This window comes from Lampris incognitus, chromosome 6 (assembly GCF_029633865.1).
Source record: "Lampris incognitus isolate fLamInc1 chromosome 6, fLamInc1.hap2, whole genome shotgun sequence".
Taxonomy (NCBI): domain Eukaryota; kingdom Metazoa; phylum Chordata; class Actinopteri; order Lampriformes; family Lampridae; genus Lampris; species Lampris incognitus.
In genome coordinates this window covers 10,140,414-10,284,592 of record NC_079216.1, presented here as the reverse complement: position 1 = coordinate 10,284,592, position 144,179 = coordinate 10,140,414, and the positions used below count along the sequence as shown (strand labels likewise).

Here is a 144,179-nt window from a genome sequence, read left to right as displayed (position 1 = left end):
GCTACAGCAACAGCTTCAGCACACCCGACTGACAGGGAAGAGGTGTAACGATACACAGCAAAAAAAGAAAAAGAATATTGGACTTGCGGTTAGAGGACGCAGCAAGTACATGCGAGAGGAGAGGCGCACAGCTAATTTGGACATTTTACCTTTAAGGCCTTCATTGTGTTACACTTGTCAACTTACACCAAATTGTCAGACGTGCTACGAACACATTTGGGTGAAGAAATGGTATCAAAACATACAAGCAACAAGGAATGCAAACTCATACAACTCGGCTACTTTGCTCGTTGCGAAGCTAGCTAACATGGCTGCAGGCTCAACCTCAGGGGGAGACAACGTAGCTTGCTCGCCAAGGTATAAGCGAGCCCATCGCAACACGACAACTATCCTCCCTGTTGGAAAGCCACCGGACCAGTATAAAGGAAGATAAAACAACGCCGATACAGGCTTCATCTCAATCATTACTAGCCTCTATGGACGTACTACGAGGGAAGGTGAATTCGTTTAACTATCTCACCAAAACAGATACAATAGTGGGAGAACACTTTTGAGTGGCTTACTTCAGCTGAAGTGGCCTTCAAATCCATAGAGTCCCGGGACAAACTTCTCCAAGAGCACTCAGAACACCTGGAAAACTAGTCCTGACAATTCACCCCACACATTGTGAACGTACCGGATGGCAGTGAGGCTGGAAACCAAAGCAGTCCATAGCAGACTCACAGATGGAGACGGTGGGCTCGGAGGTGTTTGCCTCACCTCCTCTGATTGACCACGCACACTGCGCCGGACCAGAACTAGGATCCCCCAAGTCCAGGTCTTTTCATTGTATACTTCCATAACTACTATGATAAGGAAACAAATAATAATATGGGCCACGAAACACGAATTTAAGTACTGAAATGTGACTTGGACAGTGTACCAGGACAGTGCAACCCTTGCTAGAAAGAGAGCAGCTTTCAATGATGTTAAAAAAAAAGAAAAAGGGAGCTGTAAAGAAAATGGGTCTGCTTTGGACTGTTATACCCGGCGCACCTGCACGTCACCTTTGCAGGGGAATCTCGTTTAGTTCTGGAGAAGCAAAAGCCTTCTACGATCGCTGAATAGCCCAACAGACCAGTTCAAGAAGTCACGGCATCAAAATAAAACTGGGTCACATGAGCGGGTGTGCATTGACGTGTATATACATCATTGCTCATTTCCTGGTATGCCGACCTCTCTTTTTTTCTACATTGTCGATGATATGGTTACTGTTATCTCTGCTATTATTATTGCTGGGTGATAGCTACTCTTTTATTATACATATCACCATGGCCAGATTAGCCCACCAGGGGGCCCTGGGGCACACATGTCCATTGCCCCCCCAGCCCCGTCAGATAGGCTATGCAAACAATACTAAACATTATTAAAAAAAAACTAATGCAAATACCCAACACGGTAGTCGAATACCCCTGACCTTCTGGGGCCCCTCATGGTCCGGGGCCTCGGGGCACTCACCCGGCATGCCTGGCCCCTAATCCAGCCTTGCATATCACCATGTGTAGCACAAGGTCAAGGCCTGATAAGTTTCAAGATATACTTGCTGTGGGTAATTACACTCAACTTTACTATTTTTATTGTGGTGTCACAATATTATAATGTGTTGAGAGAACTTCCCAGTCAAGAGAAAATAGAGGAAGGCCGTACTGGAAGCACAAAGATTAGGGGGTTCTGCAGCTAGCCCGTTAGGGGGACCAGCAAAGGAATGGTGTTTTATGTTCAAGTGGTTCTAGGTTTTAGGGCTTTATACAGTTCAGAATTGTACGGGATACAGACTGCCTCCATGTAATCTGAACATCGTCTTTACTGATCATTTATTCACATTCATAATTCATACTTTTATGAATTTTATTTATTTTATTTGAAATTGTCATTATTCATAATTGGTCTCAGGATTACACATACTCCAGTAAAACTAGTCAGAATAGTCATTTTAAAAGTATAGTATGCTCCTTTTGCCACAGCTTGCTCCTAAAAACTACCGTTCCTGAATACAGTAAGTTCGAGGCCATGGGCTGAGGCAGAGGTTATCGGCGCCTCTATCTGCACGTTTGGTGAAAAGCCAGTGTTTTCATAGATTTGAGCGTGCGTAGTTGGTTCTCACAATGTGTTGAATGATCAACACTGATACAAAGACCGACCCTGCCTCAGGCAGCAGCAGTCGGCATGGATATCGCTGGTTCGAATCCCTGCGTTACCTCCGGCTTGGTCGGGCGTCCCTACAAACACCTGTGTCTGCGGGTGGGAAGCCGGATGTGGGTATGTGTCCTGGTCGCTGCACTAGCTAGCGCCTCATCTGGTCAGTCGGGGTGCCTGTTCGGGGTGGGAGGGGGAACTGGGGAGAATAGTGTGATCCTCCCATGCACTACGTCCCCCTGGCGAAACTCCTCACTGTCAGGTGAAACTCCTCACTGTCAGGTGAAAAGAAGCAGCTGGCGACTCCACATGTATGGGAGGAGGCATATGGTAGTCTGCAGCCCTCCCCAGATCGGCAGAGGGGGTGGAGCAGCGACCGGGATGGCTCGGAAGAGTGGAGTAATTGGCCGGATACAATTGGGGAGAAAAGGGGGGGGCGCCCACATTTTTCCCCCCCTTAACATTGTCTTGTGAAGAAAAAAGCTGTGATCGGCAATGTGAGAGAATAACCTTGGTGCAGTGACACCAATCTCTCTCACACACACACACACACACACACACACACACACACGTTTATTGTGTTGTATAAGTCTACAATTCACTTTGTAAGCTAGATGTGTCCATTGATTAGGTCTGACTGTGCATTAGCTCCACATCTTGACTCACTTTGCAGTAGGCACATTTGTTGACTTGTGGCCTAACTAGTAATGTAGACTACATTTTACTATCCATGCATAACATCAGCTTCGGCTGCTGTGTTGCCACATTGATAGGTCACTGCCTACCCAGGCAGAGATTTCACCACAGATTACAGCCTGCATTGCACTTGTTTATTTTGTGTATACCGAGTTATTATTACTGTACAGTGCTACTTGACAATTAGGCAGTGTATGGTTGTGTTCTCTGTGTTTCGGAGAATAAACATAAAAATGACAAAAAAAGTAAAATTTTCCCCTCATATTCTTGTGATAGCTTCCTCTCTCTCTCTCTCTCTCCCTCTCTCCCCCCATCATAGGCTTGCGATAGCTTCCTCTCTCTCCATCTCTGTCCCCATTCCTGCTTCTCTCCATGGCGACATGAGGCCAGTCGCTCCCAGCTGCTCCTCTCATTCTGCTGCAAGCCACAAACCAGCAAGCTCAACACCCACACTACGAAATGGTGTGTGAGAATGAGAGCAACACTGTATGTGTGTGTCTGTGTAACAAAAGAGAGACAGGGCGAGGAAAAGACAAGGAAAGAGAAAGGGAGAGCGAGAGCGAGAGCGAGTCAGAAAATGACTGGTCGCAGGATCGATAGCATCGCTTTGTGCTCTGTACCGGGCATGATTATGCTCTGGCAGCAGTCAAACGACATGAGCGGAGCGGTGTGTTGCATTAAGGGCTTGTGCTGAAAACCACTAGCTTATGTGCACAACAGATCTGCACAACTATTACTGTATAGAATACCAAATCACATGTTTAATCTTTGATAACTTTAGAACAGTGCTTCATTTATAGTTTGAATTTAGCCAAGGAGTTAAAAAATTTTTTAAAGTGCAGTAAAACAACTTACTAGATCAACCATTCCAGCCTATATTAAGCAGGACACGTAGTAGAAGCCTGTATGCCTGCACACACACTCGGGCAAGATGGAGGCAGGGGCACTTTTATCATTTGAACACCCCCAGGTGTGTGCACATAAACACATATCAAATGTGTAAACAATTTTATAAGCCACATGTGTATAAACGAGATACGGTAAGGCAAGAGCAGGGGGATGGGGAGGGGGGCTATTTCAGTACACATCCCAGTCTCCTGTTTCACGGAGGGCTCATTGCTGCAGCCCAGCTCTCAGCTAGCTGTCATGCGAAATGGCAGTGTGTGTGTGTGTGTGTGGGGGGGGGGGGCGTTGGTTCACTTTGCACTGTGTTCGCGAGCAACAGTACTGTCAACCTACATCAAACTACAGCTAAGTCATCCAACCATCTGAGCGAGAGGCCCGCAGTATATACTACCATATTTCCCGGACTATAAGTCGCTGCTGTTTTACTCGTCCGGCTGTTCCTGTGACTTATACTCCAAAGCGACTTTTGTCGGACGAATACGCTGCATTTCAACTAAGGCCACTAGATGGCAATCTTTAATCTTGTGACTCAAAATACTGAAAATACTGCACCACCATATAAATCCGACTAATCCACCGAAACAACTTATATATATATATTTTTTTTCCCCCTCGCAACAACACTTTTTTGCTGAGCGCAACTTATACTACGATGTAGTCTCTGTGTGTAAGAGAGCGAGAGAAAGGGAGACTGCCTGGCCCTCCATGGCTACAGCATGGCAGCGACACTATCAGGGTTAGAGGTTCAATTCCCACTCGGGCCATCAGGGTACCAAATGGCATTATGTTGTGTTATTATTTAGGGATTAAAGAGGCAGTGGAATTTGCAAAAAGAGACGGGAGAGAGAATGAGAGGATGAGGAGAGTGACTCCAAAGATGCAGATTATGAGCGAGCGAGAACGTCAGAGAGAGAGAGAGCTGTGACCTACTTCCTGAGCTCATCTCCGCGGTGCCTCCATCTCAGAGTGAGGATGCGCCACTCTAATATACAGCTTAATCAACTCCACACACACATACGCACACACGCAGTCAAAAGCATTTAGATATGCACTTCATGTACTTGCAAGGCAGATGCACACACACACACACTTGCAAAAGCCATTGCCAAGACACGGCATCAGTATGCACGCAAAGAAGCACACACACACACAAACGTGCACCCATAAGCATTCAGATATGCGCGCAAGTACTTAGAAGCGTGCAGACATGCACACACATGCACCCAGATGCATGCCGATACACACACCTTCATCTGTCTTCAGACATGCTTTTTTGACTCTTGACAATGTTTTCCCAGTGGGAATGGTCTATCTTCGCTTTTGACTGACAAAAAAAAAACTACCCTCCCCCCGGCTGTCACCAACACCCAAAAAACAGTCAGAATAAACAGAACCTCCAGAGACGCCAATTCCCTCTAAGATGGTGTGTGTGTGCGCGTGCACGTGTGTGATGAGGGTTAAGGTTGAATCTCCGGCTCTTTTTGCTATTCCAAAGCTGCATGTTGGTGGGTGGCAATGAAACCTGAGCCTGGAAGCTTGTGAAGGGCTTGGTTGCTATGCAGTGTGTGTGTGTGTGTGTGTGTGTGTGGGGGGGGGGTTCTGGGTTCTGGTTGCTATGCGGCCCACAGTTCATAGCAAGCTGCTAATTGGCTAATGCATGTGGTGTGGAGAGGGTTAAGGCAGGACAAGACTGATGGCTCAGGTCTGTCCAGAGAGAGAGCTAGAGACAGAGAGAGTGAGAGAGAGAGAGAGAGAGAGCGAGAGATCAAATAAATGCTATTTTGCCGTTAACTGAATATTATGATATAAATCGTGATATATATCGACACAGCTCTACCCTATTTCTGCCCGATTCCTCTTCTTGTACTAAAACGTCTCTTTCTCCATGTCCCATTTTCTGAGAGTATTTTTTTTCTTTCTTTCAGTTCTAAGAAATTCGATTCGCTCGCCAGCGATCCCGCACAACACAAAACTGACCTTGTTTAGAAACCTGCCGCATCTTTCCTTGCAAGGACGGCGGGGGGGGGGGGGGTCAATTTTTGTGCCTGGCAATTTAAGAACACAAAGCATTTCCCCAATATTGAAATATCAATTTTTGGATTGACTCTTTCACCCAGAAACAGACACGTTAAGGCAGATAAAGAGAGAATGCAGGAGGGGTGTGTGTGTGTGAGAGAGAGAGAAACAAAGGGAGTAAAGGAACTTGAGACAGAAAATTCGACCGAGAAACTCAAAAGATTTAGGGGGATACGGAAAAAGAAAGAAACAACAGTGCAACGTCTATATCTCATCATTAGGAAGGGAGACAGAGAGCGAAAGAGAGAGAAAGAAAGAAACACGCCGAAAGGGCAACATCGGCCGGCTGCAGACAAGTGGAAAAGCCCAGCAACAGGGCCTTAAATAGCTAGATGGCTGGAGATAACGTGACGCTGGAGAAAGCCTGATAGCTCGAGGCATGTGTTGTGCTCAGCATATAGGAGCGCTGTGCATACAGAAGCGCCCCGGTCTTACTCACGCATGTGATCACATGACCTGCTGACAAGGCCGGGCATGTAACCGTCTTCCCGTGATGCAGGGTGCCGGTGCTGGGCGGTGCACTGCCTTCCCATCTGGGATCCTATACACCTCCATCTGTATACCACGCCGCCTCGCCTCCGTGAGTCCAAACACTCATTTCATGTGACGTAGCACACATGCCGCCTAATTTGGGGGTTAGGTTAACCACGATTAGTCGGACAGAAACACACGCTGCTCAGACAGATGTGATGCAAGGCAACCTAACAACGCCACAAGTGTAAACGCTACACCCCCCCCCCCCCCCCCCCCGCCCTCTTGTCCTTTTTTCCAACCAGCCAAAATGGTTGGAAAATGGTGAAAGTGACAGGTGCATTTTTGACTACCGCGGCCTCGAGAGAAAAGAAGCGAGCGTGTAAGCTAATTAGCCTCCTCGCTTTGAGTCCGAGTAACAGTACCCTTTCCAAATCACCACTGAGGGGCCCTCGGTGGAGAGGAATCGGGGACTTGTGTAGTTGGGGTACCCCATAATCATGTGATCTCTGTTGTTTGGCTAATCTTCTTAAGGGCCCCCCGACTCTATTCTCCAGTATGAAACCTGATATGGCGGCTCAGCCAGCTTTAGCCACAAGCTAATTAATCCCCGTAACCAAAGCGCCTTATTAACGCCCACAAGACACAAACAATCGCTGCTAACGTACCAGAAGGTGTTATTTGGTACAATTGCTGGGTGTTTGTATGAGCCACTCGATGTGTAAAGCGTGGCACTATTTTTACGAGTCAGGAGTTCGGAGTTATACCGGCGAGAGGGACAGGGATGCAGAGAGACAGCGGTGGGCAAGCAGCTGGTGACCGGATAAAGAGAGGAGAGGAGAGGAAAGGAAAGGAGGCATTGTGGACGTCGTCTTAAACCTCCCTGCACACAGTCATGCTTTGCCGGAGACGATCATGTGCCTCCCATTTCTCGCTACTCTGTCTTCGGGCTATTAGCGTCCCCATGTCTTTTGTTTGCCCCTCTTTGGAGTATGTATACATTTCTCTCCCTTCGTTTCTCTCCGTCCGTCTCACTCCCTCCTCGTTTCTCGTTCTCTCGTCAACTCTCGGCCCCACCCCGCCCGCCCTCGCACCCCACCCCCCACCCCCTCCCGGCACTGTCTCTTCCCTCTCTTATCTGTGACAGAACAAACAGGCACATTGTGTTTTGGGAGCACCGTCAGGGCAGCACAGAAGAGCTCATTTCACTGAAACCCAGATCGGATATCCATCCACAGGGGAGGGGGCCTTCGGGGGCCTCCACAGCTGGGATAAATGACAGAAATAAAAAGAGAGGGGGGGGGGGGCTGAATAGAAAAAAAAAAACAAAAAAAACAAATGAGAGGATTCTCACACGACAGTGTGGGCGGAAGGGGGACAGGGGAGATTACTGCCATGCGGTATTAAGAAGCTGCAGTGATTGAGCGAGTTAGACAGTGACGTGCCTTTCATTCTCAGCAGAGGCAGCAAGGCCACATAGCAGTCTCTGACATCACCGAAAAATGTAAGGAGTACAACGAATGCAGGTGATATTTCACCTTGGCAGCGAGTAGATCGACCGTGGGAGGGTGTCCTGCCGGTTACGCAACGGTTTTTCTCTCGCTAAAATATCTCTCGTTTGGATACCAGCGACAGCCAGTGCGATCCCTGTCCTCGAGCAAGGCACCAACCCTGGTACCTTCTCCGCGACCCTCTGTGGACCAGGTAAACGTCGGACCGCTAACGTCTAATACCGTGCCTTTCCTCCATTTACCCTATGCACAGCAGCAGTCCCAGTACTTCTGATGAGTCCCACACGAGGCGCAGACTAAAAAAAAGTTTAGGGACAGTGTTTAACTGGAGCATGGGCGAAACGCGATGCCGATCCTGACCTAAATACAAAGAAAAAGAGAGAGACAGCGTGAGAGAGACAGAGAAACGGAGAGCGAGAGAGAGAGAGAGAGAGAGAGAGAGAGAGAGAGAGAGAGAGAGAGAGAGAGAGAGAGAGAGAGAGAGAGAGTGCTATGGGTTTGTTCAGAAATAACTCGCCATGCCTGCCCCTGCAGAGGACGGGCGACCTCTGATACAAGGGCAAGAAAGGGAGCCAGACTTTGTCCTTGGCTGCCCGGGTGCCAGACAGAGTCATTCATACCTCATTAGTATTCTCTGACCACCAACCGACTCGTCATGCATTTAAGCACATCACCTTGACATAACACTGCATGCAATACACACTGTAAAAATCACTTTAATCACAAGAGTATTAAAACTGTACAGCGATGAGAATTTTTGTCATTGGTGCAAAGACGAAGTGGGTCCTTCGTTTTAATCTAGCTGGAGTGATCTAGAATAAGATAAATACATTCACCACAGGGTCCCCCATGACTCTTTTGGGATAGTTTTTTCCACAATTACGGCACATTTTTTTTTAAAACTGCAACACCTTAAAACTGATTCTAGAATGGATCCAGATTAGGTTCCCAGCCCCTACATCTACACTTAACACTGGAGGCTTATAGTATTGACCACTTGTAGGAATGGTACGAGACCAGCGAGGACCTTGCATTCAACACCAAGGGATCTGGCACCACAGGCAACTAACCGCAGACCACAAAAAAAGCAATAGGCGTGGTGACATATTCTTGTGTTAACAAATGGCAGTTTACTCTGTCGACCATAGTCAATATTTGTGTACTCAGGAAGTGGCAGGTAGTATATCTGTGCGCGGATTAGCTCAGTGTTCATTGCAGGTTTAACGGTACAGCCGGAAACGCAGACAAAGCTGAGGTTTTACTGGTCCCCCTTTACAACCGCTTAGCCACCACTGTGTCATCCTCTTTTTACAGCTCCGACTTCTACTTTGCCCTGTCAGTGGTAAGTTAAATATACACATCCTATCAACCTTTGCAAGCTGAAAATGTATGTTTACACCACTGCGATCTCCCAAAAGCACCGAGGATTTGCTGGCAGTTAAAACATATACTGCAACGTTACGCAAAGCAGTGGTGCATTTGAACTTTCCAAAAACAGGAGCTAAAGTGAATGCTTCAAGGATCGGTTCAATACCACGACACGTGTAGTGTTTCAAAACTATTTTGGGACCACGTTGACCATTGTTACTTGTCAACACTTGCACACGCTAATGGCGACAAAACAAGTTGCACAGTTAACACATGTTGCATGCGACACGAAAGAGCGACACGCTCGCAGACTGCACAAGCGGATGTTTGACGAGAAGTCAGCTCCTTTTTGAGCGTGCACAGGGAAGGGAAGGCAGTGGATGGACACAGGGTGTTAGTCAGTCAGGCCTCTCTGACAGGGAGCTATTTAGTTTGAAGTCCTGACCGCTCGCTCAGACTGCTGTACTCCAAGGCAATTAGAAAGAGCGCTTATCTGGAGAGTGACTACAAAGACTGTGGGGAAGAAATTAGGGAAGGGGTAGAGAATTTTCTGTACAGTCAAAGAGGGTCTCCCTTATGTCTAGTAGTGGTGTGACGGGAACTTAGTTGATCTGTACGGATCGCCCCCCCCCCACACACACACACATTGGTTGTTTATGTATGCAATATAAGCTGGTGTGTTCACGTGAAGAGGGCATGCTGGATCCCAACGAATCAATCGGGGACGCTTCCGTCGCAAGAAGTGCAGCGACAGTCATGACTAGCGGAGGAGCAGAAGAACTTGAAAAGCCTCCCGCATCATTTAAAGTGGGGGGGCCAATTTCTTTGTGTGTTTTTGAGGTTTTTATATCATTCTGCAGCTTCACAGTAGTGTTCCCCGTGTTTTCAAATCTGAAAATTCACATTTTTGTCTTGAGTATGTATGTTTTAGCATCGAAATGCTATTTACCCCTTTTTCCCCCCCATGTGACCTGATGTAGGTTTCTGTATTCACTTTCGTCACTCTCCGTGTGGGTCCGCGCCATAACCATGCCGACATACGCCTGTGGTGTGCCGAGTAGGCGGAATTTGCACACCGTTTAAAAGGCGTCTCAGCTGGCACACACGCCGGATGCCCTGCTCAATTCAGCAGCGAAAGTGGCGTGTACGCCTACCTCGACCACATGGCTGATACAAACACAACTGGGTAAGCCTGGATGCCAAGCAACAATCAGCAATCTTAAATTGATGAAAAAAAATTTTTTGGTGTATCCGCTAAATGCGTTGCACCTCTGGGGCATCGTTATCTCGTCCACGATTAATGACACAATAAACCTTCATCGCTCTGACAGATGCATGCTTTGTTTAAGGTGATGCCTCCTCCTGCCGGCAAATGTTTTCCCCTCCATTTAAGAGATATGCTCCTCCCTCATCAACACTTCTCGCTGGATTGAGCCCTGGCTGTAGGAAAAGGAGCCCACCCACCATCAGCGAACTTCATGTGTGTGTGTGTGTGTGTGTGTGTGTGTGTGTGTGTGTGTGGTAGTGGTGGTGGTGGTGGGGGGGGGGGCATCAGCACTAACCCACGACTGATCTGTGACTCAAAACCATGATCACAGAAAGTTGAATCAGTTCATCTGGACACAACATTTATTGAGAGAAATGTTTCATCACTCATCCAAGTGACCTTTTCAGTCTCAACTGACTGCAGGTACCCCCACCCTTATAACCGATACAGTGGAATAACGACCGAAAACGATTGGTTTCATATGCAAATTTCCGTGAGCATTAACCAGTTTCCATGGCCACATTCACAGAGGATTGGGGAATAGCTGCAATCACAGCATTGTAAGATGGTGACAGATGTACTCTTAGCCTCCCCACTCGGTTCAGGGATGGTTGTTTCCTCTTCATAGATGGCCTCCTTCACTTCCCGTTCAAACCAGCCTTCCTCCCTATCAAGGATGTGCAGATCTTCATCCTTGAAAGAGTGTCACCATCTTACAATGATTGTGAGTTTTGTAATACAGCGCACCCCTAACGTTTAGTGTATAACGATTATCAAAAAAGGTTATGAACTAAGTCATGTGACACGCTGGAAGCCGATCTTCCCATCTAGATTCATCTTAACAAAATCTGTCGCTTCATATACAGGCAGTGCTCAACTCAACCGAAGCTCAGCGCCTCAGCTAGTGAGTATGCTACTAACGCTGTGTTTATGTGCATTTGTGTGTGTCTGTACATAAGGGCCAAATGAAATTAACTGTTTGTTTAAATTTCATGTAGAACTGAGTGTGTATGGGAAGTACAGCCCACATGAAACTGAGTGCATGTTTTGCATAGTTGTGTTGGGTTCAAGGAAAATTAATTGTATGCATGTGTAGTTTCCATGTGGATTTGAAAAAGTGCGTGTGAGTGTGTGTGCGTATGTCTTAGCAGGACATTGGACTCACCCTCAGCGCCTCTATGACTAGGTCACGGGCCTCAAGTTCTCCCTCCATGATACTCAGGAGAGTGAGTAGCTCTGGCTTGCTCAAATTATCCATGTTGAACTCACATTTCTGAAACAGATGCAAAAGAGAAATGTGTTAAAATTTGAAGTCTTGCCCATCCAGGTAGCGTAGCGGTCTATTCCGTTGCCTACCAACACGGGGATCGCCGGTTCGAATCCCCATGTTACCTCCAACTTGGTCAGGCATCACTACAGATACAATTGGCCGTGTCTGCGGGTCGGAAGTTGGATGTGGGTATGTGTCCTAGTCGCTGAACTAGCGCCTCCTCTGGTCGGTTGGGGCGCCTGTTTGGGGGGAAAGGGGGAACTGAGGGGAATAGCATGATCCTCCCACGTGCTACGTCCCCCTGGCAAAACTCCTTACCGTCAGGTGAAAAGAAGCAGCTGGCGACGCCACATGTATTGGAGGAGACATGTGTTAGTCAGTCTGCAGCCCTCCCCGATTCGGCAGAGGCGGGTGGAGCAGCAACCGGGACAGCTCGGAAAAGTGAGGTAATTGGCCAAGTACGATTGGGAGGAAAAGAGTGAAAAACTAAAACAAAAAAATTGAAATCCTAAAGAGAGAATGCTGTACTTTTCAAAATGGTGCTGGCACTCACTACCATTTTTTGACCATCTTGTTGAAATTTATCCCACTTTGCACTTAAAAGCTTTCCGGAACAGGACCCTTCATACTTTTCTTAAATCAGGTCCTGTAATGATGACACATGACAGCAATACGGCACCATCTCAGATTCAACCCAAATGGCGGGGGGGGGGGGGTACACCTAACAAATGTGCTTCTTATTCACAGTTGCCAATCGGTCTCATTTGGCCCAGCCTTTAAATTGGGTTAAATGTATAAACCTACCTTGAGGCCATTATGGTCTAATTACATTCAGCTAGGCCATTAAGTGCTGTTTTGGCTTGGAGGAACCACAGGGCAAACGGGTGAAGATGACGATAATTGGGAGTGACCAGGCCGCTTTGCACTGCGCCTTACTTCAATTAAAAGCTTTTTCCGGCCTGCTTGTAAAATAAAAATAAAAATTGTTACATGCTGCCTCTGTCAAATCAGCCTGTAGAGGAAACTCGTGAATTGTCAGATCAGGTCAGTTTTCTCCATTTCTTCCCCAAGCCTAAACTTTTCCACGACTCTATGCCATTTGATGAATAGAGCTCAAGTCAAAAGGATGAAAAATAAAAAACAGTAATATTTTTGTTTGATTTTTTTTTTTTCTTCAGTTTTTGTTATATACATAAATCCCACTCATTTCTGATGGAACATTGCTGTCTATCCTGATCAGATCCCTGGGTGTAGCAACAGCAGCTGGTTGTTCAATACTGCCAGACACACGAATCAAAATGCCACATTAAGGAACCATGAGCCCCCGCTCGTTCACAGCGTTGCCTAAGAGAACAAAGCAGGCCATTTACTGGCTAGTTAAAATAATTTATAAAAAAAGAAAAAAGAAAAAAAAGGGACACAAGCCCACAGAGAGGCCAACAGATAACACTGGAACACAGTGACAGCAGAATTTCCATTCAGTAAGATGGCCAATACTGCAAACCATCTGCTGAGAAAGCCTTTTGGAAGCAGAATCACATCCAGCTGCATACCCCTGTATCTGGAAGCCTTTTATCCGGCTATTTGTTGAGTAAAACCTTAATAAACCAAAGTGAAACAAGAAAACCAAGAAACGTAAAGAGTCAATCTGCCTCTGGTGCAAATCAGGCATATTGCTACCTGTTCAATTTGGCAATGCTCAATCAACCTGCTATGGGGGGGGGGGGCAGATTTATGAGGACGTGTTTGAACCTCGGCCAAGTTGATTCCATTTCATCGCTGGTTGCAGACATCTTCAAAGGCTTCCCTTAAATCTCAAGTAAAATTCGCCTTAAGATCTGTCTGCTCGCTTTCTACGTTTCCTCTGTACTGTCCTGTCTCACGTGACAATCCACCACGAGCGCAAAACAGCTCATACTCTCAAGTGACTGAAGCGGAGGGGGAATCAAAAGGGATAATGAGCCCATGGGAATTAACCGGCTGACTCTACAATCAGATCAACGGTCTATTAAAACATAATAATTTCTATTGAATAGGAATTGGATGTTTTGTGGCCCGCTCAGCTAAATTGTTGATGTGTACCAATATCTATTTCATATGATATGACGCACTAAGGTAGCGCTGAAAACTGGCCCCTCTGCTCCACTCGGTTTCAAAATACAGATTTAAGGCAGTCAAACCGTGGTCACTGTAAACTACAGCGACCACAATTCATTGCATTTATGGTGCAGCGAATAGTGCTGCTGAGACAGTCCACTTGGCGTTCCTTTAAGTCGTGCGGGTGCCAGTGCAGACGCTCCCTCTCTAATGTAGCCGACGCAATTTGTAAATAACGTGAACCATTAGCGAGTCAATTAATGTTAAGATTTCCTTCGCAAAACCAGCCGCGATCAAACGAAAGTGTAATAATCAGCTAACGCTTCATTTGCGAATAAGCTAACGTGTGCTTCATTACCTTATTATCAAGTGAGCGACTTCTCCACCGAGCCCAGTGCCCAAGCAAAGATGGAATTCTTCGCTAACTGAGAGGTCAACAAATACAATCTACACGAGATATCTTAATTAGACGTATACACTCAAACGAAACTTAACACAGCCCGAGCAAACAGTGGCTCTATGGTAAACACTGGTAACCTACAGACAAATGTTGAAACAGCAGCGATTCAACTCTATGGGCATACTCACACTAGGCACAACTGCCTCGTACCGTCCCCAAGCACGACTGCCTCCTCTCCCCCACTTCTCCGCTCACATTGTGCTTAACGTTACGGGCCTGCACAAGCTTACGTCGTCACGACGTGACTTTCTGTGTTGCAGAGAAGCACTCTCGCATAGCACAACGGAGTTCATTTTATTTACCTTGTGGCTTATTAGGAGTCGTTTTTGGGGGGCGATGACACTCGACCCTCTCACGTACCTTATAGATTCATCAATTATGCAACACAGTGATTTTCAGTAAATTGTGCTGCACGCATAAGAATGCTTTTCTTAAATGGGACAGTCGCATAATTGATGTCATAGCGCTCGAGATCCACGCTTGGGCACGGTTGGTGATCACACTAGATGCGTACCACTCCCGAGTCCAGCTGGACCATGCCCAAGCCCACCTCTAAGTGTTGAGCCTGTTCATTCCTATGGACTCCAGCATAAATCATGTGTCCTTAAGCTTCGTCATACCACTTTTCTTTCCCTTGAATCGATCAAGGCAAGATCGAAATTTAAAGCAAAAGGACGTTCCAAGAGACAGCTCATTCACTTTGAGTCCAGCGATCAATTCCTCGGCCCTCTTCCCAGCAGCGTTTTGCCTGCATAGAGGAAACACTCGGGAGAACTGGACGCCTCGAAACCCTCCCTCAACATCTACACTGTCATGTCACGTGGTTTCCCTTCTGTCTTGCTTCACGTGTTGTACGGTTAGTGATGGTTATGACAAACCGGCTGCCACCTTGGAGGAATGACAACAGAATGAGACCGGTAACACCCTCCCTTCCTCACCCCTCATTCTCCTCACTTATTTCAACACAGTTTGGCCACTGCGTGGAAACTCAGCGTTTTCTTTGCTAGGTAGGGGGGGAAAGTTTAAACCGCTCCTTTTGCAATCCCTCCAACAGTATGTTAAGTCTCTTGTTAGTACTAGCAAACATTCGCCAAACGCTCCAAAAGACAGGCCTCTATTGCACAAGGCCCTCTGGCAATTACGGTAATGTTTGGGTAGGTGGGGGGGTCACATTTCACCACAACCCAACAGGTCATAAACATGTTTTGCTCCACAATATCTGACGGGAGAGAGAGAGAATACAGGGGGAGGTGAGCAGCGGGCCTGCCTTTCATCGACCTTTGACCTAACGTCGAACCAAGCGGGGTCAGGATTTAAGAGAAAAACTTCCCCCAACGACAGTGAACAAAAGAAGATCTGGTGAGAGCGAAGCGCTTTATTTAACCGCGGCAGCCATAAGACGGGTTGTCATGGAAGCGGAAGCCTCCGTTGGCGAGATGGAAAGAGGATGACAGGGCTCTGCAAAAGCAGGTGGTTGGTGAGGAGGCTCGTTGGCTCACATGCCTCCGAGGCACCTGTTCACCTCCACACTAAATGCAAACTAGAGCATGGGCTGTTTGAAGGGGCCAGCGCACCAAGCACACTGAGAAGGGAGGCTGGCTGACATGATACTCCCAGCTATGCCAGCTGAGTCACTGAAATTAAGACCAATTTAGAAAGGTGTCCAGTGAACAGCCCACCCACACCCCCCACCCTGCCCCTGCACCATCTCTGCCCCCCCCCCCGAGCCAACCATCTCTCACCTCCTGCCCCCACCTCCTCCTTTTTTCTGTTTCATTTCAACAGCTCCCAGCATGTCTTACCGCCCCACATCAAACCCCCCCCCCCCTCTCTCCTCATGGGACGTCACTGCCTTTCTCCTCATTTCCATCTGCCCCGCTTTTCAGCTTCACATACGAAAGACAAACTCGTTCCGACCATTCCGCTGGACGGCAGGACTTGTCCGGCTCTGTTCGATGAGTCTGACCGAGAGGGCCAAAAAAAAAAAAACCCCGAGCCAGATCAAAGTTAAGTGGTAAATGGCAGACGGCCCATTCTGCATGAGTTGACCGGTCAATAATAGCAATGGACCAGCTGACAGAGAGACGGGGTGTGGGGAGCCAGCCAGGGAGAGGTCCCACTGACCTCCACTGACGGGGGGAGGGGGGGAGGGAGGGGGGGGGCAAACAGACAAGATTAATTTGCACAGAGGGGCAGCGAGCCGGTGTCTTGGCACATATGCCGCAACCCGCAAAGGGCAATCGTGAGAAATCACAGCTTGCTGCGTGTAAACAAGAGAAGCTCATCCCTGATTAGTAACGCCAAACAAATACTTCCAACAAATACGTTACTCGTCCCATTACGTTACTTTTTTTTTTTTTTGCTCCTGATCTCGGCGATCAACACAAACACGCCGGATCGAGGCAAAACGAGGGTGAACCAAGCGGCCCGTTGAGACGCAATAAATGGGGGGGGGGTGTGGGGGGGGCTTTCTGTTGCGAGAGGACCATTTTGATTCCGTACCGCGCAGACGCTCGAGACCTCTCGGTCCACACTCAAGCGACGCATCAAATCGTGAAGAATGGCGCCGACGTTATAAATACACATCTACATACAGACACAGGTTAGATTCCCATTTTCTTATTAAAACAGGGCCCAAAAAAACAACAACAACAACAACAACAACAACAAAACAAAACAAAACCACTTTGGCGTCGATGAGCGTCAGCCAGTTGCCCACTGCGATGCGAGCGGACCGGGGCTGCCAGCGACGACTTCGACCGCAACCAAAACCGAGCCCGGACCGGACACGATGCTGCCGTCACGGCTGCGAGGCTAAACAAAGCCGCACGTTGCGGCGGCACCGTGGGAACACCTAGCCGGTCCGGACCGGACCGCGGCCGCCTCCCGGTATATCTCACTGTCTGCCCCCCCCCCTCCACCACCAACCCCCGACACATCGCCGGGATTACGTCCGGACCGGACCGCTGTCGCTTCAGGAACCGATACGCGAAACAGATGCCCACCAACCCACCGCCCACCCCCACCAACCCCCGGGTGCCCCCCAAAAACGGGCACAACCGATAAAACGCTTCTCCGGCCGTTTTTGCCCCCCCCCTCCTTAATTCCCCAAACCCGAACGTCTTACCGCATCCACGCTCCCCAGCACGGCGGTGGCCAGCGTCTGTATCGGCGGAGGAGGAGGAGGAGGAGGAGGCTGCTGCTCCCCGCTCGTTCCCTCCGACGCCATCTTCGTCCGGTAAGCGGTCTGCTGTAGCGAGGGCACCGCACGCGCCGCACGGACGACCACGCATTCGGCGCTCGCTTTGACTACTGCGCTGCTGAACGCGGGCCACGCGCGGCCCGCCACATCGGGGGCACGAGAGAATCGGGGGGGGGAGGAGGGGGAGAGAGAGAGAGACCAGAGAGAGAGAGACCAGAGAGAGAGGGGGAGAGAGAGACGGTCTCCGCCGTAGACTAAGAAAACCGCACGCACGCACGGCTGTGTGTGTGCGGACCCCGGGTGGAGGAGGTGTGGGGGCTGTGGGCGTGGGGCGGCGCAGCCTGCCCTCCTACTCCGACTCCGCCAGATGCGAAACCCCGCCGCGCTGCCCACTTGAAAAAGGGAGGGGGCACGGCCAGTGAATGATTGACACCCGCGGTTGTCGGGCGCAGGACGCCCACTGGGCCAAGCTGCCCCTATGGTCCCTCCTCTGCACGGGCAATAAACACCTACTGGGCCACCGTACCTGGTCCGCTTATAACCCCTACAGTTGTGGACGTGGGTGTGTGTGTCAAAGGACGAGCTGGATACTCCCAAGTTGTAGCCTGCAGACAGGCAAAATGGAGAGACGCTAACATGTCCCTATCAGATGATCCAGTCATCTGCCACAACAAGTTATTTTCTAAAGGATTCTGCGGCGCTTTCATGTCCGCCCCAAGCCAAGACATCGCCATAGATGGGGAGCACAACTGCTGTGTGACCTGTTGTGAACAGAACTAAATGGGATTATTGTCTTAGTTTGTACTTGGACACCTGCCTATAGAATTGCTGCCACATTTTTAATTGAGTAGCTTACATTACATATTACCCCTGATTGGATGCTTAATTAAAGGATATTGTAGCGAATTCGGGAGGGGGGGAGGGGGCAGTCCGGGAACCGCCACAGCCGGGACGCGAACCCGCGTTTCCTGCACCACAGGCGACAACGTTAACCAGTCGACTAAACGATCCGAATCGTTAGCCGATGGCTAACGTGTCTACTTATCCGTGCACGCTACACTACCCCCCCCGCGCGCGCTTCAGCATATCAGCTCACTATGCCCTCACGCGCTTCCGATCGCCTCACGGTCTCGCCATCCCACTTCTGACACCTACTATTACTTTCGGCTGCTCCCGTTAGGGGTCGCCACAGCGGATCATCCGTTTCTTATCCCACTCCTGACACCAATGTAGCGAATTTGGGGGGCAGTCCGGGAACCGCCACAGCCGGGACGCGAACCCGCGTTTCCTGCACCACAGGCGACAACGTTAACCAGTCGACTAAAAGGTCCGACCCGTTAGCCAATGGCTAACGTGTCTACTTATGCGTGCACGCTACAACATGTTTTGTTTTGTTTTTTACAACCTGGTTCTTGTTTTTGCATTTTTTCCCATCATGCATTTAAGTTCTGATATCATGTAACACACCAGCTCCATTGTGGAGCTCTTGGGGACACGGCACCACCACTAGACAGTGCTTTACAACAGCGTCTGACCCCCATATTCAGATATGGGGGTCAGCCCTGGTCTATACTCTACAGTCACGGTTATCTGTGGAAATTGGCCACAATTTGAAATATTTTAGACAAATGAGAGCGATTTTAGAGAAATGTGTTGGAGAGAGGCTCATACTCTTCAATTGTCCAGTAATCTGCTATAACTACTTTTTTGCAGCATCTTTTCATCCAGCATAAAGCAAGACATTTAACCACAAAGCGCACCATTGATTCAACCAAATGCATAATTTAGAAATGAAACCCAACGCTAGCCCTATTTGTATCAGAAAAGCACAGAGAGCACCAGGCATTCACAGCTCCAGATGTGACATTTAGGATAAGTGGATTCTGATCCTCCCTTGATCACCCAGAATGGGGTTACTGAGTCTATATGTAGGTCAAACGCTGCTGGACAGACATCCACTTGATGACAGTACAGCAGCAAGTTGGAAATTTCAGCTGATATACAATCCTACACACATATATCTATCTATATCTAGCTAGATCTATCTATCTATATAGATAGATAGATAGACAGACAGATAGATAGTATTTGGCAAACACACACGCATGTTGAAAACAACATGCTCTTTTAGAAAGGGTGAATATCCTGTTAGTGACCTGGTGACTTCTGGCTTTCTTACGATAAATATATTCTACATTTTTCTATATTTCTTTTCTATAGCCATAAAGACACTACTTCGTCTGTCAAATCATGTCAAATCATGAAGGCAGAAGGCTACCAATCGGTCATTCACACAGGACCCTGCCTTAAGAAAATGTCCGCTCCTAATCCTCATACCCCCATCCCCCCCCCAAAAAAGAAAAGGATCTTTTGTTATTTTCTTATGTATAAAATCCTAAACTCGCATTGGAAATGGGGGCAGATCAGGGGAGATGGAGATGTCATGCGAACGTAATCCCCCCCTGCTCTCACATGGTGATGTTGAAAGGAGGCTCGTCATTATCTTGTGATTATGGGGACTCGTGGGCCGTGGTGCTGTTGGAAATATGACCGCTGCAGCCTTCGAGTTATAGAAGGGGGCTCAACATCAGATGGTCACCGCTTAGGGTTTCTTAATCAGCTGCAGAATTTTCAAAAAGGAAGAGCATATGACTAACACTAGCTTGAAAATTAATGTCCACATGCTGTTGAGCAAGGCATATATAGTATAACCCCCAATTGCTCCGGTGGTGCTCCTCAAACTTCCCCAAGCGGGAAGGTATGGCAGTGCACACTAAGCAGACCTCAGGAAAACATAGTAAATCCTAATTAACAACTATAAAAGACAAATTGTGATCTGCGGTTCAGATTGATGGGATATGAGATATTCCACAGTCACTTCAGTGATTCCAGTTTTGAATTAAGTAGTCACATCTTGACGCCAAGAGAGCTGAATATCAGACTGAATATCAGAGTGACCCTATCTTGGTCTGTTTCTTCTACAGTTAGCCACTGTAAACCCCAAGACCCCCGTGCTAATGTGACTATTTACCACCGACTGAAGGGAGCGACTGTTCTTACACACCCTGCTTAATTGAACGCTGTGTCTGTGCCAAATTTGCTGTGTGTGTGTGTGTGTGTTCGTTGCCGCCGCCTTAACTGGAAGTCTCATGAAAGACTGATCAGTAGGGTTTATGGGTAGACGTGCCTCTTGTTTAGCCTTTATATAGACAGTACGGCTACATCTATGACCCACAAGAGTCAAGTCAAGTCAATTTTATTTGTATAGCCTAATATCACAAGAGCATGTGAATGCTAATAGGATGAAGTGTCCACCTCATGATGAGCATCCCATGCAAGTCAAGGACAAATCGGAGTCAAGCTGTACCGGGACAGGGCTTGTCCTTTAACTGGATTTTCAGCCAAATGGGGAGCAGCCCTGTCAAAATATGGTTTGGTTATGATAAATTCTGCCTGTTAAACTGCTGGGCTTAAACAGTGCTATAAAAATAGAGACGCAATGTCATGCGAACGGCAACTATTGTGTGACTTTGTTGTGAACAGAAAAATACAGGATCATTGTCTGACGCTTGTAATTGGAAGAAAGCCTACTGGCAGCACATGTTTAATTCAGTAACTAGTGTTGAATATTATTTTTGTAATATCCTGATTAGACACTTTAACAACGAGATAGTAAAATAGATGCTTTTGCAGCAGTCCAACCGAGCTAAAGTGAGCTTGTCTAAATCATATTTTTAGCTAAACAACATCCCAGAGAAGCAAGCTGACACATAAGATGTTTATCAAAAGATTGGTTTGTTTGAGCACGTTAAAGATCCCCTCCACTCAAAAATGTTTTTTCTTACGTGTCCCCTAAAATGTCTGGCCTTGGCTATACTGACTTGTATGTGTGCTAAGTTTGTCAGTAGAGCAGTGTTTTCCCATTCCTCTACTGTAGGAGGAGCTGTCTGTGCACACCCCTAAAATCTGAGATTCAAACGTACCCCGGGTGCGAATGTTATTTTCCTAGGATGAATCTTGGAAGTTCCCACCCTCAAGCGCTAGGCTCAGAGTTCCTACACATTTTCCATTTCAAAATTCCATACTTTTCCACACTCGGATTTCCAGACTTCTCGGTAGATTTTTCAGACCATATTTGACATCCGAGTACAAATAGCTCGGTGTTTATCATGTAAATAAATGGTTTTAAAATCCAGCCGTTAACATGTGTGTTACATTCTGACTATGTATGCTATTATGTTGCCAAATGATTGCCAGAAGATTGTAGCTAGGTGCTGTAGCTCATACAACTCAATTAACACCGAACCCAGACAAGTTCAATGCACAGCATTTTATTCAAGCTGCAATGCTAAAACAGTGCAATGTTATTCAGTTTTTGTCATGTAAACTTAAATAACTGTATACCTTCAACCGCTACACTAACAGAAGGCATGCTCACGTACAGTTCACCAGGGAGGGAACTAGAAAAGAGAACGAAAGTCTACTGACTTTGCTTCATTGGCTGTTAGATGGAGTAAAACATACTCATAAACATTGTTTAACAAATAACTATAAACAAAGTCAAATAATAATTAGTAATCATACATTAAAAGAATGCCTTCTGAGACCTTAACATACACATAAGAACAAAATGTAAAATTATCAGTCACAAAAAGTTTAAGAACACTCTCCCATTGACTTGTTTTTACCCTTAAACCCTATTTGCTCTCTAAAAATACAAAGTGCTGCGTGAAGCACTGTGGGACTGTGAAGAGGAACGCACACACAAACACACACACACACACACACACACACACACACACACACACACACACACACACACGCACGGGTCTGACCTGTACTGCCATGGCTAGGCTATAGCCTCAAAGTTTCTCCATTTCATTGATTTTCTTTTCAATGTCTTTGTCATATTTCATTAGCTCTTGTTCTTTATCTTTTGCAGCTTTCCTGAGGGCATTTGATTTTGCAAGCACAGAGACCTTGGCTGGGACTTCTGCTTCGAACTGAAGTTCGTCTGCAGATGCCAGAAGTGCATTTATGTTAGTCTGAAGCGTTCTTCTCTTCATCTTGAGTTGGTCCACCCCCTTCCATTTATGTGTTTGTTGTGTGTGCTCCCCCTTCTTCTTTTCCTCATCAAGGTACACATGGTATCTCTGTCTTGCACAGCCAGCAGACTGTAGTAGATCTTTGATCATCACTGCATTAGCCACCCCGCCCACATGGTGCAGGTGGTCTATTACCCGCTGGGCAATCAAGGTTCTCTCCTTCATGTTTGCGACAGTGATGTTCTTATTAACAAACAACCCTCTTTCCACAGAAGCCTGGTCATGGGACTGCAGGAGAACCTTTTGGACAATTTCCCACAGATCTGTGAATCAATGCTCTTTGGTCAGCTGTGCATGCAAGAAGGTGTCCAGTCTGGAGTGGACACCAGTGGGCCACTGTGAGGCATCCTCACTTGTTTTGCAGGTCACAGCGAAGACCCTGAACTGGCTGAGGATCGTGTCACACTTGTTCTCTCTGATCTGTCCAGCACTGGAGATGATCTGCAGGCACAGTCTCGGTTGTTTTTCCCAAAGGGCTGGCTTCTATTTTATCTTCTGTGGATCCAGCCACGCCAAGTTTCTCACCAGTGTGTACCCCAGGAGGCATTTCTCCAGCAGCTTTGTCACAGCTGTGACAAGGAACTCCTTGGTCTCTTTTCTAACCGTGAGGACATCTCGCTCAGAAACCTTCTTCCTCACTCAGCTCTGAAAGTAGTTTGTCTGCAACAAATCCTATGTTGATAAGGGGGGCATCTTTGTGATTTGCTCAATCTTTGAAGTCTCCTGAGAAGAGATTCACTGGAGTCTTCACCCTTTTATGTGTATCATCTGTGACAAATCTCTGGAGAGGGCACTTCAGTGTGGTGAAAAGATCGTCAGCCACGAAAGGTAGCATGGGCTTATCAATTTGCTAATTTATTCGAAAAGGCTGGTACTCTTGAGCAATGGAGAGGAAGATGTTGGCTTTTACCAACACACATGGGGTCAGTGCATGCCTTTTCAACAGACTCAAAAGACTTGTTTTTTGGATGTGGTACTTTAGAGACATTAACATTAGCTACATATGTCTGGATCTGTGGCCATATGGTAATGGCTTTTTCTAGCACTGTGACATTTTCTAGCCATCTATGTTGACAGTACCTGAGAGGAAAAACAGTTGAATGTATTACTTTGGCGTAATCGTCATGCCTGGCTGGGGAGTCCTTAAAAACCCAATAAGATCATTTAGAGTGTGCTCAATGTCCCAAGTGATTGTACTGCTGCCAGCTTTAAATGCATTGTGCATTATATTTAGTCCACAATTTCCTATGTTGAGGAGTTTGGAGCCAATCTCCTCTTCCAAGTCCCTGAACAGTGTGTCGAACTGCTTCCAGTTTACAGTCGGTCCATCCATTGATAGCTGCAATATGCCATGAATCCCAACAGTGTTGCAGTGATGCATAGTGGTTTGTAGAGATCATCAGCACATGCATGTCCAAGAAAATGAGTCGAAAAACCTTGATCTTACACGTCTCCATCCCAAAAGCGTATGTGCACATCTAGTTGTTTTGATTGGAGGGGGCGGTTCAAACTCTGGTCAGAAAGTAGAACAGTCACTAGCAGATTTCACTTTTGACAAAAGCAATGATAAGAAATGTGGTGCAATACCAAATGTTGTCAAGTAAGCTGCTTAGTCATCCCCCCAGCTGAACTTGGGAGGCCTCCTACAATAAGAGGGACCCCCCCCAAAAAAAACAAAGAAGAAGAAGACTAACAATAAATCTGGAGTGGATGGACTTACTTCAGAATTCTATAAATCCTTCTCAGAAGAACTGGCTCCCTTTTTATTAGAAGTAATGTGTGAAAGTATTGCCAAAGGTGTTCTCCCTCCCACTTTAACACAGGGCCTAATAACCCTTATTGCCAAACCTAAGAAAGATTTGTTACTTACTGATAACTGGAGACGGATTAGCCTCCTAAATAATGATTACAAAATTTTAGCCATTATATTCGCTAAGCACATAAAAATTGTATTGGATGGTATCATAGATTAAACACAGTCTGGATTTATGAGGATTAGGCATATTTCCAACAATATTCAGCTTGTACTTGATATATTAGATTACCCAGAGTTAGTTAATAATGAAAGTTTCATCCTTTTCCTGGACTTTTACAAAGACTTTGATTTGAATAAACATGAATTTATCTTTAAAACACTTAACAAATTTGGTTTTGGCAACTTTTTTTGCAGAACAATTAAAAAATTACACACTAATGGAAATAGTTCAATTAAATTAAAAAATGGCACAGCTCCCAGATTTGAGTTAAAACGTGGCTTTCGTCAGGGCTGCCCTATCAGTCCTTGTTTATTTTTACTACCCACCCAACTATTAGCTAATCCTATCAAAGCTAGTGGCTTGAACAGTATGTCAGTTATAAATAGGGAAGTCATTATCAGCCAACTGGCTGACGACACTACCCTTTTCTTAAAGGACTCCTCTCAAATTCCTCTCACTCTTGACATAATCCAGGTGTTTTCTAATGCTTCGGGTCTTCATTTAAATGTGAATAAGTGTAAATTACTGGCAGTCAAGAACTGTGAGTTGCCCTCCATCTGCAATATTCCAATTAAGGAGAGAGTCACCTGCCTGGGAATAGTCATAACAAAAAACCAGAACAATAGATGTGACTTGAACTTGACATTGGCCTCACATGCCTACAAACAAAAATACATTACCATTCTGATCTGTCCACTTGTACACAACTGTGGCAAGTCTGTTGCCATGAGGGGGTTTGGACAGAGGGATGGAGGCAAATATCGTCAGTCACAGATATATTTATTGTTTCAATGTGATTTAATGGAGCAGACACGGGGACTCCGAACTGGGTTTCAGACATGTATCCTTGTTTATTTCCGGTCCCACCCCCTAACTTCCACAATACATGACGGTGCATCAGGCTGGCGATTGGCAGATAATTCTCATATCATGACAGCCCCCCCCCCCCGCCGCTTTTTTAAACACAGCTCATAATAAAGGAACTACAACTACACTATGTAGAGCCTACCACTTTAAACAGAAATGTCACTGACCAACATAACATGACAGCATATTTTCAATGGCTTTCAGCTTCAACGCCCCCCCCCAATGGCTCTTTAAAACAGTCTTTCATTCATTTTAACGATTTTTGTTTTTAAATCGTCAAACTGTCTCTGGCATTAAACAGTCCATTTAAACATGGAACATTCCATAGAGCTACTCTTCAATAAGCCTCAGTGGCTTTGAAACAATTTGACCACTTGCAGTTTTAACGGAGACTTGGGAGCTCTGTTGAACTGACATCTCTTTCTGGTGTTTTGTTTTGAGTGTTCAGTTCATGTTTTTCCCCTGTGTGGCCACTCACATTCTGCTGACTCACGTTTTGATTGCCCATGTCCTTTGGTTTACTGTTACTTTGTTCCTTTGATTGCATTAGACACTTGCTGTTCCATCTATACATCTGCTCATCAGGCGTCTGGACAACATGGGATCTTGGCTGCTCAGCAAGTGCAGTTACTTGAGCTGGATTCCATGTGCCATCCTGCCATATCCTGACATTTTCACCAACCTGGAGTCTCTGAGGTGCTTTGGAACCCTGGTCAAAGTATTCTTTCTGCTTCCTTTGCCTTGTTTCCAACAACTGCTGTACTGCATTGGTTACCATCTGAGGCTTCAACAACTGAGATGTCATCGGAAGGCTGGTCCTCACCCATCAACCCACCAACAGTTGGGCTGGTGAGACTCCAATATTCTCTATAGGGGTGCTTCTCAAGTTCAACAGAGAGAGGTAAGGATCTTTCCTATCAGCCTTAGCCTTCTTGAGCATGAGCTTGACAGTCTGTACTCCTCTTTCAGCCATTCCATTTGACTGCACGTGGTGAGGGCTTGAAGTTTTGTGACTGAACTCCCGCTCTTTTGTGAAAGCTTGAAATCCTGCAGCCCATTATCTGAAATTAATGTTTCAGGCACTCCATGCCTGGCGAATTGGGACTTCAAATGGGTAATGACTGTTGCACTTCTTGTATCTGACTTCAGCCACTTTTCTTCAATGAACTTGGAATAATAGTCCACTAAAAGTAGATACTCCTGCTGGTTAAAAGTGAATAAGTCAACACCTATCTTCTGCCAGGGCCTTTCAGGAATGCTGTGTGGGAGTAACAGCTCTTTGGTTTGCTGTTTTTGGTGTGCTGCACACTTCACAGTTGTTCACCATCTCTGTTATGCTCTGAGAAATCCCAAGCCAGAACAGCACATTTCTCGCTCTCTGCCTGCAGCTCTCTATGCCTAAGCGACTTTCATGAATTTGCTTTAGCATTTCAGCTCTCCTTGCTGCTGGAATGACAAGTTGTTCTCCTTTTAAAACAATTCCATCCACAACTGAAATCTCCTCCCTGAAGTTCCAATACCCTTGTATTTCTTTTGCAGCTTGGCTCCTCCTTGTAGGCCATCCATTCAGTACTGTCTCAGTAAGTTTTGTCAGTGTTACATCCTTTTCCAGTTTCCTTTTTGAATTCTTCTAATTTCTAATTTGACACAGGTAGGTTTGACATCAACATGTGCACCTGAGCTTCTGTTTCTTTATCAGGTAAGTCAGTCTCTAGTAAGCATGCTCTGGATAACACATCGGCGACATGCATTTCTTTACCTGGTTAGTATTGTACATTTACCTGATACTTCTGTAATCTCATTAACAGTCTCTGTATTCTAGCTGGAGCGATGATCAATGGCTTTTTAATAATGCTTCAAGTGGTTTGTGGTCAGACTGCACATTGACCTCTCTTCCATACACACACAGGTGAAAGTGTTCTGCCCCAAAAGCAATTGCTAAAATGTCTATCTCAATCTGCACGTAGCGCTGTTCAGTTTCAGTCAGTGTGAGTGATGCATATGCTACTGGCTTGTCCTCTTGAAGTAAGACAGCCCCCAGTCCGCTTTTAGATGCAGCAACAGAAATTATTACTGGTAGTCTCACATCATAGTACCTGAGTAAGGGGGCTTCAGCGAGCATTGTTTTCAGCTTGTTGAATGCGCGCTGATGTTCATCCTGCCGCTGCCAGGTGATGTCATCTCTTGTAAGTCTATGCAATGGCTCAGTGTGTTGTGACAAATTTGGAATAAACTTTGCTAGGAATGTGACCATGCCTAGGAATCGCTCCACATCCTTCTTGCATTCTGGAGGGGGCATTTTTCTGACAGCCTCTATTTTACTGTGATCCAGTTTCAAACCATCTTTTGAGAGAATGTGACCTAGGTATTTGATTTCCTCCAGGCCTACCTTACATGTTTCTTTATTCAGTCTGAAATTCTTTGCCCTTGCTCTCTGCGGTCATGCAGCTCCTTTGTCTCGCCCCAGATGAGTATGTCATCAATGTAGGTTTCAACACCTTCAATTCCCTCGAGCAGCTGCTTGACCGTCCTGTGGAGCACTTCCGGCGCTATGTTAACACCAACACCTCAACCCCTCCCTCTGTAACTAGATCCTGGACTTCCTGACCAACAGACCTCAGTCTGTTAGCTTAGGTGACCACTCCTCCTCAAGGGGCACAGGTGCCCCTCAAGGCTGTGTTCCGAGCCCCCTCCTTTTCTCCCTCTTTACCCACGACTGCCTGCCACCTCACCCTTCAATTGTTATAGTTAAGTTTGCAGATGACACCACAGTCATTGGCCGTATCACCAACAATGACGAGATGGCCTACAGAGACGAGATTGAGCACCTCACATCATGGTGTACTACCTACAATCTTGCCCTTAATGTGCAGAAGACAAAGGATCTGATTGTGGACTTTAGGAGGTCTAGAAGCTTCAGCCACTCCCCCATACACATCAATGGGGTGGAAGTGGAGCGTGTTTCCAGCTTTAAATTCCTTGGAGTCCACATCAGCGAGGACCTTTCGTGGACATTAAACACCCAGGCCCTTGTGAAAAAGGCCCAACAACGCCTGCATTTCCTGAGGAGGCTGAGGAGCACCCGTCTACCCCCCAAAATTCTCACCAACTTCTACCACTGCACCATAGAGAGCATCCTGACCATCTGCATCTTAGTGTGGTACGGCAACTGCACCTCAGTAGACCAGAAAGCTCTGCAGCGGGTCGTCAAGGAGGCCCAGCATATCACCGGTACCCAGCTCCCAGCCATAAAAGACATTTATCACAAACGCTGCCTTCGAAGGGGTCTGAGCATCAGCAGAGTTCCCACCCACCCCAACCATGGACTGTTCTCCCCCCTGCACTCTGGAAGGCGCTACAGGAGCCTCAGAGCCCACACTACCAGGCTCAAAAACAGCTTCTTTCCACAAGCTGTTGCCCACCTGAACCTGGCCACCCACTGAATGTCTGTAGATAGTTTCCAGCTCTCTTTTAACTTATTTTTAGCTTTTGGTCTTCATGTGTGTAGTATATCTTATACTGTGTTTGCTGTGTTTGTCTGTGTCTGTCTTGCACTGTTTGGTGAAGCCACAGCCCTCATTTCATTTTTAACATGTGCCTGCACATTGTTTTTAATGACAATAAATTGAATTGAAATACTAAGCTATGTTCTTCTTGGGGTTACAGTACTCCTCAAATGTCGTCATTATTTTGTTCAGACTGGTCATCGGCATTCTCGAACGTGAAGGTATTGTACACTTCTGCCGCTTCTTCGCCGGCTACGTAAGGGAATCGAGAGGACGCTACCTTAGCTGGCTTGCTAGCGCATCGCGCTGCAACCGGAATCTTCTCCGGTTTCCCGACAGATTACCGTGCGGCGTGTAGGTCAAGCGCAGCGGGGTGGCTTGAGTCCTTCCATGTTGCGACAGTTGTTACTGTCTTTTTTACTTTAGTTCTTTGCTTCCGACACCATGTTTCGACGTGGTTTAATGGGTAGAGGCTAGTCCCCATCGATGCAGAGAACGGAAATGGAGTAGAGAACGGGTCAACTGAGCATGCGCGAAATGCCTCTACCGCGCCTCCCCACGCCCCGCGTAGCATCCAGGCGCTAGAATTCTAGGAAGCCCCGCCCCTACCCTGCGTCTGATTAGCTAACTTTAACCCGAACCCCGCCCCTAACCCTAACCTACCCAAACAACGGAGGCGACGAGTACTTGCGCATGCGCAGTTGACTGTTATCTGCATCGATGGGAACTAGCCTCTACCGGGTTTAATGGAGCAGACACGGGGACTCCGAACTGAGTTTCACACACGTTTCTTTATTTCCGGTCCCGCCCCGTAACTTCCTCAATACGTAACAGTGCATCAGGCTGGCGATTGGCGGATAACTCTCGTATCATGACGTTCATGGCGACACATACATGTAGACACGAAGAGACAGAGCCAGCCACGGCGCCCGGGTAGCGAAGCGGTCTGTTCCGCTGCCTACCAGCACAGGGATCTTCGGTTCGAATTCGGTTCGGTTAGTGTTACCCCCGGCTTGGTCGGGCGTCTCTCCGGACACAATGAGCCGTGTCTGCGGGTGGGAAGCCGGATGTGGGTATGTGTCCTGGTCGCTGCACTAGTGCCTCCTCTGGTCGGTTGGGGCGCCTGTTCGGGAGGGGGGGGTAGCGTGATCCTCCCACGTGCGACGTCCCTTTGGTGAAACTCCTCACTGTCAGGTGAAAAGATGCGGCTGGTGACTCCACATGTCTCGGAGGAGGCATGTGGTGGTCTGCAGCCCTCCCCGGATCGACAGAGGGGGTGGAGCAGAGACCGGGACGGCTCGAAAGAGTGGGGTAATCGGCCGGGTACAATTGGGGGTGGGGGGGCGGTGAAGACAGAGCCAGCCACAGATCTGGCTGGCATGGAGAGTTTTCCCAGTCTGTCCCCGACGCACCTCACACCCCTTCCCCCTTTCTCTGGTCTGGCTCCACTTCCTCATGGTGACAGACAACCGGCGGCGGCCTTGCCTGGCGCGGTGTGCTGTTCGTAGCACACGTGGCATCTCCCTCCATCCCGTGCCCACGACCCAGCACTCCCCCGGTCCACTCCGGCCCTCTCCTTGTCTCTTTCCGTCCGCACCAGCCTGCCGTCTCTCTCGTCCGCCTCGTCTTTTTGGTACATTTGCCTCCCCCCTGGTGTGGCACTGGTGGTGAGGCTTGCCATGCTGGCCCAAGAGAGCAAACCAGTGGCTCAGTGGCCAAGATAAAGGCCCCACGTCACACAAACTCAACAAGCCACGGCGACCCTGTCCAATTTGCGCTTCTTCTTCTTTTTCTTCTTCGGTATCGGTTTCGGGTTCGAACATGTATGGCCGAACTACTCCAATATTACCATTTGCCACTGTGTAGCGTACAGTGGCAAGCGAAACCGGAAACAAGCGGAGGTCATGTGTGTTTGATGGGCAGAGTCGATGCTGAGCAGGTATAGGCACCGCAGGCGAGCGGTGGAGGGGTAGGGGAGATTTGAATCGAGGGCGAGGATAATTTACATATTCATAATTCTGGATTTTTTTAATGAGGGAGAAAGAGTAGATGTGATTTTGAGGACTTTAGCAAGCTAATTGGACTTCTTTTGCAGAAAAAGCTCACCAGACGATGTATTACATCGAGCAGAGCATCTTATGTCTTCAAACATGACTGGAGGGGGGCTTCAACAGGTTAAAGGTGGCGCAGCATGTTGTACTTGAACCTGCCAGTGGTGTTTCTGTGAAATCCTACCTCGAATGAAGCCACACTGACAATACCAAGTGAGAGACTGTAAGGGAGAGACAACAAGAGCCTGGGGGGGGGGTGTGCAGAAAAAAATATATTTTGTCAACTTTCTTACCAATGAAGATTATAATGTTAATTAAAAAAAGCAAACGCTTCAACATCTTTGCAAAAGCATATATATTTTTAGATGCACTCACTCACAGACATTTTTGGAGGGATCGTAATCCCCCGCCCAATCTGCACAGATGGTACAGCTAATAATCAGTTTGTGAGTGAGTGAGGTGCTTTGCATCATGTATGAGGGCATCCCGCCCCCCCCCCCGTACATCTCACAGCCCTTTAAATCCAAGACCTGCCTGCTCCTTGTATGCGCGCTTGATACACAAGTCAAACCTCGCGATATATCCGGGACGGAAAAATTCTGGTTGGTGTATTTTACCGTGTATCCTTCACGGCGTATGAGTTGATCTATTTCTTATCAGCCAGGTCCACAGGGCCCAGTGCATGGAGGGTGAGGGGGGGGGGGGGCGTGAGGACGGGACAGAAGAGGACATCGTGGCCTAAAGCAGTGTTTCTCAACCCAGTCCTCAAGGACCCCCTATTCTGCATATTTTTCTTTGCAACCCTGAATAGGTACCGGTTTGTAGTTATTCAACCAATCAGCAATGAATTTTGTCAGATGTTGCACACCTTGCATAATTAAGTGCTGCGAGATGATTGGTCGAGTAAGTACAAGCAGGGCTACCTATGCAGGGTTACAATGAAAATCTGCAGGATAGGGGGTCCTTGAGGACTGGGTTGAGAAACACTGGCCTAAAGCAACGTCTATCAGAGGAGGATGGAAGAGAAAGCTGTGGAACCCGAGACTCGGGGAGGGGCAGCGACAGAGCCCCCTCGTTCCAGGACACCCCCCCCCCCACCAACACCAGCACCACTATTAACCCTCTGGGAATACTTGGCTTACACTGACTCACTCATTGTTGGGACACGCAGCACGCACAATGGTTCCCTTTTTGTCGGTAAGGGCTGCATAGATGGAGTGGGCGGCCGGATGGCCATCAGTGGGCCCAGTGTGCTGCTTCGTGAAGCGGGATCATTTCACAGCCAGAAAGAGGGAGGAAGGGAGGGAAAAGAATTAAACCAAAAAAAAAAGCCCTGGATCTGGTAGTATTGCGGTTGGAGCTTCATATGGAGGGATGCTTAGTGTGCAGATAGCGAGTCCACTGACGGACAAAGAGGCAATGCAAGGGGAGGAAGAGAGGAAGGGAGCAGAGAACGGAAATGGGCCACATCCCCGTCTGAGTGTCCCTTAGGGGCTGCCAATAACTGGAACAGACCCCCGTTCAGTCGGTTCAGCCCCTGCTGAACTTAAAGTCAGCGCTCCCCCTGTCCTCCGGTCTGCGCTGTCCTCTCTAGTCCTCCCGCTCTGCAGGCTTTGGGTTGGTTACCCCTCCGTTTATATCCCACGTCCAATCCAAGATCAACGAAAGCGCCAAATATCAATGATATTTCCTCAATACACTTTGGTGCAAGATGAAGTATTCATGCAGTGCATGTAATTGGAAATATGCAAAGAAAAAAAAAGTATGTTAAAAATGTTGACAGGTGGATTTGCACATCCTGGTATCCTGCAGCTTGAAGGTTGTCTGCAGACCCGTCTGCTACGACCTTATCAAAGTGTAAGGAGCCCAACTTGGTTTTCAACCCTCATCGTTTGGTAGCATGAAATGCTGTTGCCCTTAGCTGAAACAAAGGAGGAATAACAACCCATTAGATACTAACCAGTTCTTTAAAGACACCTGCCAAAACATGTTACCCTGTATTTTCTGACATGGTCCTCTGTCCAGGAAGACCCGGCTGATGGAAACACACCTACTATATGTCTTTTTTCTTTGTTTGTTATTGAGAGATACCAAATTGTTACTCCACATTTGGAAACTATTAGTTTCTTTTCCTGCCCCCGGACTCCGCAGCCCCTCGCTCTCTAACCAACATCCTGTTTTTGGAGAAAAGGGAGCGAGTGCTTGTGCTAAATCCTGGTCAGTCTTTCTCCAGAAGTGTGGAGATAGGCCCGGCTATGCGAGACTAGCGTTCACGCCACACTTGAAGGTTTCGGTTAACGACACGAAGCTGCGATGAATGAATGCAGTTTAAGCACGGCCCGCGGTTGCCGCATCTGGATTTTGGTGCAGCCTTGGATCCTCCTGAAGGCTTCGCTGCAGCCAGTAAACAAACCTCCTCAACAAGTCCCCTGAAAAACCATCAGTCGTCCCCGTACAAGTGTGTTGGGTGCTCTGACGATGACGTATAATCACCCCTGTGCATGGAGCTGTTACAGACTCCTTCTTGTTTTTCTTTTGTTTCTGTTGCGCTGACCTATTGTGATATTTCTGGAGTTTTCCACCCATATTTAAGAGAATCCTGACCGCTAATGCCTCGATTAATGTAAGACTCGAAGGCCACATTAATCCGAATGATAGCACAGAAACCAAACGCTGCAATACTTGCCTCCTGCAGAAACTGACTTTGAGGTATCTTCTGCTCGACGATAACGAGGCGTAATTAAAAGCAACTTTACACACGGTGAAACTGAGATATTGTCCCCCCCACACATCCCTTTGAGAGACCAGGTGAAGTCAGGGGCACAAGCTGACATGAATATTTTAATTGGTTCGAGGAGGCGAAGGAGGAAAGGCACTTGTCAGAAGAGCAAAGAAAACAAGTGTGCAACATGGCAAGATCATCCGTCCACAGGAGAGGCCTCTGGCTAGTTAAAGGGATGCAATGGAAATGCCGCGTCTGCATTTCAGTACATGTAAGGGACGGGTGAGGGTAGTTGACACGGTCTACCCCGCCCCCCCACCCCCCTCCTCTTACTTCTTCACTCTCAGCAATCTCAACTCCGGCGCTCACCAGCGAGCATTTAGGATCATGACCCTGAGACTTGTCACCAAGTGTCAGGGGGAATAATGGTCATCTTGTCCAGAACCTACAACTCCGGCTTCAGATGCCAAGATGAGTCGACCAAAACCTTGCCGACCTCAGCGTGGCATGGAGCTGTCATACCCTCCAGCACATCCTGTCAAAGAACGCAACGCTCATCAGCCCAGCATTGACAATGTCTTTATGTATGTATGCATACATACATACATACATGCATACAGAGTGAGAAAAACAGGGAGATTAGACAGACAGACAGACAGACAGACAGACAGGTAGATAGATAGATAGCTAGATAGATAGATAGATGAAAATGAATGAATGGATGGATGGATGGTCGTTCCCCTGGAGAAAAATTCGCAACAAGTGTTTATTTGTAACTTCAATCTGCGTCCGGGTGGCATGGTGGTCTATTCCGTTGCCTACCAACACAAGGATCGCCTGTTCGAATCCCCGTTTTACCCCTGGCTTGGTCGGGCGTCCGTACAGACACAACTGGCCATTTCTGCAGGTGGATATGTGTCCTGGTCGCTGCACTAGCGCCTCCTTTGGTCAGCCGGGGTGCCTGTTCCAGGGGGAGGGGGAACTGGGGGGAACAGCGTGATCCTCTCACGCGCTACGTCCCCCTGGCAAAACTCCTCACTGTCAGGAGGAAGCATGTGGTAGTCTGCAGCCCTCTCCGGATCAGTGGGGTGGGGTGGGTGGGGGGCAGCGACCAGGACGGCTCACAGAGTGGGGTGATTGGCCAGGTACAATTGGGGAGAAAAAAAGGGGGGGGGACAATAATCTACTCCCACAACTCATGCTACCAGCACCACTAATATATTAGTATTAGCATTAGTATATCAGTGCCAGTAGTGCCCTTACTAATACTACTGATGCTGCTAGTTCAACTACTTCTACCACGGCGCCTACGACAGCTACAACTCATTCATTCATTCATGAAGCTACACCTTATACTCATATTAATGTATGGCATATACATGAAATATGTATACCCACAGTTTTCAAAGTTACAGAAAAGTCACTACTGGCTGGTCCATAAGGCGTTACTGAGCATCATTATCGAAATACAATAATGGCTGTATGCACAAAATGGTATTAATGGTATTATTTGGCCAAATGTTAGGGGCTGCTGTCAGCTCTGAAACAAGTCCTAGGTGTCCTGTCTTCTTCTTTATCTTAAAAAAAAGAATGACTCTAGGTTGTGACACAAGCCACAAGGCAATATCACCAGTGATGATAGAGCGGCCTTCATCCCACAGGGCCCGTCAATCATACCAGGGGGGAGAATGTCAGAGAACCGGTTCTGCCCGGACGACTTGAGATGCCTTGCAATGTACGTAATGTGTCCCCTACTGAGGTAGACTTCCTGTGGGAGGGGTGTTGAGGTTAGGGTTGGAAGAGAAGGGCCTGCAGGATAGCCGACTGATCCCAGACACCTTGACGTTATTAGATGCACATAAAGTTCAGTACAAATGCCGACAATCCCTGTTGAAGTGTTCCTGAGTGTGAGTCAAAGGTAAATCTGGGATGTTCTCCCGAGGTCAACCTTCATAGGTGGACCATTCTACTACTACTACTACTACTACTACTACTACTACTACTACTTTCGGCTGCTCCCGTTAGGGGGCGCCACAGCGGATCATCTGTTCCCATCTCTTCCTGTCCTCTGCATCATCCTCTGTCACACCAGCCACCTGCATGTCCTCCCTCACCACATCCATGATCCTCCTCTTTGGCCTTCCTCTTCTCCTCTTCCCTGGCAGCTCCATATTCAGCATCCTTCTCCCATCTTCAGCATCCCTCCCCCCTCCACACATGTCCAAACCATCTCCATCTTGCCTCTCTTGCTTTTGTTTGCGCACCGTCCAACCTGAGCGGTCCCTCTAATATACTCGTTCCTAATCCTGTCCTTCATCACTCCCAATGAAAAGCTTAGCATCTTCAACTCTGCCACTTCCAGCTCCTCCTCCTGTCTTTTTGTCAGTGCCACTGTCTCCAAACCATATAACATAGTTGAGCAATGAGGTGGACCATAACTTTATCATATCAGTTTGTCATGTCAGGTACCTTTTAAGCCCGTTAGCTGCATGCAGGATTGTGGACAGAAGGGTAGGGAATGAGGTCTCAGTATTTTGCAGATGAGAACATCCACCATAGGGGTGACATTTTCACTTGCCTCCGAGGCAATCTCACCGGTATAAAGACATTTGATGTAAAAAGGCAGATAACTCGACTTGCTTCAAGTACCGACTGGAGAAAGTTCTGGAAACCAGTGAAATTAAAACGAAAACAAATGAAACCCACCCAACGGGTAATTTGATTGGCTTGTTTTGTTGAAACGATATACGCTAAGACCAACACCCATCCATCGATTATCCAAGCCGCTGATCCAGATTCGGGTCGTGGGATGCTGGAGCCTATGGGCGGCAGGTGGGGAGACACCCTGGACAGGCCAATCACAGGGCCATCACACACACACACCTAGGGACAATTTAGTATGGCTCATTCACCTGACCCTACTTTGGGCCTGGGATGACTCCCAAGGTTGGAAAACCCCGGGGTTCGAACCCAGGGCCTTCTTGCTGCGAGGCGACCGTGCCAACCGCTGCGCCGCCATGCCGCCCTAAGACGAACATGAGAAACGAAACTGCTCAGCGACAAAGCCACCCATCACTGCATCGATGAAGCGGAAGAGGAAAACAAAAAAATCCACCGCAGACTGACACCTCCACTACTACACAACACTCAGGGTTATGGAATCCCCCCCCCCCCCAACTGTGAAGGATTCGGACCGAGAGCTGTTTGAAGTGTCTCTTTCCTGAGCAGGCCGGGTCTGAATGGACAGAGTATCCAGGCTGCACTGGGCTGCAGCCAGGACACTTCTTCTACACTCCTGATTTACATATTCAATGACAGCTGCTGTTTAGAGAAAGAGAGAGACTAGAGTATTGATACGACTGAAACTATCTAGCAACACGGCTATTAAGATTAAAAGTACAACTATACGGCCTTGACAAGCCTGACTGCAAGGTAACTTACTTGACAAGCCGATTTACTTTTTCGCTGCTGAAGTAAAAGAACAAAACAGCAGTTGCAGTCGTTAGTAAGCACAGAGGCTTGCCCTCATTAACAGAGTTGATATGTGATATAAGAGGCGACACATGGAAGTTTACCATATGCACAGTACATCTTTAACAGACTCGCTCTTATTTATGTATACCATAATGAATAACTGAGACGTCATGATCTACCATCAATTTAGGGCTGATTGATCCCTCGTTAAAACAGCCAAACATCCCACGTGACTCTAATGGTGGCCTCCTGCATCCACACATTCTCATCACCCTTGCTGTGTCTTAAGTATGTAAGGGCAGTTAGTGCATGGAGAGTTACCATTGCAAAAGATTTTTATTTTGGCCTAAAGTTGGTTCGAGGTGAGCAGAAGGGGGCAACTGCAGATAGAGGAGAGGAAAGGAAGAGAAGTAGAATGAAGCAGAATGAGTATTTGGAAAGTAAACAATATCACAGGGGGTGAAAAAGCGCCCACATTAAATATTAATACCACTCATTTAGATAGGGCGAAATCCACACTGATGTCCTTTATAATGTGCTGTGCCAGAATGAGAACAACCCAGCAGATGCTGACATCCATCCATCCATCCATCCATCCACCCATCGCCGGGATGCTGGAGCCTATCCCAGCAGCCACTGGGCGGCAGGCGAGGAGACACCCTGGACAGGCCGCCAGGCCATCGCAGGGCCTAAATAACGCCACAGTTACAGTTAACCTCACCCACCTAGCAACGTGATCCTATGTCGCCCTCTAGTGGTCAGACAGGGGACTACTTGTCAGGGCTGGTTAGCGTAACACTATGACGTTACGATTTACGTCAAACTTCGGTCATTTCAACTCCTTAGCCGGCAAGAGAACAACGTCCCTTAAAAGAGCAGTTTAACTGAATACATTATGGGGTAGTACCTCCAGGGATGGCTACGGAAGGAGGATGTTCTGTTTAGTGTCCAAATGAGGTCCGTTCAGTCCCGTGGGGGCGTCAGATGGACGTCCTCGTTTGGACCCGGTTCGGGAAAACCATTTAAGCGGTGGGTTGATGATGGAATATTGCTTCCGAGTCAGCCACTGAACAAGGATGGGCATTTATTCACATATACAGATGTTCCCTGAGTTCACGGCTTTCCTGCCACTCCCAGAGGGTAGGCAGTTGTTTTTGATGCAATCCTAGAGGATGCCAGATTACCACTAAATAATGCCCCAGTAAACAAATATTGGGGCAAATGGCCATATTTGCTGGGCAAATATGGCCATTTGCCCCAATATTTGTTTTGTCATATTTGTCAGAGTTAAATGGCCATATTTGCTTAATATGGCTGGACAGGCCATAATACGGCAAGTTAATATGGCTGTATAAATATTTGCCCAGTAAAGGGCAAATATGGCAAATTTGCCCCTTACTGACTGAAAAGGCTGCCAATCAATGTATTAGCAATATCACTCATAAACATATGATTTCTAAACATGCTGCAGTTTTCTATCGGAGGAACATCAACAGTGACCTCGACTGGGGAAACACCTGGATTTTACCTCGGGAATATCTCCTTACAAATAGGGTACAAGCTTTCCCATCATGAACACTTGCTGGGGTTAAGATAATACTCCCAATGTCTTTTCTTGGGTTTGCATCCTTGTCTTTGCAACCGTGAATAAATTAACTCAAAAACAAATTTTGAGGAACAGAGCTGTCACCGCTGGCCATGTCACCCGGAGAGACAGATGTTGAGTTGAAATGGCAATCTTTGACCACTTTTTATTCTTCTTAAATTAGTTATTTATTCACATTTATCCACTTGTATGGGAGGAGTCATGTGGTAGTCTGCAGCCCTCCCCGGATAGGCAGAGGGGGGGTGGAGCAGCACCCAGGACGGCTCGGAAGAGTGGGGTAATTGGCCGGATACAATTGTGGAGAAAATTTTTCCAAAAAAAAAAAAAGGTTTTCCCTACCCAAACCAAACACCTGCCAGTACCATGTTCTTTAATTGGACATTTGGTGGGAGTTCATTAATTAAACACCTGATTTGCCCCCAATGAGTCAGATAATGAGTTAAGCAAGGGGACGCCACCACAGCCTCATAGCAGTGACGTGTCACCGTTTCCTAAATTGTGTGACCAACTGGCTGTTTGATATAGTTCTTCCTTCCTTACAATACTTTCTCCATATTTCCATCCATCCATCCATCCACTGTCTTAGCCGCTTATCCTGCTCTCAGGGTTGGGGGGGGATGCAAGAACAGTGCTCACTTTGTAGGATTTCTAAGATGATCTTCTAGAGAAAGTATTATTAAAAAAAAAAAAGTGGCCAGCTTTGAATTTGTCATCATGTTCTGTTGCTAGGGGGATGCTGAAATCTGTAACGCAAGGGGCTTCGATGGGAAGGGGCAGGATCTGTCCAAACACATCCGGTCGGCACCAATCAGAGCACGAAACGAGTTCCTCTCATCCGTTAACCAGACTAACCACGTTCTAACGCTGTTTAATTTCTCACGCCTCATAACCTGACATAAGCACACACATTGTATTGTCGTTTCATTTTTTACAGCATTGCATCGGCATATACACAGAACGACTCACAGGGCCCAGCACAAAATAAAAACCACATCCACACATGGGAGAGTAAATCCGTTTCAAAATCATTCAATTTTTCGTCTCGCCAAGAAGAGCGCATATGACAGGATATATCAAGTACTTGACAGTTGAATACACAATCTTAAAAAGTAAGACGTATGCCGCAGTCAGACACCCAGCATTAGACCTGTGTGGCCATCGGCAAATGCCCTGCTGTGGACTATCTAACAACGTATACCCAATATCCAAGGTAACATTTTGTACATGTCTGTTGCTCAGTTTGCAGAGAACTTCACATTACAACATACTGTATTAATACCTGCAGAATGTGACAGGAAAGAATGGAGGTGGAAAAGAAACCGGTGGTTCTTCGATGATTGGGCGTTACACCTCCTCCTAACGTAGCTGGATGAGAAGCCAGTCTGCACCGATCAGCCAAAACATTAAAACTACCGACAGGTGAGTGAATAACACTGATTATTATAATTGTTATTACTGTTACGATGGCACCTGTCAAGGGGTGGGATATATTAGGCAGCAAGTGGACAGTCAGTTCTTGAAGTTGATGTGTTGGAAGCAGGAAAAATGGGCAAGCGTAAGGATCTGAGCGATATTGACAAGCACCGAATTGTGATGGCTAGACGACCGGGTCAGAGCCTCTCCAAAACGGCAGGTTGTGGGGTGTTCCAGGTATGCGGTGGTCAGTACCTACCAAAAATGGTTCAAGGAAGGACAACTGGTGAACCGGCGGCAAGGTCATGGGCACCCAAGGCTCATTGATACGCATGGGGAGTGAAGGCTAACCCGTCTGCTCTAAACCCATAGAAGAGCTACTGTAGCTCAAATTGCTGGAAAAGTGAATGCTGGCTATGATTGACAGGTGTCAGAACACACAGTGCATCACAGCTTGCTGTGTATGGGGCTGCGTAGCCGCAGACTGGTCAGAGTGCCCATGATGACCCGTCCACCACCGAAAGCACCTACAATGGGCACGTGAGCGTCAGAACTGGACCCTGGAGCAATGGAGGAAGGTGGCCTGGTCTGATGAATCACGTTTTCTTTTACTTTGTGTGGAAGTCGAGTGTGTGTGTGTCATTTACTTGCAAAAGAGATGCCACCGGGATGCACTATGGGAAGAAGGCAAGCCGGCAGAAGCAGTGTGATGCTCTGGGCAATGTTCTGCTGGGAAACCTTGGGTCCTGGCATTCATGTGGATGTTACTTTGACACGTACCACCTACCAAAACATTGTTGCAGACAGGTACACCCTTCATGGCAACGGTATTCCCTGATGGCAGTGGCCTCTTTCAGCAGGATGATGTGCACTGGAAAAATAGTTCAGGAATGGTTTAACGAACATGACAAACAGTTAAAGGTGTTTCCCTGGCCTCCAAATTCCCCAGATCTCAATCTGATCGAGCATCTGTGGGATGTGCTGGAAAAACAAGTCCGATTCATGGAGGCCCCACCTTGCAACCTACAGGACTTAATGGATCTGCTGCTAACGTCTTGGTGCCAGATACCAGCGGACACCTTCAGAGGTCTTGTGGAGTCCATACCTCAACAGATCAGAGGTGCTTTGGCGGCATGAAGTGGACCTACACAATATCAGGCAGGTGGTTTTAATGTTTTGGCTGATCGATGTAGTTGTCGCGGCTATTACTGGTTTCCCCCGTGTAAATGTTCAAACGTTTTTATTTCTATTTTAGGGCACCATAACTAACAGTTATGCCGGCTGTACATGGTGGCCTGTGGATTCAGAATTGATCAATTATTAAACTTTACAATTTAATCATTAGCAGCTTAAGAGTAGTTAGTTCAGTATGAGACTCTATTTGAACACAATTTGTACTGTCAAAGTAGCATGTAGACTTCACTTTATTGCCAGCTCAAACTAAATATTTACCAGTATTTGCCCGATGGTAAGTGCTGATTTTCCAGCCCAGATTTTCCAAATCTTCCAAATAAGAGTGCCAGAGATGGCCAAGGAGTCCTCAACCCGGTCGATGATCCTTACAGAAACTGGAAATCTGTCCCAATTCCCAGATTTTAGTCACTGTAGTCATGCACACTTGGCATGGGGCAGGCAGAAAGTCATAGTGGATGGAGGAACTAAAATGTCTGTAAAGATAGGTCTATATCCTGCAGGGAGGGGAGGGGCGCTTTGCTCCAGCAGATCCAATACTGCCCCCCTCATGTCCCGGGAGACATCACCCCGTATATCCAACAGCACTGACACGTGCTCCTCACTGAGGAGACAGGAGACGGGACATGTTAGACCCTGTCATGTATCTGACAAACAAATCGTGATTCATGCAAGTACTGAGTTGGATTATGATAAGTGTCGTACAGTAAGATGCATGACCATCTCACACCTGTACTCAGGTTAGCCTCTGAACTTTCAACCTGAAGATATGAAAAGTTTACTTTCTTTATTACAAAAAAAGATATGTTTAATGCAAAAACACTGATAATTTTAGAAGAGCACAATTTGTAGTTAAATATCTCTTAAAATGATACAGCCTGTTTTAGGAATTAAGATACCAACAATTCATTTAAATAGTTCTACACAATTATGTCTTGATGCATGCTCAATAATCCAGGTAAGAAAATCAACGAAGGTTGGATCAGTTCAACTGGATACAATGTTTATTGACGGATACGTTTCATCACTCAACTAAGTGACCTCTACAGTCTAAACTGACTGCAGGTCTCCCCACCCTTATAAACAGTACAGTACCATACAGTGCCTAACGACCGAAACCAACGGCCAGTTTCGTATGCAAATATGGGGGTGACCATTAACTAGAGTTTAATGGTCGTGTGTACTATTCAGAGGATTTGGGAATGTTGGCAATCACATCATTGTAAGATGGTGACAGATGTACTCTTAGCCCCCCTCCCCCCGGGTTCAGGGATGATTGTGCCCCCTTAAAGAGCAGGGTAACCAAATTGGCAGATTTGCTTCAAAATACTTTATAAATGTGGGAGTTGTATTGCTGTTGACATGTTAAAATGTGTTGAACCATGTATAGAACTGATTTGCGGAGTTAGACCGTTTTTGGGTATTTTTCCCGTTTTCCTTTCTTGATTTTTTGGCCGGCTTCCTGGTGACGTTGCCGTCTTCCTTTCGGTGCCACGCCCCCAGAGTCTGAAACCAGTGGACGCAGCAGATTTTTACACGTTTTTGAAGCTTTGTTTTATATACTTTGAAACATTTTTAATCATACAGAATTGGCTGGGTGGTTACTGATATGTTTGCCTGGGGTATGGGTATCCCAAAACACAGATTTGAGCTCAGTTACCTGCCACTTTAACATAGATGGCCTCTTTGACTCCCCATTCAAACCAGCATTCCTCCCTATCAAGGATGTGCACATCCTCATCCTTGTAAAAGGGGCCACTGCTCTGTAGATGGTGTAGATTGTGGAGTCCTGGCCTGGCGTGTTAGCTCTTCTGTGTTGTGCCATCCTCTTGGCCAGCGTCTGTTTAGTTTCCCCAATGTACAAGTCACGGCAATCCTCCTGGCACTTAACCGCACACACTATATTGCTCTGTTTGTGCCGGGGGACCCGACCCTTGGGGTGGGTCAATTTCTGGTGCAGCGTGTTTTGGGGTTTGAAAGCAACTAGGACATGGTATTTGGAAAATACACGTCTCAGCTTTTCCGACACTCCCGCCATATGCGGAATCAGCACTGGTTTACTCTGAGGCAGCTGTTGTCCTTCTCCTCCCTTCTGTCGGCTGGTGAACTGTTTGGACATCTTCTTGGCTTTGACAAATGCCCAGTTTGGATAACCACATTTAACCAGGCCCTGTTTAATGTGGGATTTCTCCCCTTCCCTGGCTGCTGTGTCGGTGGGGACGTTGTCAGCTCGGTGGTGCAGCGTCCTGATGACTCCTAGTTTGTGCTCCAGTGGATGATGAGAGTCAAACCTTAAGTACTGATCAGTATGTGTTGGTTTGCGGTAAACATCAACAATCAAATGCCCCCCCATCACCAATTTCAATTTCACAGTCTAAGAAGGGTAATGTGTCATTTTTCACATCCTCCCTGTTGTACTGTATTGTTTATAAGGGTGGGGAGACCTGCAGTGAGTATAGACTGAAGATGTCACTTAGCTGAGTGATGAAACGTATCTGTCAATAAACGTTGTGTCCAAATGAACTGATTCAACCTTCTGTGATACTATAGAATTAGTTTCAACTCTGAGGTATAAATCAAAACTTAGATTCTCTAGATTTTCTGGCCCTATACAAGTTAGGGTTGAGTTAGTTGTCTAGTGGACTTAATACATTTTTTTACTTTGTAGAATGGATTTGATTTGATTATGGAAAGATCACTAGTTTTTAAGTAATCGGTTAAGCAGGATTACCTGATGTCAGGGTACTTTGCAGCTAGTCCAGAAACCTCCAGAGTGAGCATGCTGGGGTCTTTAAGTCGGATGAAATCAGCCAGGACGGGTAGTAAGGCAACAGGGTTCACATCAGGCGCTGACCCCTCACCTTCCTACGTAATCAGACATTTACAGTGAGAAATGTACAGAGCAAACACACAAACCCCATTCTTACTTTGGTCATGAAGAAAAGCCTGATGCTTTAATGCACTATTGGGATGGATTTGGCTGTTGTTGTTTTTTTAAGGAGAAAGGTGCACCAGGGATTACTCTTGTCTGCGAGGAGTGACATGTAATAACAACCACGATCACTGGATATCCCACCCTCACCAAGCTATGAAAGAGCTCTCTGAACTGCTGGTCATCTTGAACCATGCGCTGTGCCAGTTGCTTCCTTTCCTCAGTGCTCCGGCACACCAGCCTCTTCTGCATTACAGCCCGGACATACTCCACTACAGTCAACCACTGGGATTCCTCTTGAAGGCGCTGTGGGGGCAGGAAGAGACTCATTAATAGTATTCAGCAGGCACACGGACCAAAATTACCCCCAAAAAATGTACCCCAAATTAAGTTTTATAACCCTCAGATCCCTCGTAGGAGAAATTCTGAACTACTAGCAGGCCCCCTTGACATTGAAGCTAGACTGAAGTACTCACGTCTTTTAAGTAGACAAAAAAGATAAAATGGGGATTGATCAGCAGGCAGGCATGAGTGCATTGTAACAATACAAATTTACACCATCTTTTTTTTTGGGGGGGATTCTTACCCCCTTTTCCCCCCAGTTGTATCCGGCGAATTACCCCACTCTTCCGAGCCATCCCAGTAGCTGCTCCACCCCCTCTGCTGATCCGGGGAGGGCTGCAGACTACCACATGCCTTCTTCTATACACGTGGATTTGCCAGCTGCTTCTTGTCACCTGACAGTGAGGAGTTTCGCCAGGGGGACGTAGCACGTGGGAGCATTACGCTATTCCCCCTAGTTCCCCCTCCCTCCTGAACAGGCGCCCCGACCGACCAGAAGAGGCGCTAGTGCAGCGACCAGGACACATACCCACATCCTGCTTCCCACCCGCCGACATGGCCAATTGTTTCTGTAGGGACGCCCGATCAAGCCGGAGGTAGCACGGGTATTCAAACCGGCGATCCTCATGTTGGTAGGCAATGGAATAGACCGCTACGCTACCTGGATGCCCAAATTTAGACCATCTTTATTTACAAAGACTCAACAGAAGAAGAGATTCTCTGTAAAGGTGTTTTAGACCAGACTGCAGTTTTAAGCTTTGCTTATGACGTGTGAAGACCATAAAACATTTCCACCAGAGCTGAATGACTCGTTACGACGACTGTAGTTGTCAGTAAGCGATTATTTTAAGAGCACTCGTATTGGCAGTCCTGTAGCTCAGCTGACTCTAAAGCATGGCATGTGACTCTGACTAATGCAGGTATTATTTTTTTAAACCCATAAGAATGGTAGCTAAAGTAGGCAATTAACTTTAAAAAAAAAAAATCAATATTGCCCCATCATTTAGAGTGCACATATATTGTGAACCCATGCAAATCTTGCATTGTTAGTTCTGGGTGTTGACTGAATGAAAGAGTTGTTTGCTTTCCGGAAGGCAATCCAGTATATTTCAAGCTGATCAGTGATGGCTGTATAGAAGCAGGCTAATGGAGTTTTTGAATTGAGAATTTCCCCACGGGGATCAATAAAGTATATCAAATATCAAATAATGGAGTTTTTGTTCTATTGCAAAGCAACTGGCTGTGTTAATATCTTTTTTTATTTTATTTCACATTATCAAATGAAATGTCATTACCTAGTAAGTTGATCAGTTAAAATTTGTTTTAGGATTCTTATTGTCATAGTCTCAACTAAGGGACCCCATGCTACGGTTCTGAAGGGGCTGCAGGGGAGATCAATGGGGCGCGTCACAAAGAATGGGGAAAGTTCCCTGACCTGCCGACAGGGTGGGCGTACACGGCTGTAAAGCTCCAGGTGTCGCTCCAGCACCTGGCAGAGCTTGGGGGTGGGGTCTCCGTGGGCCAGCCAGGAGCGGGTCATGAAGCCTTGCAGGAAGGGTTGAAGTTCTAGCAACAGCTGATCCATCACCAGGTGACACGCTCGTCTCACAGCGCGGTCAAGTGCTGCCAGTGGGTTGGGTGGAGTCCGAGAGAACTGGCTCGCTGACCGAGAGGACTGCTGATTCTGCAGGCTCTCGGTGGACGCTCTGAAATGAAGGGAGGGAGTTGCTATGATGAGATGTGATACTAATGCACAAAGAGAGGCTAAATAAGAGAGAGAAAAAACCCATTCCCACACATCCCGGCATATTGTTTTACCACCACACAATGCAAGTTTTGATTGTTGGTGAAACAAATTCAAAGATAATTTAGTTTCCTTATACACATATGAGCATATTTCCATTTCATTTCCATAGCACCTTGGTAAAGAAGGGACAAAGGGGAGACAAACTATGGAGAAACTCATAAAATATACACACATTAAGTGGCCTTTTTATTGGGTACATCTATGTGGTATTGAATTGCTGCCCTTTTTCTTCAGAACAACCTGAATTCTTTGTGGCATTGGATTCAATAAGGTGCTGGAAACATTCCTTTGTAATGTTGGTCCATGCTGACTAGATCACATCCTGCAGAGCATATATTACATACATCCATCATCCAAACCACTTATCCTGCTCTCAGGGTCACGGGGATGCTGGAGCCTATCCCAGCAGTCATTGGGTGGCACACACACATGTATATATGTATAGTGTTTTTCTTTCTTTCTGGAAACTGTCAATGGTGTTGATAAAAGTGCTCAATAAATGAGGAGCGGGAATATTAAGACTTAATATATATATATATATATATGTATGTGTGTGTGTTGTGTGTATGTATGCATGCATGTATGAAAAATTGCAGCAGGAAAACCCTGCAGGTGTCCATGTGTGTTAGTCTTTCTTTTCAAAATATTTTTATTGAATTTTTACCAAAATGAACAGGGTTGGGCACATATAGCCCACAATGCTACACATCAATGTACAGAACAAGCAAAAACAAACAAAAACCCTGTGGCAGTGACAGTGGCAACAGTGATATAGTGAAACAGCCCTTCCCTCCCACCCCCGTCCCCCCCACCCTCCTGATTATCTTGAATAATTCTAAGGCACAGTGTCTAGAAGAAAAGAGGTAAATAATATACCCATGTTGTTTGGGTGTTACGAAAATATGTTAAAAAGGGTTCCCAGGTTTTATAAAATGTTTCCTGTGAGCCTGTCTGAGAATCGCAGCATCTCTAAGTTGAGACAGGACATTTATGTCCCGAAGCCACTTACTAAGTGTGGGCGGGGCAGCATCCTTCCATCTGAGCAAAATTGCGCATCTGGCCAAGAGCAAAGCAGAGGCCGCCATGCGGCGCTCCGCAGATGTCAGATGACAGTCATCTCCATCAGTAATGTCAAACAGAGCAATAAGAGGGTCTGGGTCTAGGTTTTGTTTTAAAATGTTAGATAAGGTACAAAAGATATCTTTCCAGAATTTTTGCAAGTGAGGGCACAGCCAGTACATATGGATCAAGGTAGCATCACTGTTTTCGCATTTGTCGCAAGTGGGGGAGATATCAGGGTAGATGCTAGATCATTTAACCTTGGACATGTGGGCCCTATGAACCACCTTAAATTGCACTAGGCAGTGTCTTGCACAGAATGAAGATTTGTGTATTGATGTGAGGATGGAATCCCATTGGTCATCAGATATATGTCCCACATCGTGTTCCCAAGGCGTTTTAATCCTGTCCAGAGGTGGACATGTCAGCATGGAGATGTTTCTATATAATGCTGACAACGCACCCCTAGATAGGGGGTTAAAGGTAAGACCATGTGTGTTAGTCAAATCACCACATGCAAGTTGCTATCTCTCGCTCCCACTTTCAATTTGCCAGCATCTTTCTTAAAATGGCAATCTGTAAGATTTTGCATTATTTTATCCATTTGAAATGTGATGACGATGCGGCAATTCTGTTGGACAAACAATCAATATAACAGCAAAACAGCGTTGTGATATAGTTGGATGTAGGCGTCAGAGAGAAATGTACCTGTTGACACTGATTTTCTTGGACTTCAGACAAGATGCAACAGCCATTGTGGGTCATGTGCCGTGAGCTCACTAGTAAATAGTCCACACCCTTGATAATATGAGCTCCTCAGGTCAAAGTTGATGAAGGCGGTCTAAACGTCATCAAACTAAATTGCCACATTGTTTTGAAGTTATGTTGATCATCTGTCCGATAGAAGAATCACCACATTGGCATCACATTTCAATCTTTTTTTTGCCCTGCCGGTGTTGTTTCCAACACGTACGCATCTGTTGCTACAGCAGTATTTGTCCTACCTGGTCAAGGAAATGCAGTAACGGTATCTCAGCCATGCTAAACACGACAGCTAGTATTATGCAACCTGACTCCATGGCCCAGACGGATAAAATAACGACTTGTGCCTGGAGAAATGTTATGGATCACAGCTCTTACTTAAGGATGATGCAGTTGCTGATGGAAGCCAGGAGATAATGGAGGTAGAACTTGTTTTTGTTGTTGCTTGGCTCCTTGCGATGCTCTTTCCCAAAATGGACCAGAGCCTCTCGAAACCTGGAGCAATGAAAATTGTAGGGAGCGGAGACAGGGAGGGGCATATGAATTAATGGGAAAAGTTTGTGTTTCTTGGAAGGCAAAGAGAGGGAAAAAAAGGCTTAACGTGGTTTAGCTACACCAATTTATAACCGGCTGTCTTTCTTTGTGCGTTTTGCTAGAGGCTAGCAGAGGTAGCTAGCTTGGGGACGGGGTCATCCCTATGTTCCCTCAGCCCTGTGGGTTAGCTATCAAACACGTTAGCTTTTGGTTAAGGTTGGGTTAAGGTAGGGCGTCCAGGTGGCGTGGTGGTCTATTCTGTTACCTACCAACACGGAGATCATTGGATCGAATCCCCGTGTTACCTACAGACAACTGGCTGTGTCTGCGGGTGGAAAACAGGATGTGGGTATGTGCCTTGGTCGCTGCACTAGCGCCTCCTCTGGTCAGTTGGGGCACCTGTTCGGGGGAGAGGGGGAACTGGGAGGAATAGCGTGATCCTCTCGCGTGCTACGTCCCCCTGGTGAAACTCCTCACTGTCAGGTGAAAAGAAGCAGCTGGCGACTCCACATGTATCAGAGGAGACATGAGGTAGTCTGCAGCCCTCCCCGGATCAGCAGAGGGGGTGGAGCAGCAACCAGGATGGCTCAGAAGAGTGGGGTAATTGGCCGAATACAATTGAGACAAAAAAAAAGGGGGGGGGTGGGTTAAGGTTAGGTAGAGGTTAAGTCAGGTTAAGATAGGTTAGGTTAAGTTTAAGTAAATTCAATGAAATAGGGTTGAGGGAACATCGGGCTGAGGGAACATAGACACACTGCCCTTGGGGACTATGCATCATTCAGTCATTCATTCATTATCCAAACTGCTTATCCTTAATCAGGATTGCGGGGATGCTGGGGAGTCTATCCCAGCAGTCCTTGGGCAGCAGACGGGGAGACACCCTGGACAGGCCGCCAGGCCATCACAGGGCCACTATGCATCATGTAAGGTTATTTTCTGGTAACTGCAGAAGATTATCAGTTATTTATATATATATTAAAAAAAATCATCATGTTGGGCTATTTTATGTTGTCTTTAAGTCATGTGTGGTGCTGAAAGAAATTGCTCTGACAGGATAGGGTGATGCTGTCTTTGGGAGAGCGATTAATACAGTGTTTAAAGTCAGTTTAATACATGAGAGTATGTGGAATTATCACCATTACATCTTGTTTAAAGAAACTAAGAAGTAGGCTGAGGTAGGCTCACAATGAATATGTATAGACATGCACACACACACACACACACACACACACACCTGTTCAGGAGGTTCTCCATCTCATAAAGACCCATCTGTATGGTCTGGTCTCGCAGTGATTCCCCAATCATCAGAGCCACCCGGGCATTCTCCTCCAGCATCTAACACAGCTCAGACAAGGACACAATAGATAAGACAAGATAACTGATCTGATCAACTTTATGAAGAATCACTGCCTTCCTACAATAAGCTTCATTGTACACTGACTTTGAATTTGAGCTACTCTTAATTGATGGATGTATAATTTATAGGAAAACCAAAACTGTGTGTGCGTGTCCACACGCACGAGCTCGTGCATACATGGACATACATGCATGCATGTGTGCGTGATTGGCATGTCTACCTGTGTTATAATAGTGGGCAGGCTGGTCTGGTAGAAGCCCTCGTGATCGGTGTCTGGCTCCTGATCTCTCTGCCAGTCTGTCAACTCCACCTCCAGAGCCTTGTGCATCCACTCTGATACACTTTTCTGCAAAGGCAACAACAGAGACACACATGTAATGACATAATGCAGTAAAATACTTAACCGGACCTCCTTTCTACACAAACACAACTGTATCATGTGATCTTCAAAGCTCATGCATTCATGCACACGAGACAGATAAAGACAGACTGACATAATATCCCAAGAGGCAGAAAGAGAGACAGATATTGGTAACTGACAGGGGAAACAAACCAAGTACACACCCTTGGATGGACTCACAGACATCTATAAATCTGTTATAGTGCACAACTGCATCCAGATCCTCACCCTGACACTCTGCACATATTTGCTCTGTAACTGCTCCAGCCCCTCCAGAGATATCAGAGGACCCAGCTTCTCCTTCTCCATCTCAGCCATCAGCTCCGGATGGCCCATCATTTCTGGGCTGCCAAAAAAATGCTATTACATGTTATTTGTAGAAATTATTTCACAAACTCCTGCTACACCTTAGCCAGTTGAGTCGCCAAGAAATAAAAGTTGTTTTTTAAAAAAAATGTTTTTCCCCTTTTTCTCCTCAGTTGTATCCGGCCAATTACCCCACTCTTCCGAGCCACCCCGGTCACTGCTCCACCCCCTCTGCCGATGCTGATCCGGGGAGGGCTGCAGACTACCACATGCCTCCTCTGATACACGTGGAGTCGCCAGCCGCTTCTTTTCACCTGACAGTGAGGAGTTTCACCAGGGGGACGTAGTGTGTGGAAGGATCACGGTATTCTCCCTCAGCCCCCCCACCCCCGCGAACAGGTGCCCCGACCGACCAGGGGAGGCCCTAGTGCAGCGACCAGGACACATACCCACATCCGGCTTCCCACCCGCAGACACGGCCAATTGCGAGAAATACGAGTTCTTATTAGTTTTCAGATTCCTCTTCAGCCAAGCAAAGACAATATTCTCTTGTAAGGGGACTTGCATGAATACAAAACAATGGGAGGTGTTGTGTTTGTTGGAGCAAATCAAACAAAACCACAACGAACAGGTTTTAGTTTGCATGGCCTTGGTAACTAGTCCTAGACAGTTTCTCAAAATGTGCAAAGACAATTTGAAATTGCTGGGCAAAAAAAAGTTCAAATTTTCTAGGCTTTGGTTTACATTATAACTGTGGATCCTCACCTGTTGTAGATATGGAGAACCCAGTTGAGCACAGCAAAGATTTCGCCACTCTCCAGCTCCCAGCTGCTGACCTGGACCGGGAAAAAACACTTACATTTACACGCAGATATGATTGCTTGCACCAATATGCACCAAAAAGATTTGAATACATTTATTCAGTGTAATTTCAAGAGCTTATTTTTAATGTTACTTATGTGTGTAATGTTTCTCACTATAATGTATGTAAACAATAAATAAAGATTGAGTATTTGCTCAAAGTCGGCACAGTAAACTGAGTTTAGATGGGTTAATCCTCCCATACATAACCAGATAATCACACATCATTTAATATTACAACCTCAAACTCTCCCAAAAACATTGTCAGTACTTCTTCCACATATTTGTCTCTGTACATGATGTGGCAGTTTTCTCTCGAAAGTGAACTACAACATCAGCACAAATACTACTGTGAACTACAGTATTAAGGTGTGTATCCTGAACTCGCTGACCTGTGCCAGGTGAAGCTGAAGACAGCGGTGGCTGGCCCTCAGGTAGGCGCCGGTTAAACGGTAATGTGGCGGCACACAGTGTTCCAGCAAATGCTGAACGGTAGCCAGGTCGGCCACGATGCCGTGCTGAAGGGCAGACAGGTGGCCCGCCAGTCCAGGTCCACGTGTGTGTAGGTAGGACAAACTACGAAATCGTGTAGACACTGCCTCATCTAGCACCTGGTAAAGGTGGCAGAAGATGGTGTTCAGACTAAAGCAGCAGGGAAATGATCACATGGCATACAGCTTAGATGCATTCTGGTGCCTTAATTTGCTCCATTTGTACATTTTGAACTTGGCATCCTTGTCTCAGCTTTCTTTGTCTTAAACGCTCATCCACTAGCAGACCAAGAGAACTGGTGTATGAGGTAGCTTCTGAATGGAGGGAAAGGTTTAAAAGGTGGAAACCTGGAGGACGTGTATAGAATAAACAAAATGGCCACTTTTTGTTTTTTGTTGTTTTTCCTCCTTTTTCTCCCCAATTGCACCTGGCGAACACCCCACTCTTCCGAGACGTCCCGGTCACTGCTCCACCCCCTCTGCTGATCCGGGGAGGGCTGCAGACTACCACATGCCTCCTCCCATACATGTGGAGTCGCCAGCTGCTCCTTTTCACCTGACATTGAGGCATTTCGCCAGGGGGATATAGCACGTGGGAGGATCATGCTATCTCCCCTGGTTCCCCCTCCCCCTCTAACAGGTGCTCCGACTGACCAGAGGAGGCGCTAGTGCAGCGACCAGGACATATACCCGCATCCGGCTTCCCACCCGCAGACACAACCAGTTGTGTCTGTAGGGACGCCCGACCAAGCCGGAGGTAACATGGGGATTCGAACCGGTGATCCCCGCTTTGGTAGGCAACGGAATAGACCGCCAAGCCTCTCAGGTCCCCAAAATGGCCCCTTTCTTAGAGTAGCTTTTTACCTGGAAGAAGCGTTCTCTCCAGCAACGAGGTCTTCCAGGTGGCAGTGGTCGGGTGTGGATGCCCGCTCCGCTTCTCTCTTCCAGTAGGGCTCGGTCCAGGGCCTCCTCCCGCTCCACGATCCGCACCGCTGATACAAAAGGAGTGGGGTTCTGACGGGCCAGAGCCAGACCGCTGCTCACCACTGCCCATATCTCCTTCCCTACAATGACAGGATGGGTGTTGAGGCGGCAGGTTTACTATAACCATAGCGTAGATTCATTTCCAACATGGCAGATCAGCTAGTAGCGAGCTGGACTCTATATCTAGAGAAAAAGAAAGAGCATCATGGGACAGTCCTTCAATCACTTCATTCACAGCTCACAATCAGTTAAAGACAACTTTATTTTATTTTTTCCATGGTTAGCCTATTTTCCCAGTCACATTATGCAGTTATTCAACATGTTCCAAAAAAGAAATCACAAAAAAAATCAGTTTTTTACTTATTTTATATCAAAGTGTAATCACCTTTAGTGTTTGTGTCACCAAGTTTAAGCAGAGGGCAGCAACATTCCAGTCAATAATATCATAAAATGTTCTGCACCATCCAATCCCATCCTGAAGGATCAGATCACATCCCTCCCTACACTCTGCCCTGCCCTGATATCCTGTTTTACTTGGAAATACATCATGTTACGAAAGCAAGATACGCCCTGGATACTGTTAAACTTTTTCTTTAACTAATTTTTATCATAGTAGTATACCTCACTGGACCCCATTATTTTCTGGATAGTCATGTCAGGTTTACTTTGTACAACCCTAAATATAATTTCAGCGGCCTTTACATTCACACAGTCGAAAGCAGGTAGATACAGTTAATAACAAGACACCCACTATTCTAAGATCCTCAGCTCAGATAAATAAATATTCTGCAGAGAGAAAAAAAAAACATTTTCCAGGAAAAAAATTAGTGAAACCCCAGGAAGCGCATCTGAGGAGGGATCCCCATTCCAGTCAGATTGACATAGGATAGAAAAAAAATATATATATATGCGTGGGTTTCCTCCCCGGTTTCCTCTCACAGTCCAAAGACATGCAGGTCAGGTGAATTAGCCGTACTAAATTGTCCCTAGGTATGAATTTGTGTGTGTGTGTGTATATATATGTCGGCCCTGTGTGATAGTCTGGCGGCCTGTCCAGGGTGTCTCCCCACCTGCCGCCCAATGACTGCTGGGATAGGCTCCAGCATCCCCGCGACCCTGAGAGAAGGATAAGCGGTTTGGATAATGGATATGGATATATATATATATATATATATTCCTCCACCAAGTGTCTAAATCCCTGTTTGGTGGTCTTGTAATAAACACCTCTGTATCTGAGCAAACAAGGTGATTTCTGCTCATCAGTCCATCCAAGAAGGTGGCCTGCTTCTTCTAGATACTATCATGTCCCCCTGTGACAACAGTATAATTTAAAGTGTGCAGCTCCCCGGGGAAAACCATATTTGCTCAATTTGAGTGTGAAAGGGAAACAATCACGATTTTTAACATCATCATATTGAAATTAGCAGCTATAATACAGCTATAACACCATTAGCAGCTATAATACTGAGACGTCTTCTGTGTGTCTCTGTAATTGTGCAGAAACTTTTCCGCTGGTGACATCAGCGGCGAGAATCTCTGGATGGGGAAAACTTACTTCCTTGTTTGCCAATAGGCTGCATTGTATGAGAAAATGTGAATGACAACACCACAATACACAGTGGTACGTAGCGTTGCTACCCCCATTTCCTTTGACAGCATTGATATTTGCTTTTGCATTGCACATTGTGTTTTCTTAAAAAAATGCTGTCTTTCTGCAAACAAGGAAGTGGGTTTTCACATTCTAGGGTAGTCCAAACAATTTCAGCCCCATTTCAGAGACACACAGAAGACTGGTCAGTGCTAACGGAGGGTCATCCATACATATGTATGTCTCCCTTTAAACTGACCACTTTCAAAAAGAAGAAGAAAGCCACCTTTATTTTGTCATTGTATTGTTAGAATGAATTTGTTCTCTGCATTTAACCCATCTTATTGTATAGCAGCAGTGGGCAGCTGCAGCACCTGGGGACCAACTCCAGTTCTTCTTTCCATTGCCTTGCTCAGGGGCACAGGCAGGAGTAATAACCCTAACATGCATGTCTTTTTTTTGGGGGGGAGGGGGGTTCCCCCTTTTTCTCCCCATTGCACTCGGCCAATTACCCCACTCTTCCGAGCCTTCCTGGTCACTGCTCCACCCCCTCTGCCGATCCGGGGAAGGCTGCAGACTACCACATGCCTCCTCCGATACATGTGGAAGTTGCCAGCCGCTTCTTTTCACCTGACAGTGAGAAGTTTCACCAGGGGGACGTAGCGTGTGGGAGGATCACGCTATTCCCCCTCAGTTCTCTCTCCCCACTCAACAGGCTCCCCGACCGACCAGAGGAGGTGCTAGTGCAGCGACCAGGACACATACCCATATCTGGCTTCCCACCCACAGACATGGCAAATTGTGTCTGTAGGGACGCCCGAGGTAACATGGGGATTCTAACCGGTGATTCCCGTGTTGGTAGGCAATGGAATAGACCGCTACGCCACCCGGACACTGAACATACATGTCTTTTTGATGGTGGGAGGAAACCAGAGCATCTGGAGGAAACCCACGCAGACACAGGGAGAACATGCAAACTCCACACAGAAAGGACTCGGGATGGCCTGGGGTTCGAACTCAGCACCTTCTTGCTGTGAGGCCACAGTACTAACCACTGAGCCACCGTAGCACCCTGTCTATAATGTCTCCTTACCCAGAGCCTCCACCAGCCGCCCAACACCAGAGAAGTAGGCCGTAACCAGCTCCTCATCCTCAGCACTGAGGGCATTTCCTGACGTTCTGGCGGGCCCCGCTCCTCCATGAAGCTGCCAGAGGATGTCATCCTGCCAACGCTCTAACTCCATTAGGCGGGCGTGGGCCTCAAGGAGCCGACGAGACTCCACCAGGCGCTCCGTCTCAGACACCATGCTGCGCACTGACAGGAGACCGAATGGACAGCAAAGAGAGGAGGTAGTTGGAAAGGGAAGAAAGGAATGGGGGGGGGGGGCTGTTAAAAACTTTATATTACCAACTAACCCTAACCCTAGCACAACTTGTGTGACTTTGTTGTAAACAGAATGATGCAGGATCATTGTCTCAATGTGAAAAGGGGAAGTAGGCCTGGTATTATCTGCACATTGTTCAGTTGTGTAGCTAATGTTACATATTATTTACACCACATCCTGACCGGCCACTTAACACTCAAGTTGTAAAACAGATGCTTTTGCCCCGGTTCCAGAGAGCTAAGGTTAGCTCATCTGAATCATGTCTTTAGCTAACCAACATCCCAGAAAATTACTGAAAACACACTTTTTGTGCTTCTGATGTGGTTTGATTTGTTAAAGGTGATAGAGTACATCTTATGTGCATCTCTGTTGATAGCATTTCCGTGAAATCTCACTTTTAAATGAAACTGCACGGACAAGTGATAGAATACAAGGGAGAGACTAAGAGAGAACAGTGATGGGGGGGGTGCAGAAAAAATATATTTTTCCAATTTCCTAACAAATGAGGATTATAATCTTAATTCAAAAAAGCGTAGAATCTTTATAGAGCATATATTTTTGATGCATTCACTCACAAACATTTCTTGAGGGGTCACAACCTCCCTGAATCTGCACAGATGGCACAGCTACAGGTGAGAGACTAAATGTCAGTTTGTGGGTGGGTAAGTTAGACTAGAGGCCAGGGTCCTGAGGTGCTTCGCATCTAAAAGATGTTTATGCATGCTTAATAATCCGGGTAAGGAAATCACAGAAAGTTGAATCAGTTCATCTGGGCACAACGTTTATCGAGGGAAACTTTTCATCACCCATCTACGTGACCTCTTCAGTCTCACCTGACTGCAGATACCACCACCCTTATAAACAATACAGTGGTACAATGACTGAAACCAATGATCAGTTTCATATGCAAATTACCATGAACATTAACTAGAGTTACAGTGGCCATGTGTACTATCCACAGAGGATTGGCGAATAGTTGCAATCACAGCATTATAAGATGGTGACAGATGTACTTTTAGGCCTCCCCCCTTGGTTCAGGGATGGTCGTTCCCTCTTCACATATACCCCTTTCACACTGGCTAAAAAAACCCCTAACATCCGCCTGTGGTGGTCAATGTTACATTGACCAAAGGTAGATGTTAGCGGGTTTTTTGGCCAGTGTGAAAAGGGCGATAGATGGCCTCTTTGACTCCCTGTTCAAACCAGCGTTCCTCCCTATCAAGGATGTGCACATCCTCATCCTTGAAAGTGTGGCCCCTGGCCTGTAGATGGGTGTAGACTGTGGAGTCCTAGCCTGACGTGTTAGCTCTTCTGTGTTGCGCCGTCCTCTTGGCCAGCATCTGTTTAGTTTCCCCGATGTACAAGTCATGACAATCCTCCTGGCACTTTAACAGCCAGCGTACACTATATTGCTCTGTTTGTGCTGGGGGACCCGATCCTTGGGGTGCACTAATTTCTGGCACAGCGGGAACGACTTTCCCTGAATCAAGTGGAGGGCTAAGAGCACATCTGTCGCCATCTTACAATGCTCTGATCGCAACCATGAGACTGAAGAGGTCATTTAGATGAGTGATGAAACGTTTCTCTCAATAAACATTGTGTCCAGATGAACTGATTCAACTTTCTGTAATTCACATTTAAAGAGTTTGTTTTGAGACATTTCACTCCAACATTCTAGGAGGTTCTGTGTGTGTGTGTGCGTGTTCCAGCTTACCAGAATAGACCCGGGGTAGGTTGCTAACAGCAGCGAGGAGCTGACAGTGATTGAACGACATCTCTCTCAGCGTCTCAAGAGACTTGATCCCCTCAGCATTTCGGCTGGACTCTATACATGCCTTCTGCAGGGCGTGAGACACTTCCTTGAGCTCTGCTTTCGCTTCTCGAAGCTGCCCCAGCCCCCAGCCCACCCCCTCCAGGTACGACTGGACCACGGACTGGGAAGGGAAGCAGCAGTAACAACATCATAGGTGGTACTGGTTCAAAACCAGTGTTCATTAAAGTATATGGTTATACAGTGAGTGATCAAAACACTCAATTCTTCCAACTACTGCTCCAATTATTGTCAGTTGCTGTTCAAGTGCTGTTCTATGTTTCTGCCAGTTCTGCCTATCCCTTTTTCCGTTTGTTTTCTTTATTTATTTATCGGTACTCTGTTGACCTGTTTCGCTGTCACCTACTTTGGCAACACTGTAATTAATGCAGTCGTGCCAATAAAGCATTATTATTATAAGAGCAACCACAAAGCATTCAAGTGCACTTCTCTGTCAGGCAAACACTAACTACATCACTTCAGACCCTTTCCATGTGCACAGCAGCCCAACAACGATGCCACAGTATCACATCTTTTACTGTGGTTTCAATAAAACCCAACTATCACTGCTCTGAATCTGTCTTGCTGCTAAAAGCAATGGCAAAAAAGGATTTTTCTAAACAAAAAAGTGACAATGAACTAGTGCTGGTGCTGGGTGACATGGAAAATATGATCATCACAGGGGATGTTGTGCAATATTGATAAATATCTGCCTACATATGCAAAAATACCATATCTAAGAATCCAGCTGAGTTTCACACACATTCAACTGTTTGGTAATCACGTTTAACCATTTAATGATGTTAAGTATAATATCAAATCAATACTATTAAAAAAAAACACCTCCCTCACATATTTCAGACTTCATCAGACCACAAAATTGTGTATCACAATATAACAAAATCCAAATGAGTCCCGATACATTACCGCTGAAAGATGATAAACTATAACACTGAATTATTGCCCAGTCCTGCAATGAATTACCATATTTTATTATCATGTGTGTGTGTATTCATGTGTTTACTGTATGTTTTTGTACTAATGTTGTTTAGTTACATTTTACCTTGAGTCTGGAGTGTATGGATGTAGTCCTCTGGCTCTCTCTCTTCCTGTACTGGCTCAGTCTCTCCAGATGCTCCGGCCGACAGAACACACCTGACGCCCACTTCAAGGCCGCCCCTCGTGCCAGATGTTCTGCACGCTCCACCTCTGGCCACACCTCAGTTGGGGGCGCTGTGTCTGACAGTCAAATAAATGTGAACACGATGTTATAAAGGCAACGTTTCAAGGTAATGACCATGGGCCGTTTTGACGAAAATGATAAACAGTCTGATGATGACATTGCTCCCTACAGCCCACTGTTTTACCCATGTTGCGTCAGTTGTAGTTAACAAACTCCATACCTACATTAAAGCAGTATTGTCAGTTGTTATGTGTATCAGCTCATCTCCTTAAAAAAATATCACCAAGGGCGTCCAGGTGGCGTAGCGGTCTATTCCGTTGCCTCTACCAACACGGGGATCCCGGTTTGAATCCCCGTGTTACCTCCGGCTTGGTTGGGCGTCCCTACAGACACAGTTGGCCGTGTCTGTGGGTGGAAAGCCGGATGTGGGTACATGTCCCGGTCCAGCGGCATGCATAGAGAGAGTCTGGCCAACTGGCTACACGGGCGCCATATTGTCTACCAACTGGTAGGTAGCCCCATGCGCACGCTATTCAAAGTCGTGCTCACGTCATGATCTTCAGTCAGAGTACCAGAAATGATGTCTTTTCCATCATTCAATACCAGTACACACCAGAAATGACAGCGCCTCCCTCAAAAGTATTTATGTGGCGGTATGCAAGTCTTAAAAATGCTAATGACAGCCTCATAAAAGCTCAAAACCCTTCTGAATAGTGTCAAAATGTTGTCTGAATTCTTTAATCTGATAAATTCATGTTCCTGTAAGTCGGGGGGGTCACAGATCAAGTGCAGTATGGACATCAGGAGGACGACTGAAGCACTCCATATGATAGGCTATGAGCCTTGTTATGTCATGTCATGTGACCAGCTTAATGAGATAACTGACCAAAAGTCGCCTCAGTTGACTACTGTTAAATAAGAATTTCACATGACTGTTGCGTCTGTCACCTTATTAACTGGTCACATGGCAAAATGAGGCCCACAGCTCACCCTGTTTTGTGGGTGTAATGTACCATGAATGGGTCACTCTGTTAATTTCTATTACTAGACTTTGACCCCAACTTAGAGGAAACAAGAATGTATTAGATTAGACATTTAGACAACATATTGAAGCTATTGAAAAAGGGGTTTTGGCCTTTTAAGGCCACACCACTGCCTAAATAATTTTGAGAGGCACTTTATGTATTTTCCATCATTCAGTACCAGTTTCAGAGAACCAGGAATTTTTTTTACCGTTGCGTACCCGTAGTCAGAGTAGGTGGTTTAACACCAGATCAGGAGCAGAGGCTATGGTAATAACATGTTTCACTTTTTCAGTCCATGATGGAGGTGATGAGATCAGGAAGAACCCCACCAGCACACAGTCGCAGGCACTGAGCAGGGGCCTCTGCTGCAGACATGTAGATTTCAACCCAAAGAATTTACTCCAGAGACTTTAGCTTTTATCCACTACACTACTGGTGTGGTGGGTAAACTGGTGATCAGTACCAGTATTACATATTTTGCAATGTTCAGTAGGCTGCTAGTGAATGATAATGAGCAATAATATCAGGGACACTTGAGAAATATCAGGCCTACCTGTTTCAAGGTTTAGCCAGTGCAGCATCTGTTTTGTATCGGGGCTCTTGTCTGGTTTTATCTCAACGCTACCCACACACTGCCTCGGCTCAGGCCCAGACCTGTCACTCAATCCATCCCATATGACGATCTGACACTGTTTACATTTGCCTGACTTCTGTCAACGGTTATACATGGCTTGGATGTGCTATACAACTGATTTCCACACATCAATACCTTACAGACTCTCCGATTGCTCAAGGGAAGTTAGTTTATCGAAAAATCGTAAACACTGAAATGAACTCACCGAGCACAAGTCGGAATAAGCTGAGGGGGACCAGCTCAGCCTGTGAATCTTTACGGTCCAAACTGCCCTCCTTTGTGCATCCTGTGACAATCGATGCATCATACGGCCTTGTCCCAGCCGAACGGAACAGCCCCCAAGCTGCACAACACACCATTTCTCCTTCAACTGCTAGAAATGGGCCGAAAACGCAGGAAAAAATCAGCGAAACGTCATGATGACAGAGCCAGACGTTGGTAGGCAACATGGCACCCGTCAAGCACCTGACAGGCTCTCAGCCTATCACAGCGCGTGTTGCAAAGATCAGTGGATGGCCAGACTCTCTCTATACACGGCGCTGTCCTGGTCACTGCACTAGCACCTCCTCTGGTCAGTCGGGGTGCCTGTAGGGGGGGGACTGGGGGGAATAACGTGATCCTCCCACGCGCTACGTCCCCCTGGCAAAACTCCTCACTGTCAGGTGAAAAGAAGTGGCTGGCGACTCCACATGTATCGGAGGAGGCATGTGGTAGTCTGCAGTCCTCCCCTGATCGGCAGAGGGGGTGGAGCAGTGATCGAGATGGCTCGGAAGAGTGGAGTAATTGGCCGGATACAACTGGGGAGAAAAAGGGGGGGGGGGAATCACCAAAAATTGCTTTTTTATTGAGTAAGGGTGTCCTGGGTACGACGTTAAACTGCAACGGTCGGGTCGTCGGCGACTGAACCGGCACCCCCACTTCAACCCTTGGGTTGTTGTGAGGAGGGTGTGTGGACTCCCAGCAGGACTAAAAACAAAACCTGTCAAAGGGCGGATGAGTTCCTCTGTGAACCAACGGCCATCCATACCTGGAAAGGAGACGGGGACCACCAGGTACTCCCCCTACTGGCACACAATGATGACTCAACCAATGATGAGGCATCAGCTGTGCTCCTATGACCTCCTTAGGTTGGGGAACTGATGATGATGACGACTGAGTAAGGTAGCCTAGTCAACCATATAGTCACTCACTCAGCCAGCTGCAGTACAAGTCATGGAAGAATCAGGGCTTTATGACCTGACCTTTGTTTGAACTGAACATCTTAATTGGCCTTAATAGGATCATGGGCTGGCGAGTGACTCAGTGTAGAGAAATACTCAGGGCCTTTGACTCAGCATCAAGTTGTCACTCTGTCTGTTCCAGCACATGCTTGTGTGTGTTTATGTGTTATGTGTTTGTGTGCATGTATGAGAGAGAGAGAGAGAGAGAGAGAGAGAGAGAGAGAGAGAGAGAGAGAGAGAGAGAGAGAGAGAGAACTCACACTTGTATTATTTATCCTGTGAAGACCAGTTCGAGTTTTGAAACTCTTAAGTAGGAACTTTCAGTAAAAGTGATCACTTTCTAGTTAATTCTCATTTTGAATGTCAGCCATTTTTTGAGTTGTGGGTTTAGGATTAGGACAGAGAAACAGTTAAACCAGGCATGTACCACAAGCACAGTAATTGAAAATGTTGTGTACGCACACACACATTTACATGTCTCAGTCACAAACAGGAATATCTCCGTCCCCGAGGAAGTCATGGGACATCAGCCATCTCCTATTAACTAATCTGCGCCCTCAATAAGTCATCAGCAATTCTGAGATACAGCAGGCAATGGATTTCCTCTGATGGGTGATAAGCCCTAATGCACTCTAGAAACTGCCTCATCATAGTCAAAACGCAACCACAAACCTCAAATGGAACTAAGCAGCTAACTTCATAGCGGTAAAACCCAAGCAGATAACGCCACAAGTTGACCCATGATGACGAGGCTCGGCCACCTTATCTGGCTAATGCTGTTTGTTATCACCACTGTGGTCCCTTAAGTGTGGGCGCAGAGACTCTCTCAAGTCTTGTGTATCAGCAAGTCTAAAACACCGTTTCTTAGTCTGTCATCCAGTGAGGTCATTGCAACCGGAAAACCTGAGCTGTATTGATGTTTTCACTCAGAAACACACCGGTGCAGTCCCCGTTTTGTTCTCGGGTTTGAGGGACTTTGGGATAAGTGGGTGTTAGTCACTCAGCAATGTTATGAACTGACATGCTGTTCTTGAGTGGTGCATTAATGTGTATGTGTGTTTGTCTGTGTATACAAGATTGTGTGTGTGTGTGTGTGTGTGTGTGTGCGCGTGTTCAACTGCCCATTACCTTCTGGTTTGTCATCACCATTCTCAGTCCCGTCTGACATTTAAAGTTGAGTTTTCAGCCAACCTGCCTGTCCGTCTGTCCAGCCACCAAATCCCCAGCACCGAGAGTGCCGAGAGGGCACAACGCTGAGGGAAAGGTGAGCAAAGAAAGAGAGAGAGAAGGAGAAAGAACGGCTGAGAAAGGGCACATTATCTATTCCACTGCTCCACTGTCGGCTTTCCTCTTGCTCTAAAAGCCTCTCTCCCAGACACATCCTCTGCTCTGAGGCCGACAGGAAGGGAGGGAGCTGGGGGGTGGGGGCACGGAGAGAGAGAGAGGGAGAGAGAGGGCCGGAGGGACTGGGAGGGAGGGAGAGAGAGAGAGAGAAGGGAACGGGTACAGGCAGAGAGAGAAGGGAACAAACCACAGAAACGGTCCAGATGGTGGCAGGAGAAAGGAAGACGTTTGCTGCAGAGCAGTGAAGTGGACCTGGTGTTTCACAGAGCCACCTGAGAGTCTGAGGGCGGCCCCGCACTTATGGAGACAAACCAATAAAACATATAGTAAGAGGAACAAGCAGTGCATAATGCATAAGCACGACAAGCCATAAAGTGAGGGAACGTGCAAGGAAACGTGCAGCCTATCAATAGTTTGATTGTGGAAAAAAAAAATATCGGTGAATCCTGAAGATAAAAAAAAAAAAGACTGATGTTTAACTGCGGTAATTGTTCGTTCAAAGGGACCCCTCATTGCTGAGATTCCTTCAAGATCTTCTCAGAGCTATGCAAGTAAAGCGTATCTGGCTATTGTTGTCACCAAACAAAGCTTATTTCTTTTTAGGCCGTAAGAACAACTGATTGTGTCACGAAAACCCTCTGATCCTCCACAGCTGTTGGATTCTGGTGGAGTTTCACCAGTGCTAGCTACTACCTCTGAGGGGGGATTGTTTATTTGCGGATCAGTCAAGTTCTCTGACCCTTGTCTGCTCAACTGTTTACGCCTCACGGCTTCCCGGACCTCTTCAAAACAGGCCGTGGAGCATGCCAAGTGGCTCAGAGACTGAAGCCAGAGTAAACACACTGTGTGGGGGTATTAGAATGCCATTACTTCTTTGTTATGGACCCCTTTATTCCAGTGATGTACCTCTGGCTAGTTCAAATCTTTATGTGTATTCTGAGTTATACTAGAATGCAAAATATGTGGACGGTGCAAAAGAGAAAGGTAGACTATGGCACCGAAGAAAGGTTTTGGTGGAGCACTATGAAAGAATTATAGTTTTGGGAAACAAATGAAGGTTCTGTCAAGGCCTCAGCTGTTGTAGTGACACGCAGAGGAAAATTCTCTCCTCACTAAATACCTTCTGGGTCAATACCACGCAGCGACACGGCTTCCTCAAGAGCCACATAAAGAATCATGAAAGGTTAAGGCTGCAGGATATGATGTAGAACGTCTTCCCGTCAGGGTGGGACCAACATCAACAGTGACAAGGCCAAAGACATGCCACTTGTTGTTTGTCACAGCAAGGATCACTGGAGTCAGCCCCCCCCCCCCGTCCCAGTCTATGAAACTGTCTGTATTGTGACCCGCTCTGCCGCATTTCTCCTCCCACCATCGCACGTTTCCGTGATAAACACAGATTGCATTTGGGGGCATTCTGGTGTTGCGTATGAAAAACCTTGGAACAATGCCCATTCAGTAGCCTGGGACGACTGACCTTAGCAGCATCAAAGCCGCGACAAACTGAAAGGTGCACAAGAGCTTGAAAATCCGGTAAATCTAAAAACGGAGCCGGTTTCCAGAGTTTAAGATCTCTAAGCTCATCCTCTGTGGCGTTGGCCTACCCTTCACAGCTGTGTCCTGAAAGTGGGGTGAGTAGGGCCCCCCCCTTTTTTCTTTTTTTTTGTTGTCATCACCTTGAGCACCATATCTCGCAGCGCCACCTCCACCCAGAGGGGCTCTGGGAAGAACAGGAAGTCTAATTCTAGACCACTTCCTGTATGACATTCCTGACCTGGGCCGCCTTCCTGCCACACTCTTCCACGCTTGGTATACGATTCCATGTCCCATACAGTCACACTTAACTCATATATATATATATATATATATATAAGACATGATCGTTACTGCGCTTTTGAGGTGGGAAGAGGGTTCCATTTGGATGATGGAGACACTGGCCAGGAATGGAGGGATGAAAGGCATTTTAAGTCAATTTTATTTGTATAGCCCAATATCACAAATTACAAATTTGCCTCAGTGGGCTTTACAGCAACACAACATCCTGCCCTTATACCCTCGGATAAGGAACAACTCCCTAAAAAAAAAAAAACCTTTAACAGAGAGAAAAAAAATAGGAAGAAACCTCAGGGAGGGCAACGGAGGAGGGATCTCTCTCCCAAGACGGACAGACGTGCAATGGATGTAGTGTGTACACAATTTACAGAATACAACATTTAAAGAGGATAACAGAATTTTAACGGAGTTATGAGAAATATGAAGAATATGATGGGGAGGATACCAAGCTGTGTCCAGATGATACTGGAACAGCCCAGGACCTGAGCCACGCGACCACCATCACCACGTAGACCTGACAGGACAGACTACACATACACACAAGTTTTAATGAATATATATCTCACATGTTGTCAATATGTTAAATGTTGTTTATTGCAATTAGTTTTAGACTTTTTGCTTCAGCGCTTAGGAGTGAGTATAAACATTATACCATTTTTTTTCATTTTCATTTATTGGTATTTTCAAGTGCACTTAATATAGATTCACAGACATATCACTCACGACAGAACAAACGACAGATAGGCACATGGAAATACAAAAACACTAGCATGGTGGAAAATAAAAGTTGGAATAGACTATTTACAATTGAGCAGCCTTACTACTGTCCCTTCAGAGAGGGCCTGAATTCTACATGTATTATTTTCTCTGACCCAAATTACCCATTTTGAAAAATTTGATGCATGCATAAAAATGTGCATTGATACATCTGAGGAAATCAGAAAGGGTTGAATCCAGACACAGACGACAGGAGATGGAGTTTTCCCTAATTGCAGAGGAAAGAATGGGTGCAGACTTTGACAGTCTTGACACTGGAAAATGGTACATCCCTGCCAAATACGTATAGAAACAACAGCCCCAACTCTATGTGGGCTTAGTCTATGAAGCAGAAGCCTGCACCAACTCCCGCCTAAAGAACCTCTGGACAGGACTGTTCACCCTGAAGATACACAGAATCCGGTGAATTCTCTACCATTTGCAATACATCTTCCTTGACAAAAAAGGGTTTTTTCAAATTCTAGCAGGCCCTCAGCATGACTTCATTTGCAGTGTCACCTGACATTTCAAATACATTCTTATCCTTCTTGACTGATTAGGCGAGTAGTGTTAGCGATCTTAGTACTTTTCAGTATTCGTTAGTGTATCAATATAAATCCATTTAACCCTCCAGTTCAAATGATAGAAAACAGTATATATATATATATATATATATATATATATATATATATATATATATATATATAAATATGCCTGAACACACGTTATCCTTCAAAAATATATAAGCCACGAGATGACGTTTGTTTGAAAGTTAACAATCTTTATTGCCCAATAAAGGCTGAAGCAACCGATTCAAAAACCCTGAATAAAAACTTATTGCCAATTTCCTAATGAGAAAAAAAAACCAAAACTTAAAATATCCCAATGGAAATTACCAAAAATAAAAACAAACACTCCATAGAAATGGTGGAATCCCCTCAAATTTAAACCAGAAAAATAATAGCATTGTGATTATCTAATGAGATCTCCCAAAAATAAATCAAAAAGATATACATAAACCTCTCGCTAGCTATAGTCATAATTTGGTTGGACTGGCTAAGCCAAATGGCAGCTGGTTATATGGTATGCTCTCAAGATGCCAGCTGGGGAAACAAGTGACAAATCGATTTTGATTAGATGTATTGGCTTAGCCACAAGGTAGCACTATAGACCAGATTACAATACGCTCTCTCTTATGTTGTTGCCGCTTGAGCCCTTGGCCTCCTGTATTACCGCGCGGGCCGATGGTGATCGGCGCCACGTTTGAAAGTCCAAAAGAACCTGATTTAGTTTATCCATCCAGTCAGACCATTCCTGCTTTGTGTCGGCTGAGAACCAGCACCTGAAAAGCAAACAGGAACAATTAGTAAAGCAACAAGTTTAAAATTCCCAAGGCATAACTGGCTTTTATGCTTCTAATCCTAATTGGCATTCGATACACACTGAAAATGCAAATGAGCAAGGGTATGCTTTACACACTAACAGAAAACCTGATTCCTACAACCAAACTGAGCATGTAGAAATACATTGGTTAGAATAAGTCCACACACCCCTGTTACAATGGCAGTTTTTGTTTTTTAAGTTAAGGGGTGTGCACATATACAACCAGGTTATTATAAGATTTTTCATTTTTGCCCCCTAAAATGTTTTGATTGCTTTTTTCACTTTTTTTTTTAAAGAAAAAGTTCTGACATGATTTATCTTGGTTTCATTTTTTTACATCACAAAAACTTGCCATTTTAACAGCGGTGTGCAGACTTTTTATATCTACTGTATGTAAATATTATTCATCCAGTGAAGAGGAATTAAATATTTGATTTTTGTTATCAAGTGTAAATGCAATTAACTGATCGCTACCCGTTAATCAATTTAAGTAAATTGCATAAGTACAACCAAGTAAAATAAAGTAAGTAAAAATAAAAATACAACGCTATTGGTATTTGTAATTAAACGGCAATGACCAAAAGTGAAATACATCCCACATTTTCTTCATTAAAACACTTTACAAAGATTTGTGTTGTCAAAGAATATCTCAAATACAATTTTTTGGGGGGGGGGTTCCCCCCCTTTTTCTCCCCAATTGTACTTGGCCAATTACCCTATTTTCTGAGCTGATTGCTGCTCCGCCCCCTCTGCTGATGCGGGGTGGGCTACAGACTACCACATGCCTCCTCCGATACATGTGGAGTCACCACCCGCTTCTTTTCACCTGACAGTGAGGAGTTTTGCCAGGTCGACGTAGTGCGTGGGAGGATCATGCTATTCCTCCCCGGTTCCCTCTTCCCCCTGAACAGACTGACTAGAGGAGGCGCTTGTGCAGCGACCACGACACATACCCACATCCGGCTTCCCAACCGCAGACACGGTCAATTGTGTCTGTAGGGACGCCCGAACAAGCTGGAGGTAACACGGGGATTCGAAACAGCGATCCCCATGTTGGTAGGCAATGGAATAGACCGCTATGCCACCTGGATGCCCTCAAATAAAAATTTTGTTTAGCTGCCTATAATAATCAGACTATAGATGGACCATTAAGATAACATCATGATCTACTGACCTATTCAATTTTTAGCTTGATATTTTCCAAGCTGTACTCAATTACTCTGCTGCTGTCAATGCAATTTCAACTGGATATCACTACAGCCATCAAGTCTAATAGATGTAAATGGCCATGTGATTATATTTTGCAGATTTTCATAACTTACTTTGCTACAGCATCTTGTCTGTCCTCCTGCTGCCGTGTGTTGATGTTACTGACCAGCTCAAAGGTAAGAGGTCGAGCACAGGAGTCCCTCTTGACAGGTTTCACACTGCCACTGGGTGAGCTGGATAAAGAGATGCCGCCCTCTGCTGCCTGGGTGGGCAAAATTATATATATTGGAAGGGGGAGGAGAAGGAGAGAAAGAGAGGAAGAATGAAAGAGGAAGGAGAAGTGTCAGTGCATAATTTCCCATTCAAGTTTTGCGACTCTTCACTATCCTGGCCAACTCACCTCATCACATTAGGTGAGAACACTGTGATGATACACGAAATGAGCTGAAGTGTCACCGCCCCCTTTTTTAGCAGGCCGGGTTCCCAAAGTAAATGTGATAAACTGACAAATTCACTTCGGCTTTCATTGGGTGTGTTGGCTCTTCGACAAGACCAATGTCAGAAAAAGCACACAGAGGCCCACACTCTTGCAAAACCGGAGTCACAATTATTTCAATTCTTTGTTTATTAAGTAAAGACAAACATGTTTCGGCTTCTGCCATGCTCAACATTGTTTAACATCAATGGAAACATAAGAGGCTTAAAATACAGAATTCGTATGAAGTCAAAAAATTAGACAAGCAATAAACAAACACAAGAAAAAACTACACATGAAAGTCGACTCAACACCTTTTACCCAATTCATGTGTAGCCTATGTCAACAGTATCCATTACCATTTTGCTGATAATTTCAAAATAAGAATGGTAGAAGACTGAAATCATCATTCTTCCCAGCAGGTGACATGCTGCAGGAGGTACTTATCCAGAAGGTCTCCCTTTTCAAGATTTTATTACAGTAGCCCCATCCAGACAAGATTTTTACAGGGTAACTTGGGGTAATAATAATAATTTTTTTAAAAACTCAGGGTACTTTTTATCCTCAGTAATTTGAATCATCGATTCGGGTGGCTTTTAAATGTACAGTCAGGAGAGTATCGTCGGGTGTGCCAGGGTGAACACATTACCCATCAATCCAACTCTAAAAGCCAACATAGTGAAGCCACAAAAGCGAAAACAAGACATTGGACAAGGACAGAAACCTTTTCCCTTGTACCTGTTTGGAGTGAGCCATGGTTTCAAAGTTAATTGGGGATAATAACTACAAATTGTGGGAGTCAATTTGGGAAGAGGGTGCGAGAGTTGTGCCCCTCTGTGCAAGGTCTGACTGGATAAACTGCAAATATTGCATAGAATCTAAAAAAATCTTTAAGATGCATTCATATTATAAACATTATAAATGGAATGAAATTACAGGCCTTGTCTTGAAATATATATATATATACTATATATAACCATTTTTCAACATGTGAGTCAAAATTGTTCTAAAGTTATTTCAAATGTTATGGAGACTTTTGATATGACTCACATTGCCTCGGTGTTTATTGGGACGGAATTAAAATGATCAGAGCACCCACGAGTTCGCCGGGAAACAGCACATATTTGTGGCTCGAATTATTGAATATGTAGGAGGGGGAAACACTGACGTGACCCATCCAGACAGGGTTACATAACCTTTTAGAGAGACCAATCCTGTCTGAATGGGGCCTGACATCACTCCCTCTCCTACCTAGGGAAACCTCTTTTATACACAAATACCTCAAAGACAACGGGGTTTGGCTTCCACATATTTTGCAATAGGTGAATTAAGATCTTTCCCCCTGATACAACTTTTGTGTTCAGACAATCTTGTTTTCAATGATGATGTTTGGCCTTCATAGCCCATTGGAAATAAACAACGTGTTCTTTCTGTAAGGAGCAAATTACTTTTTTGGATGCTGTCCTATCTATGAAAACAGACTCAGATCAACTAGAAAACCAGCTGATAAGAACATTCTTTTTAGCCAACTGTTTTCATCCACACTCCCTCAAAAAGTTTACTGCTAAACCATCTACATCAGGTCAGTAGGGTTTGTGATAGGGATGAAGACTACAGAGAACATGCCATTGAAATTATGGATCTCTTTAGGACAAGAGGCTATTTACACGTTTAGCTGACTGATGCAAAACAAAAGTCGGACGCACGAGGTTTAAATACCAGGAGCTCCAAAAGGGGGACGATATTGTTGGCATAAACTACATATGGAACGGGGAAAAAAATGTTTCATTTTCGTAAGTCAGCTTTCCAGTGTTGTTTTTCTATGTAAGTTTTGTTTAATTGTCATGACATCCTATGAGCCTCTGTATTTTAGGCAGCTGTGTGTCCATTGATGTTTGAAGATATTGAGAACAGCAGAAGCTGAACCATTACCATATTGTGTGTGTGTGTGTGTGTGTGTATATACACACACACACACACACACATATATATATATATAAAATGTAAATGCTGCTTACCTATCCAATAGTAACACAGCCAGCTCGCCATCTGTGATTATGCCTTCATTGTCACAAGGTTTTCAGCCCCTCTCAAAAGCGATATTGTTTTTAGCATTATGACAACGACCAGTGTTGTTGCTGAATGAAAAGGCTTTTTTAAATTCTTTAGGATTGTGTCACAAAGCTGACTGCCATAATGGAAAGTGAGATGAATGTGAAGACCTGTAGTTTTGGGTAGGGACATTGAGATTTGAAGGGCGGGGAATCCTCTAAGTATTTTGTTTACCAACCCCCCCCCCCCACCCCCCATATACAATGGTAAATTTTTGCTACCTTTAATGTCTTTTAAATGGGAATAAACTACTCATCTCAAATAGCATTACAAATTATGCCATAGAATCCCTTTCCCCTCACTTTCAACTGGTTTAAGCCAACTTTGCGATCTCATATTTTCTCTTTAATGCTTCCCTGTACTCAAGTGTTTTGTAATTTGTTTTCCCATCCCCCAAAAAGCACATCATGTCTCATAGGAAAAACATGGTGGACCTGGTTGCTAGCTGACAGAAACAACATTACGCTACGGTTCTGTCTTGCAAACCTGCAGCTTCGGATTGGTTTACATCTCCATGGTAAGATTAACGTCTCTGATTGGAGGAACTCACGTTAGCATTGTGGGTAGTGTAGCGTTTCACCAGGAACTCAGAAATAAATTGTGATTATTTTTTAAAACAAATTTGAAATCAGACTGACTTATGGCTTCTACAGGAGGAATATACCATCATTCACAATTTTGTAGCGCAAGGCAAGCCTTCCTTGTACAGTTAACATGTTTTGGCTAATAATCGAATTCCCTGTGACGACTATGAATGGCGTTTTTACTCCCAGAACCTGACCTTTCAGCTCTATTGACATGATTTCAAATTCAGAAAGTAAGGTACATTTACCTCAACAAACAATCCAAGTTTCAAGGCATAGGTTGATTAAGACTTTAAATACATTATTGTATAGAAATTCTTTGATCAGGTAGGGAAGGTAAACTCCACTCTGGTTTGATGTATAAATGAAGAGATGACTTCAGGAGGTGCATGCAAGATAAAACAAGATTTGTGTAATGTGTAGATGTCAAGATTTTTTTTCTGAAACTGGGGGAGACTGGCTTGAGAAAACATTACTGATCTACTGTGATTTTGTTGTCCATACCTTGATTTCCTTGTCATTGGGGTGGTTCCAGAAGTACATGTGATATCCTTCCAGGACAAAGTATCGGCGGTGCCATATCCCAAATCCATTTACCACTTCAAACATGGTCTGAAGATGAAAAGATGAGGTAAATGCAGTCATCGCAAAAACTGCAGATACATTTGCATTTTAAAGAAAACACATCAACTTAATTTGTAATCTGGCATTACCATGGTCTACCTTATGAGCATAGTTATTTGTTGTGAATTTGGAGTTCAGCAAAGACAGAGTAAATCTCTGAAACATGTTTAAATGCATTTTTTGCCCTTTGCAAGATAGTCTGTTTTAAACAAACCTGTGTAGGAAAACATTCCCATAATCACTCAGGAACTTCGTGATTTGCTATCCAGATGGAAGTAAAAATGAAAAAAGGAGTGGAAACAGAGATGAAAATAGTTTAAGAAAGACAGAAAAAAAAAATCACTGACCAGGAATCCTTGGTGCTGTACACCTGAGTGGCTCTCACTTTCTAGACGCATGTAGATGTTACCCTCTAAGGGAGACAGGAAGGGCACCTACAGCCAGAGGAGAGAAAGAAGTGTGAAGAAACCCTGATCAATTACGACACAAAATGAAGCACATTCAGCAGAGTTGGCGGCAGAGAGCAGTGTTTAAAGTCCATTCCAAAAGGTTAGTCATCATTTTTTAGGTGAAAGGGCTAGCTTAAATTTATTCATCCAGAAAAAGAATAGAACAGCATCAGCCATGTCACTGATTTTGATTTAAAATAGCTTGTATCTTGGACAGCATTCCATAATATGTTTTTGATTAACCATGAAAAACTGAAGCGTGTGTGTTGCTTTCTTCAAACAGTGCAAAACACATTTTGGAATGAAGCTCTTCATTGATATTCAACAAGTGTTTGGACAGGGGCACAAAGCTGAATTCTACACTCATTACATTGGATTTGAAATTATATGATAACTATGTAGGGCTCATATTTTTCTAAGTTTAGCCAATGTGGGTGTCTACTACCCGATACTACAGTAATTTTAGCATACATGTATATTTACCCTTCATTATGACATACGAATTAATGTACAGGGGTTAAATCTACACATTTCTGGAAAAAAAAGATCATTCTGACTCCATTTTCAGTATATAATCTTAGATTATTAAAATGCCATGGCTTTAGAAAGTCTAGAATTCAAAGGCATCATTCCTGCCTTATGACTATTCATTTCAAATCCAATGCAGCAACATTCTAAATGCACTGGATGCAATAACTTTCACGGCTGACTAGGGTTGAGATTGACAGCGTTTTATCGAAATCTGAAGTATTGAATATGCTTATTGTATCCAAATTTATTCAAATCCCATACGGAACTTTTTTGGTAATTGTAAAAAAGAAAGCAAGTTTTAATTTTTGATTCTCAGATGTTTGAGACATTTTTTTTTGCAGATCAACCTTGATGTCAGCGGTAAATAAAATTAAGACTGCTGCCTGTGTGGCCGTAGACGTACCCGCGTGACACGACCACCAGTTGAATCCATGGTCAAGATGTAATGACCTTTTTACTATAATAGTGTATTATGCTACAGCAAACAGTGCAAGTTGTAGAACCAACGTCTAGATTTTGGGGAATAAAAGTTCAATTAGAGATTTGTTTAACTCGGTGCTTATCAAATCTGGCTACATGATCAACTCAGAACTGAACAGCTGGCTGTCAAACCCCAACCCAGCAGTGACATCTTCCAATATACACTTGGATGGGTAAGTAACTCCAAACGTTAAAAAAAAAGAAAAGAAAAGAAAAAAGGCAGTTCTGGGAACCGGATTAAAATCTACAATAGAAAGTTTGACAGTAACTAATCTACACAGGCTTGCTCCATCTTATCTATCAGACCTTATAAATCCTTATGTGCTAACCCTTAACAGGTGTCTGAGATTCAGATTTGACCAGAAATGTAAAGCGCTTTGAGTGGCTGTTGCAGCTAGAAAAGCGCTATATAAAATGCAGTTTGATTGATCCCACAAGGCATGGGCCTCCTCTCTTTTCTAAGAGCCAGAAAGAATTCCCACACCCCTTTTTGTTGGAATAGTCTTCCTGCTGATATATGAGGTTGACTCCATTTCTTTCAAACCAAAACCTACTTATCATTTGACTAACAGTTACTGCTGAGTTGGTCAGCTTTGTTGGTGCCTAAACATCAATGTGCTCTCCCTAAAGCATCCAGTGCATATCAGGCTTTATAGTAAGCAGCCAAATAGATTTTTTTTTTTTAAACACCGAGCTCACAAAAGAACTATATCTACAGCAGCATACAGGTGATTCTATTTGGACTCTATGAGAAAAAGAAAAAGAACCAACTAGTTATGGAAAATTCATGCACACACACACACATATACAAAACTAGGGTGGTCATTGATTAGTTTAACTGGAAGCAAGAGTCAGGTTAATCTCTATAAGAGCAGCAGAAAGAAGTGGTGTCAGTGACGGCAAAGAATGAAACCTTTTCCTGAAATTCATCTCCAAGCAGCCTCCTGATTTTGCCTTCAAATTTCATCTGAGTGGACAGAAAAAAAGGGAGGGAGATCAAGAGATTCAGGAAGGGAGTAGACATGTTACATCACCGGTGGCCCCACCCATGTGGAGAAATGGGAGAAAACAAAAAACAAAAACATAACACGGCCAGGAAGGCCAACCAAAGGAACATGTGACATGTATGCAACACTCTGCACCCTCTTTGGATGATTACCCTTTGGTAATCCACTTCTCACTATTGTGCAAACATGGTAGCTTTTGTGTGTCTAATATGCAAGTATGTTGCTGTGCAAAACAATGCTTGGGCATAATATATGTGGGCCCAATATGTTGGACAGGGGGGAAACTGTTGTTGACAGTTCTCTTTTACAATAACAGGAAAACCGGTGGTTCCCAGTCTTGGTCCTCAGAACCCCCACCATATATATATATATTTTTTTTAATTCTGCTAGGTTAAGTGCATCTGTTATGCCAGATACAAAAAACCCTTGATCAGGTGGCTGAATGGAAAACCATCAGTACTAGGGGACACCCAGAACCAGGATTTGGGACCACAGAATAGCCATTTGCTGAAAAGCTTGATGAACTTTTGCCAAGTAAGGGCCTAGCCTTTTAGTACCTTATCCAGCGGAAACTTGCTTTGTCCCAGTGAGGCCAGGGTGATTTTATGGGAGCCCACCAGAGAGAAGTTACTTGAGCGATGCATATTTAGTGCAGGCAAACCAGCAGCTACAGAAGGAGGGAAGAAAACGAATTAACACACCTTGCTGTCCTTATAGCTTTTTGGCCTGCAATGTAAGAACTGTTTTTAATGTTTCCCATATTTTTTCAGAATCCTCCACCCCCCCCCCCTTGCTGGAATACTGCCACTTCTTGAATAGCAATGTTAATTGATTTTCTGGTCTTTTCACATGACAAAACCAAGAAATAACAAAATTCTATCATGGCAGTAAGCAATCTCCCCACCCTAATGAATTATTTTGAATTTGAACATTAATAGCTCCTTCAGCCCATTTTGCTGACTGATAAAGGATAAAAAAAGTGTCCTAGAACCAAATTGTCCCCTAATTCACACTGCTATATAATATTGTTTTGTCCATTGTACTGTCAATGTTTGTGTGCATATTTTTATGAAGATTTTTGATTGACAACAATTGCCCATTCCATTTTATCATTACAATGATCTCAAAGAGTAAATTCTCTTTTCTCAATTAATGAATAAATAAAAACATAAAACTTACATGTCATGCTATTGTTGGATCGTTGCTGAAAAGGAAAGCAAAGTTTTAGAAAATATATCCTTTCGAGTAGAAGATAAGCACCTGCACACTACTGGGCCTATATTATTTCCGTTGGAGTGAAAGAAAACAGGGCACTCACTGTGATGGTATTCAGTAGCTTTCTCGGAGTGACCTAAAAGTGTAACGACAACCTTGGTGAGGAAGACTGTTCTAAAATACTCATACCTTCTATTTGTCAGAGAATCATTTATTTACCCGCGGCTTGGTGGAGAGGCGTTCCCCACCGCAAGTGTTCCCTGAGGCTTGGGACTGGATAAAGGAGAACATAGGGACACAAAAATTCACAACTTACCTCAAACTCCCAGAATGCAATACTAGTGATGAAAGATTAGATGTAAAAAAAAATTAATTAAATAAAATCTTGCAATTATTTGTTTACACAAAAAGAAATGACTAAAAAACATATTGTGAAATGGGCACTCACCAGGCTGTAAACTTCCACATCAATTTCAAAGTTGGAACGAATGTCCTGTCTGCAACATTAGGGATAAAGGACATATACTTTTATACATTTACATTTACATATTACATCACTCTTTCCACAGTCATACTGATAATGGAATGTGGAAATGTAAATGGCACCCATGAATAAAATAGTTCTGAATAGTTTTTAAAAGGGAGAAAAATTATGAGATTGCAAACAAAGCCAGGGTTGCAAGGATTTTGTAGGACATAAATGAAGGCAGTGCTTTGAAAAGGATTACTAAAAACTCTCATCTGAGTGGGGCCCAAGTTGGATGTGTGCATTATCAAACTTGGACCAAAAGTTATTACATTTTATATTTTCTCATTTCGCAGATGCCTTTATCCAAAGGGACCTACAATCTCCCCGCAATGCCCAGCTGAACCAGAAAAAACACTGACACTTGGACCAGACCTGCCAACCCTGGACAAACTTTTGAGTAGCACTTTGGGGGAGTAAAACTCCATCAGACACGACTGTTCCATGCAGAGCACAGAACATTCTGCAAACAGCCTTTCAAACAAAAAGCAATACAGTATATGGATATACCCTGTATAAATAACACTTTTGTTGCGGTTATCTCTCAAGTGACAGCAAAATGTTTAATGAATAAATAAAATAAGCACTGAGCAAAAAGCAGCAGAGCTACGCAATCAAAAATTATTGCATATCAGCTATCAAAGGCAAACCACCTTCCCTGGCATCAGCTCACAGAAATCAGGGCAGCCGTAGTTTTCTGCCCTTTGCCAGCCATTGTTGATTATCTCCGCCAGGCGGATAGCCTGGAGGAAATTATGCATTTGGTCAGGTGGGTTTGTGTGTGTATCTGTCCGCAGCTACCCTTGCAAACTACTGGACCTATCAGCCTACATTTTTTTGTGCACAGTTATGACTGTATGATGACGAACCTCTTGTGGTAGCGGTGATCAAAAACCTTTGAAAAACCTTAATTTGTTCTCGCTATTGCTGCTCCCTCTCTTCATTCACTCTCTAGCTCGCTCGACCAACGCTGCTTTCTGTCGCTGCCCAATCTGAGTCAACCGTGCGCATGCACAACTCACATCTACAGCTGAGTCAGATCAGGCAGCAACAGTGTCAAAACAAAAATATTATGTATTTGGGTATGAAGTCTTGAACGCAAACGAGAAGTCTACTGTATTTCACAAGCCAGCAAATGATTCATTGCTGATCTCAGCAAAGCAGAACTGGAAGAACACTGGCTGAACCAAAATTAGTTCGCCTTATTCATCTGGCCATCACACGGAAGTGTCAGTCTCCAATGTTAAAACTCTGCTATAAAGATACAATTTCAAGAGTATGATTAATCAGTCACAGCTGGAATCATCTCAGTAGCTACGATAAAAATAATTGTCATGGCTGAGTTATGTTTTTTTACTGTTGTTTTATGAATGAAAGTCAAATCAGCAGAGCAGCCATTTGCTTTAATTCATTTTATATCATGAAAACCGTGACGGTTAAACACATTTCATGTCTTTTCTTATCATGGTTTGATTGCTTTAGAATGAATGAAAGTCAATCAGCAGAGCAGCCATTTGCCTCCATTTTATATCATGAAAACCGCGATGGTTAAACACACTTGAAGCTTTTAATAAGGGCTTTGAACTTATGATAGCCTGATCTGTCATTTTAGGTCAGACTTGGTCGCATTTGTGCGAGGGTCTGCCTATGAGGCTGCGCATCCACAGACTGACAGGCAAAACGTTTTCATTATGTAAATTTTTTAGATTGAGTGCTGCATATTACTATAAATATGATGTTAAAGTCATATTCAGGTCAGAACAAACTAGACTTTTTCTTGCATCTCCTGGCTTTTCTAAGGTTGTGTTCTCCAGGCTGAGACTAGGAGATCTGTATAAAGTTAAAATTAGAAGTTAAAATTATACTGGACTTTGTTTTGGTTCCCAAAGTCTGAGGGTCATGCAAACAGCAACTAAAGTGGGTTGTCCACTGCTGTTTTTAAAATTGCCATTAGCACTGCAGAGTTGAAAGAAAAACAATAAAAAAAACCAACATAATTGATAAACTAATACTGTTTTTTTTAAACTCTTCTTTACTGAGGCAAAATTTTCTAAAAAAAAAAAAAAAAAAAGAAAAGAAAAAGAGAATCTCTCTTCTGGATTGACAATAGCAAAAATGGGTAACACTTTAGTATGGGGAACATAAAAAAACTTAATTACTAGTGAATTAGTAATGATCAAGATGTCACTTTAGTATGGGGAACATATTCTAAGTAACAAAAACTTAATTTACAGTAATTTAACACCATTAACACTTGTAGTTTTGTGTTTTGTTATGTAAGAACAGACAGACCATATTCATTAAGTGTTAGTAAGGGAGAATAACTCTTCTTGTGGTACTACCACCTTATAAAGTCCATACTAAGCAAAGCATATTGAGATGGTACTACTAATAAGCAATAATTCTGAGGTTATAGAGGGAAAACTCATAGTTAATGGCTTACTGGTTGTATAATAAGGCCATGCAGAATAAGGCATTAACGAGTACGTAATAATGACCAATTAAGAGCCAATATGTTGCTAATTTGCATGCTAATAAGCACCTAATTAATGGTGACTACGTTCCCCATACTAAAGTGTTACCCAAAAATGCACCATAGACAATTATTGCAAATTAGAAACGAGTTGGTGAGATAAAAGGTGCAAGATAACATTTATGTAGCCTAAATAAATAGGAAATTTATTTTCTTAATTTCTCCAATATCGATAGCAGAATGGTTAATGTCGGCGCTTATCAATACTACAGTCTTTAATAATTTATCACTGGTAGCTGTTAAATACCAAGTTTCGGAAACCATCCCTACTTATGATGCAGGAAAAACACTGCTTTTTCTGTCCATGTGTGTATTATGTCCCTTCTCCCGGTAGGGGAAAAAGGGGTGACTTGTCACCAAGTTTGAACACCAGAGACGCCTGGTGAAGATCTGCAATCTAATGAGTGCAGTCCTCTAGTTTACCCTTTAAAATAATCAGACTACTCTCCTTCCATGCCTAATTTTTCATCATGTAATACAGCTGAAACAATACAGGCATTGATGCTTTATTTGTTTGTTATCCATATCAACACCAAGCAAAAAACAAAAACTTGTTTACTAATTATATTAGCTGGACTGCAACAAATTTAAAACTTTAACAAATTTAACATTTACTAACTAGTTAAAGTTAAAAAGCACATAAAGGAAATTCAGAGTTTTGTTTCTAAACAATTATGAATGTTGTAAAATAATTTCTGAAAACATGTGACAAGACACGTAATATTGGATTGTGATGTTAGACCACTTTTTCCATTTTTCACTACTTGTGCTCAAAATCTTTAGAGCAGGGTTGAAATCATGACCCCCTCCCCTACAACTATATAAGAGCTGTATGGAGACCTGCGAGAGGGGCTCGGCTCACATTCAGAGTCGTCGCTGCACACCACTGTACCCCAGTCCCCTCCACCAGCCCGCCTTCTTGCACAGCGTCGGGCTCCTCCCTGTGACGCCGCTGCGATGCAGATAAAAAGGGGCCCTGCGAGACCGGCCACGCACCCTGCTTTGTGGAGGCGGGCGATGGTGCCCCCAGACAGAGATGGCTTGTGGGAGAAGTTTGGCTTCAGGGCTTTCTGCCAGAAAGCTTCAGGGTTCAACGGACATGCCGCCAGCGTTTCAGAACAGAAAATACTGCTTTTTTCCCGATTTTGAAACCTAATTTTATCTACTTGGAGATTTGTCTAATCATTAAAATTTGCCTGCGTGGTTAATAACACATTTATCTGTGGTGTGACAAACCCAGAATGCATTTTTAATATTGCTATACACGGTCTTTAACATTAACGTTAAATGGTACTTTTAATTACATTTGACAAATGTAGCTAATGTTACCTAAGAACTGGATCCATGTGGCTGTGTCAGCGTAACCTAATTAAAACAGCCAAGCTACAGTTGGGACACTGTCTTATTACTCTGCAGCACCAACCAAGCTGAAGCTCAACCTTATTACAACACAATAAACCTTGACAGCCGGGGAAAAGAACATGCCCACAAGTCATAGTTGAAGCTGGCTTACAGAGTGACGGTGGTGGGGAAGGAGATTGTGTCTCCATTCTGAGCATCTGTAGCTGTGGCCAGTGGGGTAGCAACAATATTGTAGGGTCCGTAGCGAATCAGGACAAAGAAGTAGTGACTTGGCCGACCTTTTAAGAAGTACATGAGAAACAGATAGGTGGGAGATGGAAACATTAAATCATCTCTAAGGGGCACAGTAAACACCAAATCAATGCTAAAAGAAATCAGCTCAATGAATGCAAATTTCGAAATTCAGTTTATGTTTTTATCCATTTTACAATGGTGGACCACACCATCTGTTGCATGTAAGCAACTGTGCAGCTCTTGTATGAGTATTGACAGTGATATAGACATGACAACTAGGCAACATTATAACTATTTTTTGACAGACTGGATACTGTTGTCAAATTGGTAGTGTTAAATTTCATACAGTAAAGCACTGAAATGTGGTGATGTTACAATGTTACATTACCTGTACGAGCACGAGAGGAGCAAACAAACTCGACCTTTAGAGGCAGCTGCACATTGCTGATGCTGACGGTCCCTCTGCAGGGATGCTGGGTAACGTAGTCCCCATCTCCTTTGGCTTTTTGAGAATTTGATCCCCCTTCCGCCTTCAACCTGGCCAGTTCTGCTAGCAGGGCGGAACGCTTCTCACCTGAACAACAGGTTAAATGGAAGAGTACAAAAAAAGTGAGAGGAAGCAGTTGCATGCTAGAACGTTGATGTTATAGTTAGCCTTTTAAACAGAAATATGACAAAGTCAGTATATATTCCTTTGTACAGTGCAGTACAGAAATATTTGCGTGATGATCTGCATATGTAACATGAGGACCCCTTTCAAGTGCTGTACATACAGGAGACAAGCAGCAGTTTCTCAGCTTCTGCCTCTTCATATGAGCCCCGGCCATGCTCCTCATCGGTACAGCAGCTCAGAGCTTGCAGGGTCTGATTGATGACTGTCTGTAGCTTCCCTGCCTCCTCATTCAGAGCCTGGACAACCACAGACACACACATTAGTGAAAGCAAACTGAATTAATTGAGCCAGTTAGTTACAAGGAGTTTCAACAAAATTATATATATATATATATATAAAAAAGTAATAAATTCATGTTTTTCATGCCTCTGATTGTGCATTAAGCAAAGGCACTGCAGCTTGGGTTTACATTTAAATTAACAGTAATGAGTCAATATTTAAATATTCATCTTTTGTTTCTTTAAGCCTAAATGCAATTTCAAAGTTTAACTTAGACAATTTTGCAACAAACAAAATGATCTACCATCTTTATTGGCCATGAAATCAGCCAACTGTTGCCTGCATACTGTCTCAAGATTCAAGACCCTTTATTTATTACGTCTCATTAATAAAGTATGAGAGTAAAATTCTTGAGTTTCGGCTCCTCAGCACTGCAGCAACAATAGTAACTGAACAACAACAAAGCAGAAAAAAACCCCAGCAACAATAATAGTGTGTTTTTTGCACTGTTCACAATACCAATCCACAACCTTTCTTTTGATTTTTGCACATTTATAGTGGAAATGGTTCTTGCACTTTGCACAGGTGGTCATCTTTCCGAACTCTGGCCTTTCACAGTGGGAGCAGACTGTAGGTGCTTGTATGTTTGGGTCCATGCTGTGGGTTAAGAGCTTAGGCAAAACACTTGGTTTGAAGAACTGTTCAGCAATATGCAGGACTGTTTGTAGCATTTCTTCATCTCTGGCAAAGCGAGTGATAATTACATCCTGCTCTGTCCAAACCACAAAGTCACAGTACTGGACGTCACATACAAACATGTGAAGCTGAACTTGGAGGTAGTATTCACGGTTCTTCTTGAGGTGTAGTGATTTGTCTAAGCAAAACTGTGTGTCTGCACTGCTTCCTGTCAGACCATCACAGTATTTGTATGGGCACTTAATCTCCACAGGTCCTCTCCCACAGCAGGTACAGTTTACCATTCCATCTGGTGATGCCGCAAGATGCAGTTTGTGTGGACGCACAAAAAGACTGCAGAGTTTCACGTCGATGTTTTGATGTGCTTTCATTACTGCGGTGTATTGTTTCCTGGCTGTGTCCTCATTCTTTCTTCCCCAATCTATTGCATTTACATGGGACAGTCTTTGTCGTTGTAGAGCATTACCTGTTTGACTAAGTTCGTTTTAGCTGTCTCGGCTCTTACAGTGCATACATGATGTACGGTGGTGCTGACCTACGCCTAAAGCATATGGATCTCCAAGACGTATCCCATTCACCAAGGTTAATTTCGTAGCATAACTGGTCTTATCACTGGGTGACAAGCTGTTGTAGCAGGCGGAAAACATTTTAAAACTAAAATCAAACCGCTGTAACGTATCGGAAGTTCGCTAGCCGTCTTCACACCAAGCCGAGATGGTAATCAACGGTTGGGTAACGTTCTTCCTGCAGCCAAGCTGCGCGCGCATCCACAGTGTTTGATAACAAATAATTACTCTATACAAATGCCCATTTCCTTGAGTGAGGCATGCTTCGGGAAATATGCCCAGTAACCCAGGTGTTGTATGTGCACTCCAAACAATAAAAAAAAAGGGGGCCTTACAAATATCCCCAACGGACACAGTTTTGCCCAGGTATTTGCCAGTAACATAAGTTAAATTTTAAGAATGCATCCATAAAAACAGGCCGCTGTTGCAGAAATCTTTCAACGGCAGCAGTAAGCAATGATTGTATATGGAAAAACGTTGCCATCATGATTTGGTACGATATGCCAACTTTGGAGAAAATTTCACTATGTCAAAAGAAAAACAGAAAACTCTTTGTTCTTGATTAAAATTATTTTCCCAGTGAGGTTCCTAATTATGAATCAACCCATGAGTCAGTATTTCAGTCTGTGATTATTAATATCAATCGAACGTAATAATAATAATAAAAAAGTCACCCACCTGGAACTTTTAAGTTCAGTGCTTATCAGTTTCCACCCATTGTTTAATTTTGTTAAATCACAAAAATCTTTTTTTTCCTTTTTTGTCTAAAGAACTGGGTGCAGTTCTACAAAGAGCACAAGTTGCTCCATATCCTTAAAAAAAAAAAAAAAAAAACCCATCCGATTTGTCCTATTACCATGGCATGACAGCTAACATTGAGAAAATTGTATACTTTTGATTGAAGGCTCCTTCGGGAGTTGTGGCATACACATACAGTATTCAACACTGGTAGAGGCAGAACTATACATTGCTGTCTCATAGGAACATTAACAATCTGGTTTTCTGTCTACTGTCTACATGTGAATACAGCATAGCACATAAATAATAAATTTGGTGCTAACTTGTGTAGAGCACAGTTCAACAATATCAATCTCTTCCTGAACCTGAATTTAAATACTCGGGCACAAACAGATTATCCAAACAGTCTAAGAACAGCACTGACGAGTACTCAGAAACAAATATAAACAGTTAAAATGTTATTACACACCGCAATCCTGTCCTTGGTGTTGATAGAGGGCTGAGGTTTGGACTTCTCTGGGGCCTGCCTTTGTATGACAGGAGTCACAGTTTGAATGGTGGGCAACTTAATTCGTCTCTGGGTTCGGTAAGCATCAATACTGTGAACGAAAAACAGACCAAAATCATATCCAGGACTATAAAATCAAACTCACAGTATAACTTGAAAAGTTGGACCTTCTTTTTTTTAATAATGTGTGTCTTATTGTCATAATTTTTGCAATAATTCATGGTGGTTATATTTTTTACTGACCAGCATCATTCTGGAGATCTTGGCCACGCGAACACCACTAGACAAAGCTTTACAACAGCTTTATGGTGCCACAGAATATAAGGATCAGACATGGTTCAAAAAGTTCAATTTAACCCAATTATCTAAATCACATATTTGGAAGTAAAAATGAAAGTTAATGTTCAAAGCTATTACTTAAAATGTTCCATATTATCAATGGCCCATCACATTGCAGAGCTACTTCCTGGTTCAACTTGAAGGAATGACAAGCCTATATTTAACTGTAGGTAGCAGTAACCTTTGACAAACTACTGAGCCAGTGCAACTGAAAAATCAGAGAATGGGAAATTATGTACACAGTCTAACTGAGGCACTAGTTTTTTTCTCTTTTCTTTTTTAAAGGATAGGTTTAAGGATTGTATTCTTTGGCCTAAGCTGTGTCCAGCGGTGGTCCCGTGTCCAATATCTCTGCAATGAAGCCTGTTGAGTAATATGATATCATAGCGGACATGCACGATAGCAAACTATGAAAATAAGACCCAGGTAGTAAAAAACAGTATTATCCTTTAAAGTATGCCCAATAGTATAAATACCTGCTGATTATACAAATACAATAATATTTCCAATACACAGGACAAATACTAGCCATTTCGATAACATGTATATATGGATAAATAAATAAGATGGTAAGATGGACAAATCAAGATAAATTTTGACTTATACTTGGTTATCAAGTATGTGCATAACATTTTGTTTACATTAATTGACCTTTTTTTTTTCCAAAATTGGTGACACCCCTTTTATTCAATCTATCAATGCTTGTAATCATGTAAAGATTTACTTTATTTAGGTAAGTAACATCATTCAGCGATTGAACCATTAGTGATTGGAAACCACCAGTCACTTTTTGGGCCACTAGTTCAGTACAATATGACCAGAATAAATAATCAACCAACTTAAAAAAAAAATAAATTTGAGCGACAAAAGCTTAATTGCCATTTATGATGAAAGCGGTTTTTGCAAAACATTCAAAAGGGGACAGCCAGTGTCAGTCAAGGTAGCATTTGGTGATTATGACGGCAAAACTATAAAGAATGCTCCGCTGCTCAGGTATTAAAGCCCTGGGTCCTGGAACTAGATAAGCCTGGTCCTACATCTGACCAATCATATACTGTATAGGACTCAGGATTAATAGTTAAATTGGGGAGTAAGAAATATACACAAGTGATCATGCTGGTACTGACATTACCTGTACAGAGGGGCAGAGTCAGCGGGTGGTATGGCGGTTAACTCTTCTGGAGTCAGGAGCAGAGATGTGGGGGTGGACAGCTGACTGGCTGCCAGTCTCTGTGGTTGGAACATAATCTCAGTTTCAACTTTTTGGGATACTCAAGAGAAACTCATTCCACCATTCACTGCACTAAAATAAGTGATGTTAATATGGCAACTTAAAGCTACAGTATGTAAGATTTTTTTTGTTTGAATTTTGCTCTGAAATATATCTTAAAATGGATACACTGACTCAGTCTATTGTAGCCAGATTTCAGTACCAGTACAGTTATTATCCCCACCAGGCAGATAGCCTGGAGGGGATTATGTGTTTGGTCACGTGTATGTATGTGTGGGTTTGTGTGTGTGTCTGTCGGCGGCTAATCTTGCTAACTACTGGACCTATCAGCCTAATTTTTTTTTGTGCAGTTATGACTGTATGATGAACTACCTCTCGTGATTGCAGTGATCAAAAACATTCGAAAAACGATTCTCGCTATTGCCAATCCGTCTCTTCACTCACCCTCTAGCTTGCTCTACCAATGCTGCTCTCTGTCGCTGCCCAGTCTAAGTCAATGGTGTGCATGTGCAACTCACTTCTATGGTTGACTCAGATTGGGCAAACAACATGAGCAAAAGTTATTAAAAGAATTTTGATAATTCAACAAAATGCAAAAGTTATAAAGGAACAACTTCCTCTAGGTTGCAGGTCAGAAAGTGTTGCATATTCTTGTCACTGCTCGATCCGAGTCAACCGTAGAGTGTGTGACCATAAACGTTTTACCCAGCTTTATTACATAATGAAAATAAAGACAGGGATAAGGTTAGACCAAAATGGTCGGATAGCAAACTTTTTCTGGGCCTGTCAGCCTAATAGTTTTTGTGCACAGTTATGAATGTATGATAAAGGACTTCTTGTGGTTGTGGTGATTCAAAACCTTTGAAAAACCTGTTTTATACAGCAATTGTGTGCTAAATCCTCAGCTGGTTTTTCGCATAAATCCAAGCACCAGAGAAGGGGAGATACACAGGTCATGCCTTCATATTTTTCCTTCTCCCGGTAGGTGAAAAAGAGGCAGTTTCTGTCCTCAAAGTCAAAACTAAACATGGAGGGGCAGCTTTCAGTTTTTTATGCACCCCATATCTGGAACAAACCCCCACAAAACTGCAGGTCTGCTGCAACTCTCATTTCTTTTAAATAAAGGCTAGACTTTCCTGTTTGCCACCGTCTACGATTAATTAATATTTGAAGCTTTTGATTATCATCTTACACTGCACTCTAACTTTTACTCTTTTTATTTGTGTTTAAATGTCATTTTATTGTCTTATGTTGCTTTTCTTAATGCCTTTTATGTTTTATGTAAAGCATTTTGAATTGCGTTGCTGCTGGAATGTGCAATACAAATAAATTTGTCTTCCCTTGCCAAGTCCGAGCACTGGTGAAGGGGAGATATGCCTGGTGGGGATCTGCACTCTACTGAGTGCACACTTCTAGTTCCATTCTGAAATTTCACAGCAAGCCTCGCCCTTCTAACCAATCAGAGAAGCTCAAAGGGAAGGGGTGGATCTCCTGGCTGTCAATCAGCTTTGTGCATACATTTTGACATGCAAACTCAGCAGTTTTCAGGTGAAGTCCCATTTACAGTAGGTTTCTTACCTTGGCTAAATGAAAATAGCGATGTACTGCACTTACAAATTAGAGGCTATAAGAAGGAAAACTACTTCACAGGAACAATCGAGTTCAATTATGAAATTATCTTACACACAAATTTGTTCTTATACACTTGGGAGTCTTTATTATGTTTTTTTGGAATTTCCCCCCCGGCCAATTACCCCACTCTTCCGAGCTGTCCTGGTCACTACTCCACTGCAGACTACCACATGCCTCCTCTGATACATGTGGAGTCGCCAGCCGCTTCTTTTCACCTGACATTGAGGAGTTTCGCCAGGGGGACGTAGCACATGGGAGGATCACGCTAGTCCACAGTTCCCCCTCCCCCCCGAACAGGCGCCCTGACTGACCAGAGGGGGCGCTAGTGCAGCGACCAGGACACACACCTACATCCAGCTTCCCACCTGCAGACACAGCCAATTGTGTCTGTAGGAACGCCTGACCAAGCCGGCGGTAACTTGGGGATCGAACCAATCCCCGTGCTGGTAGGCAACGAAACAGACCGCTATGCTACCTGGACGCCTCACACTTGGGAGTTTTTAGCTCTCAAGCTTGTCTCAGAAAAAACGTAGTGCCTGAATAAACCCAGAATCTCAACATCAATTCATTAATGAGGTCCAATATTGGTGCAGCTAAAAGAATAACTTTCCATGCAGATAATAAACTGTGAAACATTATACTGTCTTCCCAGAGTTCTTACAGATCATGGACAAAGTTGGTCGCACAAGGTCCCAGTGCTTTGAGAGTTTAATAAAAATCACATTAAAAAAAAGTTTGTTTTTTTTCCCCGGTGAACTTTGGGGGCGGAGGGGGGAAGAAAAGCAATGATCCCAAAGTACGGACTGAACCCTGAGTTAAGGGAAGTTTTGCATCCTTAGGATGTGGACAGACTAAGTGTTTGAGCTTTGGAAATAGAAATCTTTAACTTTATAAATGCTTCACGACAACAATGGTGGCGTAACTAAGAAATTCCCTCCAAATTTTTTTTTTTTTTGCATGTGTAGATCAGTGACAACACAAGTTTTGACAATTATGCTAAGCAAACATGCATGCACATTGGGAGGGAGGGGTTATGGGAGGGAAGGAGGAAGTAAAGAGAGGTTTGGACTTTTTTGGTTGTGTGCTTTCAAAATCTAGCTCATTCTTGGTAATTTCTCCAAAGTTACATGTTGTAGCTTTAAAACGTTTTTGTAGGTCCTGAATTTATCAGGTTTCTGAAAACAAAAATGCTGATCCAGGATTAATCTTTGATAGCATCTGAGGGAAAGGGATGTGTGTTTGGTCTTACCAGAGGAGTGACCACAGCCTCTACAGACTTGCTAAGAGGGGAGAGGATGCCACTGGGAGGGAAAGTCAGCAGTTCATCCCCAGTGGTGTCAGGCTGTGTATCCTCCCCATGCCCAACTTCCTCTTTAGCCTCTTCTTCTTCCCCACTTCTTTCCTTCTCGGACTCCGTGTCCATCTTGTCCTTATCTCCAGAGCAAGTGCCAATACTGCTATCCCGGTCTTCAGTGTCTTCACCATCCCTCTTCCCCTCTATCTTTCCAGCATATTCCAACACCTCCTCAAACATCCGGTCAATCATCTCGGCTGTGTTAGTCTCATCATGAGAGCTTAATTCAGTCTCTGTAGAAAGAAACATCCCAATTTGTATTTAGTTACTCCCTGAAAATAATAAGGACATCAATTTCACCTGGCTCAGTGGTTTCCAAACACCTTAGCATTCAAGACTAACCACCCTTTGTGAACAAATGAAAGATGACTAACAAAGTGTTTTAAGCTTATGCCATATTTGCATTCAGTCATTTGTCTGCTGAGTTATGTGCTTCTGAACCTATAAAGGCTTCATGTCTTAATAGCTTACATTCAGATGTGTATTTCTCACAATTCTTCACCACCACAGAGTTTCTACCATTTTCAAAACTATGCCAATTATGTTTCTCCTTTGAATTCACACCCGGTGAGTGAATTTACCACAAGGGCCTAATATGTACATCACACCAAATGAAGATACTTCACCAAGCTGTCCCACCCAAGTTGCCAAAGCCAGTGATGGTGCTCAAGCCTGTCTTCTTGATCAACAGAACTCATCTCACCTGATAAACTAGCCTCTCCCTTGGGCTCAAAAGACGTATTCACCTCAGACAAGGTTGAGTCATCGATTAGCTCAGGCTCCAGGATAAATGTAACTTTCTTTAGTCCTCCTCTGCCTCTCTTTGTATGGTGTACTTCTTCCACCTGACTTTCATATGTCAGCTTATCTCGGTCACCTTGACCTCTACCTACAGCATCCAGCTCCATTTTTTCTGCCATTTGATGTCCTTCTGATGTCTGAGCCTCTTTCAGAGTCTGAGCTAGTTTCCCTCTATCAGTTTCAGCTGGGTGGGCTAGCTGTGAGGCCTGAGCCTCCAACATTGGTTGCGCTAAATCAGCCACATTTTCCCCTGTCAATGTCTTCGTCAAAACATGGGCAACATCTGCTTCATGGGACTGTCCGGTCTGCTGCCATGTGCTTTGTGGAACTGTCACCTCTGCCTCCAGATCTATCTCTTCATGTTTTATATCGCCAGTCTGAGTCTCATTGTCAACTTTAACTTCTTCTGTAGTGCATAGTTCTGTGTCCTCATCCTGGTTCATCGCCTGGAGATCAGCACATTCTGTCTGTCCTTTATCCGTTTTATGTGGCTCTACTTCTCCTTGCTCTCTGCAAATGGTAGGTTCCACATATTGCACAAGGGCCCTTTGATGTTTCACTGAGTAAACTGAAGAGCTAATGTCTGACACAATGAGTTTCTTCTTGGGTGTGAGGTCCATGTCTTCCTTTTGTTCAAAGGTTCCAAGAAACATAGAAACCTCATCATTGATATTATCCCTTAGACATTCCCCAATCTGGATGTCAGACTGTTTACTATGGTCTGAAACATCGCTTACCGTCCCTTTCTCTTCAAATGTAGATGCTTCCAATTTATTTTTTCCAGTGTACAATGTTCCTCCCTGTTCCTCCCCAGCTAACGTAGACTCCACCTCCCTACTCTCCATATCCGGAGGGTATCGCCATACCCTCAGTTCCTCATCAGTCGAAGGCTCAATTCCCTCGTCACCATAAGAGTCACACTCATTTTCATCAGCTGGCAGACACGCCGACATTCCCTTTTCAATTAATACAGAAGCCCCTAGAGCTTTCCTTGTGGTGAAATTTTCACTAAAACGGACTTTAAACATGCTCTGCTCTTCATCTAGAGGCAGCTCTAATGCACTCTGATCCTCAGGCTGGTCAGCTCCTAGCTCCTGCTGAAACTTTTTAACAAATGCCTCCTGCTCTTTCTCTTCTCCCTCTCCTGTTCTCTTTGAAGCATCTGGCTCCTTCCATTCCATCTGCCATTCATCGCAGCTCTCTAGCTCTAAAGATGAAGCATGGGCTGGGTGGTCACAAGGCAACTTGTCACCTGTGGAACAGTCACAGTCTCACATCTCAACAGTAAGGTATTGGAATGGATACTGAAATTGATACAAAATAATTGTAACATGCCAACAGAAATCAAAAAGGTATGGGAATCTTGTAGGGTAGACAGAACAAGAGATTTTATGCTAGTTAGTGGGCGAGGTCAATAAAACAGTTTGGTATCATTTTGAAAAAAGAAATGGAACATACAAGTTAGCAAAAAAACAAAAAAAAAACCACTCATACAGACATGTATCCAAATTTTAGACGAGTTCCAGTAAGCCTTGCTCCCCATCACTTCCTCAAGTGATAGGGAACAAGGCTGCGAGAGGAAAAAGGTTGCTGTGGAAGGCATTATAAGTATTGATGGGCTATTGTCTGGAAAACTGAAATTGTGGTGCTTGCAATTTGGATTGTTGCCACATATAATATGACCACTGACAGCATATTTGATTTTTGTCACTGAGGTAGAGAAATTACAGAGGGTGATAAGCATGTCTGTTAGGAAATGGTAAGGAGTGCCAGTGTCCAAGTATCATAGCTTTATATGGTAATGGACTTTTAGAGTTGCCATTGACTAGTTTGACCCAGTTGGTCCTAATTGAATTAAACATCTGGGATCTACTTGAGAACCCCAATGAAATACTCTCATTGGCACACTTATTGGTTGTTGCAATTTGGTAGCCAGTGCAGCGGTTTGCTAAAAGGCGTTTGGTTTCTGACCTGCTAAGCGGGCTGTTTTTCAAGCTAGCAGTGTCGGCTGTCCCATTAACTTACGGTTATTATTATCACACACACTCACATTGGCATTCTCATTGGTTGTTGCAGTTTAGTAGCCAACTAAGCCATATGGAACCAAGTTTATGGAAATGTATGACAGCACTGCCTGATGGTCTGTCTTTGAATGCAGGGATAAGTAAGTGGTTGAATTGGGTTTTTGTGTTTTGGTTTGTTCAATTGGGTTTTTGCATGTGGCCTCCTAAATATCAGCACAAGGGATTTAAAGTAAGTGACTTTAGTGTTCTAGATTAACACTTGCTCATACTAGGGTTGGGCGATATGTCAAAATTTTCTTATTGACGGGACGTCTGGGTGGCGTGGCGGTCTGTTCCGTTGCCTAACAACACAGGGACCGCCAGTTTGAATCCCTGCGTTACCTCCGGCTTGGTCGGGCGTCCCTACAGACACAACTGGCCGTGTCTGCGGGTGGAAAGCCGGATGTGGGTATGTGTCCTGGTCACTGCACTATCGCCTCCTCTGGCCAGTCGGGGCACCTGTTTGGCGGGGAGGAGGAACTGGGGGGAATAGCGTGATCCTCCCACACGCTATGTCCCCCTGGTGAAACTCCTCACTGTCAGGTGGCCGGTGACTCCACATGTATCAGAGGCGGCATGTGGTAATCTGCAGCCCTCCCCAGATTGAGGGTGGAGCAACAACCGGGACGGCTCGGAAGAGTTGGGTAATTGGCCGGATACATTTGGGGAGAAAAAAAATTCTTACTGGTCACCCTCAGCCCAACAATCAGCGATTTTCAATATATTCGCACCCTGTCTTTGCAAACGACTAGTGCTGGCAAGAGATTCCAACACTACCAATTTGAACAAGCATTATTGTGGAAATCTAATTTTACTGAAACATTACAGCCTATAGGCTACTCTTTTTCAATCAAACAAAACAAATCACCTTGAGATCTTCTGCTAAGCAATAAGCTGTAAAGACAGACTCAACAGCTGTCCGGCATGAATGGGGGGGGGGGGGTCCAATGGGATCAGGTAAGAATGCCTCTCCTTGCAGCCTCCAAATGAACTAACAAGTGGGGATAACACAACTATGCTATTAAATGATCAGGGTGCACTTACTGATTGTGTTTTGAATATGAATAGGGGGGACACGGGTAAATATATATGGTCCCAACGATGACAACCCAGCCTTCTTTAATGATCTTCTTCTAAGACTAGTGGCGGTTGAGGGTCCCTGCCTTATTGGTGGGAGACTTGAATCTGGTTCTTAACCCAGCTATTGACTGCTCACTGCCCAAGGCACTTACACCATCTAAGGCAGCTTCAATATTGAATTGCGGCATAAAAGAAATAAGAGATATGTGATATTTGGTGTACTCTCGACCCTAACAAGAAAGAGTTCTCCTTTTTCTCTAATGTACATAATTCTTACTCTAGAATAGATATGTTTTAGCCCCCCAAAATATACTCACCATGGTAAAGGATTGCTCTTACCTGGCTGCTGCACTATTAGATCATAATCCATTGAAGATGACCTGGGTAACGCAGCCTGTACAACCATCCCCTCAGAGATGGAGATTTAAAACACTTATGCTGAAAGACCCAGAATTAATTGTATTTATGAGCTCCCAAACTGACTTGTTCCTTGAGGCCAATCTGAATTCAGCTTCCCATGCAAATATTTGGGAGGCTCTCAAGGCATTTATGAGGGGATGTACCTTATCCTACAGTGCACATAAATTAAAAGAAAAGATAAAAGCCTTGTCAAAATTAGATGAAGAAATTAGAATACTTGAGCAACAGCACTCTGAAACTAAAAGAGCTTACATTTTAAAGTCTTTAACCATGAACTGGATACAGTACAATAACTTATGCACTAACAAAGCCAAAGCAGCTTTAGCTAGGACCAACTACTCCTATTACAAGTATGGAAACAAAACTGGCAAGCTGCTAGCGTGGCAGATTAAGAGGGAAGAAACAGATAAAATTATCCACTCAATAACTACTGATGAGTGCAGATCCCCGATTAGCCGGTGGGAGATCAATGCTGCATTCAAAAAGTTTTATGAAACACTGTATAGATCAGATCACAACACCACTAATATTGCAGCGGGGCGATTTCTGGAAGGTTTACCTCTTCCTCAGATTAATGCAAAAGATAAAGATCGACTGGATGCTGAAATAACTGAGGGGGCAGTTCTCCTGGCCATGAAGTCATTGCAGAATAATAAGGCCCTGGGGCCAGATGGCTTCCCAATCGAATATTTTAAAACATTTTCAGACAAACTGTTGTCTCCTCTAACAAGTATGATTAAAGAAGCTTTGGACAATCAAACTTTGCCAGGCACTCTAGAATTAGCAACTATAACATTGCTACCAAAACCTGGTAAGGACCAACAGAGGTGTGACTCCTACAGGCCTCAAAGCCTGTTGAACGCCGACTATAAGATTATTTCCAAATTAATAGCTACCAGATTAGAAGACATTATGTCGAAGATAATTCATCCTGATCAAACAGGATTTATTAAAAATAGACACGGGTCAGACAATGTCCACCAGTTATTTCATATCACGGACTATGCACAGAGGAAAAGGGAACCCATGCTGATAATATCAACGGATGCTGAGAAGGCGTTAGAAAGGTTCGAGCCTAGCTTTATGTTTCAAATGCTAGAAGCCATGAATTTTGGGGAGAGATTCATCCAATATACCAAAACGCTTTTTAATGCCCCTCAGGCTCAAATCTTAACTAATGGGGTCCTGTCGGATGCTTTCTTGCTCTCTAGAGGGGTCGGACAGGGGTGTTGAATCTCACCATTGTTATTTTCGATCGCCATCGAACCACTCGCTATTGTCATTCGAGCCAATACAGCCATCTCTGGTATCAAAGTTGATACTTCTGAGCACAAAATATCTCTCTATGCAGACGATGTTTTAACATACCTAACTGACCCAGCTAATTTGGTCCCTCCACTATTTCATTGTCTACAATAATATAGTGCAGCCTCAAGATACAAAATAAACTTACACTATATGTACAAAAGTATTGGGACACACCTCTTAATCATAGAATTCAGGTGCTTCATTCAGACCCATTGCCATAGGTGTATAAAATCAAGCAGCTAGCCATGCAGACCGCATTTACAAACATTTGTGAAAGAATGGGTCATTCTGAAGAGCTCAGTGAATTCAAGCGTGGTACTGTCATAGGATGCCACCTTTGCAATAAGTCAGTTTGTGAAATTTCTTCCCTGCTAGATATTCCACAGTCAACTGTAAGTGGTATTATTGAAAAGTGGAAGCGTTTAGTAATGAAAGCAACTCAGCCATGAAGTGGCAGACCATGTAAAGTCACACAGCGGGGTCAACGAGTGCTGAGGCGCATAGTGCGTAAAATTTGCCAATGCTCTGTTGACTCAATAACTGCAGAGTTCCAAACTTCCTCTGGCATTAACAGCAGCACAAAAACTGTGCGCCAGGAGCTTCATGGAATGGGTTTCCATGGCCGAGCAGCTGCATGCAAGCCTTACATCACCAAGCGCAATGCCAAGCATCGGATGGAGTGGTGTAAAGTATGCTGCCACTGGACTCTGGAGCAGTGGAAACATGTTCTGTGGAGTGACGAATCATGCTTCTGTGTCTGGCAGTCTGATGGACAAGTCTGGGTTTGGCAGATGCCAGGAGAACGTTACCTGTCTGATTGCATTGTGCCAACTGTAAAGTTTGGTGGAGGAGAGATTATGGTATAGGATTGTTTTTCAGGGGTTGGGCTACACCCCTTATTCTAGTGAAGGGAAATCATAATGCTTCAGCATACCATGATATTTTAAGACAGTTTTATGCTTCCAATTTTGTGGGAACAGTTTGGGGAGGGCTCATTTCTGTTCCAGCATGACTGTGCCCCAGTGCACAAAGCAAGGTCCATTAAGACATTGTTGGGTGAGTTTGGTGTGGAAGAACGTGACTGGCCCGCACAGAGCCCTGACCTCAACCCCATCGAACACCTTTTGGGATGAACTAGAATGGAGATTGTGAGTCAGGTCTTTTCGTCCAACATCAGTGCCTGACCTCACAAATGATCTTCTGGATAAATGGGCAAAAATTCCCCACAGACACACTCCAAAATCTTGTGGAAAGAATTCCCAGAAGAGTAGAAGCTGTTATAGCTGCAAAGGGGCGGGGGGGAGACCAACTCCATATTAATGCCTATGGATTTGGAATGGGATGCCATAAAAGCTCCTGTAGGTGTGATGGCCAGGTGTCCCAATACTTTTGTACATATAGTAGTGTATCTAAGAGTGAGATTCTGCCCTTAAACACACAAGACTTGAACATTAGAACACTCACTGAACCAATGAAGGTATGTCCTTATGGTTTTAAATACCTGGGCTGAAACATCAGAAAACATCATGACAAAGTGCTCAAAAACAACTACTTGAATCTCTTGGAGAAAATTAAGACAGACACCCAGAGATGGACCAACTTGCCACTGTCCCTAATTGGTACAGTGAACATAATTAAAATGAACATATTACCAAAGCTTACCTACCTTTTTGTGTGTATCCCACTGAGAGTCCCCAAGAGCTTTTTCAATGAACATAACAAAGCTATTACCTCATTTTTATGGCAATATAAAATCCCTAGAGTAAAACTCTCTACTCTCCAGGCCCCTTATACTAAAGGTGGTTTAAACCGTCCCAATTTCAGATGCTACTATCTGGCATCTCAGTTCTGGCCAATTTGGACTAGTTGCACGCTGAGAGTAATGAGGTCAGATGGCTATCTATAGAACAACATGAGCTGAATACTACTCCTTTGAAAATAATTCCTTTCTTGGGCACAAAGAAAAGCCTCTTGTTAATCACAAAGAACCCCATAATTTTGAACACCTTTGGGGCATGGCAGGAGTCCCACACAATTTTGGGAATAGATATCTCATCACTATGAAAGACCCCTTTATGGGATAACCCCAACATTCAAAATCTTATAGCTGATGGAACATTAAAGAAATGGGTCAATAATGGGATCAAAACTGTTGGAGACTTATATAGTGGCAATATACTGTCTACATTTCAACAATTATCTTCCAAATTTAATTTGCCAAGACACAATCTCTTCAAATACCTTCAAATCAGAAACTGGGTCCAAGACAATTCTATAGATTTCCCGTTTATTCCAAATGAATCACCCCCAGAGGATCATTTGCTTAACATACCAGTCTCCTCTGCTAGGGGGTTGATATCCTCAATACACAACATTCTAAATAGAAATCTACCAATCTATGATAGGTTGTCTATTAAACACAAATGGGAAACAGACTTAGAATGCAACTATGGTGACCCTGATTGGCAAAATATTTTGGAAAGATCTCAGACAGTTCTACTCTCGACAAAATATAGGCAAATGCAATTTAATATTTTTCACAGAACATATCTCACCCCACACAGGCTACACAGGATTGATGGGAATATATCCGCCATGTGCCAGAGGTGTAAGATAACTGAAGGCAATCTGCTCCATACGCTCTGGAGTTGCCCTTACATGGAAGAGTTTTGGAAGTTCATTATAACCACTGTTTCAGATATCATAAGAGTATGAAATACCATATGATCCCAGGATTTGGTTATTGGGTGAAGCCGACATGCTAACAGTAACTCACCAAAAGAAGTATTTCGTATTACTTGTCAGCACAGCAGTGGAAAAAATTATCCTTATAAATTGGAAATCAGAAAACTCACCACCACTAAAACACTGGCTGAATGAACTTTCATATTGCATTCCAGAGAAGGTTCTGTACAATGTCAGGAGAAAACCTGCAATATTTCATAAAATTTGGGGCTCTTTCTTGGACTCTCTCCCTTCAATAAAGCCACTTAGTTGATTCACTTATTAGAACTGCTGTGTATTTTTTTTTCCTTAGCATATCTTTATAGGACTTGAAGTTGTGAATGATGTTGAGGATTGTACCATTCCTGGGATGGGGTGGGTTTATTTTATTTATTTTTTTCTTTACCTTTTCTCTGTACTTTTTTCCTCTGTACAATTTTCTGTTGCATTTTGTACTTAAAACAAAAATGACAATGTACTTAATTGGTGCGCTGTTAATAAATAAATCTTAAAAAAAAGAAGAAAAGATCAGGGTGCACAACTTCATACAGTTTTTGGTCCAGTTCTCAAATGATTTATGAATTGACACTGCTTTTCAGCACCAATCGATCAAACAGCAACCACTAAAAATGGCTTAATTGTCATTTAGTCACTGCAGCCACTGCTCTATTTTGTGAGAGACTTGTTAGAAATCAGTGCAACAAGAACGTGCATATGGCCCAACTCCAATTGCCAGTTCCTATTCGTGCACGCTTTGAGTTGCACTTTACAGGTTATTTACTTTATTTCATTTGCTTTTATTAATTTAGTTGAATTCTTGAGGACAGGATTAGGAATGAGTATATTAGCGGGACAGCTCAGGTTGGATGGTTTGGAGAAAAAGCAAGAGAGGCAAGATTGAGATGGTTTGAACATATGTGAAGGAGAGATGCTGGGTATATTGGGGGAAGGATGCTGAACATGGAACTGCAAGGCAAGAGAAGGCCAAAGAGGAGGTTTATGGATGTGGTGAGGGAGGACATGCAGGCTGGCTGACGTGACAGAGGAAGATGCAGAGGACAGGAAGAGATGGAAACGGATTATCCATCTGCTGTGGTGACCTCTAACGGGAGCAGCCGAAAGTAGTAGTAGTCTTGAGGAGGCAGACCATTAAGTTAGCAAAAGAAAAGGACAAAAATCGCGCGAAAAAAAAACAACCAATTGCTGATATATTTGTCCAATCGCCCAAGCCTAGCTCATACATCAATTTATAATTCTTTCTAAGCCCAGATTTCACTTTAAGGTTAATTAAATATTTCTAATGCAGTCCACAAGCTCTAGAACAAACTTTACCAGTGTAATAGATCTGGTGGCAAAAAGGCATTCATTACACTTATGAAAACAGTGCAGGGAAGAACTGCTCCAGCCAGAGGGGTCTTACCTGTAGTTTTCACCGGTGTTTTTTGTACACTCGATACAAGGGCTTCAGAGAAGCTACCATCTTTTATTTCAGCATCTACCTGCTGGAAAGAATAATGCTGGCATCAATGTTTAAGAATAACTTGGAGAGAATTCAAGCAGCAGGGCAAAGCTTGGTTTTCTGTTATTGTCTGATAAATATATGATAAATAATATATATATATAATATAGTTTAACTGTCAATTGATATGGTAAAAATGAGCAAGCATGCATTGTCATCCAAGTTTACTGTAATAGATCAAAAGGTTACAATGACAATTTTAAAGCAAATAAAAACAGTAGAAAGTAAGAATTTTATGCAGTCATTTTTTATGAATATATTGTTCTCCCATGATGTCATGTTTATTCATAGGCACATGGACAGCAAAGAAGAAGAAAAAGCTCAATACAATATGGAAATAGTAGTTAAGAATTTAGAAACTTTAATTGAGAAGGACATTTCTTGTATGCGCACACACAAACAGTAGCAAAAACACATTTAACACACAGTAGTGATAAGGAACACACACAAATGAAAACAAATAAAATAAACCCATGGTACCCAGTCACCTATGTGGTAAAGAAATTGATGGTGTAGAATTCAGCAGAATGGCCAAAAATTACATTTTGATGAATTCACCACAACGTGATAATGACATTCAATGGGTGTGACAAAATATGCACTGGCATTCATGTCATTAAGTGATAGCCCAAGTAACTTAATGTCTGATAAAGTCATTGACAATGTCTTAATGGCAATACTCTGATGACCACATGAAACAGCATTCAGAGTGTATTTTGCTTCCATAATGTGATGTGTTTACAAGTAAAACAGCATATTAGGGCAGACAAAATGCAGGGCTGGCTGTAATTCGATCCTTCAGGATTTGCTTGGACGGCGCAAAACATTTTATCTGGAATGTTGCCTCCCTGCCTACTCGGACTTGGTGATACAAGCACAAAAACGTTGCCGTTTTAGAGGAAGGTTATTTGATTTCGGTGTAAAATAAGTAAAAAACTACATTTCTGCCATTTCATACATTGTTGAATGGGTGCAAAATACAATGAGATAAGGGGGGAAAAAGTCAGCTTTTATTTCGCGTTGTCTTTGACAGTGTCTGTAATGACCAACTCACTAACCACAAACAAAAGACTTAGATGGTGAACCTCCTTTAAAAAAAAAAAAAAAAAAGGCAAAAAAATAGGGGCACGTGAATAGCAAATTTTCTCGACCAACAATATTTTTCATTCTGTTATCCCCCTTCTCTGTTTGCTAAATGCAAGGACAGAATTCCCCATCCACGCTCAGTGCCATAAAAATGTCACCCAACATAACAGCAGAAAGTGACAAGAGTGCAGAGATATCTGGTAGAATCAGACTCACGTCCCGGAGCTGCAAGAAAGGCCAATGCTTTCTCCTGTCACATTTACGTAGAATCCAGGTAGAGCAGGGAGGGGCAGAAGTGTTTCGCCCCTGCTAAGATTCACACAGGCTGATGTGCATATCAAAATCTATAGCAACTACTTTCACACTTTTTTCTTCTTTTAAACGGGCCAAAATTCTGAAAATCATTATTTACGTACATTTTATGGATTACTGTGGTGGTTTTAACTTTTGACACCATGGCTGACATTTGAGGCTAAGGTTTCAACCAGACTTGCACATTGCTGCAATATATCCCCACTTGTTTTCTATATGTAATCAGTAGATTTATAATATTCATTTAGAGCTGAGGGAGTAGCCGATGCAGTAGCTAATGGAGAGGTAGACACATTCATAAAACCATGCCCATAGGTCTAAGCATTCCATCACTGTATTCACTTACTTACTCATTAGTAAGACAAATGTCAAACACTTGAGAAATGTAAGTGTTGCAAATTGTAACAAATGGATCAATAAAGTACAACGTAACCCTGACCTATACCATGATACAAGGCAAATCGAGCCCATTGATTTAAACTCTACTTGAACCACTCAACACAAAAAAAAAACAACAGTCATGACAACTAGATTTGAAAGTTGAACAAAACTTGAGACATGCCACACATACCTCCACCAATGAGGAGTCAGAGCTGCGTCTTTTGAGCCAGGCATTTTCACTTATTGGTTGACAGTGCAACAGGCGCAACTCCTGCTCCCTCTCCTGATTGGTAGAAAAACAAGAGATCAGACAGAAACTGTACAGGAATCTGGAGAATGGGTGACTTCTACATTACAGAAAGAACTGCACACACCTGAAACACATAACAGCAAGTAAAAAAAATATACAGAAGTGCTTGAAATCTACTCCATTTCCAAGCCAAAACAATAGTCCATTGGCACTTTAATATCTTTGGATGAGGAAAAAGTATATAAAGCTGCAAATGTATTCCCAGCAAAATAGACTCACAGACCTGGCGTATACGGGAGGCTTGCTTTGAGCTTGGTGTAACACTTTCTTGGAGTTTCTGCTGAATGTCAGATACAAAGTTGGAGCGGGGACGGGGGCAGGAGCCTGTCGGGCTGGAGGTAGCACTATCCTCAAAGACAGGGGCACTGAATCGCTCCAATCGTTGGTTGAACTCCCCCTCTCCTAGAAAAATGAGGCATACATGAAAATATGGAATCAGATAACAAGCTGACATCAAGCTAAAATAGGAAACTGGTCTCACAGAACATCCCCAATACCAGAACCCGAGTTTCAAGAGCATTGAGTAACAGTGGATTTGTATTCTGTGTAAGCTGACACTTAAAATATAGTTTCTTAAGCATTAAAACTGTAAGAGGGATATTGTCCTAGTCCCTATACAGAAAGCTCTTGGAAGAAACAAAGAAATGGTAGATATAAAGTGACGTAGCAATTCAGATCAGGTATTTGCAAAGCAAATGCATCTTAAAATCATAGTTCTATCTAAAACATGTACAGAATACTAAAAATTTAATTCTTTATGTTTGTAAAAAAAAGTTGAGCAGTAGTTTTTGTTTGTTTTTTTTGTTTTTTTGGAAGCTGCGGTGCGTAACGTTTCTCCAGTAATAAATCGTTATTTTAACCATCTGGACCATAGAGTCAGGGTGCATAATTCTGTCATCTTTACCATGGTTGAGAGATACTCTCCAGTTTATGTTCACCGCTGTTGAATTTTTTTGACTGGGTAGGACAAACACTGATATAGTGGCAAACATGTAGTATGTGTTGGAAACAACTCCAGCATAAATAAAGACTGAAATGTGATGCCGATGTGGCGATTCTTCCGGCAGAGAGATGATTAATGTAACTGTAGAACAATGTGACGATGTTTGATGATGTTTAAACCACCTAACTTTGGTCTGATGATCACAAAATTTTAAATTTTGGGGGGGATTTTTTGCCTTTATGGGATAGTGGACAATGAAACAAAGGACAGGAAACGAGAGAGAGAGAGAGAGAGAGATGGGTATGACATGCAAAAAAGGTCCCTGGCTGGAATCGAACCAGGGACATTGTGGTTATGTGGCAAGTCAACTCAGTTTTACTTGTATAGCCCAATATCACAAATTTGTCAAGAGGCTTTACAGCAACACAACATCCTGTCCTTAGATCCTCGCGTTGGATAAGGAACAACCCCCTAAAAAAAAAAAAAAAAAACCTTCAACAGGCACCGTAACCGTTCGGCCGCCAGGGCACCCCATGGGTATAGACTATTTACTGGTGAGCTGATGGAAAACGAGCCACAACGGCTGCTACATATTGTTTGTAGCCCAAGATAATCAGTGTCAACTGGTCCATTTCTCTCTGACTCCTACAACGAACTATGTTGGAATACCATTCGACTGTAATGTTGACTGACTATCCAACAGAATCGCCACAGTCTTCACCTTTCAAATGGATAAAATAATGCAAAATCTTGCAGTTTTAATCAACAACCTTGATGGACAAGCATGTTTTTATGTGAAAGCATAACAGCAATTTTTGACTACCATTACACATTGATCTTTAATGTCAACTGAAAAGATGTAGCACAGCTCAGGATTGGAAGTTAGGTTCGAGATGAGGGACTAAACACCCCATATCACAAAATAATATTATTATCGCCTCATCTTCTCTGTTCTGGTTAATGCTGGGCAATATGGATCACATCACGATAACTATAGGGAATTTTACATGGTATGAATACATCACGATTATCTGTTTACATTTGCAAAACTACCATATTTAAGAATCCAACTGAAGTTTATGAGGTTGAACTTTTTGATAAAGTACATCAAAACAAAAACTAGTTTTTAAATAAAACTCCCTCAATAAATTCAGACCTCATTTTGTGAGAAATTTTAGACAACATATTGTCATCATCATTAATTTTATTTTAGACAAAAAAATTGTGTATCACAAAAAAAATATCTGAACTTCAACCAAATAAAATGCCATTGAAAGACCATAAATGACAGCACTGAATTATTGCCCAGGCTTAGCACTGGTTATCTGCTATTATGGATTAAGATTCTATTGGTTGTTTGACTAGGTAAGGCTGCTAGCTATATCCTGGCTGTACTTTGCAATTTGCATTGTGAGGAGTTGCAAACCTGTGCCTGAGAAGCTTATTGCTGAAGTCAAATAATTTCTCAAACAATTTCATAAAACAACTTTTACAATCCACTCCACTGAAGTGGAACTCTGATGACCACAGTGCCCAGACAACTCAAGGTTTTTTTTCCAAGTCCCAATAAAACTTGTATATATTTAGACCTTGGATGAGCCAAGGCGCGATTTGTCGAGAACCCTCTTAACTAGATCGGTCCCGTCAGTACAACTGTATTTCAATACAATTTAACTTGATTTAGTGATACACAAGTTGACTTAAAGTTTACAATCAATCATAAGGAATGTATGTACATGCAACTTGTTCATGGCAGGCATTTGTCTAAGGCAAGAGAATTTTAGAAAATTTTTACAAAAGTCTGGAAAGTGAATTGACCTAGAAATAAGACAGCTTTGTTCAGTCCATGCAGAAGATGAAATCAATTGTCAGCTGTGGTACGGAAAAAAACAAAAACGAGAATGCTGAAACAATAAAAATAATGTTAAAAGTTACAGATGCCATGGCTTATGATATAAAAGGTAGAAGGCCCCGTCATGTCATGTGTGAACAAATGCTAGCCGTAAATCTTAGAAGCTGTATGTATGAACAGGAAATCACCAGCAGTGCCAGAAAACAAACAAGAACCTAATAAATTACAAGAACAAAGTAGCCGACATAAAAAACAGTGAAACAGTTTTTCTCTTAGGTAAGTTGAATGCCACTTGACAAGCATTTGTTCTACGTGTCAGAGGACACATTTAAGCATAGTTGTCCATGTTTCGTTGTGCTTTTGCGTGTGTGTGTGTAGGGGGCCCTAAAGAGAGCTCGGCCCCCCTTGCATCAGTGTCCAAGATCTGTACTCTCGCTACAGATCACAATGTCATCCGCGAACATCATCGTCCAAAGAGACTCCTGCCTGATCTCGTCCGTCAACCTGTCCATCACAATTGCAAACAAGAAAGGGCTCAGAGCCGATCTTTGATGTAATCCCACCTCCACCTTGAACTCATCTGTCATTCCAACCACACACCTCACCACTGTCACACTGCTCTCATACATATCCTGCACCACTCCTACATACTTCTCTGCAACTCCAGACTTCCTCATACAATACCACACCTCCTCTCTCAGCACCCTGTCATAAGAATGACAGAACAGTAATGGTACTCATATCAGTACTCAGTATTGGCAAGTACCCAAATCTAAGTACTTGGTCTAAAAAAAAAAAAAGGGAAAAAAGCGCCATCAGTGCATACCTAGTTATATCTTTTATTTTTCAAACAGTAGAGCTTTTTGCACAGCCGAATTGCAGACATGTGCCAAGGAGTAGACCACGGGTTGATCGCAACAAAACAAAAAAGGCACTCAAGTCTTCTTCACTTGTAAACATCCACCCATTATCCAAACCACTTATCCTACACAGGGTTGCAGGGGTGCTGGTGCCTACCCCAGCAGTCATTGGGCGGCATGTGGGGATACACCCTGGACAGGCCAGCAGTCCATCTCACTCACTCTCTCTCTCTCTCACACACACACACACACACACACACACACACACACACACACACACACACACACACACACACACACACACACACACACACACGGGGACAATTTAGCACGGCCGATTCACCTGACCTACATGTTTTTGGACTGTGGGAGGAAACTGGAGCACCCGGATGAAATCCACGCAGACATGGGCAGAACATGCAAACTCCAAAAAGAGGACAACCCGGGGCGACCCCCAAGGTTGGCGTGTAAACAATTTTATTAAATGACATTTCAATAGGCAAAGAAAACGAGTTGTTTGTCTGATAAGACTCGTTGAGGTCGCAACACCATTTAATACATTTGTTTTCTAGTGAAGAACAGTGTACAAGAAGCTTTTCTTTAATTGTTTTGTAACATAAATGTGTGGTTGCCGTGCTTAGAGTACTAAACAACCTATCAGTTAATTCAAGCCCCATACTGTAAGTACCAAACAACAACCTCGTCATCTCAAGATCCATTTAGGTTGACTATTTTTTCCTCCCCCAGCAGGATCATTTTAAGCAAGTTCAACTGTAGATGACTTGCTTAAACCATTTTATTTTTGTGGTTTTAGCTTTTATTGTGGTTTTAATTCATGTCTGGCATTTCACAATCATCTTTCTTGTTTTCCAGTTTGAAGTTACCAGTAGAACAAGTTGTTCCAGTTAATATTTACTCTGAGTTTTATTCAAGGGAAGGAGTGTATGAGTGTGTGTTTCAAACTATCTTTACCGAGTAGATGTTCTCTGAGGCTCTTGTCTGGGATGATGACTGATGCGGTGTCAGTCCCAGGATCTGACAGGCACTTTTGTGTGAAAACAGGCCCACCTGTAATAACAAGTGTCTCATGTTACACACTGTAATTCATAGAAAGTTTGTTTACAATAAATGCTTTTATGGCTGCCAACCAAACTATTACAAGTTTCCAAGCACCTTGATATTTGCACACAATCTTGCATATGCTATCATGTCTCCACTACAGTTAACCAAGCCATCTGTAAGAGATTGTGTATAACTATGAAAGCATCGCACAGTCAAACGCACACAGTAACAGGACTGACAGACATGAAGCTATGCTTCATTTAGTTTTCCACTCCTCTTATAAGAAACAGGTATGGAAAAACTTATAGAACCCTTCATGTTTTAAGACATAAAATGGTGTTTGATGTAATAAATTCCATCCATTATCTTAACCGCTTAGCCTGCTCTCAGGGTCGCGGGGATGCTGGGGCCTATTCCAGCAGTCATTGTCTGATGCATTTTTTTTCTACAAAATACATCCCATTATCTTGTTAAAATTCTTAAAATTACATCTACTCCTTTTCCGTCATAAAAAAAAATCCAGAATCTATGAATATGCAAATTATCCCCATCCTCAATTCAAATATCCCCCACCTCCCAACCCTCCACCACTCGCTTGCAGCTCCCCGCCACTCAGCAAGTGGTAATATAGGAGTAATTCCGCCATATAGTATGTATGAACTGGAAACCGATTCTAAAGAAAAAGAGCAAATTGGACAGGGTCACGTACAAGTGGACATATCAGAATGGTGATGTATTTTATGTATCGCTTCTACAATGTAACATGACCTTAGGCTTGAATACGTTATCAATCAGCTAATAATAATAAATAATAATAAAGAAACGCTTTGAACACCATAGAAAGTCTTTCGCGCCCTCCACGTCCACGTTGCCTGCAGCCAGCCAGCCAGCCAGCCACACACTCTCTCACTCTCTCTCTCTGTCTCTCTCTCTCCTGGCCAACATTCACCTCACCAGCTTAGCCACACATCTGCTTTCCATCAAGTTTGTCAACCCCAGCAATATAAGAAACCCGGCTCTTCAACCACTCATCACCAGATCGTTATTTGAGCTACTACGTTAGTCTCATGCGCTCGGCAAATCTTTCACAGTATTTTTCTGGTGTTGTTGCTTGTGAATCTAATCGCCTTTTCGTTGTGTTTAGTGTTGCCACTCTCCGGTTCATCTACCTGCCTGCCTGTCTGTCTGCCTCGCCTGCTGGGGCCAAGCTGGCACCTTCGTCTGCCAGTCTGGCGCAGCCCAGCTCTGCTATCTACCTCGACACAAAACCTCTCCACCACCTGCCTAGTCTGCCATCCTCAATAAACCCCTTTTCCCTACTTGCCTTCGTCTCTTGCAACTGGGTTCACTAGTCTCACCCTTAACAGTCTCTGGAGCAAGAGAAAGAAAAAATAAACATACCGGTTGAACAACATATTGGCTCATACTCGCTGTGTCCCCAGGATAAATGGATGGCACGGCGTCAGGCTTCAATATAAGTTTTGTGGCAAAAACCATCTGCTTTCATGATACATTTTCAAACAGTGCTCTTGAAAATGGCTACTGCAAACCTGGGTTTTCTCTGAAAATTTGGCTGGGACATTATGATTTTTCCAAATAGACTGCACCAATTTCTCTCACATTTTTGGATACTTTGGTAATAAACAAAGGCTCACTGTTTCTCCTTTTGTAAATTTGCAGCCTAAAACAAAACACGTCCCTGCCATCGTTTTGAAAGTAGTGAAACTTATAGCTGGCAAAATTATAAGTAGCTACAACTGGCTTCTGCTCTGGCTTGCATGCTGAAGCGGGTGCAAATAATGACATGTAAACCACCACCCATCTGTTAACGGGATTGGTTCCTTAGGTTTGTGATGTGTGAAATCCTGCCTGATTGAATCTGTTTTTCGAGTCTGTCCTTGGTACACTGCAGTTTCAAAGCAGATATGTTCAGCCATGACTCATGGCTCATGGCATTGACTGCTTATTTTGCTCCTGATATGTCTTGTAACATTACCCCAACACCACATGGACATATTAACAAGGTTAAAAATGTGATTTTCATCAGATGGGAACTTTAACCATCCTTACCTCAATGCATAGATTATTTTAAACCTAGAATTGAGTGGCTATCTTATACTGGTTGCTATCTTATATTGGTTTTCTTTCAAAGCCACCACTATTCAACAAATATGTAAATATATACTCTGAGTGAGTGAAACTTATTTCAAGATAAGTTCTTTCAGATACATACAATACAGTGTCCCCTAAGCCTGCTTCAAAAATGAACCAGTTTTACCGTCTCGCTTCTGGGCGAGTTGCTGAACTCGAGAACGGACTGATTGGATGACCGGTGTATCTGGCTTCACCTCCTGCTTAGCTAGGCGACCATATGACAACGGCTTGGGACTGCAGTTTTCCAGACCAGCTCTCTCCAAGCGCTGACGCTTCTGGCCATAATTCATCCCTGCCACAGAGAATGGAAGAGATAAAATATCAGAAGCCTTTTATGCAAGACCTGAGTCCCACCAAGAATAATTGCAAATATCTAAGAATATATGGGCATGTTTTATTCATGCACCAAAACCAGCATGACCTCACAATTCGGCTAATAGAAGTGCAGGCAATACACATACCTGATGATGAGAGGACATTATCTTCAGAGTCTGACAGAGGTGCCCGCTGTCTTTTCAGAGTCAATTCACCACCATTACACTCCCCAGACTCCATGCTCAGCTATAAACAGAAGAACAGAACATGAGACTGGCCCTTTAGGCAATTGAGAGTCAAGAGTGGAACAAAATGCCTCAAGTCAATCAGTATGTATTAGCTAACTGTGAGCCAAAACGAACTAATTTTTCGAAGACGGTTCCTTTGTGAAAATAAAACCCAAGAGGTGAAGGTTTTTTTTGGGGGACACTGAAAATGACAAATCAGACGTTGACCTATATCTACGGGTTAGCAATACTATGAAATGGGAAAAACGCTTGGGCTGGCTTGGTATAGCACTTATTCGGCCATCTTATAATTAGGGGCTGTATCCAAATGTGTAATTTGTTTTTGTTTTAACCTTGGATGGTAACAACATTGGCGACGTTAACATAAACATAAACCTTTGGTACAAGTGTCAACAGTCTCCAGACGAAAGTAAAACGGACTTCGTTAAAATACAGCGAGGCACCGTAACGTCAAATCAACAGCTCGGTATTCGACGTACTTTAATACGCAGATGAAGTACGCGAAAGAAAAACGGGTAGAAAACGGTTTTCATCGTCGGCGAATGAGCCCAACTGGGTTTTCGACGTCGCCATCGACACGAAGAACCTCCGAGAAGCTCCTCGAATCTCGGCGAGTCAGCTAGCGAACTTACCGCTAGTCGGTTGACTAGTTAAAGTTAGCTGCTGAAAATTAGCCAAACGGCTCGAGCTAGTTGCCTAAAGGTTAACGATAGGCTACGCGAGTTCACCTAGCAAGAGCAAGCTAACGGGAGAGGAGCCATTTCGCCGTCTTACCTGAAGAACAATTATAAATGTACAGCGGGGAAAAGGTGACAGCCGACGCTAAAGTTAAGTTAGCCGCTTACCGATGACGACAGAGAAAGGTACCCTCGGCTAAGTGTGCCCGTCCGGCGTCTCCCTCGGCCGGAGTCGGACGCCTCCTTCAAACTTTGAATTTCAGCGGGTGTGGTGACGCCATTAGCGCACAGCGAATGGCGGCTCCGGAAATAAACAGTCGACGGCACTGATTCTGGTTCAGATTTCGCGCCGAAAAACCTCGCGCGCTGACGGGGTCCGATTCAAAGCCGGCTTCCGGCGGAATGGCCCGAGGAATTTTAAGTGTCTGATGACAAACGCCTGATTTTAATCCCCAAAAAAAAAAGAAAGAGAAAAGAAAGTAAAATAGTTTTCTCTACGACAGCGCCACTGGTGTAGAGACTCGGGTTTATGGACAAAATGCTTGCACTCGTGTGTATAAGAGAGATAGAGAGAGAGAGAGAGAGAGAGATAGATAGAGAGAGAGATAGATAGATAGAGATAAAGATAGATAGAGAGCGAAAGATAGAGATAGAGAGAGAGAGAGAGAGAGAGAGAGAGAGAGAGAGAGAGAGAGAGAGAGAGAGAGAGAGAGAGAGAGAGAAAGGGGGGACTATTTTGTTTTTCAATTTACATACATTTTAATGTATCAACAGCTTTGGCAACACACGTGAACAATTAGCCATGCCAATAAAGCGAACTGAGTGACCACAGTATCTAACCGTGGAAAAGGGCAGACACAAAAACCAGAAGAGCAAAGAATATGTGGTCACTGTACGGCAGGCGAGGCCGAGAGAGAGGTGCATTTCCTGCTAAATTGTGAGAAATTCCAGAACATAAGAAAGAAAAAAAATACCAGGAGAAATTTGAAAACCAGATTCCAAATTTTCTACTCCTGGATGAGAAAGAACAACGGCCACTTATTTTAGGAGAGGGCCCGAGTGCACACCTTGCGGCACAATATGTGTCAGAATGCCATAACCTAAGGGTCAGTGGGTGACCAAAACACTCTCGATTAATGTCAGTTGCTGTTCAAGTGCTGTTCTATGTTTCTGCCAGTTCTATCTATTCCTTTGTTCCTTTTTTTTGGGTACTCTGTTGACCTGTTTTGCTGTCACCTGCTTTGGCAACACTGTAATTAACGCATTCATGCTTGAATTGAATTGAATTAAATAGAGAGAGAGAGAGAGACTACTTTGTTTTTCAATTTACATACATTTTAATGTATCAAAAGCTTTGGCAACACGCGTGAACAATTAGTCATGCCAATAAAGCGAACTGAGTGACCACAGTATCTAACCGTTGAAAAGGGCAGACACAAAAACCAGAAGAGCAAAGAATATGTGGTCACTGTACGGCAGGAGAGGCCGAGAGAGAGGTGCATTTCCTGCTAAATTGTGAGAAATTCCAGAACATAAGAAGAAAAAAAAATACCAGGAGAAATTTGAAAGCCAGATTCCAAATTTTCTACTCCTGGATGAGACAGAACAATGGCCACTTATTTTAGGAGAGGGCCCGAGTGCACACCTTGCGGCACAATATGTGTCAGAATGCCATAACCTAAGGGTCAGTGGGTGACCAAAACACTATCGATTAATGCCAGTTGCTGTTCAAGTGCTGTTCTATGTTTCTGCCAGTTCTATCTATTCCTTTGTTCCGTTTTTTTGGTACTCTGTTGACCTGTTTTGCTGTCACCTGCTTTGGCAACATTGTAATTAACGCATTCATGCTTGAATTGAATTAAATTGAGAGAGAGAGAGAGAGAGAGAGAGAGAGACTACTTTGTTTTTCAATTTACATACATTTTAATGTATCAACAGCTTTGGCAACACACGTGAACAATTTGTCATGCCAATAAAGCGAACTGAGTGACCACAGTATCTAACCGTTGAAAAGGGCAGACACAAAAACCAGAAGAGCAAAGAATATGTGGTCACTGTACGGCAGGCGAGGCCGAGAGAGAGGGTCATTTCCTGCTAAATTGTGAGAAATTCCAGAGAAGAGAAAAATACCAGGAGAAATTTGAAAACCAGATTCCAAATGTTCTACTCCTGGATGAGACAGAACAATGGCCACTTATTTTAGGAGAGGGCCCAAGTGCACACCTTGCGGCACAATATGTGTCAGAATGCCATAACCTAAGGGTCAGTGGGTGACCAAAACATTCTCAATTAATGCCAGTTGCTGTTCAAGTGCTGTTCTATGTTTCTGCCAGTTCTATCTATTCCTTTGTTCCTTTTGTTTGGTACTCTGTTGACCTGTTTTGCTGTCACCTGCTTTGGCAACACTGTAATTAACGCATTCATGCTTGAATTGAATTGAGAGAGAGAGAGAGAGAGAGAGAGAGAGAGAGAGACTACTTTGTTTTTCAATTTACATACATTTTAATGTATCAACAGCTTTGGCAACACACGTGAACAATTAGTCATGCCAATAAAGCGAACTGAGTGGCCACAGTATCTAACCGTTGAAAAGGGCAGACACAAAAACCAGAAGAGCAAAGAATATGTGGTCACTGTACGGCAGGCGAGGCCGAGAGAGAGGTGCATTTCCTGCTAAATTGTGAGAAATTCCAGAACATAAGAAAGAAAAAAAATACCAGGAGAAATTTGAAAACCAGATTCCAAATTTTCTACTCCTGGATGAGACAGAACTATGGCCACTTATTTTAGGAGAGGGCCCAAGTGCACACCTTGCGGCACAATATGTGTCAGAATGCCATAACCTAAGGGTCAGTGGGTGACCAAAACACTCAATTAATGCCAGTTGCTGTTCAAGTGCTGTTCTATGTTTCTGCCAGTTCTATCTATTCCTTTGTTCCGTTTTTTTTTGGTACTCTGTTGACCTGTTTTGCTGTCACCTGCTTTGGCAACACTGTAATTAATGCATTCATGCTTGAATTGAATTAAATTGAGAGAGAGAGAGAGAGAGAGAGAGAGAGAGAGAGAGAGAGAGAGAGAGAGAGAGAGAGAGAGAGAGAGAGACTACTTTGTTTTTCAATTTACATACATTTTAATGTATCAACAGCTTTGGCAACACACGTGAACAATTTGTCATGCCAATAAAGCGAACTGAGTGACCACAGTATCTAACCGTGGAAAAGGGTAGACACAAAAACCAGAAGAGCAAAGAATATGTGGTCATTGTACGGCAGGCGAGGCCGAGAGAGAGGTGCATTTCCTGCTAAATTGTGAGAAATTCCAGAACATAAGAAAGAAAAAATACTAGGAGAAATTTGAAAACCAGATTCCAAATTTTCTCCTCCTCGATGAGACAGAACAATGGCCACTTATTTTAGGAGAGGGCCCAAGTGCACACCTTGCGGCACAATATGTGTCAGAATGCCATAGCCTAAGGGTCAGTGGGTGACCAAAACACTCTCAATTAATGCCAGTTGCTGTTCAAGTGCTGTTCTATGTTTCTGCCAGTTCTATCTATTCCTTTGTTCCTTTTTTTTTGGTACTCTGTTGACCTGTTTTGCTGTCACCTGCTTTGGCAACACTGTAATTAACGCATTCATGCTTGAATTGAATTGAATTGAATTGAGAGAGAGAGAGAGAGAGAGAGAGAGAGAGAGAGAGAGAGAGAGAGAGAGACTACTTTGTTTTTCAATTTACATACATTTTAATGTATCAAAAGCTTTGGCAACACACGTGAACAATTTGTCATGCCAATAAAGCGAACTGAGTGACCACAGTATCTAACCGTTGAAAAGGGCAGACACAAAAACCAGAAGAGCAAAGAATATGTGGTCACTGTACGGCAGGCAAGGCCGAGAGACAGGTGCATTTCCTGCTAAATTGTGAGAAATTCCAGAACATAAGAAAGAAAAAATACTAGGAGAAATTTGAAAACCAGATTCCAAATTTTCTCCTCCTGGATGAGACAGAACAATGGCCACTTATTTTAGGAGAGGGCCCAAGTGCACACCTTGCGGCACAATATGTGTCAGAATGCCATAGCCTAACGGTCAGTGGGTGACCAAAACACTCTCAATTAATGCCAGTTGCTGTTCAAGTGCTGTTCTATGTCTCTGCCAGTTCTATCTATTCCTTTGTTCCTTTTTTTTGGTACTCTGTTGACCTGTTTTGCTGTCACCTGCTTTGGCAACACTGTAATTAACGCATTCATGCTTGAATTGAATTGAATTGAATTGAGAGAGAGAGAGAGAGACTACTTTGTTTTTCAATTTACATACATTTTAATGTATCAACAGCTTTGGCAACACACGAGAACAATTAGTCATGCCTATAAAGTGAACTGAGTGCCCACAGTATCTAACCGTTGAAAAGGGCAGACACAAAAACCAGAAGAGCAAAGAATATGTGGTCACTGTACGGCAGGCGAGGCCGAGAGAGAGGTGCATTTCCTGCTAAATTGTGAGAAATTCCAGAACATAAGAAAGAAAAAAAATACCAGGAGAAATTTGAAAACCAGATTCCAAATTTTCTACTCCTGGATGAGAAAGAACAACGGCCACTTATTTTAGGAGAGGGCCCGAGTGCACACCTTGCGGCACAATATGTGTCAGAATGCCATAACCTAAGGGTCAGTGGGTGACCAAAACACTCTCGATTAATGTCAGTTGCTGTTCAAGTGCTGTTCTATGTTTCTGCCAGTTCTATCTATTCCTTTGTTCCTTTTTTTTGGTACTCTGTAGACCTGTTTTGCTGTCACCTGCTTTGGCAACATTGTAATTAACGCATTCATGCTTGAATTGAATTGAATTTAATAGAGAGAGAGAGAGAGACTACTTTGTTTTTCAATTTACATACATTTTAATGTATCAACAGCTTTGGCAACACACGTGAACAATTAGTCATGCCAATAAAGCGAACTGAGTGCCCACAGTATCTAACCGTTGAAAAGGGCAGACACAAAAACCAGAAGAGCAAAGATTATGTGGTCACTGTACGGCAGGCGAGGCCGAGAGAGAGGTGCATTTCCTGCTAAATTTTGAGAAATTCCAGAACATAAGAAGAAAAAAAAATACCAGGAGAAATTTGAAAACCAGATTCCAAATTTTCTACTCCTGGATGAGACAGAACAATGGCCACTTATTTTAGGAGAGGGCCCGAGTGCACACCTTGCGGCACAATATGTGTCAGAATGCCATAACCTAAGGGTCAGTGGGTGACCAAAACACTATCGATTAATGCCAGTTGCTGTTCAAGTGCTGTTCTATGTTTCTGCCAGTTCTATACATTCCTTTGTTCCATTTTTTTGGTACTCTGTTGACCTGTTTTGCTGTCACCTGCTTTGGCAACATTGTAATTAACGCATTCATGCTTGAATTGAATTGAATTAAATTGAGAGAGAGAGAGCGAGAGAGAGAGAGAGAGAGAGAGACTACTTTGTTTTTCAATTTACATACATTTTAATGTATCAACAGCTTTGGCAACACACGTGAACAATTAGTCATGCCAATAAAGCGAACTGAGTGGCCACAGTATCTAACCGTTGAAAAGGGCAGACACAAAAACCAGAAGAGCAAAGAATATGTGGTCACTGTACGGCAGGCGAGGCCGAGAGAGAGGTGCATTTCCTGCTAAATTGTGAGAAATTCCAGAACATAAGGAAGAAAAAAAATACCAGGAGAAATTTGAAAACCAGATTCCAAATTTTCTACTCCTGGATGAGACAGAACTATGGCCACTTATTTTAGGAGAGGGCCCAAGTGCACACCTTGCGGCACAATATGTGTCAGAATGCCATAACCTAAGGGTCAGTGGGTGAGCAAAACACTCTCAATTAATGCCAGTTGCTGTTCAAGTGCTGTTCTATGTTTCTGCCAGTTCTATCTATTCCTTTGTTCCGTTTTTTGGTACTCTGTTGACCTGTTTTGCTGTCACCTGCTTTGGCAACATTGTAATTAACGCATTCATGCTTGAATTGAATTAAATTGAGAGAGAGAGAGAGAGAGAGAGAGAGAGAGAGACTACTTTGTTTTTCAATTTACATACATTTTAATGTATCAAAACCTTTGGCAACACACGTGAACAATTCGTCATGCCAATAAAGCGAACTGAGTGACCACAGTATCTAACCGTTGAAAAGGGCAGACACAAAAACCAGAAGAGCAAAGAATATGTGGTCACTGTACGGCAGGCGAGGCCGAGAGAGAGGTGCATTTCCTGCTAAATTGTGAGAAATTCCAGAACATAAGAAAGAAAAAATACTAGGAGAAATTTGAAAACCAGATTCCAAATTTTCTCCTCCTGGATGAGACAGAACAATGGCCACTTATTTTAGGAGAGGGCCCAAGTGCACACCTTGCGGCACAATATGTGTCAGAATGCCATAGCCTAACGGTCAGTGGGTGACCAAAACACTCTCAATTAATGCCAGTTGCTGTTCAAGTGCTGTTCTATGTTTCTGCCAGTTCTATCTATTCCTTTGTTCCTTTTTTTTGGTACTCTGTTGACCTGTTTTGCTGTCACCTGCTTTGGCAACACTGTAATTAACGCATTCATGCTTGAATTGAATTGAATTGAATTGAGAGAGAGAGAGAGAGAGAGAGAGAGAGAGAGAGAGAGAGAGACTACTTTGTTTTTCAATTTACATACATTTTAATGTATCAACAGCTTTGGCAACACACGAGAACAATTAGTCATGCCAATAAAGCGAACTGAGTGCCCACAGTATCTAACCGTTGAAAAGGGCAGACACAAAAACCAGAAGAGCAAAGAATATGTGGTCACTGTACGGCAGGCGAGGCCGAGAGAGAGGTGCATTTCCTGCTAAATTGTGAGAAATTCCAGAACATAAGAAGAAGAAAAAATACCAGGAGAAATTTGAAAACCAGATTCCAAATTTTCTACTCCTGGATGAGACAGAACAATGGCCACTTATTTTAGGAGAGGGCCCAAGTGCACACCTTGCGGCACAATATGTGTCAGAATGCCATAACCTAAGGGTCAGTGGGTGACCAAAACACTCTCAATTAATGCCAGTTGCTGTTCAAGTGCTGTTCTATGTTTCTGCCAGTTCTATCTATTCCTTTGTTCCTTTTTTTTTGGTACTCTGTTGACCTGTTTTGCTGTCACCTGCTTTGGCAACACTGTAATTAACGCATTCATTCTTGAATTGAATTGAATTAAATCGAGAGAGAGAGAGAGAGAGAGAGAGACTACTTTGTTTTTCAATTTACATACATTTTAATGTATCAACAGCTTTGGCAACACGCGTGAACAATTAGTCATGCCAATAAAGCGAACTGAGTGCCCACAGTATCTAACCGTTGAAAAGGGCAGACACAAAAACCAGAAGAGCAAAGAATATGTGGTCACTGTACAGCAGGTGAGGCCGAGAGAGAGGTGCATTTCCTGCTAAATTGTGAGAAATTCCAGAACATAAGAAGAAAAAAAAATACCAGGAGAAATTTGAAAACCAGATTCCAAATTTTCTCCTCCTGGATGAGACAGAACAATGGCCACTTATTTTAGGAGAGGGCCCAAGTGCACACCTTGCGGCACAATATGTGTCAGAATGCCATAACCTAAGGGTCAGTGGGTGACCAAAACACTCTCAATTAATGCCAGTTGCTGTTCAAGTGCTGTTCTATGTTTCTGCCAGTTCTATCTATTCCTTTGTTCCGTTTTTTTGGTACTCTGTTGACCTGTTTTGCTTTCCCCTGCTTTGGCAACATTGTAATTAACGCATTCATGCTTGAATTGAATTGAATTGAATTAAATTGAGAGAGAGAGAGAGAGAGAGAGAGAGAGAGACTACTTTGTTTTTCAATTTACATACATTTTAATGTATCAACAGCTTTGGCAACACAGGTGAATTAGTCATGCCAATAAAGCGAACTGAGTGCCCACAGTATCTAACCGTTGAAAAGGGCAGACACAAAAACCAGAAGAGCAAAGAATATGTGGTCACTGTACGGCAGGCGAGGCCAAGAGAGAGGTGCATTTCCTGCTAAATTGTGAGAAATTCCAGAACATAAGAAGAAGAAAAAATACCAGGAGAAATTTGAAAACCAGATTCCAAATTTTCTACTCCTGGATGAGACAGAACTATGGCCACTTATTTTAGGAGAGGGCCCAAGTGCACACCTTGCAGCACAATATGTGTCAGAATGCCATAACCTAAGGGTCAGTGGGTGACCAAAACACTCTCAATTAATGCCAGTTGCTGTTCAAGTGCTGTTCTATGTTTCTGCCAGTTCTATCTATTCCTTTGTTCCGTTTTTTTGGTACTCTGTTGACCTGTTTTGCCGTCACCTGCTTTGGCAACATTGTAATTAACGCATTCATGCTTGAATTGAATTAAATTGAGAGAGAGAGAGAGAGAGAGAGAGAGAGAGAGAGAGAGAGAGAGAGAGTGAGAGAGAGAGAGAGAGAGAGAGAGAGACTTTCAACAATACTTTAATAAAAATCACACGAAAATTACAACACAAAGACCAACATGGTCAGTAACATCAGATTCACAGAATCTAAATCATCTCAGGACACTCCCCAAGATCAGCTCATCATCCACAACACAGCAAAGTACATTTATATGACACCAAACATTGCGAAAACTTTCCAGATCATCCATCAATTTGAAGTAGCAAAAATCTACTTTTAAACGCGCTCTTAACATTTTTATAAACACAAAAACAGCATCATCATCCCCAGCTTCCTCCATTCTGTTTCTTCTGCTCAGGTACACGGCCATCTTTGCACTCCCCAGAAGGAAATTAAGAAGCTGCATTTGGCCTTGTTTTTCCAAAAGTACCTGTAGCCCAGAATGAACATGGGTTTGGAAAAGACCTCCTCAAACAACCCAAAAACAGTTTCCAGTAATGTAAACAGGGGCAGCAGTCGACAACATTCCATGAAGCAATTAAAGACAGTTTCACGATTAGAGCAAAATGGGCAATCATGGCTAACATCAGAATTAATAACAGAGACAAAAGCATTAACAGCCACGATGCCATGTAAAACCCTCCACTGCAGGTATACAGCTATTTTGACCAATGGTCGTTTTTACAGCACTCTCCACTCAGGACCAACACTGTCACTCAGACCTAAGTGAGCCCTCCATGGGGTGTCAGGTTTACCATTTAAATTTGTCCCTGTGCAGAACTTTAATGTACATTTTGTGCACTGACCTTCCATTTGGATCCTGAAAAGAAAACACAGAGGGATTCTCACTTTTTAAAAGAGGTCCTGTACAGTCCTTAAAATCTGGGGAAATGTTCATTGAAGGGAAAACATCCTTCTCATCAGGTCTAACAGAGCCATTATGATGTTGGATCAACAGTGTCCGCTCACCACTTGTGAGAGCTTCTCTCCATTTGGTAAGCAGCCGAGTGATGACACAAGTTGATCTCAGCTCTAAGTGGGAGGCAAGAGGATCTGGATTGTCCATGTCTGGGCCTGCAAGCTGAACTACACACAGAATCGCTTCAGCAGATTGGCCCCACTTGACAAACTGCACTGAAATGGAAGCCATGTATGATTGGTTCCTGGAGCAGCCAAAACAAAGAGCTGTGTTGTCTCAGTCTCTCTTTGTTTAAGAAATTCCACACCTTGAACAGCCCACAGTCAGGTAGGTCCTTGATGTTAAGCTGTTTCAAGTCCATCAAAACCAAAGATCTGTCCAGTCCCAGGCCACCTAGCTGACTCAGAATGGTGCAAGCCAGCGACCTCCACACTCAGCAGGACCATACAGAAACGTTTGCAGGAACTGGAAACAGAAGGTAGCCCCCCTGCTGCTCAGGTGGAACAGGCCCTGCCCTCCTTCAACCCTCGGCAGGTAGAGCATACACTGAGGCACCCAGTGCAGTTTGTAACAGAAGAAGTCGACAAGAAGAGCCTAGATCTTGGACAGGAGGTCTGGTGGGGGGGTCAACAACCAACAGGCAATGCCATAACATTGATGATATCAAGTTGTTGACAATAAGGACTCGACCTCTGTAGGAAATCTCGGTTATGATCCACTTCCACTTTGCCAACCAACCTTTGACCTTTTCAAGAACATTTTCCCAGTTTTTAAGAACAACAGACTGATCACCCAGAAACACTCAGATATTTCAACCCCCCAGGCAAATGGAGCTTACTGACAGCCTCTATTTTGATCCAGTTAACCTTGGCTGAAGATATTAAGCCAAACTGGACAAAGTCCCTCTCCAACATGTCAATATCCTGCTGACTGCTCACAAGAATTACTAGATCATCCGTATGGGCTGACAGTTTTAAGATTGCACTGCAACCTGGGATAGTTATACCCCGAAGGTCAGATCTGAGTTTGTGTAACAATGGCTCAAATGCTATGGAATATAACATGCCCGAGAGGGCACAGCCTTGTTTAATCCCCCTTTGCATTTGAAACGCAGCACTCAAACCACCATTAATTTTCAGCACACTGAATGTCGCAATACAGAGCCTTAAGTTTGCTAATAAAGCCAAGACCAAAACCAAAGGCCCTCAATGTGAGCCACAGATATTCATGCTCAACACGATCAAAGGCTTTTTCTTGATCAATTGATATCATGCCAGCGTTGAGGCCAAACAGCCTACAGATCTCTAAAAAGTCTTGAATCAGAATAATCTTATCTGAAATCAACCTGCCAGGTACATGGACTGCAGGTGGTCTAGTCACAATGAATCACCTGTCCCATCACTTTACTCAGTCTGGTTGCCAACACCTTTGAGAGGAGCTTATAATCAGTGCAAAGCAGTGACACAAGCCTCAAGTTTTTAATGGACTGTGGGTCACCTTTCTTGGGCAGCAAGGTGAGAACCGCCCGCCTGCAGCTCAATGGCAGACACCCTCTGGCGAGACTGTCATTTAGCACTGCCAGCAGATCCCCTCAATCACCAACCAGAAAGATTTGCAAAAGTCAACATGTAGACCATCAATTCCAGGAGCTTTCCCACTCTGCATACTCTGCAGAGCAGCATAGAGTTCATCAGAGGAAAGAGCTGCTTCCACATCTACATTGCTCTGCCGGTCCATCCGAGGGAGATCGGTATAAAAACCCTGAGCCACTGCCTGCTCCTCTCTATGCTCACATCTAAACCGGTTACTGTAGAAGCTGACAGCACACTTATGAATCGCAGTATGGTCAGTCAGCACCTGCCCAGTGTCAGATCTTAAGCTGTGAATGAACCGCTTCTGTCCATTCTGACGCTCAAGGCCAAAGAAAAAGTGTGATGGGACATCCATCTGGGCTACATGTTGAAAGCGGGACCTGACCAAAGCGCCCTGAGCTGAAACACCCAGCAGGTTGTTCAAATGAGACTTTTTCGCTGTGAGTGCCTCAGTATGGTGTTGGTCCCTTGTGGCCTCAGCCAAGCCCTGGAGTTCCTCTACTTCAGACTCCAGAGCTTTCACTGAAGTCATTACGGTTCGTGTGACATTCTGAGTGTACTGTTGACACAGTTGTCTTATTTGGACTTTTCCAATATCCCACCACTGTTGTACAGACACAAAATCTGATATTGTACTTTGGTGGTTTCTCCAAAAAACAGGCAAAAGTGTCCTGGAAGTTTCTATCCTCCAGTAAGGCTGTGTTAAAATGCCAATAGGCACTGTTGGATTTCACACATTTCGTAAAGACAGAAACCATTACTAGCGAGTGGTCAGAAAAACCAACAGGGCTGATGATGCAACTTTTAAACATATTAAAATGATGTTTCAAACAGTAGAAACGATCAAGCCTGGCCATAGACATCAAGTTATCCTTAACATGTGTCCAGGTGTATTGTCTCTGTTTGTTATGAAACCCTCTCCACACATCACACAGTTCATGAGCCTCAATAAGATGAACCAGACGACTGCGAGAGGCAGCACGAGGCTACGCATGGTTCCTGTCCAACCTGCTGTCCTCAGTACAATTGAAATCTCCACCAATGAAAAAATAGTACTCACTGGCACAATTCTCAATAACTTCATCTAAAACATCCAGGAAGACTAACCTCCCCACTCCCACAACTGGAGCATAAATATTAATAAACACAATTTTTACCTGTTCATACACTGCTGTTAATTTTAACAGGCAGCCTTTAATAACTTCCTCACACTTGACAGACTGAGGAATAAAATTCCTGGAAAAAAGAATACCAACTCCACCACTGTTACTGGTTTTGTGACTTAAAAAGGTCTCGCTAGTCTATTCTCTCCGCCAGTCAGCCTCGTCATCAGTGGTACTGTGTGTCTCTTGTACAAAAAGCACATCTAACTTTTTAAGAGCGCACAGCTTGAAAAGAGAGGCCCTTTTCCCACCAGTCCTTGCCCCATTAAAATGTAAACTCCACATTCTTATGTCTTCCATAATACAGAAAAGAAGTTGCAAAACAGAAACAAGTGGACAGAGAAAGAATAAACTGAAAAACTTATTCATCATCCCCTAACTGCTTTCTGACCTTTTGAACATTTTTTTTCAAACGAAAAGTTTCCTATTCAGTGAAAGCCTTCTCCCCCAGACCACCAGGCCTTCTCAAAAAAGTCTTCACTGAATCAAGGAAGAGCCGCAAATCAGGAAACACGTTGTCAACTTTTACATTTCTGGCCCCCTTAGTGTCCCGAAAGAACTTCTTAATACTCACTAGAGAGTATCCACTCTATTTTTGAGTCCCCGTATGCGAGGCAGACAGAGACTCCACATCACTCACCTTATCACCACCACTCTCATCCGACTGCAGACTCTGACGAGAAACCTTTGTCGCTACACCAGAAGGCGGAGACACCTCATCAGGTTTCCTCCTCTTATCCTTGACATTAGAAGAGGCTTTCTTTACCAGCATCACACGTTCCTCCTCCAGAGAACGTTCTGCTTCATTAGTTTCAGGCTGTGTGTCCATTACATCACAGGTGATAGTATCAGTGGGACACGTTTCAACAACCTCTACAACAGCATTGTCCTGTGTAGGGCCCGGATCAGCAGCACCCGAACACACAGCCCCTGAACTTGCCGAATCCGGATCGTCGGCAACTGAGCCAGCAGCCAGAAACTCAGCTTCACTCTGGTTTTCTTCCTGCTGCGTTTCTCCCTGCTTTGAACTCGGCGCCGCAGTCCCGGTTTGCTCGGGGCTCTGTGCTGCCGTCCCACCCTCATCTGGCTCAGCAGTTGATTCCTCTGGACAGGACCGTATGAGATGACCCTCCATTCCGCAGCCAAAACACTGCATCGTCTCCGATGACACATACACATCATAGTCAAAACCATCAACTCTGAACTTCAGTACCAGATTTAACTCCGTTACGTTCCTCAGAACCATAAAGACCTGCCTTCTGAAGGTAACAACATGTTTTAAAAGTGGAGATTCGCAGCTCAGAGGAATCCGTTTTATAGGGGACATCAAGGTTCCGTGTCTCTCTAGTTCTCTCCGCAACATGTCGTTGCTAATGAACGGAGGGACTTTGGACAAAATTACCTTTTTGGCCGGATTGACCAGCGGCACCACCTGGACAAAGGTGCCCCGGATTACCACGCCTTGCTCCACAGCCGCGTTGACTTTCTCAACGCTGTCGAGAAACACGACGACTCCGCTGTTCATCCTAGACGCGGACTTGACACTGCCATAGCCAACGATTTTTCCGATCGCCAAGCCGCAGTCTTCTACCGAGCACTTGAAGTTCGGACAGAGTTTAACTCCGTGTCGGCGTGTGAGCTCCTCCAGCCCCACGCCTCCGACTCCGCGAGTCTGCATGACTCACAGCCGGGTCGGTCGAAACCACGCGGCTATCAAAATACACCACCACGACAGCAAATCTGTCAAAATACAACAACCCCCCCCCCAAAAAAAAACACGAAGCAACGAAACATAGAAAAGATAGAAAACGCCGGAACGCGCACTCACTCACACTTCCGCTCCGCTCCGAGAGAGACAGAGCAACAACCAGGGCAGTGGTTCTCAACCTTTTTGGGGTCCTGGACCCCCTGCGTATTTTTGATCTACCCTGAGGACCCCTCCACCTGATCTTGGGGGAGGGGGGTTGCAATTTGATAGAAACAGTAGAAACTGCATTTTAAATTGCGTTATAGCATTTATTCACTCTTTGGGGCAAAAATAAGAGCTTTCAGTTGTAACTTAGATATAGTTAACAAAACAGAATTCTTATGCAGTAACTTTCAGATATATGTAACAAAACAGAATATGTATTCAGTAACTTTCAGATAGATGTAACAAGACAGAATATGTATTCAGTAACTTTCAGATATATGTAACGAAACAGAATATGTATTCAGTAACTTTCAGATATATGTAACAACAGAATTTTTATGCAGTAACTTTTAACAATGCAAACAGGAGCGAGATCTCTTATTAAAATACAATAAATTACACTTGTGAAGCAGATGTAATTAGAGAAAAAAGTCCTGTTACCCGTTATAGTTTAGGCAGATAAAGGTCTCAGTCACATTTGAGTAAAATAATCCTATTTCTATAAATGTCATAGGATATTTTTTTTAAAGATATTTTATTTTCACGGACCCCTTGCAATTACACCACGGACCACTAGGGGTCCGCGGACCCCCGGTTGAGAAACACTGAACCAGGGTAACGCACCTCTCCTCCCCCCAACTGTACTTGTCCAATTACCCTACTTTCCCGAGCCGTCCCAGTCGCTGCTCCACCCCCCCCCCCCCCTCTGCTGATCCGGGAAGGGCTGCGGACTACCACGTCTCCTCTGATACATGTGGAGTCACCAGCCGCTTCGTTTCACCGGAGAGTGAGGAGTTTTGCCAGGGGGACGTAGCACATGGGAGGATCACGCTATCCCCCCCCTCCTCCCCCCGAACAGGCACCCCGACCGACCAGAGGAGGCGCTAGTGCAGCGACCAGGAAACACATCCACATCCGGCTTCCCACCCACAGACACGATGTGTCCGACCGAACCGGTAACATGGGGGTTCGAACTGGCGATCCCCGTGTTGGTAGGCAACGGAGTAGACCGCTACGCTACCCGGATGTATTCTGAAGGATTTCTCTATAAATTCAAACAACAACAACAACAACAGTCGAGGAACACAGGAGAGTATTTCCTCCAGGGCCGAAGTTTCGCTTAGTAACTCGCTTCGGGATCAATGACCCACTTTACTCACACGGCAGTCGTAAAAACACGCAAAGGGTCGCCACACTGGCCTTGAGAAATATGCTGCATTTATTAGCGATGCCGTGACTTCTTCCGTAAAATGTATTTGCTATCCTATTGTAAACTACTAATAAGACACGTTAGTCCCTGTAGTGATATAACGCCATGTATATCCACTGGAACTACACTAGGTGTTATGTACTACCCGGACTGTTATTATGGTTACACCAATACCATGTATGGTTATTACGTCTGCCTACTGAGCCACGATTAAACCTGAGTTCTATGACCCGGTGTGGCCATTGATCCTCGACCAATACTACCCCAAGTATTACTTCATGGTGGCAGCGGTAAAGTACTCTCTATGAAGAATGAAGATAGACTGATAAAATTGTCCGTGGATAATTTCTGTCATCATTCAAGCAAGAGTGCGCCGGAGCTGAGCTAGCCGCAAAGCTGACTAGCTAGCTAGCAACAGGAGAGGTCATGGCATCGCATCTACCGACGATGAATTGGTCAGACCCGGACCTGAGTGAGGCAATTTCACTGTATAAACAGAAAATTACTCTGTATTTAGAAGATGAAGAAATAAATGGCGCAGCTAAACAAGCTAGGAAAATATGTCGTGGAATCGGAGATGAAGGATTAAAAAAGACTGAATGATGAAAAGAAAAAGCCTGCCAAACTATGGGACTTCTTTGAAAAACAGCTAAACTTGAACGTAAATTTCAGAATCCATAGACTGCAACTGATGCAACACAGACAGAAACCAGATGAGAATATTGATGATTTTGTGACCAGAGCCAGAACACTAGCACAGAAATGTCAGTTTTCAGACGAAGAGCTTAACGAGCGTATGATTGGGCTTATTATTGCGAGCACTCCCCATGATGCCCTGAGGAATGATCTATACAGCAAACCAAAAGGATATTCCTTAGCAGAGGTTCTGGCCGAGGGACGAAAATATGAAGCCCTGACAGCAGGCAATGAACAGTTAGACAAACTTAGCCTGTCACACAATGAGAGAATCCACGCTGTGGACAGGGACCGCATATGTCGTAACTGTGGGAGAAGCCACAAACCACGTCGATGTCCTGCATATGATGATGAATGCAATGCGTGTGGTGCAAAAGGTCACTGGGAGCGGTGCTGCAGGAAGGCCAAACGAGAGCGCCAGGAACACTCCAGCCAGAGCAGGAGCGGGGGAAGTAAGTCCCACACACCACAAGACAAACAGCACAAGCGCAAAACCTATATAGACAAAAAGAAACAGAGCAGGACTCGCATACATGCTGTAGAGAGTAGCAGTGAAACAGACAGTGAGAACGAAAGTACTTACCAGAAACAGTTCCACTCCATAACTATCAGTGAAAAGTGCATGCATAGCATAGACAGTAAGCCGGCCAGAGAGGAGGCGTACACAGTCCTGAAGGTGACACCACCTGACCTACCTGGTCGTGGATACACACTACGTCTGAAGATAGACACAGGTGCGTCAGGCAACACACTCCCATTGCGTACCTTCAAGCAGATGTACGGTGAAAATGCATGCACCCAGAAACGACTGAAAAAAACCAACAGGAGGCTATCTGCATACAGTGGTCACGCCATCCCCTGCCTAGGCACCATTGACATTCCATGCCAGTACAAAGAATCCAAATGGATCAATGCAAAGTTCTATGTTGTAGACGTACCAGGGCCAGCCATAGTTGGGCTGTCAACATGTGAACTGTTAAACCTAGTGACTGTCAATGTAGATGCAGTGACCGAGAAAGGACATGCAAACCAGAAAAAAGTCAACACAAGACAGACAAAACCCAAAATGACCATATCTAACAGCGCAGACCTAAAGAGAGCATACCCAGACCAGTTTGACAAAATTGGCAACTTCAGTGGAAAGGCCAAGCTCTTCCTGAAAAAGGATGCTGAACCATTCATAGACCCACCACGTAAGTGCAGCATTCACATCAAAGACAAACTGAAAGATGAACTGAATAACCTAGTCGAACAAGATGTGTTAAGAAAAGTAGAACAGCACACAGACTGGTGCTCGAGTCTGGCATACAGCACAAAGAAAGACGGTTCCCTTCGCATATGCTTAGACCCCCAAAAGCTTAATGCCAGCCTTTGGAGATGCCCACACAAGATTCCTACTGTGGAGGAACTGAACCCGAAGTTTGCAAATGCAAAAATATTCAGCAAACTTGACGCAAAAGCTGGATATTGGTCAATACACCTAGAGGAAGAGTCACAACTGCTAACCACATTCCGAACTCCATTTGGTAGATACTGCTGGAAACGTTTGCCATTTGGTCTCAGTGTCTCTCAAGATCTCTTCCAGGCAAAGATGGACCAAATCGTGGAGGGGCTCGACGGTGTCGTCAGCATAGCCGATGATATCGCAGTCTACGGAGCAAGCGAAGAGGAGCATGACAGGAACCTGACCAACCTGATGGAGAGAGCAGCCAAGACAGGTATTGTGTTCAACAGTGACAAGTGCACAATCAAACAGACAAGCATCTCATTCTTTGGCAACCTGTACACAGACAAAGGTATCAAACCTGACCCAGCCAAAATCAGGGACATCCAGAAAATGCCGACACCCCAGAACAAAGATGAACTGAGCAGATTCTTGGGGATGCTGACCTACCTGTCACCCTACATCCCAAAGTTTGCAGACAAAGCACACACACTGTAAGTGCTGTTCTATGTTTCTGCCAGTTCTATCTATTCCTTTGTTCCTTTTTTTTGGTACTCTGTTGATCTGTTTTGCTGTCACCTGCTTTGGCAACATTGTAATTAATGGTGAGAATGCTGGCTCTGAGGATGTTGCTCCGCTACACCATCCCCACTATCCCGAGAGTCCCCAGGAGTAGCAGAATCCGGGGGAGGAGAGGTGGAGGGGAGCGAAACGGCAGCCTCTGGAATGTCCACTGCTGGATCTGATGAGGTGCAGCCGGAGGTTTCCTCAGTGTCAGCGTTGGAGAACAGTTGGGATAGACCCAGGGAAGGGTCTGCAGGATCCATGTCCAAGACTGGGGGTGACAACTCCATGGGCGCCCAGCTCCAGGCCTGCTCCATGACCCAGGCATTGTCTATTCTAGGGTGCTCCTTTCGAGCACCCTAGAGTAGACTTTCCCAGGGAGGCTGAGCAATGTGATGCCGCAATAATTGGGGCACACACTGTAGTCCCCCTTTTTGAATATGGGAACCACCACCTCAGTCTGCCACTCCACAGGTACTGTCCCCAACCTCCACGCGACACTGAAGAGGCGTGTCAACCAAGACAGCCCAACAATGTCCAGAGCATTCAGCATCTCAGGGCGAATCTCATCCACACCCGGCGCCTTGCCACCAAGGAGCTTTTTAACTACCTCAGAGACCTCTGTCAGGGATATGGGTGGGGCTTCCCCTGAGTCTTCAGACTCTACCTCCTCCACTGAGGACGTGTTAGTCGGGTTCAGGAATTCCTCAAAGTGTTCTTTCCACCGCTTGACAACATCCCCAGTGCGGGTCAACAGTTCCCCTCCCCGGCTGAACACAGCCTGAGTCAAGCCCTGCTTCCCCTTCCTGAGTCACCGGATGGTTTGCCAGAACTTCCTTGAGGCTAACCAAAAGTCCTCCTCCATAGCCTCGCCAAACTCCTCCCACACCCGAGTTTTTGCTTTCATGACCGCTGAAGCAGCAGCCATTCTGGCCTCCCGGTACCTGTCTGCTGCTTCAGGGGACCCCCGGGCCAACAAAGTCTGAAAGGCCTCCTTCTTCAGCCTGACGGCTTCCCTCACCTCCGGTGTCCACCAGCAGGTTCTTGGGTTGCCTCCTCGTCAGGCACCGATGACCTTTTAACCACAGCTCCTGCCTGCCGCATCTACAATAGAGGCTTTGAACATGGCCTACTCAGACTCCATGTCCCCAGCCTCCCTCGGGATACATGAGAATTTCTTCCGGAGGTGGGAGTTGAAGACCTCACGGACAGGGGCCTCCGTCAGACGTTCCCAGTTCACCCTCACTACACGTTTGGGTTTGCCAGGTCTGTCTGGCAGCCTTCCTCGCCATCTGATCCAACTCACCACCAGGTGGTGATCAGTTGACAGCTCTGCTCCTCTCTTCACCCGAGTGTCCAAAACATACGGCCGCAGATCTGATGATATGACCACAAAGTCTATCATCGATCTTTGGCCTAAGGTGTTCTGGTACCAAGTACACTTGGGAACTACCTTATGTTCGAACATGGTGTTTGTTATTGCCAATCCATGACTCGCACAGAAGTCCAATAACAAGGCACCGCTCGGGTTCAGATCAGGGAGGCCGTTCCTCCCAATCACACCCCTCCAGATTTCTCCATCATTGCCCACGTGAGCATTGAAGTCCCCCAGCAGAACTATAGAGTCCCAAGGCGCATCCCTATCCAGGAAATCACCTAGAGACTCCAAGAAGGCTAGATACCCCGAACTGCTATTCGATGCATAAGTACACACAACAGTCAGAGCCTTTCCCCCAGTGACTGGCAGTTGTATAGAGGCAACCCTCTCATTCCTCGGGGAGAACTCCAACACGGCGGCACTCAACCGGGGACTTGCGAGTATCCCTACACCCGCCTAGCACCTGGAACCTTGGCCACCTTGAAGTCTGATCTAACATGCCAAGGACGGGGGCAAGAATTGGTGTTTTAGTTAGGATTCTAGCTGCAGCATTCTGAACCATCTGAAGACTTTTAGTACTAGCATGTGGCAGATCTGAAAACAGAAATTGGTGTTTTAATCAAATTGTTTAGCAGGGACAAAGCCAGCATCTCGGTTTTATTTGAATTTAAAAAGCAGAAAGTTTAGTGACATCCAATTTTTTCACAGCAGCCAAGCAGGCCTCTAAATTAGTCATTTGAGTATGATCATCAGCCCTTATAGGCACATACAGCTGAGTGTCATCAGCATAGCAATGGAAATGTATTCCATAACTGTGTATAATTTAGAAAAGTAGAGGGCCAAGAACTGAACCCTGAGGTACACCACATTTAATGTCACAGAATTTTGATGTATTATTACTATAGCAGACACAATGTATTCTTCCAGATAAGTAGGACTTAAGCCAAGAGAGAGCTAAACCAGAGACACCAAAATTACAATTTAATTTGTCTAATAGTATACAGTGATCAGTGATGTCAAAGGCTGCACTGAGGTCCAGAAGTAGAAGTTCAGTAGTGGAATCAGAGTCCATAGCTAGTACAAGATCATTCACCACTCTGGTCAGAGCAATTTCAGTGGAGAGACAGGCCTTGAAAGCCAATTGAAAAGGTTCATATAGTTGGTTTTCTTCTATATATAGGTTGAAAGTTGTTGATACACAACTCTCTCTAGTACTTTACAAAAGAATGGAAGATTAGAGACTAGTCTATAGTTATTAAGAGACCCTGGGTTGAGGTGTGGTTTTTTTAAGAAGAGGTTTAACCACATTTGTCTTAGAACTGCTGGGAACAGTGCCAGTAGTAAGTGATAAATTAACAATGTCTAGCATTGTAAGTCACAGGAAAGGCCAGAGGTCTTCAAAAAGTTTTGCCGGTAAGGGGTCAAGTAGGCAAGTAGTTGGTTTAGAAGCTGACATGAGCTTAGTCAAAGTATCAAGAGAGATGATCTCAAAAGCTATAATAACAGGGACTATCAGTGACTCATTGTAAAGATATGAATTTGGTAAGACAGGCAGTAGGATCAAGTGACGTTTTTCTTCAGCAGTGGTGTGACGTGAGCTAACTTTGAGATGGATGGAAAGACACCAGACAGGGGTGACACAATGAAAGTGTGAAGCATTTTTAAAACAATTAATGTTTTAAAACGTATCTCTGTTACTCCTTATCTAATGTCGATGCATATTTGAAATTGAACCATAATGGCCAATATGACCCCCTGTCCCAACAAAATGCAAATAAAAAAAGACTCCTTTTAAAAGCTGATTGTTTGTGATTTTGACTCATTAGGAACACGCCAAGTTTATTTGTATATATTTGAAAAGTTTTAAATCAATCACAATCTCCAATGGGTTTATAGTCACAGTGAAAAAAGGTAAATACAATGGATAACAATGGATTGTAAACTCTATCCTTAGTCATCGATTTGGTTGAGGAAAAATTCAACAGAAGAAACCTTTTTAGGAAAAAAAGAGAAATCTATGGGTGTGAAACTGGTAAAGGATGTGTAAGGACCAGTTTAACTTATTGCATTTGCACATTTTAATCATTTAAAAATGAAATATAGATAGTGATCAAGAAGATATTTGTTGGGCGGAAAAAGTGTTTGCAAGCATGCAAGGAAGTAGCTCATGTGGTTTACAGCTGCAATAATCCTCTTGAGAACTTTGGTACTATATCTGTGAGAAAATAACTCAAGATAACATCTTTTGCTGAACTTTGTGGTTATTTCCATTACCTGAAAATAGTTTGTGCTGCATCAAATGTATTTACATAACAAAACAAAAAAAAAGCTGTGTGTCTTGGAGAACTAATTTGGTTTGTGCACTGCTAACACCTTTATCAGAAAGAGTTAGATAACTTGCATGACTCAGCAAGGAGAAACTTGTTCAGGGTTAGTTTATTGATGAATAATTGAGTCAAATTAAATATTAGAAAAATATATAAAGCCTTCCATATACAGTGTGATGGGGATGATCAAAATGTGGGGCAGGTTGTTTGCTGTTCCACTTAATACAACAAATATGAAGTACTGGGATACAGCGATAGATACGGAGAAGACACAAATTGTTCACCATTCTGTGGTGGAGGACACAGTGGCCCAGTGGTTAGTGCTGTCACCTCATAGCAAGAATGTCCTGGGTTCGAACCCCGGGGTTGTCCAACCTTGGGGGTCATCCCAGGTCGTCCTCTGTGTGGAGTTTGCATGTTCTCCCCGTGTCTGTGGTGGGTTTTCTCCGGGTGCTCAGGTTTCCCCCACCATCAAAACGACATGCACGTTAGGGTTAATACTCCTGTCTGTGCCCCTGACCGAGGCATGGTAAGATGAACTGGAATTGGTCCCCGGGCGCTGCACTGCGGCTGCCCACTGCTCCTAGCTACACAGCTAGGATGGGTTAAATGCAGAGGAAGAATTGCCCCACGGGGATTAATAAATTAGAAAAAAAAAAGGATGCAATTTTATGTTTATGCAATAATAGTGATGTGTCCTCAAAGCTTCCTGTCACACACACACACCCACACCCACCCACCGAAATAAGTTTAGATAATGGGACGTATGTGGAACTTATGTGGTCATGGAAAGATGAGATAGATGATGAATGTCGAATGATCCACCACAGCCAGTGCGTAGGCAGTGAGCTAAGCAAAGTCAGATTAGAAGAAACAAAGCAACATTCTCAGCTTTAGTTTAACATAAAAGACACCATTAAAACTCTGTTCCTGGCCATGTTACTGCTGTTGCTGACTGTCTGCTGCTGCACTGGTTTGCATAAGTACCCTTTGTATATGTGTGTGTGTGTGTGTGTGTGGTGTGTGTGTGTGTGTGTGTGTGTTTGTGTATGGTTGTATGCACATAGTTTAAAGAGAGTTTGAATTATCTTGAAAACACAGCCATTAACATTCAAATCAGATTATTAGTCCATGCCAGATGCCAATTCCTGGGCTGAATTTTATTTTGTTGGAAATCTTCCGCAGTTAGGTGTCCTGTCCCATTGATATACAGTGCTGCTTGAAAGTATGTGAACCCCTTGAGCAGTTTAGATTTTTCTGTTGTTTTACCATGATTTTCTTATTCTATCATCACCAGTTTTCATGTATGAAATGTCAGATATATGTTTATCAGTTGCATGTACTTGTTTAGTGGGACTTGTTTAAGTAGCCCAAAAACTACATGAAACATGGAATTAGTGTATGTGCAAAAGTAAGTGAACCCCCAGCTGCATTGGTTAAGTCAAGCAGGTAACAGACTCGAATGAAACACATTTGGGTGCTTAATTAATCATTTAAGCAGACCAATGAAATGAGACATCCTCGGGAAGGGGTGTGTCCTGCACTAATTAAAAGAGAGAGGAAACCAACCAAACCACTGTGGTCCCATACAAATCAACAAGGCCGAGAGCAAAGGAGATATCCGAGGACATGAAGAAGAGGGTAGTGACAGCCCATTAGTCTGGGGAGGGATATAAGACCATCTCCAAAAGATTCCAGCTCCATCCATCCACTGTAAGACAAATAATTTACAAATGGAGGGCCTTCAACATGACAGCAACTCTGCCTAGAAGTGGACGCCCATCAAAACTATCACCCAGAAGCACCAGAAAAATAATAAATCAGGTAAAGGCCAACCCACACATCACCTCTAGAGAGTTGCAGCTCTCTCTGGTAGCATCTGGGACAAATGTGCATGCGTCTACAATCAGACGAAACTTGAATAGCCATGACATTCACGGGAGGGTTGCTAGAAGGAAGCCTCTGCTCTCAAAAAAGAACAAAGCTGCCCGTTTCAACTTTGCCAGAGAGCACTTGGACAAACCAGAGGCCTTCTGGAAGTCCATTCTCTGGACAGACGAGTCCAAAATAGAATTATTTGGTCACAATCAAAACCAACATGTTTGGAGAAAAGCCAACACTGCATATGAAGAAAAGAACCTCCTCCCAACAGTGAAGCATGGTGGTGGAAATGTGAAGGTCTGGGGCTGTTTTTCTGCTTCTGGACCTGGACGACTCCATATTATCCAAGGAACCATGAATTCTCCGGCATATCAACAAATTCTTGACCAGAATCTCCTGCCATCAGTCAGGGAGTTGAAGCTGGGAAGAAAATGGATTATGCAACAAGACAATGACCCAAAGCATTCCAGCAAAACTACAAAGGAATGGCTTCAGAGAAAGAGGATTCGTACTCTGGATTGGCCCAGTCAAAGTCCGGATCTTAATCCAATTGAAATGTTGTGGCGAGACCTGAAGAAGTTGGTACATACCAGATGTCCCTCCAACCTCTCTCAACTGGCTGAGTTCTGCAAGGAGGAGTGGGCAAAAAGCCCCATAAGCAGATGCGAGAGACTGGTTAGTGGTTACAGAAGACGTTTGGTTGAAGTAATGGCTGCAAAAGGAGGAGCCACAAGCTACTAATACAAGGGTTCACATACTTTTGCACATGTTAAATTTTCAGTTTTTGTGAAATAAACTACCTTTGTTGAATTAAATAATGAAAATATATCTCTTTTTGTGTGTGTGTCCATTATTTGGAAGGTGTGCTTTATAAATTGGGATTTGGATGTATGTGTAATAAGCTTATTTTAATGTTTTTTACAAAAACAGTGACCATGTCTGGAGGGTTCACAAACTTTCAAGCAGCACTGTATATTTTCTTAATCATAATTCAAAATGGTAACTACTGCTTTCTGTTGAATATATAACATATGTACATTTGAGAGATGTGGCATGGCGTAGAAGACTATATGTAGATGTGTCTTGTTTTGAGGTGGCCTAGTTGGTGGACTAAAATGACACTATTTACCCTCCCAACAGCTTTTGCACTTCGTGCAGACACATCACCTAGAAGCTGCTGCTACAATTTTGCCACTAAGCCATTACAAAGAAAGGCTATCAAATCCATCAAAGAAACCCACAGCTCCTGTTCTGAAGCTGCATTTGTGTAAGTTTGTATTTCATTCCTGTGCATTTATTGCAGTGAGTTATTTGTTTCTTTCAAATGACTTGCTTTTGGCCTCTGGCTTCTGGCTGATGAGGCCAGAATGCAAAGAAAAACAAGGTCTTAAAAATGAAATATTCACAAGCCTCTGACTGATCAAAGGCAAGCAGTTATAGATTTTGTAAGCAAAGGATTCTTCATTTGCCAGCGTCTCCCAAGCAGACTACAGTTAGTTTTTATCGAAGGTGCATTTGTCTAATGCATTTGCTAACTCGTATCATAATACCTTAACAGGATCCGTAATACTGCAGGAAGGCTGTTCTGCTATAGGCAGACATCCAGCTGGGCCCTGACGATCTACAAAAAGCAGGGCTCTGCTAAGGCCAGAGGTGGCCATTCCTGAAGATCCAGCACCACTTGATCGGACAACCTCAGTGGTACCATCACTGCTCATAGGCTTCACTTTAATGCAACAAGGGCTTGCAGTTGTATTTCATTCTGGATATGCAAAGTCATTCTTTGAGCAATAATATTTTTAGCAAAGAAAATCTTTGTGTTACTCAAAATAATGCATCAATGTCTGTTTCGGAACACTGAGATTTGCTTTTGTATTTTGAGAAACATTGCATTACTATAAAATGTATTTTTCTATTCGCACACTTATCCTAGATAAAACTTATTGGTGGAATGTGCATATTGACTTATGATATAATCTACTACTACTTTCGGCTGCTCCCGTTAGGGGTCGCCACAGCGGATCATCCATTTTCATTTCTTCCTGTCTTCTGCGTCTTCCTCTGTCACACCAGCCACCTGCATGTCTTCCCTCACCACATCCATAAACCTCCTCTTTGGCCTTCCTCTTCTCCTCTTCCCTGGCAGCTCCATATTCAGCATCCTTCTCCCAATATACTCAGCATCTCTCCTCCACACATGTCCAAGCCATCTCAATCTTGCCTCTCTTGCTTTGTCTCCAAACCGTCCAACCTGAGCGGTCCCTCTAATATAATCATTCCTAATCCTGTGCTTCTTCGTTACTCCCAGTGAAAATCTTAGCATCTTCAACTCTGCCACCTCCAGCTCTGCCTCCTGTCTTTTCATCAGTGTCATTGTCTCCAAACCATATAACATAGCTGGTCTCACAACCATCTTGTAAACTTTCCCTTTAACTCTTGCTAGTACCCTTCTGTCGCAAATCACTCCTGACACACTTCTCCACCCACTCCACCCTGCCTGCACTCTCTTTTTCACCTCTCTACTGCACTCCCCGTTACTTTGGACAGTTGACCCCAAGTATTTAAACTCAGATGTCTTTGTCACCTCCACTCCTTGCATCCTGACCATTCCACTGTCCTCTCTCTCATTCACGCATAGGTATTCCGTCTTGCTCCTACTGACTTTCATTCCTCTTCTCTCCAGTGCATACCTCCACCTCTCCAGGCTCTCCTCAACCTGCATCCTACTCTCGCTACAGATCACAATGTCATCCGCGAACATCATCGTCCATGGAGACTCCTGCCTGATCTTGTCCGTCAACCTGTCCATCACCATTGCAAACAAGAAAGGGCTCAGAGCCGATCCTTGATGTAATCCCACCTCCACCTTGAACCCATCTGTCATTCCAACTGCACACCTCACCATTGTCACACTTCCCTCATACGTATCCTGCACCACTCCTACATACTTCTCTGCAACTCCTGACTTCCTCATACAATACCACACCTCCTCTCTCGGCACTCTGTCACAAGCTTTCTCTAAATCTACAAAGACACAATGCAACTCTTTCTGGCCTTCTCTATACTTCTCAAACAACATTTTCAAAGCAAACATCGCATCTGTGGTGCTCTTTCGTGGCATGAAACCATACTGCTGCTCGCTGATCATCACCTCTCCTCTTAACCTAGCTTCTATTACTCTTTCCCAAATCTTCATGCTGTGGCTGATCAACTTTATACCTCTGTAGTTGTTACAGTTCTGCACATCGCCCTTGTTCTTGAAAATCGGTACCAGTATGCTTCTTCTCCACTCCTCAGGCATCCTCTCACTTTCCAGGATTGTGTTAAACAATCTAGTTAAAAACTCCACTGCCATCTCTCCTAAACATCTCCATGCCTCCACAGGTATGTCATCAGGACCAACTGCCTTTCCACTCTTCATCCTCTTCATAGCTGCCCTCACTTCCTCCTTGTTAATCCACTGAACTTCCTGATTCACTATCCCTACATCATCCAACCTTCTCTCTCTCATTTTCTTCATTCATCAGCCCCTCAAAGTATTCCTTCCACCTTCTTAGCACACTCTCCTCGCTTGTCAGCACATTTCCATCTCTATCCTTGATCGCTCTAACTTGCTGCACATCCTTTGCAGCTTGGTCCCTCTGTCTAGCCAATCGGTACAAGTCCTTTTCTCCTTCCTTAGTGCCTATCTCTCATACAACTCACCATACGCCTTTTCCTTTGCCTTTGCCACCTCTCTCTTTGCTTTACGCTGCATCTCCTTGTACTCCTGTCTACTTTCTTCATCTCTCTTGCTATCCCACTTCTTCTTTGCCAACCGTTTCCTCTGTATAATTTGCTGTACTTCCTCATTCCACCACCAAGTCTCCTTGTCTTCCTTCCTCTGTCCTGATGACACACCAAGTACCTTCCTAGCTGTCTCCCTCACTATTTCTGCAGTGGTTGTCCAGCCATCTGGCAACTCTTCACTACCACCCAGTGCCTGTCTTAACTCCTGCCTGAACTCCACACAACAGTCTTCCTTCTTCAACTTCCACCATTTGATCTTCGGCTGTGTCTTCACTCGCTTCCTCTTCTTGGTCTCCAAAGTCATCCTACAGACCACCATCTGATGCTGCCTAGCTACGTTCTCCCCTGTCACCACCTTGCAGTCTCCAATCCCTTTTAGATGGCGCCTTCTACATAAGATATAGTCCACCTGTGTGCACTTTCCTCCACTCTTGTACGTCACCCTGTGTTCCTCCCTCTTCTTGAAATATGTATTCACCACAGCCATTTCCATCCTTTTCGCAAAATCGACCACCATCTGTCCTTCCACATTTCTCTTCTTGACTCCATACCTTCCCATCACCTCCTCATCACCTCTGTTCCCTTCACCAACATGTCCATTGAAGTCCGCTCCAATCACCACTCTCTCCTCCTTGGGTACCCTCTCCACCATGTCATCCAACTCACTCCAGAATTCTTCTTTTTCATCCATCTCACACCCAACTTGCGGGGCATATGCGCTGATAACATTCAGCAATAAACCTTCAATTTCCAGCTTCATACTCATCACTCTGTCTGACACTCTGTTCACCTCTAGCACGCTCTTGACATACTCTTCCTTCAGAATGACCCCTACCCCATTTCTCCTCCCATTCACACCATGGTAGAAGAGTTTGAACCCACCTCCGATACTCCTGGCCTTACTCCCCTTCCACCTGGTCTCTTGCACACACAGTATGCCTACCTTTCTTCTTTCCATCATGTCAGCCAGCTCTCTCCCTTTACCAGTCATAGTGCCAACATTCAAAGTTCCAACTCTCACCTCCACATGCCTACCCTTCCTCCTCTCTAGCTGCCTCTGGACATGCTTTCCCCCTCTCCTTCTCCTTCGCCCAACAGTACCATAGTTTCCACCGACACCCTGCTGGTTAACAGTACCGGTGGCAGTCATTGGTAACCCGGGCCTCGACCGATCCGGTATGTAAGTCTTATTTATGATCCGCATATTTGATTTGGCCAAGATTTTACACCGGATGCCCTTCCTGACGCAACCCTCCCCATTTGTCCGGGCTTGGGACCGGCACTAAGGATGCACTGGCTTGTGCATCCTCAGTGGCTGGGTTGACTTATGATATAATACTACGAGCAATATAAAATAATTTGTGGTCAGACCCAAGACTGCAGTTTGTGACCAGTCCCATAAAGCACAGTTTATGAGCTCGAGCGATTTGTGTTGTGTTTATTTGAAAATGCTGTTTGCACCAACATGATGTGGGAACTCAGTGACGAGATGTGATGGACATTTGGCAAAATGTATCTGTGAAAATATCATTATTAAATCTTTTGAAGTAGGATATACTTTTATGAAGCTGGATTAGGTCTGATTTTTGTGCAGTATATGAACTAGACGTTATTTACGTTCAGTCAAGTGTTACTAATTTAACGAGGGTCCATAAGGGAAAAAAAATCTAAATCTAAAAAACAAATCCAATCAATTCTCTGGTGAGATTTGCGTTTATTTGTGTCATCTATGAAAGAGGTCAGTTTGATCTCTCTGCAGTGTTGCTGTCTATGTGTGTGTGTGTACATACACACAGGGTGTTGTGATGCGTTTAGCGCAGCAGTGTGTAGTTGGAGGGAAGGTGCATGTGTTCTTCCAACCCGCTTGTGTCCTTCCTGCCCTTAGCTTGCTGCCGCTGGCTAGCCTTTGTGGCGAATAGGGAAGCATGCTAGCGTGTAAGCCTTCCCTTGCCAGTACATAGCCTCTCCTTCACCAAGACTCCTGCCAGGCCTCCCCGTGGCCACACATGGTAACTGGGGTCTTGCGGCCCCAGGCTAACTTGGCAGGGGATCTCGGAGCAGCAGTGGGCCCCAGAGATATGGTGTGCAGGCCCACCCTGGTGGACATGCCCTGGCACCTATCAACCACTGCCCCGCTGCCTTGTGGGTGAGTCTGGGAAGACATAAGGCTAAGGGAGCTTACCCCAACAGAAAAGCAAGCTGTGGCGGCACGCTTCGAGGCGGTTTCCGAAAAACTGGATTTCCGGCAGCCCCCTGCAGTTGTGTGAAAGTGCCGGCCGTCTAGGGATCCCCCTTGCCATCGGAACCATCTCCTCTACAATCAAATCATGTGGCGTTGGGAGAAGCGCACCCCCCATGCCACTTTAAAAACCATCTCTGCGCAGGTATCTTCTGCTATCTGAGTCCTCAAAGGACCCACAAATAGAAGAAGATGGTCATCATCGGGCACGATGGACAACCAGCAGTAGCAAGTTGCTGTCTATGTACGTGTGAAGTAAGCTATCATGCACAAGTATGAAATATTACTTTATGTTGAAGGGTTTCCAAGCTATAAAACTATTTGAGTGGTTTTCTATAATTAAATAGTTATTCTAAATATACATTGCATTACTTTTTTTGTTTTACACTTTCATTGATTTTCTCTGTGTTGATAAACACATTCAACAAATAAAATGTTTATAAACAATTTGATATTGTAATAATAATGATATATACATTTATTGAATCGAAAAAAGTTGAACATGCAGACTCGCAGGGCTCTTCAGACAGATGATGAGGGATTTAGTTTGCAAGAGTCAAGAAATGTGCATCTAATGTCTACAGATTCTTTGAAGGCTATTAGTTTCTGTAACTCCATAACTATAATGGTCCAGTTCCATACGCACGATAAAATCTTCTATTCCAAAACAGAATGCAAGAAAAATAGACTATTTTTATGTTCCACAGTTTCTTTGAAACTCGTCATGATCAGACACTGACAGACACTTAACCAGCAGACTGTCCGTGGGGTTTCTGGATACCTGAAAACAAAGCTCAGGCCAGTGGTCTTTCCAGGAGACCCCCAACACTTGACCAGTGAAACAGCTGGATAAGTGTCCGTAGCAGCACCATGAAGCTTCATCTTCATGGCAAAATGGGCCTAAAGATGTTCCTCATTTTTGACTTGCTTGTGTATTACATAAATAACAACTTTCTTTTGTAATGCTAATAATTCTATCAGATATACTGCATTGTTTATAAGTGTATTCAAATATATTTCTCAAAATAAGTTGTTACCACAGAACAAAACACCTAATGTATAATAGAAGTAGACTGCTGGTATAAAGACGTCAGTTCCCACACTGCATATGTACTTCATATATGACAGATCACCCAGGTCAGGGCCCTCTGTGTGTTTTTTCCTGTCCAAAGAGATATTTTGGTGCTGCAAATTTGAAGAAGAGCAGAAAAAGAAGTTGATCAGCATAAAAGCCGCTCATGAAGTGATTGAGCCGTCTCACTCAGATGAGCTTTAGAGATTAAGTTGTCCCAGTAATGAGTAGTACTTAACGTTTACAATGCAGAGCTCCTCTGCAGAGAGGACCACTTTTAATATTGACTTTGCTCTATGTGCATTATATACATTGTCTAATAAAACTTCAGACTTTTGGCAGCACACGAATCGATCATCAGTTGAATGAGGGCGTGCAAATAGCCACAGAGTAACATAACAAGCGCGTTAAAAAAACAAAACAGGGACGTGTTAAAGAGACCGGCGGGAGCAGGCATTCCGAGGGGGAAGGCTCGGACAATCGTGGTAATTATATTGAGCTCGTCAACCTACTCTGGAAATATGAGATGCTAGCCCATCATTTGGAGACGGGCAGTGTCTTTTCTGGCATGTCAAGCCACATCCAAAATGACGGAATCTGTGGGGAATGTGCTGCTGAATGAAATAAAACCTGAAATCAAAGACGCAAGCTTTGTAGCGACACTAACTGATGGAACCACCGATGTGTCCAACTTCACCCAGCTTTATACAGTCTGGAGGTACATCACCATAGAGGGTGGGTGTGTGTGTGAGTGTGAGTGAGTGAGGGGTGCGAGCGTGTCATTTGCAGTGGGGGGGCGGGGGCTGTAATGGGTGGTCGTTCGTTCATGCGTGTGTGTGTGCCCGGAGTGGGGTGGGGATGAAGTAGCATACCCAGCTTCAAAGGTCACCGCTCACCACTGGAAGTAACATAAAGAAATCATGTCATACATACAAAATGAATTTTTGTAAATTGTACAACCTCACCTCTCCCCTTTTTTCAGGGCAGCGTGGAGATGAGTGTGTCCGTTTTCACAGCAAACAAGTCAACCACTTGGCTCACAGTGTATGTCACTGTTGATTTATGCATTGTCAAATAACAAATTCAGCGGTTAGTTAGCCAGAGGCTAAGCAGAAGCATAGGGTTAGAAATAAAAGAAGTTCAATAAAGTATCATCAGGACTTCATGCAAAGATATGTCTCAGATGTTAGCGGTGCACGCACTAAAGCCCCAGAGATGTAAATGTTTCAGCTGAAATGACAAACCTAGCGAAATGAGGGCTGAATAAACACAAAAACAAACTGCGATGTGCAGTAGAAAGAAGGACACGTGGCCAACAGAACAGTTTGCTAACCTTTGGGCAGCCAGCTAGCCATGTATATTTTTAGCTGGAAAGTGACGGACGAAATTCTTCGTTGATTTTGGACGTCCTCCTGCAATAATAATCTTTTTCTCTTCAAAAGTCCCCAGATAAAACGGGACAGAACGTAACAGTAGCTAGCTCGCTAGCTAGCAGTGCTGCGCATGCGTTTCCGGATAAGCTGGCCCACAGCCAGCTTCTCTGCCCACCAAACTCCCACGCTCAGAAGATACTTTCATATACCACGAATACAACTGAGAATCACAGAGCGCATGCGCGAAGTAAGCCGAACTCTTGACCGCTTCGCCGTGAACAGGATAGATGTGGCAGACTGCGGTAATGCGAGTCGGAAAAGCAGACCGCAGTTGCCGTTTGAAAAGAAAACAATCGAAGAAATTGAGAAGCAAACATTTAAGTGACACGTTTTAATGTAAATAATCCTCACGTTACTTATCAAAAATAGATTTTCAATTCATTATATTATACTGTATGTAAATTCTTTCGTCATTTTCAAATGCCTTGGGCATGCACCGCATTTATAGCTTATTATGACCGCTTGCCACTGGTTACTTCTCTGATCATATTTCAGTCATGTAGAATTCTTTTAATTTTGATGGACGTAAAATCTAAATGTTTCAGTCATGTTAAGGGCGAATGAAGACGTTATGCTTTGGTTGATGCTAGATCCAACGGGGTGTAGGCCATGAAGTAGACGTGATTGGTTGTTGCGTCGGCCAATAGACAGACCGACAGACAGAGCAATAGCTGGGGCGAATTAAGTTAACGTTAGTTAGCTAGTTTAGTTTAGGAACAGCGGGAAACAGTAGATTGACCCCATCGAGTTGCGGCGAAGGCCTCTGTGACGAGGAAGCTGGTCTTGTGCTTAGCTGCTGGGGAGATGCGGAAGGACACAGAAGAGCCACGGAGGGTCTGGACATCCTGCCGGATGGTCCGTAAGCCTAGGTCTTTGGGTCTCCCTTGTAATCCTAAGTCTCGGGCGGCTGCTGGGAGGAGCATGGTACGCTCAGACCCATCGTCCAGGATGGCGTAGGTCTCCAGGGTACGATTTCCACGGTGCAGGAGCACTCGGCTGACCTTAAGCAGGACACGGTTGCCTTGAGCTGGTCTGTCCACGTACAGCATTTCAGCGGTGTTCACCAGGCAACTCTCCTCATTAGTTGGCTCAGCTGTCTCCCCAGGTGCTCTAGCATTGACTTCATGAAGAACCTGCAGGTGCTTCCCTTGGCACAAGCCGCAGGGCTTCTTAAGGTTGCATTGGGTGGCTCTGTGGGGCCTTGCACAGCACCAGCATCTCCTGTTGGTCTGGATCCATTCCTTGAGTTGCTCTTTGGACAGCTCTGTCACTTCTGTACACTGACTGAGGTAAGTGTTCTGCATTGTTGCAGAATGGGCAGTAGGGCTTGGCTTTAGCTTTTTTCTTAGTAGAGCCCTCCTGCCTGGTAATGTCTTCCTCTTCTTTGGCTCCGTGGAGGACTGTGACGGACCGCCTTCCCTGGCGACCCTCTTGCTTCTCTTTTGTCCCCTTGGCTGCTGACTGCCCATTGAAGTCTTGGCACCATGACTCATACTGTAGCCACTGCGAGAAGTTAAGCAGTGTGAAGGTGGGCCTTGGCGGGTTGAACATATGTTGACGGAAGTCTGCTCGTTGCTCTAGAGGTAACTTGCTCAGGAGGCGGGCTACATGAGACCCAATCGGAGCTTCATATCACCGTCAGGACCCAGGATTTTCAGTAGGTCGACCGTTGACTGGACATGGAGGGCAAACCTCTCGAATGCTGTGGTGTCCCCATGCCGGACATCGGGGAAGTCCATGACACTGGCAATCTTCTTCAGAACTATCCGGTGGGGCTGACCGAATTTTGCATGGAGGGCTGCCATGGTGTCAGTGTAGGGTGCAGGAGAATTGAGGTAGGAGTCTGCAACCAGCTTTGCCTCCTCCAACTCTAGGTGACCCACCAAGATCTGTTATTCGAACAACTCCGTGCTATTGACAGGCAGGAGGTTCTCCAATGCTATCTTCAGGCAAGCAAACTCACTTGGGTCACGGTGGCTGAAGTTGGGGATGGTTGGTCTTGGTCCCCTGTAGGTTTGCTTGGCTGCAGTTGCTGGACCGTAGGGAGTCTGGGCAAGAGATTGTAACTCCATTCTCTGCGTCCATGGTGAGTGATGCGGGTGAACTGATGGGTATCCAGCCTGGTACTGACTGGGAGACCGTTGGGACATGTAGGCTGCTGGATAGCTGTGAGCCCTGGGAGGTGGTGGCTGTGAGGCAGGGACACTTCGATGGTGCTGGGGTTGTGGTGTGATGGACTGGTGGGTAGGGAGAGGATGATATTCACAATCGAAGTCCTCTGGCTCTCTAAATCCCATCGCAGGTGGGAGGCTACAGGGCATGGGGTGGCTGCCCCACTTCATCGGCAGGGGTTAAAGAGGGCAGGCTTGGGCCCTCATCAGCTGATGCTCGGCCAAATTCTGATTCAGATGCTCCAACGTAGGCTTGACATTGGCAGGCTGCTCTTGGCCATCAGGTTCAGGCAATGGAGGGGGCTCAGGCCACTCTTCTTCGTCCTCGCTCAGTCGTTCGTTGCATGGTGGAGGGAGGGAGTAGCCAGGTGGAGCAGGCTTGGGCCTTGAGGGGGGGGTCTAAACCAAGAGTTGGTGAAAGTGAGCTGATAGGGGGATGCTGAAATGGTCTCAGGCTACTGGCAGCCTCTACGAGCCTCTTGATTTCAGCTCTGACCTTCCGGAGCTCTGCTAGGTCAGCATGCATGTCTTGCTGTGACTGTCGTAGTCTCTGGTTCTTCTTTCTGATTTCTTGGAGCTCATCTTGGAATCTCACTAGTGGCTCCCTTCCCTCCTGGAAGTTGTGGTAAGATGAGGGGGATTCTCTATAGGTCTCCTCATGCTGTGCCTCTCTGCACAAACCTTGGGCTAGCTGAAGTTCGAAACCGTACCTTTCATAGTTGCTATGAGTTTCCTCATGATACGGGTCTCACTCATTGAGAGCAGCATCCCATCGGGCCTGGTGTCTGTAGGGTGAAGCATGTGGAAAGTTGGGAGGTGTCATCTTGGCAGCTCTCTCTGTCTGAGAATTCCATACCTCATCTCGCCCATGCCTGCAGTGTGCCGTGCCTGTGGGTGATGAGGCGCGTCGTCTCTGGATGATATAGTCCGTCTCGTAGTCATTGAGATGTTGTGGTGGGCGTGTCTGATGCCTCAGGCGGGGTTCTTCATCATACTCCATCTCAAATGGTAGGGGTAAGCGCTGCTATCCGGCTCGAAGGACCAAAAATGTTCTGGAGGACTATTAAGGACTGTATAGGTGGTTGTTTGGTTTGTTTGTGTAGCTAGCATTCGCCCCAGGGTATCGGTGAGGACTCAGTACACGGAGTGTAGATTATAG

The 144,179-nt window shown here is 44.2% G+C and overlaps 3 protein-coding genes across 3 annotated transcripts in view; all 3 read right to left on the bottom strand.

The window, feature by feature from the left end:
• Positions 1-17,675, bottom strand: part of cttnbp2 (cortactin binding protein 2) — a 129,312-nt gene extending 111,637 nt beyond the window's left edge. Inside the window, exons 1-2 of the mRNA XM_056281552.1 lie at positions 17,425-17,675; positions 11,636-11,743 (exon numbers count right to left, since the gene is read on the bottom strand). Of these exons, the coding sequence (XP_056137527.1) occupies positions 11,636-11,743; positions 17,425-17,526 (210 nt within the window). The 5' untranslated portion in view covers positions 17,527-17,675. The remainder of the gene's footprint in view (positions 1-11,635; positions 11,744-17,424) is intronic.
• Positions 17,676-41,592: 23,917 nt separating this feature from the next.
• On the bottom strand, positions 41,593-63,426 carry exoc3l1 (exocyst complex component 3-like 1). Its single transcript, XM_056282309.1, has 15 exons — positions 63,219-63,426; positions 59,092-59,267; positions 57,933-58,152; positions 55,927-56,148; positions 53,126-53,325; positions 52,163-52,381; positions 51,675-51,745; positions 50,832-50,949; positions 50,424-50,549; positions 50,081-50,181; positions 48,691-48,807; positions 46,120-46,390; positions 44,493-44,648; positions 44,142-44,275; positions 41,593-42,014 (listed from the first exon to the last, which is right to left on the bottom strand). Exons 1-15 carry the CDS (start codon positions 63,256-63,258, stop codon positions 41,828-41,830), a joined length of 2,358 nt encoding a protein of 785 aa, XP_056138284.1. The 5' UTR covers positions 63,259-63,426; the 3' UTR covers positions 41,593-41,827.
• A 3,316-nt stretch (positions 63,427-66,742) lies between these two features.
• anln2 (anillin, actin binding protein 2) lies at positions 66,743-108,133 on the bottom strand. Its single transcript, XM_056281735.1, has 23 exons — positions 108,040-108,133; positions 107,703-107,870; positions 105,335-105,430; positions 100,931-101,109; positions 100,588-100,680; positions 98,520-98,601; positions 89,407-90,756; positions 88,599-88,936; positions 85,619-85,716; positions 84,109-84,238; positions 81,521-81,656; positions 81,136-81,321; positions 80,665-80,791; positions 76,541-76,589; positions 76,312-76,365; positions 76,196-76,228; positions 76,057-76,081; positions 75,435-75,544; positions 74,784-74,837; positions 72,758-72,844; positions 72,291-72,398; positions 68,729-68,877; positions 66,743-67,365 (listed from the first exon to the last, which is right to left on the bottom strand). The coding sequence occupies exons 1-23, from the start codon at positions 108,131-108,133 to the stop codon at positions 67,200-67,202; spliced, it is 3,912 nt and encodes a 1,303-aa protein (XP_056137710.1). The 3' UTR covers positions 66,743-67,199.
• Between the last annotated feature and the right edge of the window lie 36,046 nt (positions 108,134-144,179).

What these genes read in the sequence shown, in the direction of transcription:
- exoc3l1 (XM_056282309.1), bottom strand. Translation starts at nt 63,258, where the DNA reads ATGTCAGACGGGACTGAGAATGGTGATGACAAACCAGAAG. An exon ending in AGCAACTGCATCATCCTTAA is followed by an intron (nt 46,391 to 48,690) that starts GTAAGAGCTGTG and finishes CCTTCATTTCAG; the next exon opens with AGCGTCCACCGAGAGCCTGC. An exon ending in GCAAAGTACCCTGACATCAG is followed by an intron (nt 42,015 to 44,141) that starts GTAATCCTGCTT and finishes CTGTCTCCTCAG; the next exon opens with TGAGGAGCACGTGTCAGTGC.
- anln2 (XM_056281735.1), bottom strand. Translation starts at nt 108,133, where the DNA reads ATGGAGTCTGGGGAGTGTAATGGTGGTGAATTGACTCTGAAAAGACAG. An exon ending in GGGAGAGGCTAGTTTATCAG is followed by an intron (nt 88,937 to 89,406) that starts GTGAGATGAGTT and finishes TTCTTTCTACAG; the next exon opens with AGACTGAATTAAGCTCTCAT. An exon ending in AGCTACTGAATACCATCACA is followed by an intron (nt 76,082 to 76,195) that starts GTGAGTGCCCTG and finishes TTTCCTTTTCAG; the next exon opens with CAACGATCCAACAATAGCAT.